Source organism: Magnolia sinica, chromosome 9 (genome assembly GCF_029962835.1).
Source record: "Magnolia sinica isolate HGM2019 chromosome 9, MsV1, whole genome shotgun sequence".
NCBI classification, from domain to species: domain Eukaryota; kingdom Viridiplantae; phylum Streptophyta; class Magnoliopsida; order Magnoliales; family Magnoliaceae; genus Magnolia; species Magnolia sinica.
In genome coordinates this window covers 14,295,188-14,439,366 of record NC_080581.1, presented here as the reverse complement: position 1 = coordinate 14,439,366, position 144,179 = coordinate 14,295,188, and the positions used below count along the sequence as shown (strand labels likewise).

General features: G+C 39.0%; 2 protein-coding genes and 1 long non-coding RNA gene across 5 annotated transcripts; 2 read left to right on the top strand and 1 right to left on the bottom strand.

The window, feature by feature from the left end:
* Positions 1-36,728: 36,728 nt before the first annotated feature.
* On the bottom strand, positions 36,729-128,046 carry LOC131256958 (uncharacterized). 2 transcript variants are annotated; one of them, XR_009177029.1, is made up of 5 exons: positions 127,971-128,033; positions 127,796-127,888; positions 127,606-127,713; positions 126,970-127,519; positions 36,729-36,959 (listed from the first exon to the last, which is right to left on the bottom strand). It is a non-coding gene; the product is annotated as an uncharacterized LOC131256958 (long non-coding RNA). The 2 variants fall into 2 exon arrangements; XR_009177028.1 differs by having other exon boundaries at positions 127,796-128,046.
* On the top strand, positions 58,982-65,956 carry LOC131256956 (probable N-acetyltransferase HLS1). The gene is made up of 3 exons (XM_058258079.1): positions 58,982-59,200; positions 60,214-60,362; positions 64,850-65,956. Exons 1-3 carry the CDS (start codon positions 59,033-59,035, stop codon positions 65,715-65,717), a joined length of 1,185 nt encoding a protein of 394 aa, XP_058114062.1. The 5' UTR covers positions 58,982-59,032; the 3' UTR covers positions 65,718-65,956.
* LOC131256955 (disease resistance protein RPM1-like) lies at positions 94,752-118,948 on the top strand. Of its 2 annotated transcripts, none has more exons than XM_058258076.1 (4): positions 94,752-94,815; positions 94,903-94,973; positions 109,316-112,298; positions 118,778-118,948. In XM_058258076.1, the coding sequence occupies exon 3, from the start codon at positions 109,511-109,513 to the stop codon at positions 112,286-112,288; it is 2,778 nt and encodes a 925-aa protein (XP_058114059.1). In that variant the 5' UTR covers positions 94,752-94,815; positions 94,903-94,973; positions 109,316-109,510; the 3' UTR covers positions 112,289-112,298; positions 118,778-118,948. The 2 variants fall into 2 exon arrangements, with proteins under 2 accessions (XP_058114059.1, XP_058114061.1); XM_058258078.1 differs by lacking the exon at positions 118,778-118,948 and adding an exon at positions 117,231-117,434.
* Positions 128,047-144,179: the final 16,133 nt, after the last annotated feature.

Below are 144,179 nucleotides of genomic sequence, written 5' to 3'. Positions count from 1 at the left end.
TGCCATCTAATCAAAGGTGGTGGGCCACAACGTCTTATCATGCGTCGGCTGCGAATAGATCCGATTCCACATCCTTTGCTGCTGTGAGTTCGTACGTGTGCATGGGTCCACATGATTAACATGGGTTTAATCAGTTTCATCACATGAATCCATTGGATGGTCCGGATCATTTGTTGAAATTGATCTTGATGGCCCACTACAATCCATCTGCAGCCCCTGTTCTTGCGTTCGCAGTGAAAATTCATGTGTGCATAACCCGTTGGGGCCCACACTCCCTGTTGTTTGAGAAATCCACGCCGTCCATCAGCTTCGTGGTGGAATTTAGGTAGGATGGATTGTTTTTACTATCTTTTAATGTGGCCCATTGAATATGTGCTTCTGCCGTTCGTCTTGCGTTTGGGACTTCATGTACATGCAACATTCGAGAAAATCAGGTCGCGGATCAGGGTACGGTCGGTTTGGCCCTCTGAATTCAATGAATGATCCGGATTGTCCGAACGGGCGATGGTGGTGGCCCACTAAACGTCCTAGCAGACGACAGTCTGCTGGCTGTTGTGAAAATGCAATCCGGGTCAGGTCAATGACCCTTGACCAGATTTCTCGGTCCGGTGCACTGCCTATGCATGTACACTACGCGCGCACAAATCCCCGTGTGGGGTCCATCATGATGTTTGTGAGAAATCCGCTCTGTCCATCCTCCCTCTCATCCAATCTAAGGGATTGAGACCAAATATGAAGCATATCCAGATATCAGGTGGGCCACAAATCAATGATTTAGTGGATGATCTATCCGTTGGACCACTTGCACAAAGATTCAATGGCTGAAATTTTAAGTATAGGGTTACTTTATGATCCTCAGGCCAGACATAAAGTTTCGAACCAAACGGATGGTGAGAACCCTGTGATCTTGCATTTAGGATGATTTTCAAGCTCCTTCATCTTCAATTACTTGATTTTCTCGGATCTTTGGCATGTGAATTCTTCAATCTCGGTTCTCTAAGATCCGTCCCTTGCTTTGGTGATTCTTGAGCATCAAATCTATGCCTTTAGCACCCTTTTCAGTCCAAGCTCTTAATTTCATCTTGCAACAAAAACATGATTAGAGTAGATTGTTTAAGCATTATCATGTACGTAAAATCAAGTAAAAATCGAGGCCTAATATGAAATATTTGAGAATTACATGACAATTTTTATAAACTCGAGTGATTTTTAAAAAATAATCCAGATATTAGAATTCCAAGATACATCAATGTTGGGTATTTCCTTCTCCTAAACTCAAACGCACGGTAAACTTCATGGTCAAGTTCAAAGTATTAATCCATTAATTATAAAAATTCTAAACATTGAGTTTCATGGGTGTATAGTGCAACCTCGACTTATCACAATTAAAGATCCAATCGTCAATTTTCATGATAACATTGATAATCAAAAAGAGCATTCTGGATAACCGAACCTAAACCGAAACTTGCCTTACAGTTTAGCCTTTTTATTCTTCCAGCTTTTGATTTTTCCATATATGGCTTCACGCTATATCAACCTTCTTAAAGATCTTTAACAGGTAGCCGTTTTTTATGACAACTGTTTTCTAACTGGATATTCTTCTCCTTTTCTTCTTTTTTTCAATGAACATGATAGACAAATTCCCCAGGCTGGCTCCTTCCATGCCTAGTGATTACCAGGTTAACAATTCAATATTGAATTGAAGCTTTACTGTGTAAGCTAGGTGTGACATGTGAAATCATGACTCAATCAATTTTTAAATTTTCTAATCATGGATTAATAATTCGAACGTAACTGTGAAATCTAACAGATAGCTGAATCCAAGAGTCATAAATTACCAACATTACGTATCTTATACTTCTAAATCAAATATGGGTGTCAAAATCACTTCGAATTCACAAAAATTTTCAAAAAAATTTAAAAATTTTCACAATTTTTGCTCAAGACCAAGAAAATACTTATTAGGTAACCTAATCTCCCATCCCCAACCAAAAACTACATTATTCTCAATGTAAAAGATATAAGCATGCAATACACGTGAGACAACGAAATTGAAGGAGAAGTGATAGAAATATAGTATCTGATGAAGGAGTTAAGAGGCTTTTTCCAAAGAGATCTCAGCGTGAAAGTGGGTCAGCACAAGAGTGAAAGCAACAAAAAGCAAACTATCAACAAGAAAGAAAACTATCTTAACAGCATAAAGCCGACTATCCTAAAACGATAAAAAGTAAACTACCCTAGTCTTATAAAATCAATAAACCTACCTATACCTCCATCCGACTAGGAGGCATGGACATGTTCTCTGAATCAAATTTCTCAACAAATGCCTTTAATCGATGTCCATTTACTTTAAACTCATAGTCATTGTCTGGATTCTAAATCTCGACAGCCTCATGAGGATAAACATTGATAATAGTGAAAGGGCCGGTCTAACGAGATCGGAGCTTACCTGGAAAGAGATGTAATCGAGAATTATACAAAAGGACTTTCTAACCTAGCGTGAATGATTTTCACAAAATGTGTTGGTCATGAAACGCCTTCATCCTGTCCTTGTAAATTCTCGAGTTTTCGTATGCATCGTTCCGGATTTCTTCAAATTCATTCAACTGAAGTTTGTGTAGCGAGCTAGCGTTGTCCAGATTAAAGTTCAGATTTTTGATCGCCTAGTAGGATCTGTGTTCCAATTTCACATGCAAGTGGCAAGCTTTCCCATAAACAATTCTAAAGGGAGACATTCCAATAGGTGTTTTTAATGAAGTACAGTAAGCCTATAAAGCATTGGTCAATCGAATTAACCAATCCTTTCGAACAGGGTTTACTATTTTATCCAAAATGTGTTTAATTTTCTTATTTGATATCTCAGCTTGCCCACTTGTTTGTGGGTGGTATGGAGTACTCACCTTATGAGAAATACCATATTTTTTCATTAAATTCTTGAATGGTCTATTACAAAAATGTGAGCCCCCATCACTAATGATGGTTCGAGGCGTTCTGAACCGAGGAAGGATGTTTTCTTTTAAGAATTTAATGATCATTCAATGGTCATTGTTCTGGCATGGAATTGCATTGACCCATTTAGTGACATGGTCTACGGTAATCAAAATATATAGATTTTCAAAGGATTGGGGGAAACGGTCCCGTGAAATCGATGCCCCAACAATCAAATGCCTTTATGATAAGAATGGGGTTCAACAGGACAATGCTCCCAATTTCTGACAATGCTCATAAGCCTTACAAAACTCATGAGTGTACTCGAACGTATTGGGCCAGTAAAAGCCATACTACAGAATCTTGGACGTGGTCTTTTTAGCAGAAAAGTGACTTCCGCAGGCCTGAGAGTGACAGAAGGAGATGACACTTTGATGCTCATCGTCTGGCACACATGTCCTTAGGATTTGGTCTGGACAATATTTAAATAAATACAAATCGTCCCAAAAGAATTTGGGCACCTCGGTGCAAATTTTTTTCTTATCTTGCGTAGTCCAATGTGTCTGTGTGAAACCTGTGGCAAGATAATTAGCAATATCAGTGAACTAAGATGAATGGGAGAATTTGAACAATTGTTCACTAGGGAACATGTCATTAATATGTACCATCTCAAGGGAATCAGAGGAATTAAGGTGGGAAAGATGGTCAGCCACTATGTTCTCTACTCCCTTTTTATCATCTATTTCTAAATCAAATTCGTAGAGTAAGAGGATCCATCTTATCAAGTGGGGCTTTGCATCATTCTTAGAAAGAAGATACTTGAGCGTTGCATGATCTGTGCAAACGATGATCTTGGATCCGATTAAGTAGGACCTAAATTTGTCCAAAGCGAACACTACGGTCAAGAGCTCCTTTTCTATAGTCGAGTAATTCACTTGGGCAGGATTTAGAGTTCTACTTACGTAATGGATAACGTAGAACTTCTTTTCTTTTCTCTGGCCTAAAACTTCCCCAAAAGCATAATCAGACTGTCGCACATAAGTTCAAAAGGAAGGCTCCAGTCGAATGGCTGCATGATAGGTGCAGTGGTCAACATGCCCTTAAGCTTTGTAAAAGCTTCTTGGCATTGCTCAGTCCACTCATATGGTGTATCCTTTTGAAGTAGATTACATAAAGTATGAGAGAGAAGACTAAAGTCCTTTATGAATCTTCTATAAAACCCAGCGTGTCCTAAAAAGGATCGCACATCTCGTATGTTCTTGAATGGAGGTAGGTTAGAGATAAGATCAATTTTTTCCTTATCTACCTCGATTCCTTTGGATGAGATGATATGTTAAAGGACAATTCCCTTACGAACCATGAAATGACACTTCTCCTAATTGAGTACCAAATTCTTTTCTTGACATCTTTTCAACACACATTTAAAACTCTCTAAGCACTCGCTGAAAGATGGACTGAAGATAGAGAAATCATCTATGAAGACCTCCAGATATTGCCCCACAATATCAGAAAAAATACTCATCATGCATCGCTGAAAAGTGGCGGGATGACATCCTTCGATAAGCAAAGGTGTCATAAGGACATGTAAATGCAATTTTTTTCTGATCTTCAGGGGCTATCTCTATCTAATTGTAGTCTGAATACCCGTCAAGGAAACATTAATAGGAATGACCAGCTAACCTTTTCAAAATTTGATCGATGAAGGGCAAAGGAAAGTGATCCTTCCTCGTGACGGTATTCAACTTCCTGTAGTCAATGCACATTCTCCTACTAGTAATAATTTTAGTTGGCACGAGTTCATTATTGGCATTGGCTACGATGGTGATTCTGGACTTCTTAGGAACCACCTGAGTTGGACTCACTCATTGACTATTGGATAGAGGGTATATGATACCTACATCCAATAGTTTAAGAACCTCGGCTTTAACAATTTTTTTCATGTTTCGATTTATTCTACGTTGTGATTGCCAAGAGGTCTTCACATTATCCTCGAGATAAATGTAGTGAGTACAAATTGAATGGTCAATTCCCTTGAGGTCCACAATCGTCCATCCAAAGGCTCCTTTATGCTCAATGAGAGTAGATATGAGCATACTCTCCTATTCTTGCTCAAGGTGAGATGAAATCACCACCGGGTATGTCTCATCTTGACCTAAATAAACATATTTCAAATCAAAGGGCAAAGGTTTTAGGTCAAGTTTCGGTGCCTTGAGGTTAGACGACAGAGGTACTTCTTTAGTTTGAGGTAATTCTTCAAATGTGGCCTCCACCGGTTAACTTTAAGTATTGGGGCAGTATCAAGCATGGCAACCATCTCCCTAATCATATCATCATTAAAATCATAGGAGTGGGTCAAGCACGTCTCTAGATGGTCAGAAGATAAGGTCAAAGGTGTTCTATCTTCCACGAAAGAGTCAATCATTTTAATGTCGTGGAAATCGTCATCATCCTCTAACCGTCTGCCTATATTGAAAAAGTTGTTTAACTCCAATGTCATATTCCTGGAAGATATACTCATGACTCCATTCTTGCAATTGATAATTGCGTCTGAAGTGGCAAGGAATGGGCGACTTAGAATGATGAGAATCTGAGTACTCATGTTACTGATGGGTTCAGTATCCAGAACGATAAAATCTACAGGATAGTAGAATCTGTCAACCTGGACTAACACATACTCAATTATCCCTTTCAGTACACGAACAAAGCGATCAGCGAGTTATAACGTGGTTAAGGTAGGTTTTAATTCACCCAAACCTAACTATTTGTACACAGAGTATGGAATCAAATTTACGCTCGCTCCTAAGTCAAGAAGTGCGTACTCAATACGGTAATTCACAATTACACAAGCGATAGTTGGGCTACCAGGATCTTTGAATTTTTCTAGCACATTTTGTTTTAGGATGGCACTCACTTTATCAGTTAAAAAGATTTTCTTTTGAATAGTTTACCGTCTTTTGGTCGTACACAAGCTTTTTAGAAATTTGGCATATGAAAGTATTTGTTTTACAGCGTCCAATAAAGGAATATTGACCTCCACTTGTTTCAATACCTCTAGAATATCCTGAGAGTTAGAGAGAGGTTTTGGTGCAACCAACCATTGGGGAAATGGAGCAACCGGCTTTCCTTAAGGTTCCGGTTCTAGTTCTTGTGGGGTATAACTAGATCTATCGTTGTTGTCCTCTTCCAGGTCCTTAAGCTTCTTAGCCCTAACCGAAATGGTTTTGTTAATGGTTTTTCCACTCCTAAGAGTGGTGATAGATTTAGCTTGCTCCATCTGATTTGAAGAGCTTAGGTCGCTAACTTCATATTGTGGTTTTAGATTAGGAAGAGGTTGAGCTGGGAGGCTCCCCTTATTCACAATCACACTTTTAATATCAAGTCCTTGTATGACCTTTGTGAGGTTTTGAAAGGCTTGTAGTATACTCAGATTAAAAAGCTCTTGCTTTTGAAGATGTTTTAGAACTGGGTCCTCTTAAGGTTTCTCTTGATGTGGAATTTGATTAAAGAAACCTTGAGGGGTAGCAGTTTGTCCATTCCTCGAACTGAAGTTTAGATGATTTCTCCAACTAGGATTAAATGTATTGGAGGTAGGTCCATTAAAAGGTCTTTAGTAATTTTTCACAGCATTGGATTGCTCATTTAACACCTCTTGAAAGGCAAGTATTGTTGGACAATTTTCAGTTGTGTCAATGTTGCAAGCACAAATATCGCAAACAGTTTCCTTAGCCTCATCCTTCTTTAATTCTATGGCCTCGAGTTTTCTGGTGAGAGTAGCCACTTTAGCACTAATATCATTATCCTCTTTTAGGAGATACATTCCACCCCTTTCCTTGGATTGAGTCGGCCTAGACATGGTACTTAGTTTTGGAGAGATGTCCCATGATTGTGTGTTTTCATCAAGCTTATCAAAGTAGTCTCACACCTCATCGACACCTTTATTCATGAATTCCCCATTGCACATTATCTCGACTAATTGGCACATGGGTGATGTCAATCCATCATAAAAAAAGTTATTGATGTGCCACGTTTCAAAACCATGTTGTAGGCATGAACTGACAAGATCCTTGAACTGCTCCCAACACTGGAAGAATGTTTCATCTTCCTTTTAGGCGAAGTTCATGATCGATTTTCTAAAGGTGTTCATCTTATGATATGGGAAAATTTTCTTTATGAATTCTCTTGTCATGTCATTCCATCTACCAATAGATCGAGGATGTAGTGAATGTAACCATGTCTTAGCTTTCTCTTTCAAAGAAATGGGAAAGAGTTTCAGCCTGACAGTGTCATCAGACACGTTAGGAAAGTATATAGTAGCTATGATCTCATCAAACTCTTTCAGGTATAAGTATGAATTTTTTGAATCGAGCCCATGAAATTTAGGAAGGAGTTGGATCACCCCTGGCTTCATATCCATGTGTCCCGTTTCTCTGGAAAAACCATGCATGAGGGCGTGCTCACCCCCACCGGTTGTAAATAATCTCGTAAAGTATGAGGTGGGGGTGCTTGATGCACCTTATTCTCATCCTGGACTTCCCCAACCTGAGATTGAGGTTGTCCCTCTGGTTGATTGGCCAGTTGATTTGCGACTATAATTTCAATTAACTCTAGAGATCTTGAGCGATGTCTAATCCTGCGATGGATAGTTAACCCCTCAGTTAATCTTCCTTCAGTCAAGAGGTCAAGTGTTGTCACGGACCCACTTGGGTATGAAACACTTGCAGCTCTTAATTCAGAATCTAAACCTAAGCCTAAAAGAAAGAAAGGAAATAGAAATCTAGAAAGAAAGAAAAGAATTAGAAAGAAGTTACCAAATTAGAAGTTCCTAAGTTAAAAATCTGCAAAACAAAAATAAAAATAAAAAAATAAAAAAATAAAAAAAAAGTCAGTTTCTAAAAACAGAAAGTCTAAAATTAAAAAGTTCCTAAAAATATAAAGTAAACTAGTTTCTAAAAAGGGAAAATTCCTAAAAAAGGAAAATAGAAAGTTTCTAAAAACAAATTATAAAAGTTCTAAACCTAAATTAGAAAGTAAGTTAGTTTTTAAAAATAAAAGAGATTCTAAAAATAGAAAATAAAACCCTAATCCTAAAAATAGAAAATTAGAAAAATTAGAAAGAGATTACTAATTTAAAAAGCCTGTATCAAGGTCCTACAAAACAGGAAAGCTAGGTTAGTTTCTAGAAATTAAATAGAAAAACCTAAACCTAGAATTAAAAACTAGAAAAACCCTAATCTTATCATAATTCTAAGACTAGTTAATCTCAGAAAAATGTAACCGTCAATCCACGGCAACGGCGCCAAAAACTTGTTCACATGCCAAGTATAGGGTTGCGATGTAGTAATAATCTTGGTAAGACTGAGGTCGAATCCACAGGGACTGAACCTTATACGTAATCTGAAAGTAACTAGAAGTAGAACTAAACGAAGATGTAATCTAAATCAGGTAAATTTAAGAGAATAATGGTGAACTAATTAACTAAAATTTATAAAATTCAAAGGTGGGAAACTAGGGTTTCCAAGGATCCACTTGTAGAGATCAGGGAGATCTATGCTTGATTCACAAACACAACTCGATTTAGAATCTCATCTTCATCCAGTTGGAAGATATAACCATAAAAGTCAAATCTGAACTTCCTTTGATCCAATTTTCAAGAGATGAGAGGTATGAGAATTAGAATTGATTCCATTATAACACCTTGCCCTTGAGACAAAGTAAACAACAGAATTTAACCAATCCACATCATATCAAAGAGAGCTATGAATGTAGGGAGGGATTCCATCATCCAACCATGTCCAGGAGATGATGGTGAACAACAGGGTTCCTACACTCATAGCCTCGCTACATACACAAGATATACTTAAAGCTATCGCATATCTAGTATAATTTAAGTCACAATAAACCATTAAAAACTATGAATATTTCATATAATCATATTAAAATCAAGGAGAGTTCATTAATCATGAATCAAAGCCGTAGAAAACACCCCATCATGCTACAAGCTTCACCTCTTAGCCCTAGCTAAGAGGTTTAGCCAGACATGATTAAGTTAAAGGCTCTTAAAACATCAAAGGAAAGAATGTAAACAAAGAAAAAAAAAACAGGGAAAGGAGAGAAGAACTCTGGCCGGCCGTCTACTCTCTCTCCTTCTCTTGCTTTCACTCCACATCCTACTTCTCACGTCCCAAAGATCTCCTCACGTCAGATGATCCCCTTCTCCACACTTTCTCTCCTCCTTTTATACCCATCCCAGGTCAGTAGTTAAAGTCGATGAAGTGCATAACCTTACGCACTCCTTTCATAGTGAAAGTGTGAAACGGTTTGCGCTTGGCGATTTTGGGAGAACCCCATGATCAAAGAAAATTTGATCTGGCTTCTTGGTGGCGATCAGCTTCACCTTGGGTCTGTCTGAATGATTCGGATTTGCCATCCGATCAAAGGTGGTGGGCCATAATGTCTTATCGTGCGTCAGCTGCGAACAGATCCGATTCTGCATCCTTTGCTGCTGTGAGTTCATACATGTGCATGGGTCCACATGATTGGCATGGGTTTGCTCAATTTCATCACACAAATCCATTGGACGGTCCGGATCATCCGTTCGAATTGATCTTGATGGCCCACTACAATCTGTCCGCAGCCCCTATTCTTGTGTTCGTAGTTGAAATTCATGTATGCGTAACCCATGGGGCCCACACTCCCTGTTGTTTGAGAAATCCACGCCGTCCATCAGCTTTGTGGTGGAATTTAGGTAGGATGGACGGTTTTTTGCTATCTTTTGATGCGGCCCACTGAATCTGTGCTTCTGCCATTCGTCCTACATTTGGGACTTCATGTACATGCAACGTTCGAGAAAATCAGGCCGCAGATCAAGGTACGGTCGATTTGGCCCTCTAAATTCAATGAACAGTCTGAATCGTCCGGACAAGTGATGGTGGTGGCCCACTAAACGTCCCAGTGGACGTCAGTCTACTAGCTATTGTAAAAATGCAACCCAAGTCAGGTCAATGACCCTTGACCAGATTTCTCGGTCCGGTGCACTGCCTATGCATGTACGCCGTGTGCACCCAAATCGCCATGTGGGGTCCATCGTGATGTTCGTGAGAAATCTGCTTCGTCCATCCTCCCTCTCATCCAATTTAAGGGGTTGAGACCAAAATTAAAGCACACCCAGATATTAGGTGGGCCCCAAATCAGTGATTTAGTGGATGATCTGTCCGTTGGACCACTTCTACAAAGATCCAATGGCTGAAATTTTACGTGTAGGGTTACTTTATGATCCTCAGCCAGACATAAAGTTTCAAACAAAATGGATGGTGGAAACCTTATGATCTTGCATTCAGGATGATTTTCAGGCTCCTTCATCTTCAATTACTTGATTTTCTCGAATCTTTGGCGTGTGAATTCTTCAATCTCGGTCCCCTAAGATCTATCCCTTGCTTTGGTGATTCTTGAGCACCAAATCCATGCCTTTAGCACCCTTTTCAATCCAAGCTCTTAATTTCACCTTGCAACAAAAACATGATTAAAGTAGATTGTTTAAGCATTATCATGTACGTAAAATCAAGTAAAAATCGGGGCCTAATATGCAATATTTGACCCTCAATAGTGTCCTCGTGCATTGTAAGCTAGTAGTATCCTTACCAAATCGCTTTGTGTGCTAGGGCTCTCTCACTCGAGTGGTTTCCATAGATACCTTCTGGATTTTTCTCAAGCCATACTTGGCTTCGTTCGGTCGTAAGCACCTCAGGTAGGGTAGTGAGAACCCTTTCTTATTAAGACATCCCCCAGTATCATGTACCAAATAGATCGGTATCTGACTTTCTGAGCTTTTAATTTGTCTTCAGGCAGCTCGCCTTATTGTAGGTAGCGTATGATCAGGTCCATCTAGCTCACTATGTGACTGATAGGGAGAGTTACTTTCTGATCAAACTGACTAATGCTCAGCTTGGGCATGAATTCTATTGGGACGTTCCTAACGAGATCGATGTCAATGGCCAAGGAGTTTGCATTGGCGTTCTCAGACCTTGGGACTTGTATGATTTTGTACTTTTCGAATTTCTTAAGTAACTTGTGAACCCTGTTCAGATAGGCAATCATTTTTTTGCTTTTAACTTGATATTCGGTGGTCACTTGGTTGACCACTAGCTGCGAGTTTTGACTTGGTTGGGTGAGAGTTACTTTTTTGCTTTCATAACTTTAGCTAATCGTAGACCAGCTATGAGTGCCTTGTATTTGGCCTCATTGTTGGAGTCTTAAAAGCTAAATCATAGGGCATACTCGATTTGACTTGGTTGGACAAGGTTAGGATTAGTCCCGCTCCACTTACCCGAGCATTTGAGAACCCGTTTACATAGAGGGTCCATGGGTGGCTAGTTTGTAGGGTAGGTAAATTCTGCAATAAATTCAACAACGGCTTGCCCTTTAATTGTTGTTCAAGGTCGATATATGATTTCAAATTCGTTAAGCTCGATTACCCACTTGGCAAGTCTCCCTAAAGCCTCGGATTTTTGTAATAACTGGTGGAGGGGCTAATTGGTTAGATTACAATGGTGTGAGCTTGGAAGTAAGGTTAGAGTCGTCAGGATGACGTGACCAGGGCAAGGGCCAATTTCTATATCTCTGGGTAGCGTGTGTGTTAGATGTTAGGGCTGAGTTAATTGTTGTTGGAGAAATGGTTAGGTACAACAATAGCTCTTCCCCTTGTACAGGCTTCGAGAGAAGTGGAGGGGACCTTAGGTAAGCCTTGAGCTATTGGAATGCCTGCTCGCAATCCTCTGTCCAGGTCGACTTTACTTGAAGAAGTGCATGCACTTGTCTGTAGCTTGAGATACAAATCTGTTCAGCATTGCCACTCTACCTGTGAGGCATTAGATCTCTTTTGTTGAGTTGGGTGAGCTCATTTCTATTAGTGCTTGGATTTTTCAGGATTCACCTTGATCCCTATCTTCAGGATCCCGAACATCTCTTTTAAGTTCGCCACATGGTCCTTAGTTATGGTGCTCTTAACGAGCATGTAGGTGATATAGACTTCCATAGTTTTCCCAATTTGCTTGGCAAACATCTTGTTCACAGTCTTTAATACGTTGCTCCAGCATTTTTCAACCCGAAGGGCATCACTTGGTAGCAATACAACCCTCTATCTATGATGAAGGTGGTCTTCTGTTTGTCATGCTCATGCATGTTGATCTAGTTGAATCATGAGTATGCGTCCATAAAATTGAGTACATACCCAGCGGTAACATCTACCAGCTGGTCGATCCTCGACAGAGGAAAACTATCTTTTGGTCAACCCTTAATCAAGTCTATGTAGTCCACACAGACTCAAAATTTTCCCTAGCCTTTTTCATTAGTACCACAGTGACCAGCTAGTTGTGACAGTGGACTTCCTTGATGAAGTTTGCCTCAAAGATCTTTCTGATCTCATCGTTGATAGTTGTGTATCTTTCCGTGTTGAATTCTCATCTTTTTTGTCGAACAGGCTTATGGTCAGGGTCTATGTTTAGTCGATGGACTCTCGGGTATATCCCTTGCATGTCTGGTGAGACTACAAGAATATGTCAGCGTGTTCTCTTAACAGGTCTGCTATCTTAGCTTGGAGTTGAGGTTCGAGTAGCGACCCAACCTAGATTGTCCAGGACAGGTCGTCCTTAGAGAGTTGCACCGAGATGAGGTCTTTTACATGTGATCCCCTTTCAATAGTCTCCTCCCTAGGATTGAGGGAGGTAACTTGTAAAGTTATTGTGCCCTTCTTTGGAGAGTTGTGGAATAATACTATCGAGCTTCATGCTGGTCACCTCGGAATCTGCCACCCCCATGCCCAGTTGGGAACTTCATGGTGAGATGGTAGGCAAAGACTATGGCTCGTATAGCGTTTAAGGACAATCTGCCCAAAATTACACTATATGTTGAGGGGCAATCCACCACGTGAAAATTTACTATGGTATTGACCTATTTGGAGGCCTCTTCCACTGTCACCGGTAAAAGGATGCTTCCTTTCGAGGCCTCCTTCTCTCCTATGAAGCCAAGCAAAGGTGTCCGCATAGGTCATAGTCTCTATCTCCCAACCCATATTTTGTCAAAAGCAGCTGCAAATAGGATGTCTGCCAAATTCCTATGTCGACCAGCATCTAATGTACCTTACAGTTGGCAATGGACATGGCGACTACAAGTGCATCGTCATGGGGGTGCTAAATTCCCGGGGGATCGTCTTCTATGAAGGCGATCATGCACGAGTCTATCCTGGGCTCTTTTCCCAAGTCGGCTGGTGAGGTTTACCTGATAGCCTTCATAAGTGATTCTCACAATTGGGGAATTAGCTCGGCATGCTTGGTTTGAGTCACCGCCCCAATGGGTCTGTCAAAAATGGTGTGTATTTTTTTGACCTGTTCATTATCATTGCGCTCCTCACGCTACTACTGTTGAGGAGTTGGTCGGTCTTCTCTACGTCTGGCAACAAATTTGCATAGGCATCCCCTTTGAATAAGGGATTCGTTCTCTTCATTGAGATCAAAGCATTTATCTGTGCTGTGGCCATGGTCCCAGTGGAAGTGACAATATCTCTTCCTATCTCTTCTTTTCGAGTCAGCCCTCATCTTGTTTGGCCATCTCAAGATCCTTTTTTCTTTAACCTCCCTGAGCACCTACTCTAGCATGGTGTTTGGTGGAGTGTACTAGAAAAATTGGCTTTTTGGGACTCGATTGGCTCGGGGGGTCTTGCTCTGGTCGTTGTCGTCTCTTCTTCCTTTAGAGCTCATGCTGGATTCCTCATTGTTTTTCTTCTTCTTCTTGTCTCTTACCGAGTTGCCATCACCCTGGGCGTCTCTACGGGCATTGAGTAACTCCTCGGCATTAGAATATTTTTTAGTTCAGTTAAGGAGGTCAGCAAGAGTTTTCGGAGGGCGCTTTCCGAGAGAAAAGATGAACTTTCCTCGCTTGAGCCCAGCCATCATTGTTGTGAGGGCCACTTGGTCGGAGTAGCCATTTACCTGGATGGTCTTAACATTAAACCATATAATATAATCTTTAAGTAACTCATTCTCGTTCTAGGTTACTATGAGGAGGTGTGTTGATGGCTTCCTTATATCCTTGCCTCCGATAAATTAGGTGGTAAAGGCCCTACTAAGTTGGGCGAATGAGCCAATGGATTTTGGCTTCAGGTTTCTACACCACTTTCAAGCTGCCCGGTCAGTGTCAGGAAAAACACATTGCACATCACGGGTCCGAAGGCACCGTGAAGCTCCATCCATGCCCTAAATGATTCCAAGTACCTAGCTAGGTCTCCTGAACCTAGGTAAGGTGATATTTGGGGCATCCAGAACCTAGGCGAAAACTGAGCTTATATTATGTCATCCGTAAATGATGGTTCGGACTATTCGAGGAGGGCATCAATAGATGATGTGGCCTTCACTTGGTAAACCTATTGTATATCACTGAGTTGGTCCTGAATCTCTTTATTTTCTACCCCTAAGGGACTTCATTTTTCGTCATAATCTCTGAAGCCTTCCCCCAAGCTTGTCACATCTGGTTTAAAGTATGACACAAATCTGACTCAACAAGCTCAGTGGCCTCATGGGTCTGTATTGGGGCAAGAATGCTCCCCTCAAGTCGAGCTTTCCCCTGGTGTGGCTCAGGACAAGATTGTATTAGATGGGACTGTTCAATTGCTGCCTCCACCTTTTCTCATTGATTGGTTGGGGATCCGTGCTGCCTCTCTAGTAGGCTCAAGATACGATTTACGTTGCTGATTAAGGCTCCCACATGATTCTCGAGTGAGATGAGTTGGCTACCTCAGTTTCAGGACTTCTATGTTACTGCCTATAAGAGCAGTTGGATTGAAGCATTGACTGCAAAGCCTAAGCCTCATCGTGCTGAGCTCGGTGAGCAAACTCAGCTACAAATGGAGCATTCCCTTTTCTTTTAGCCATCAAAAGGAGTTTTGGTTGTGATTTGGAGATAGTGAGAACTTGACTTTATTGTCGTTCTCATAAATGGCACCAATCTGTTATCGTCGAAATCTAGTCGAACGGATGTGATCAATTATGGAGGTGCACCCACCGATGGACCTACGAAGAAATAGGAAGATGTAGACAACCAGGGTAGTTGATAATGGTCGTGGACCCTCCGATGAGTAAGTCAGGCTAGTAGACTTGGATTAAAGGCTTGAGTTTAAGTTTGTTCACTTACCTCCCTTCAATTGCAGTGACTATACTTGTAGGGTCCTTCGCCAGTTTCAATACCTGCATATCATCTTAGGATCTGTTAGATTCGCTAAAGGGTCCTTATTTTGATGGAAATCTACTCCTGAAAATATCCCCGAGCCCGCCTCGATCGAATTGATTTTCGAGTTAGATCATTCCAAATCTTTGCTTTCTTTATTTGAGGCGAGATTCTCTTCAGATTTCTTGTCCCACCTTTGATTGTGGTCAATATAGTTAGCTTGGGAAATGATTCTCCCCCCACTGAGCTTTGTCCTCAAACAGCTCAGCTCGATGTCGGCTCAGGGCTCATGTCTTTATTGGGAGAGTTATTTGTTACATCTTCCGAGCTTTGTACTCTCTCAACTCGAGGCAAAAGCCCGTCTTGGTCTTCTAGTGGCTTCAGCTTCGAAACATTTCTCTCGTGGTTGGTTATACTTCATATATAGTGGACCATTTTAGTTTTGCCCACAAAACTTATCATGCATATGTGTGACAAGTTTCAATATGCCATGCATGTAACCATCCAAGTTCGATCCTTACACATGTGCATATGTGTCACCATCAATATTCAAGCACTAAATACATGAAAAATGCATCAAATGTATACATGTGCATGTGTAAATGTGCCACCATCTAATCTTTTAATTCTCCATATGTGCCAAAATCTCTATTATTTATGTTTTATGTTGTTTGACAAACAACAAACAGAACAACTAATAAGCAACTATATGTTTACGACAAATTAGCCATGACAACATGCCATGGATTGCTAATTACTTCAAGTAAGCCTTAATGCAAAAGTGTTTGCAGTGAATCAGGACTCATGAGTACTATCATGGTTATTTAATTGTGTTCTGCAGACTTTTAAGATAACTTATCACAAAAAAAGGAAAAGTTTAAAAATTATCCGAGGGATTGCTAATTAATGGTAGCAATCTCATTTTTGTTCTTTAATTCTAATCAATGGGGCCTATGATTTTCATCACACATCCTATCATGGATCAACCATGGATAGTTTTGAGCCATGGTCCACCTATTTGGGTCTAATGGACTAGTGTTCTAGGTTATAGAAGCTTGTCTAGGCTCATTATAGTTGAACACGTAAGTGCGCCACTTTCGCTTGATTTTAGGCTTGACACTGGCCAAGCCCTGTCTTGGATTTTGAATTAGTGAGTCTTATTTAAAATTTTAATTTTATTATTTTCAGGCCTGGCTATTGCCAACCTTTGTTAGGGCTTGTTTGGTAGTTGCAAAAGTTCAAGTCTGGATAACTTAACTATATCCGAATTATTCTAGTCTTGTCTAGCTAGATCATGGTTAGGTTTGCCTATTGTTTGTTAAAGTGATTTAGGTTTAGCAAGGATAAGGCTGCTGTTATTTCTTGAAACTTGATCCAGTCTAAACATTTTCCTCCAAATTTGGGCCACTCAATAAGTTATTTAACCATGTATCATGATAACCATTATAGAAAAGTAAACAACTTGTTTGAGATTTCTTTAGGATCTATGAGAAGACTATTGTGTTTTTTAGAATAAAATTAAGTTTCAAAAATAAAGTTATTTTTAGAAGGTAAATAAATATATTAATTATTTAAACTTTTCATAAATAGTATGTATAGCCAGTCGATAAGAGAAGAGGTTTTTGCTTATGTAATGAGGGTTCAAATCTCCTCGAGGACGGTGCGAAGCACCTTCCGCATGTGCACGGCATAGGCTGTAGGGCTGCTTGGGCACTTTTTAATGCTTCATTAGGTGCACTTAACACGTGCGCATTGTCGTAAGGAGCAAAAAGAGCCTTTATCTTTTTAACACATGGCTCAAACTTTTTGGGCCATGGTACAACTGGAATTGGACTAGGGTTTACCCTGATGATATTACCTTTTGTTGAAGGAGAGTAATTATGACATGATTGTACATGTGGCACCTATGCCACGTGTCGCTTATATGGATACAGTTTTTGCTATTGGATAATTGTTTCTATCTGAATGGGTACAGAAATAACTGCCATAAGACAAAGAGTCATGTCCTTTCATGATGGGATATTGTTTGTTGTGAATGGGTATGGATTTCTTGAAGAGACACATTAACATCTCTTCAGGAAGAAATCCATAATCTTTCAATTGATATAAATCCTGGATATTATAATCCAGAAGAAAATACTCTTAATTCTTAAGATTATATCATCGTCTGTGCAATTACTCTCGATCTGACTTCTTGCTAAGTTTTTTTCTAAACGTCTTAAAGGCACATCGGTATCAAAACTAGAGATCTGTTCAATACTTAATGTGCAAATTTTTGTGTTGAAATTCGGATTGTGAGTTTGAAACAGCCTAGCTATACGTCCTAGAGGGGGGGTGAATAGGACTATGCCAAATTATAATTATAACAGCGAAATAAAATAAAGAGATAACCCAATAAAATAAATCAATTCACAATGCTGAAATAAAATCAATCTCAATAAACAAGTAATGAGAGGTTGATAAGAATTCAGTTCTAAGGACAACCTTACACCATAAAAACCAAGGGTTTATGGTAGGACAACCTTATTTCTAGAACGTCCTTTGTATCAAAAACTCAATCTGAAGAAAAATAAACAAATAGCAAGGAATTGAAATAAATTTCAGGAATTTAAATCTAAATTATTACAACATTCCACACACTTACTCGAAATGTAAATTTTACAACATTCACATCCACACATACATCCCACAAACTTGAATGATAAAAGATATAAAACTTAAGCAAGCATTCAAACCACAAGACAAAGAATTATAGTAGTTCGCCTATGAGTACACCAACTATTTCACAACGGCCACACAGAATGCTACTCCACTCCCAATATCCTCACACAGGGGATATTAGTGTTCACTAACAAAATAGGTTTCATAAGTTCACCTAAAACCTTCACAATTGTGTCTTTTTAACTTCGGCTTACACAATCCAAAAACCCACACTTTCTGAGTTTTCTGACTTTCCTCAGATAACCACACAATGAGATTTTTCTGGCGAATCTCAAACAAAAATCAAAAGAATAGAAATTTTACATAAATGTAAAATACCTGGATTTCTCCTTTCGTAGCAGCCTGGAAGAACCAATCGGAGTAGAAGTTCGAATTGTCCAATACTCACTTAAAATGGTTTTAAGTTCTAATTGATTTTAAATTAAATCAAATGGGCTAGCTCTATTTGATTTTGATTCCAAGAAGGAATTACAGAATCTCCCCTTTTCAAATCAGATTGGAATGTAGATCAAAATCAAATAAAAATAAGCTAACAAAAGGAAATAATAATTATGCATAAAGTAGCTTAAAATGAACACTAACTTATCTTAGAGTGGAGCCTTGAATTTCTTTGAATTGAGTTATGAAATTCTGAGATTCGTGCTCAATTTATAGAAGCAGAAATCACGTCTACGACTGGTCTTAGGGAAACTTCGACTGGTCGTAGCTTCAACGGCATTTTGAATTTTTAAGCGCGATCTTTGAAAACCGTTCTACGACTGGTCGTGGGGTGTCTACGACTGGTCGTGGACCACCTACGACCAGTCGTAGATGACCCAGGACTGGTCGTAGACCGCATGAGTAGGTCGCTGTAGTTTGAGTCAAGGACCCACGACTGGTCGAAGTTCGAGTCGTGAACACACCTACGACTAGTCGAAGGATCTCCAGGACTGGTCGTGGGTTAACAAAAAATTCTAAAAATCTTCAACAACTTAGGACTGATTGTGAAATTTCTTGGATTGGTCGAACCAGTGCTATGACTAGTCGAACAAGGTCCAGGACTAGTCTTAGAACAGACCAAATTCATATATAAACATACAGTTTGAATTATGTATCCGAAATGACCTACCCTAAGGTCAATCTAAGGTCAATCATACCTGGGACATGAAGTATGGACATTAAAACTCCATTCTATCAAATGATTGTTGACCTTTGAACTTTACAAAGCTTGAGATCTCTACTTAATGTAGCTTGATCTTGAGATCTTCGAAAGCTTAACATCAAACTTCAACTTGAGTTGCTCTTGAGTCTTGAAATGTACTTGAGTCTTGTACTCTTTATTGATGTAGCTCTGAACATTGATGTTTACAGTACATGACTTGACTTGGCTTGAAGTCAATCATTGTACTTAACTTGAAGCACTTGTGAAATAGTGTCTGGAACATATATAACAACATACAAACACAAGACACAAATAGAGTTTTGGCACAACAAAATTTGACAACCAAAGGAGCATGAGACCATAGCACTTACAATCTCCCCCTTTGTCAAATTTGTGACAAAACACTCTCAAAGAGAATAAGAGAAGCACAACATGTTCAACAAAGAATCATGCACCAGTTATCATAAACTAGCACACACATTCATTTAGAGACAAGTCTCCTCTATACTCCTCTATACTTAGTACTCCCCCTGAGTAGCATACATAGATATTCAAAATAAAAAAATGCTACTTAATCCATAACCAATTAGCTTCAAAAAGTCTTCTCCCCCTTTTTGTCACAAAATGACAAAGAAAGAACACAAGAATAATAATGATAATTAGGAGAGCAAAGTAAGCAAGAGATGAAATAAAGTTCATACATCCAAATATCAAAAACCAGTCAGGTCTAAAGATAAATAAAAACAGTCATACAAACTGAGATAAAACAAAATAGTATATGAGTTATTACAGACCAGCAAATAAAAGCATTCAGTCAGATCCTGAAGAAGGAGCAGGAATAGATGGATCAATTTTGTGCAAACCCTTAGTAACACGCCGCATATACTTGCACATAGCAAATTGAGAAGTTTGGGTTACACGTATTTCAACCACCTGTTCCTCAAGAGAACGCAATCTCTCATCAAAGCCGGACGGTACAAAGTCAGGATCATTTTCAGAATCAGATTCTATTTCATCAAATATATCATCCATATTAACATCATCTAGAGGAAGATTATCACCCTCTTCTTCATTCACACCTGCTGCTCCACCTTCTCCAACATCTACTTGGCCCTTAGCCAATCGCAACTTCATTTTGTTTAAGTTGGAGTTGTTGAAAATAAGGTGTTGGATAGGAGCCTCTCCAACAGGCATAGTGACTAGCATGTGAGTAGCTAACACAGTCATTAAGTAGCAAAGGGAAGAACACTATGACCTGGATGGATACGGAACTGAATGATGGAATGACATATCAAAGAGGGCAGACAAACATTTACACCAGTAATGATAAAATATATATATATATATATATAAGATATGAACCATGAATACAATCAGTTCTGTTTTGTTACCAAAACGAGGATACAGATTAGAAGTAAAGATACGATGCAAAACTCTGTATCTGAGTAGCAAATATTTGGTTGCGAGGGCATTCCCATTCTGAGTCCATTGAGCATCCATGTTACAAAGTGCTCTAATATAAATACATTTTTCAGATTCAGAAACTTTCTCGGCTAGAGTGTTAGGTGGAATACCATCATCATTAACAGGTATATCCATAAGGCCTGAAATTAAATGACGATCAACAGGAAAAGGCCCTTCTCTGGTAGCAATAGAGAAAGTTAATTTTTCAATAGAAAATTTAGATATGCATGCAAACATGCTCTGCGCAATGGATTGGTATGCCACCCTGCCCCAACTTAGGATGTTATCCCAACCTACAGATTGGAGAAGAGGAAGAAGACCGAAACGAGCAATGTGATCTAAATCAACGACTTTTTCCACAATGACATTACGCAGACGCAAATCACGCACATAAGATGGATCATCTTCGAGAGATCGAAGATGGCGTCTTGTAATAGGAGTTGATCTGGATGACAAGGGACCTTTAGTATTTTTCTTTTTCTCTCTAGATTCCATATTCTTGAATAAAAACAAGAAATCTCAAAGAAGTAGAGATGGGTTTTTCTAGATCAGCAAATGGAGAAGATAACCCCAAAAAGGTCAAGGCAAACTTGAAATCAACTACTCCAATGAAGAAATTGAAGAAAATAAACCATGAATCTACAAGAAAGACAAGCAAAATGCTCTGATCTGGTTGAATCGAACACTCGGGTTTGACTAGTCGTAGCTCGACTTGTTGGAGAGAAAAGTGAAAATGAGGAAGAAGAGAGATTTTCCCAAACTAAAGAGGTCAGCGCGATCCATGACCGGTCTTGGGAAATACATGACCGGTCGTACCACGACTGGTCAAGTACTGGCCAAAAAATACATTTTTCAGTGAATTTAAAATTTTAACCACAAAAATACATAAACATATATACAATATGTTACAATTATGCAAGAATATTCAATATAAATTGCAAATACCGAGGTCAAACTTTAATTTATTGAACCTGCTTTTGTCGAGCGGTTTAGTGAAAATGTCAGCAAGTTGAGTCTCGGTTGGAATGTATTCCACAGATATTGTTTTTTCTTCTACTAATTCACGAATGTAATGATACCTAATATCAATGTGCTTGATACGTGAATGCTGGATTAGATTTTTAAAAATATTTATTGCACTCGCAATATAAAACCATTGAGTCTTATGCAATTCCATAATCGCTTAACATACGTTTCATCCAAACAAGCTGAGTACATGCATTTCCTGCTGCGATGTATTTAGCCTCAGCAGTGGAAAGCGATATAGAACTTTGCTTCTTACTAAATGAAGAAACCAAGCAATTTTCAATATAAAAACAACCACCACTGGTTGATTTTTTGTCATCTATATTACCAACCCAATCAGCATCTGAGTACCCAGCCAACTGAACACTAGTATCATATGGATTCCAAAGACCCAAATTAGCAGAACTTGCGACGTATCGCATAATTCGCTTAACAGTAGTTAAATGAGTTTCTTTAGGGTTAGATTGATATCTAGTGTAAATACCAACACTAAAAGCAATATCAGGTCTACTAGCAGTTAAATAAAATAAACTGCCAATCATGCTACGATACAATTTAGGATCTACATCTTTACATGTAGAGTCTTTTGAGAGTCTTAAAGTTATACTCATGAGAGTATCAAAATTCTTACCATTCTCAAATTCGAACATTTTAATCAAGTTCAAAGCATACTTAGTATGAGAAATAAGAATTTCATCAAGTTGCTGTTTTACTTGCAATCCTAGGAAATAATTTAATTCCCCAACCATGCTCATCTCGAACTTAGATTTCATTAAATCTGCAAACTGAATAGTCATGTTAGTACAAGTTGATCCATAAATAATATCATCAACATAGATCTGAACCATTAAAATATCATTGTTGTGTTTCTTAACAAAAAGGGTCTTATCGACACTACCCATTTGAAAATTAAAACTTAGTAAAAACTTAGTCAATTTCTCATACTATGCCCTGGGAGCTTATTTTAGACCATAGAGAGCCTTTTTAAGATGGTATACATAATCAGTTAACTTAGGGTCTTCAAACCTTATAGGTTGTTCAACATATACCTCTTCATGTAAATCGTCATTCAAAAAGGCACTCTTTACATCCATTTGATAAATCTTAAATTTTCTATAGCATGCAATGGATATAAAAAGTCTGATTGATTCAAGACGAGCAACTGGGGTAAAGGTTTCATCGTAATCGATGCCTTTAATTTGAGTGTACCCTTGTACAACCAGTCTTGCCTTATTTCGAATTATATTTCCAAGTTCATCAGACTTATTTTTGAAAATTCACTTTGTTCTGATAATGTGTTTATCTTTAGGTCTAGGAATGAGATACCAGACATCATTACTGTAAGACCTGTGTCCTAATCCGTACCGTTCCGTTGGCTTCCTCGGTCCTTCCGGTCAAATCCTGACAACCTTCGCACCGTATCCGACGTTTGCGGGTCATCCTAAGCCAGATCCCGCACACCGACGTCGGCTCAATCCGAAACTTGTAATCATAGCGACCGCATCGTCGCCGCGGTTCCAACGCCGTGACTTGTGCACCGAACCGATACCCAGGCTAGGAGATGTAGGCCAGCGTTTGTTTCGAAGAAACGCCGCGCGTTGTAAATCTCGAGGGAATCTCTACAATATGTCCCATCAATCAATCAATCAATCAATGTCAAGTACAAGTCATGTCTCACCTTACCCAAGTACAACAACCCATTCCTCTTTCTCCACAAAGTCAACTCTCTCTCTCTTCACCCATTCCTCTTTTTCAAAATTTCAACCCAACCCATACCTTTCCTTACATCACCCATCACCCATCACACCTCACCCATCCATATCACTCCTATCCTCTCATTTTCTCTCTCATTTCTCAAAATCTCCGAAGTAACTCAAGCATCCCACGTCCAAAGCTTCCTCTCTCCCAAACCACAAGTGTGGTCCACCTTCTCCCATCTCAACCATCTAAACCCCATCAACCTCCATCAAAGTTGAAGCTAAGGAGCATTGGAGTCTAAGGGACCAAGAAGAAGGAAGATAAGGTGGGTGATTTACCGTTATTTCCAATTTTAGGGCCCGCTTGTTGGTATGACCCATTTGGATGTATGTGATTTAATCAAGAGGGGCCCATAGTGGCAAGGTCCCTCTATCTCACCGTGTATTCCTCTCTCTCTCTCTCTCTCTCTCTCTCTCTCTCTCTCTCTCTGTGATGGTGTGGATCCCACCAATTTGTGTTATATCTACCCGTCCATCTACATCAGACGGTGTGGCCCACCCTATTGCAAGCGATGATCCACACCATCCACTGTTAGGATGGGCCCAACACATCCTTCCTTCTATATGTTATATTTTATATAATATATATATAATATATATAATATAATATGTATTATATATATATATAATATAAGATATATATTATATGTATATGTATATATGTTGGTGGGCCACGTCCACGTGGGACCCACCATAATGACGTGTTTATGGAAGCCGTCCAGCGTCTAGGGATGCTGGACGTTGGCGACAGTGGAGTGTTAACTGGCATAGGAGTGCACTTCCAAGCTAGCCAAAGGGAGAGGTGGGCCACTCATGCAGGCCCCACCTTGATGTTTTTATGCAATCCAAGCCGTCTATCCCCTTCCACGGATCATTTTAGGCGTTGAGCCAAAAAATGATCTCAATCTGAACTTATGGTGGGCCATAGTATAGCGAACAAGTTTCTTACCATTGAAATACACCCCGATGTAACTGTACATTAGAAAACCATTCAATATTGGTCTCAGAAGATTTGTATCGAGCCACAGGGGCCAATGGATGGAGTGGATCTTGCTGATGCGGGCCCCACCTGTGAAAAACCATGGGAAAATGAATTTTTCAAAAAAAAAAACCAAGCAGCAGGCACTGACGCTGCTGCTGCTACAGACGCAGGTAGCGCCTGCGCCTGACGGACGAGCTGGCGGGCTGGCCATCATGGCCCCCGCTGTGGGCCCCACCTTAATGCGTTTCGGCAATCAACACTATGCATTTGATGGGTCCCCACGGACCAGCCGTCCACCCCAAAAATCAGCTGTATACGGAACTCCGGTGGGCCACACCATTTAAAATCATGTGAAGACATGCCTAAACATATAAAAATACTTGGTGGGGCCTACCTGAAATTTGAATAAGCTGAAACTTGGTCTGAACGGTCAGCCAAGTGGGACGCACCCAATGAGTGGGCTGGATCTGAGGACCACATCGCGGTGGGCCCCTGACTGTGACCATATGGTCAGTTTGGATGGCAATAAACATTACCGTGGGCCCTAGTCCGCACGAACCGTGAACAGCTTGGATGGTAAACAAATAAACATTCCAATGGGCCCATTTTGGACGGAAAATAAATATTACAGTGGGCCCTATCCAGGCCCACGTGACCTTATAAATAGATTGGGTGATAAATAAATATTATAGTGGGCCCTACCCTAGTCCACATGACCTTATGAACAGTTGGTTGGAAAATAAACATTATGTTGGGCCCTAGGTTGCTTGGAAAGTAAACACTACTGTGGGCCCCGGTCTGAATGACCTTATCAATAGGTTGGATGGGAAATAAACATTATGGTAGACCCCACATGGGACCCACTTATGTATGTAAACCATACCCTCCATTAGAGTGGGCTCCATCATGATGCATGTGTTTCATCCAACTGTCCAACCATTTTGGAGATAATTTAAGGCCCATTGTTGAGGCCCATCTTGATGTATTGGTGGTCCTTGTTGAGGCCCACCTTAATTTGTATAGAGCCCATATTATGAGGCCCACTGTGATGTATGCAAGGCCCATGTGACTAGGCCCATGTTGATACATTTGTGGGCCGTCATTGAAGCCCACCTTGATATGTATATGTGAGACCCATGTATGAGGCCATTTGATGTATTGGAGGCCCATGGGTCGAGGCCCAATAGGATGAACATAATGTCCCTTGTAGTGTGACTCCACCATAGCATATGTATTAACATTCATAACGGGCCACGCCTTGGGAGCAATGCTGGTTTGACGTCCACATTGATAATGTTGGTTAAATGTTCGCATTTTAACTCTCCCTAAGGCCCACTGACAGGCCCATACTTGTGGTAAGTAGGCCATCTAGGCCCATCTCCGTTATACACAGAGCCCATCTCTTTATATATGTTTAGTATAGATCCATGATTCATGATCATTCGCATCATATGTATGCCTGATGTGAGGAGTGACTGATCATAGCATATGCCTTTGGGCGGACTGTTTATGGGCTCCCTGATAGGCGAAGTTGCCCCATATAAGTGCATGGTACACGCAGGACTGTTGCATGACTGATAGTGTGATTCATGCACTTGCATTTGTGTGATTGTAGTTACTGTATGCCCTAGCGATATTAGGGCCATAGCCTCCACAGACACATCGTGGATGGTAGGATTGGATACCGAAAATATTTGGTTCGAGCATACAGGCGCCATAGATGTCCCTGGGTGAAAATTCCTAAACCCGATGGTACCAGAGGATGACTCCAACATCGAGACCTAGTGGATATATGAGCGCATGAAGGCCGAATACCAGGAGGCTGCGTCTCCCACTGTGTCATGGTGGGTTGGAAAGGGGTGTGGCCTTACTCGCCTGAGGGTAGGGGGCAATACTAGGCTGAGTATGACCAGCTCATAAATGGGTCCACTATCGACATGTCGGACAAACTATTGGCCAAGTGGATAGTGAGGTTTCTTACGCTCATTTTGACTATGTGGCTTGGAGAGTGGCAGTGCCTCTTGGAGTGTACTAAATCCTGGTGATTATCCAGAATGAGAACTGTACTGATACATGATGAGGATTGGCATGCTTGAGTTGCATCTCGCATCGCATGGCCGTATTATGGCCGATAACATTCATATCTTGCACTGCATAGCCTTGGTACGGCTGATCGCATCCTTGTACTCATCACCATGATTCTGCATTATTCTGACATTGCCTTCTGAGCATGCTCATATTGCGCATACATACCCTCTAAGCTTTCTATAAGCTTATGCATGATTGATGCGAGCAGGTGACGCCAGGACGTAGCCATAGCCTTGTTAGAGTTGGAGCGTGCAGTCGAGCTTTGGAGTTTCTATCTTTTGCATTATCTTGTATTTTTCCCTTTCAGACGCATTGTACTCAAAAGTTTTGATCATAGTGAATTTTATGGTGGTGTTCTTGTGGTTATTGTTCGTGGGTTATGCTTTTGTTATGCTCATTATAATTGAACTGATAATTTGAAATCCTCCTTGTAGTATCCCAGGATCGGAACCTGGTGAATGGGTGCAGGGAGCCGAGAATGGGGTTCTACGGAGGCTGTCGGCGCTGGATTAGGCGATCAAAAATTTTGTGAGCTCGGTTTCCGAGTTCGGGGCGTGACAATTACGAACAAATTGATTAAGTTATTCCTGCATGGCAACTATCTAGTTTTCATCAGAAAGAGCTTCTTTTACGTTAGCTGGTTCAACTGGGATGTAAAGCATACATAATTACATATGTTTTCTAATTGTCTACGAGTGCGCACACTAGTGAGTGGGTTTCCAAGAATCTGAGTAGTTAGATGATCTTTAATAGTCCTTAATTCAGAATTAACTTGATTTGATGAATTATCTGGTTTGTTAATTAAAAGAACTTCATCATTATCTGGACTAGGGACAAGTGTATTCAATTGATCATCAATGACCACATTAATGGACTCTTGAATCACATCGGTCGTGTTATTCAGCACACGATATGTACGACTATTTAAAGAGTATCCTAAAAAGATCCCTTCATTACTCTTAGTGTCAAACTTTTTCAAATTTTCACGGTCACGTAAAATATAACACTTGCTGCCAAAAACTTGAAAGTATTTGACAGTAGGCTTCTTATCAAACCAAAGTTCGTAAGCCGTTTTATTATTAGATTTACAAGTATAAACCCGGTTAATAATATAGCAAGCGGTATTCACTACTTCAGCCCAAAAATTTCTAGGGAGCTTCATACTATTTAACATTATGTTTCCCATTTCTTGAAGCACTCTATTTTTTCTTTCCGCAATTCCATTTTGTTGTGGTGTTTTGGGTGCAGAGAATTCATACAATATTCTCTGATCACTACAGAATTTCTCAAAACTACTATTCTCGAATTCAGATCCATGATCACTGCGGATCTTACTGACATAAGAACCTTTTTCAATTTGGATTCATTTAATGATCTTTTTTCACTTCATCAAGGGTTTCTGATTTGTCCCTTACAAACGTTACCCAAGTGAATCTGGTATAATCATTTACGATAACCAAGATGTATTTTTTTCCACCTCGACTCTCCGTTCTGGTTGGTCCTACAAGATCCATGTGGAGCAGCTCAAGTGGTCTTAATATGGCATTGGAGTTCACCTTTTTGTGAGAGCTCCTAGTTTGTTTACCATACTGGCATTCACTACATATTTTACCTACTTTTTGTAACTTTGGTAGACCTCTAATTAGTTCTCCTTTGCTCAATCTGTATAAATTCCGGTAGTGTACATGTCCAAGGTGTTTATGCCATAAATCTGTCTCCTTAGTATGGACCATGTAGCACGATTGATTAGATGAGCTACCATCGCTTACAATATAGCAGTTTTCAAAAGTTCTGCGACCAGTTAATATAACAGAACCCTTTTTGTTTATTATTTCACAACCTTGATTGAAAAATTTCACACTATGGTTGTTATCGCATATTTGAGATATGCTTAACAGGTTGTGTTTTAGCCCCTCAACATATAAAACATCTTTAAATAAAAGGAGGTTATAGAGTTGAACCATACCTTTGCCAATAATCTTACAATTGCTACCATCACCAAATGTGACTGACCCATCAGTCATATCTTTTAGATCGGTGAATAAAGCCTTGTCGCCTGTCATATGCCTGGAGCATCCACTATCTAGGTACCACTTTGAATGGCTTGTTGCTTTGAAAGTAGTGTGGGCAACCAAGCAGGTAACTTTAGGAACCCATTTCAGAACTGTTTTGGGTTTAGGAGTATAGTTGGTCTTCTTCTATCTGTTGTTGTAAGAATGACCTACTGAGTTAGATTTTAAGAGCTCCTTGAGTAAATCAACTACCTTTTCAGCTAGTGGATTTCGGTTCTAATTTTTACAGTTGACATAGCCGCTTTTAGGTTTTTGAAAAGTTTTTATATTTTTAGAAAAACCTTAATAAGTACTTTTCCCTTTTGAGTTTGAGGTCTCTCCTTTCACAAACTTAGGAGGAGTATTCTTTTGTTTAGGAGATATATTCTTATCATGGCCCAACTCAAATCGATCGCCACATTTTCTTGATTCGGATAATAGTTTTTCTAACTTTGGATCCCTTGGGCATATCTCCATGTGTCCTTTAAACTCAGAAGAGAAGATACTTCATTTTTAAGTTTCTCATTTTCAGATTTCAGATTTTCAATTTGGGAGGTTTTGAATTCTAAATTGCAGTTTGATTTTTCAAAATAATCTGTAATTTGGGATTTTTCTAAAACAAATGATTCAAAACATTCTTTGAGTTTAAAAAACTTTCTTTTTGAAGTTTAAGTTTGACAGCAATTTTACAACTTTCCTTGTATAGGGCATCATAAGCATCTTGAAGATCCTCTTTATTTTCACATTCACTGTTCAGATTTTCCTCACTAGTTGAATCATCATGATTTAAAAAAGTGGACTTGGCTAGAGTCATAAGGGCTTTAACTTCATTGCCCGACTCAGTTTCAGAATCTTCTGATTTAGAAGAAGCTTCAGGATCAGACGATTCATCCCAAGTAGCCAACATACCCTTCCTTTTTGTTTTATCTTTTTTAGGACATTTGTTTGCTAAGTGCCCGTACTCTTGGCAGTTGTAACATTGACTATCTTTCAAAAACTTTCAATTTTTAGATTTAGATTTAGATCGTTTCTTATCATTTGAGTTTTGAAAATCTATCCTTTTCTTACTTTTGAAAATTTTGTAAAACTTTTTCGCTAAAAGAGCTATATCGTCTTCAGAATTTTCTAAATCCGAGTTTTCTTGAGAAATACCTTTAAAAGATTTAAGAGCGATGGATTTACTTTTAGGAGCTTTAAAGTTTAACTCATAAGTTTGTAAAGAACCAACTAGTTCTTCTACCCTCATATTGTCCGTATCACGAAGTTCCTGGATCGCGGTTACTTTAGAGTTGAACCGTTCAGGAAGAGAGCATAGTATCTTTGCACACACTTTACTTTCTGGGATTTTATCGCCAAGACCCTACATTGAGTTTACAATGTCATTTAATCTTGTGTAAAAGTCCATAAACATTTCATTTTCCTCCATATGAATTTCTTCAAATTTGGTTGTGAGGAGTTGGACTTTAGATTTTTTTACAATTGTAGTACCATCATGTGTCATTTCTAATATATCTCAGGCTTACTTTGCAGTATCACAGGATATGATTCTTTTGAACTCATCTGGTGATAGTACGCAAGTGATTGCATTTAGTGCTTTTGCATTGGCACTACTCTCATTTTTTTAAAGGGTGGTCCAAAAGAAATAAGGAGTTACTCTCATTGATTTTGAACCATCGATTCCAGTCACTTCAGTGGTAAGAGAATTCCATTCAGTCACTGTGGCTTGCCACACACTCTCATCCATTAATTTGAGGAAGATCCTCATCCTGGCTTTTCAGTAGGCATAGTTGGAGCCATCAAAGGGTGGAGGCCTAGTGACTAATAGGCTATCAAAATTTGACATCTTTTATATAGCTTAGATTATTAGCTCAGGAAATAAATCCAAATAAAAAGCAATAAGAGCGAGCTATTAGGCTCTGATACCACTTGAAACGGCCTAGCTATACGTCCTAGAGGGGAGGTGAATAGGACTATGCCAAATTATAATTATAACAGTGAAATAAAATAAAGAGATAGCCAAATAAAATAAATCAATTCACAATGCTAAAATAAAATCAACCTCAATAAACAAGTATTGAAAGGTTGATACGAATTCAGTTCTAAGGACAACCTTACACCATAAAAACCAAGAGTTTATGGCAGGAAAACCTTATTTCTAGAACGTCCTTTGTATCAAAAACTTAATTTGAAGAGAAATAAGTAAATAGCAAGGAATTGAAATAAATTACAAGAATTTAAATCTAAATTATTACAACATTCCACATACTTGCTTGAAATGTAAATTTTACAACATTCACATCCATACATACATCCCACAAACTTGAATGATAAAAGATATAAAACTTAAACAAGCATTCAAACTACAAGACAAAGAATTATAGTGGTTCACCTGTGTGTACACCAACTGTTTCACAACAGTCACACAGAATGCTACTCCACTCCTAATATCCTCGCACAGGGGATATTAGCATTCACTAACAAAATAGGTTTCACAGGTTTACCTAAAACCTTCACAATTGTGTCTTTTTAACTTGGGCTTACACAATCCAAAAACCCACACTTTCTGAGTTTTCTGGCTCTCCTCAGATAACCACACAATGAGATTTTTCTGACGAATCTCAAACAAAAACCAAAAGAATAGAAATTTTACATAAACGTAAAATACCTGGATTTCTCCTTTCGTAGCAGCCCGGAAGAACCAATCGGAGTAGAAGTTCGAATCAACGTTCAATGTCCAATACTCACTTAAAATGGTTCTAAGTTCTAATTGATTTTAAATTAAATCAAATGGGCTAGCTCTATTTGATTTTGATTTCCAGAAGAAGGAATTAAAGAATTTTTCCTTTTCAAATCAGATTGGAATGTTTATCAAAATCAAATAAAAATAAGCTAACAAAAGGAAGTATTAATTATGCACAAAGTAGTTTAAAATGAATACTAACTTATCTCAGAGTGGAGCCTTGAATTTCTTTGAATTAAGTTATGAAATTCTAAGATTCATGCTCAATTTATAGAAGCAGAAATCATGTCTACGACTAGTCTTAGGAAAACTTCGACTGGTCGTAGCTTCAAAGATATTTTGAATTTTTAAGCACGATCTTTGAAAACCATTCTACGAATGATCGTGGGGTGTCTACGACTGGTCGTGGACCACCTACAACCGGTCGTAGATGACCCAGGACTAGTCGTAGACTGCATGAGTAGGTCGCTATAGTTTAACTCGAGGACCCACGACTGGTCGAAGTTCAAGTCGTGAACACACCTACGACCGGTCGAAGGACCTCCAGGACTGGTCGTGGGCTAACCAAAAAATTCTAAAAATCTTCAACAACTTAGGACTGGTCATGGAATTTCTTGAACTGGTTAAACCAGTGCTAGGACTAGTCGAACAAGGTCCAGGACTAGTCTTAAAACAGACCAAATTCATATATAAACATACATTTTGAATTATATATCCGAAATGACCTACCCTAACGTTAATCTAAGGTCAATCATACCTGGGACATGAAGTATGGACATTGAAACTCCATTCTATCAAATAATTGTTGACCTTTGAACTTTACAAAGCTTGAGATCTCTACTTAATGTAGCTTGATCTTGAGATCTTCGAAAGCTTGACATCAAACTTCAACTTGAGTTGCTCTTGAGTCTTGAAATGTACTTGAGTCTTATACTCTTTATTGATGTAGCTCTGAACATTGATGTTTACAGTACATGGCTTGACTTGGCTTGAAGTCGATCATTGTACTTAACTTGAAGCACTTGTGAAGCAGTGTCTAGAACATATATAACAACATACAAACACAAAACACAAATAGAGTTTTGGCACAACAAAATTTGACAACCAAAGAAGCATGAGACCATAGCACTTACAGAGTTCATTGTATCCTGAAGACAATTTGCAGATTTCTTTCGTTTACACTTGTTGGAACTTCCAGAAAAAGGGCAGCAAATCTGTCTTAAGAAATTGACTTTTCAAGTCAAGCCTTGAACCTGCTAGATCTGATCGTCTCGTTATCTTTTTTCTATCCTCCGTTTTGTATAAGAATCACTTACATTTCTAACATTCAAGACAGATTTTCTTTATCTTTTCACAATGGAGGCAATTCATTCCATTGATGTTATGAACCAAGACTTTGTACGACTAAATCGTTTCGATGGTCAATTCTTCTCAAGATGGCAGCAGAAGATGCTTTTCTTTCTGACTACTCTCAAGTTTTCTTACATTCTAGATGATGATCTGTCTTCTCTACCCGAGCCAAAAGAAGATGACTCATATCAAGTGAAGGAAGAATGAAAGAAAGAAAGGAGGATGATTTTCTATGCAAAGGTCATATCCTAAACACCCTCTCTAATTCTATTTATAATTCGTACCGTAAAATATCCTCTGCTAAAGATCTATGGATAAAATTAGATCAAAAATATAAAACTGAAGATATCAGTACTCAGAAATTTCTGATCGACAATTATGTCCACTTCAAGTTTAAAAATTATCAGTCAATTCTCTCTCAAGTAACTGAACTACAGAACTTAGTTGATGAATTGAAGATTGGTGGTATAGATCTTCCTGAAGAATTCTTGGTCGGTGCAGCAATTACAAAATTACCCTCATCATGGTTTGATTATAAAAAGAAACTGAAACATGATGAGAAGAAGTACAATCTTGAAGGGCTTCAATGACATCTTCGTATAGAAGAAGAGTTCAAAAACCGAGACAAGAAAGAAAGTGCTTCGAAAAATTATTCCAAAGAAAATATAATAAAAGATGACAAGCCAAAAATTCAGAACTCCAAATCTATTTTTCCAAAGAAAGATACAAAGTTTAAGAAAAAGGAAAAGAAAAATGGCAAGTGTCACTTCTGCAATAAGTCTGGACACTACCTAAAGGAATGTCGACACAGGAAGAAACAACTGAAAGCTCAGGCTAACATGGCAGAAGATCAACTTATAGCAATGGTTATTGAAGCTACTACAGTAATATCCAATGGTGGATAGTGGTTAGATATTGGTGCAATCATTCACATATCGAAGGACCGAAACATCTTCAAGACCTATAAAGGTATTACAACTAGACAAGAAGTGAAGATGAGTAATAACGTTCGTGCGAACATTGTTGGAAAAGGAACTGTCGAGCTTCAGTTTTCATCAGGCAAAAGACTGACACTAACAAATATATTACATGTACCTAACATGTCTAAAAATCTAGTTTCAGGTGATTTTCTCAATAAGAGAGGATTCAAAATAGTGATTGAGTCTGATAAATTGGTTATCACCAAGAATGGTATGTTTATAGGCAAAAGATATTCTTGTAATGGTATGATTAAACTGAATATTAATAATAATGATGATGTTTCTATTTATATAATGGATTCTATATCTTTATGGCATGCTAGACTAGGTCATGTTAACTATCATTCAATGAAAAGAATGATGATCCTACGACTTATACTAAAATATGAAATTCAACAAGAAGAGAAATATAATGTGTGTGCCCATTCTAAAATAACCAGAAAACCATTTGGAACTAGCATGAGAAAATCACAACCCTTAGAGTTAATTCATTCCTATATCTATGATTTAAATAATACCTTAACTCGTAGACGAAAAAAGTATTTTATCACATTTATCAATGACTTCACTAGATTTTTCTATGCATACTTGATAAAATCTAAAGATAAAGCCTTTGAAAAGTTTAAGCTTTATAAGGCCGAAGTGAAAAATCAATTGAATGTAAAAATTAAAGCTCTCAGAAGTGATAGAGGGGGTGAGTACTCTTCTAATGAATTCAATGAATTCTGTGAATCAAATGGTATAATCCATGAATTTACAGCACCTTACACACCCCAACAAAATGGCCTAACAGAATGCAAAAATATGACATTAGTTAAGATGATCAATATATGATATTAAATTCTGAATTACCACTGAATTTATGGGGAGAAATATTATTAACAGTAAACCGTATTTTAAATGTTATCACACATAAAAAATTGAATATCTCCCCATATGAATTATGGAAAAAGAAGAAACCTTATCTTCATTACTACAAAGTATGGTGAAGTATAGTAGAAGTCAGGATTATTGATTCTAAAATAGTAAAATTAGGTCCTAGAGGAATTAGGTATGCCTTTGTGGGTTATAGGATTAATAGTCTCGTATATAGATTTTTGGTTTTGGAACAATCTACTTTTGCTGATAAAAATATGATTATAGAGTCTAGGGATGCTATATTTTTAAAAAATAAAGTATACAAAGACTATATGAATAATCATACAAAAAGGCAAGTAGATAAAAATATAATAAAACCAATGAACGAAGAACTTAACAACTTTCATGATAAATTTATCACTCATCTAGAAGGAAATGAACCAAGGAGATCGAAAAGGGCAAGAAAAGAAACATCTTTTGGCCCAGATTTTTATATGTTCCTTATAGAAGGGGATAGAAATGAAATATGAAAGGAGATTACTCTACCACTAAGTATTAAAAGTGATCCATCAACACTTAGTGAAGCTCTCTCATCTCCTGATGCACAGTTTTGGAGGGAAGCCATAGACGATGAAATGGATTCCATAGTCTCAAATAACACTTGGTGTTTAGCCGATCTTCTACCAGGTTCAAAGCCTATAGGATGTAAATGGATTTTTAAAAAAAAGTTCAATCCTGATGGAACCATAAATAAGTTTAAAGCTTAATTGGTAGCCAAAGGATTTATACAAAAGGAATATTGTATCGGTTTTTTCAATACATATGCTCTTGTTGCTCGCATATCTACCATTAGGACTTTAATTGCTCTTGCAGCAATTCACCACCTAGTAATTCATCAAATGGATGTCAAAACAGCATTCTTAAATGGTGATCTAGATGAGAAAATCTATATGAAACAACCTGAAGGGTTTGTTCAACCTAGGCAAGAGAAGAAAGTGTATAAACTGGTCAAATCTCTATATGGACTCAAGCAAGCTCCTAAGCAATGGCATGAGAAGTTTGATCAAGTAGTACAATCTAATGGTTTTATAGTAAACTAAGCAGATAAGTGCATATATATTAAAGGTCAAATCATTATTTGCCTATATGTAGATGATATGCTAATATTTGGACCAAAGGAGGACTGTGTAAAAGAAATAAAAAAGTTTCTAAGTACCAACTTCGATATGAAGAATATGGGTAAAGCCGATATAATATTAGGCATTAAGATTTATAATCTTAATAATGGAATACCCTTAACACAATCTCATTACCTAGAGAAAGTGTTAAAGAAGTTTAATCATTATGATGGTAAACCAGTTTTAACCCCATTTGATCCAAGTACTACATTGGTTAAAAATACTGGTAGATATAAAGCACAACAAGAATATGCGAGTGTTATTGGGAGTTTAATGTATGCAATGAATTACACTAGACCTAATATAGCATTCATAGTAGGAATGCTAAGCAGGTATACTAGTAATCCAGGACAAGTACACTATAATTCGATTTCGAGAGTTTTAAAGTATCTAAGAGGAACCATAGACTATGGACTGCATTATAAATCATATCCCACTGTACTTGAAGGGTACAGCGATGCCAGCTGGAATGCAGATAACATACAATCTAAATCTACAAGTGGCTGGATATTCACTCTTGGAGGAGGAGTAATATCATGGGCATCTAAGAAACAAACGTGCATATCTCACTCTATAATCACTACAAGAAATCTCACCCTTACCGATGAAAATTTTCATCGCTAAAAGCCAAACTTTTGTAGCTAAAAAGTTTTAGCGACGAAAATGTTCGTCGCTAAAAGACCGAAGCAATAAGTTTTTATCGACGAAAAATTTTAATCGTCAGCAAAGGCAATCTTTTTAGTGACAAATTTTTTCGTCGCTAAAAAAACTTTTACCGACGAATTTTTTCATCGCTAAAAACTTTTACAAAACTTTTAGCGACGAATATTTTCATCGCTAAAAAATAAATCTTTAACTTTTAGCGACAATAGATTTCGACGCTAAAAATAATTACAAAACTAAATAAATGTTAAACTTTTAGCGACGATAGTTTTCATCACTAAAAATAATTACAAAACTTTTAGCGACGAAAATTTTTGTTGCTAAAAAATAAATGTTAAAATTACAAAACTTTTAGCGACGAACATTTTCGTTGCTAAAAAATAAATGTTAATCTTTTAGCGACGATAGTTTTCGTCGCTAAAAATAATTCCAAAACTTTTAGCAACGAAAATTTTCGTCGCTAAAAAATACGTAAAAAACTTTTACGGGCGAAAATTTTCGCAGGTAAAAAAATTAACAAAACTTTTACCTATGAAAATTTTCGTAGGTAAAAGTCTCTTTTTTTAAAAAATAATCCAACACAAAATTCCGCACAAAATTCCTGATATACACCTGTTACAATATATTTCATCATATTCATCCTGATATACACCTGTTATATAATATATTTCATCATATTCATATTCACATCCATCTAAACCCAAACTAGTAAATCCATCCAAACATAAACTACATTCATCCAAACATAAACAATCTTATCCACATCACATTCATTCATACATAAATACATATAAGCTTAACATCATAAACAAAAATACCCTAAACCTAAACCTAAAACCTATAACTTATAACCTAGACCTAAAACCTAAACCTTAACCCAAACCTAACCTATAACCTATAAGTTTAAGTTTAGGAAATCGGAATCGGGTTTAGGTTTGGGTTTTCAAGTTTAGGTTGAGGTTTAAGTTAGGGAGTTGAGATTAGGATTAGATGTAGATTTAGGTTTAGGGGTTTGAGAATACGTTAAGGTTTAGGTTTAGGAAATCAGATTCAGGTTATAGGTTTAGGTTTAGGTTAGGTTATAGGTTAAGGTTTAGGAAATTGAGTTTAGGATATAGGTTTAGGTTATAAGTTAAGGTTATAGGTTAAGGTTTAGGTTATAGGTTAAGTTTTAGGTTTAGATTAAGGTTAGGTTTAGGTTTATGTTATAGGTTTTGAGATTTGAGAATATGTTTAGGTTAAGGTTATAAGTTTAGGTTTAGGAAATCAGGTTCGGGTTCGAGATCGGGTTTAGGTTTGGGTTTTCAAGTTTAGGTTTAGGTTAGGGAGTTGAGATTAGGATTAGGTGTAGGTTTAGGTTTAGGGATTTGAGAATACGTTAAGGTTTAGGTTTATCAAATTGGGTTCGGGTTATAGGTTTAGGTTTAGGTTAGTTTATAGGTTAAGGTTTAGGAAATTGAGTTTAGGTAATAGGTTTAGGTTATAAGTTAAGGCTATAGGTTAAGGTTTAGGTTATAGGTTAAGTTTTCGGTTTAGGTTGAGGTTATAGGTTCAGGTTTAGGTTATAGGTTCTGGGATTTGAGAATAGGTTTAGGTTAAGGTTATAAGTTTAGGTTTAGGAAATCGGGTTCAGGTTTGGCATCGGGTTTAGGTTTGGATTTTCAAGTTTATGTTTAGGTTTAGGTTAGGGAGTTGAGATTAGGATTAGATGTAGGTTTAGGTTTAGGGATTTGAGAATACGTTAAGGCATAGGTTTAAGAAATTAGGTTCGGGTTTGAGATCGGGTTCACGTTTGAGTTTTAGGTTTAGATTTAGGCTATAGGTTTAGGTTATAGGTTACAAGTGTATGTTTAGGTTTAGGTTATAGGTTATAGGTTTAGGTTAAGGTTTAGGTTTAGGTTATAGGTTTTGGGATTTGAGAATAGGTCTAGGTTATAAGTATAGGTTTAGGTTATAAGTATAGGTTTAGGTTTAGGTTTTATGTTTAGGTTAAGGTTATAGGTTTAGGTTATAGGTTTAGGTTTAGGTTATAAGTGTAGGTTATAGGCTTAGGTTTAGGTTAGGTTATAGGTTACGGTTTAGGGAATTGAGTTAAGGTTTAGGTTTAGGTTAAGGTTTAGGTTTAGGTTATAGGTTTTGGGATTTGGGAATAGGTTTAGGTTAAGGTTATAAGTTTAGGTTTAGGAAATCAGGTTCGGGTTCAGGATCGGGTTTAGGTTTGGGTTTTCAAGTTTAGGTTTAGGTTTAGGTTAGGGAGTTGAGATTAGGATTAGGTATAGGTTTAGGTTTAGGTTTAGGGATTTGAGAAAACATTAAGGTTTAGTTTTAGGAAATCGGGTTTGGGTTCGAGATCGGGTTTACGTTGGGTTTTAGGTTTAGGTTTGGGCTATAGGTTTAGGTTATAGGTTATAAGTGTAGGTTTAGGTTTAGGTTTTAGGTTATAAGTGTTAGGTTATAGGTTTAGGTTTAGGTTAGGGTTTAGGTTATAGGTTTTGGGATTTGAGAATAGGTTTAGGTTATAAGTATAGGTTTAGGTTAAGGTTAAGGTTATAGGTTTAGGTTTAGGTTAGGTTATAGGTTAAGGTTTAGGGAATTGAGTTTAGGTTATAGATTTAGGTTAAGGTTTAGGTTTAGGTTTAGGTTATAGGTTTTGGGATTTGAGAATAGGTTTAGGTTAAGGTTATAAGTTTAGGTTTAGGAAATCGGGTTCGGGTTGGGGATCGGGTTTAGGTTTGGGTTTTCAAGTTTAGCTTTAGGTTTAGGTTAGGGAGTTGAGATTAGGATTAGGTGTAGGTTTAGGTTTAGGTTTAGGGATTTGAGAATACGTTAAGATTTAGGTTTAGGAAATCGGGTTCGGGTTATAGGTTTAGGTTTAGGTTAGGTTATAGGTTAAGGTTTAGGAAATTGAGTTGAGGTTATAGGTTTAGGTCATAAGTTAAGGTTATAAGTTAAGGTTTAGGTTATAGGTTAAGTTTTAGGTTTAGGTTTAGGTTATAGGTTTTGAGATTTGAGAATAGGTTTAGGTTAAGGTTATAAGTTTAGGTTTAGGAAATCGGGTTTGGGTTCGAGATCGGGTTTAGGTTTGGGTTTTCAAGTTTATGTTTAGGTTTAGGTTAGAGAATTGAGATTAGGATTAAATGTAGGTTTAGGTTAGGGATTTGAGAATACGTTAAGGTTTAGGTTTAGGAAATCAGGTTCGGTTTATAGGTTTAGGTTTAGGTTAGGTTATAGGTTAAGGTTTAGGAAATTGAGTTTAGGTTATAGGTTTAGGTTATAAGTTAAGGTTTAGGTTATAGGTTAAGTTTTAGGTTTAGGTTTAGGTTATAGGTTTTGGGATTTGAGAATAGGTTTAGGTTAAGGTTATAAGTTTAGGTTTAGGGAATCGGGTTCGGGTTCAGGATCGGGTTTAGGTTTGGGTTTTCAAGTTTATGTTTAGGTTTAGGTTAGGGAGTTGATATTAGGATTAGATGTAGGTTTATGTTTAGGGATTTGAGAATATGTTAAGGTTTAGGTTTAGGAAATCGGGTTCAGGTTCGAGATGGGGTTTACGTTTGGGTTTTAGGTTTAGATTTAGGCTATAGGTTTAGGTTATAGGTTATAAGTGTAGGTTTAGGTTTAGGTTTTAGGTTTAGGTTATAGGTTATAGGTTTAGGTTAAGGTTTAGGTTTAGGTTATAGGTTTTGGGATTTGATAATAGGTTTAAGTTAGGTTGTAGGTTAGAGTTTAGGGAATTGAGTTTAGGTTATAGGTTTAAGTTATAGGTTATAGGTTTAGGTTAAGGTTCAGGTTGTAGTTATAGGTTTTGGGATTTGAGAATAGGTTTAGGTTCTAAGTTAAGGGTGTGGTCCCTACAAATACAGATATAAACACGGCCGGTCCAAATGGCCAGGCCACTCCAATGTTGTCCATAGAAAATAGACAGCTTCATCACAGTCATAACAGTGGTTCCCACCTTCAAGGGACCCCCGCTCAACATCCGGATAGTTCCGACGCACATCCGGGTCTGCTCCATCAATTTCAAGCAAATACAGATATAAACACGTCACTCCAATGTTGTCCATAGAAAATGGACAGCTTCATTATGGTCATAACAGCGGTTCTCACCTTCTAGGGACCCCCGCTCAACATCCGGATAGCTCCGACGCACATCCGGGTCTACTCATTTAAATAAAATGGATTATCAAGATCATTTAAATAAAATTAGGTCCAATCAACAATCTGACCTGGAGGATTTTGTTAGCATTGTTGACGGCACCTCAAACCTTGTTTAAATCTAGGTTGCAATATGTGGCCACTGATGCTATTTGTCTTTCTGTAAAGTTGGCGATGATTTCTGCATCAAACCCGGCGAAAGCAGCCATAATGATAAAGAACATTTCTTTCTATGAATTCATTATCTCTCTCTCTCTCTTTTAATTTTTTAACTTTCCATTACAATAATTACCTGAAATCATGGCGTTTTCTCAAGATAGAAGTCCAATCCATCCCAACTTGTGCACCTGTTATGATAAGCAATTCAAACAACATCCTGCAACACATTTAAATGCCTAATCAGTCTCACTCCAGTCTTATATATTGAATGCATAATGTACAGTCTCTTGAATTGGTGCAAACCATACCTGAATTGAGTGTAATGAATCAAAGAACGAAGAAATTTGACATGTAACTACATACAAGAAAGATAAAGGATACGCATATCTGGAGTGTTATTATTCTCACATTGCTGTGGGAGAGTAGGGTTTCATCATATATATCGATCAACCTATGGAATTTTATGATCATATGAAGCTGAGGCATGCATGCAAACCAAAAACTCCATAATCTAAAACAAACTTCTAAAGCTTGGTTACAAAGGTTAGAGAATACTTTCTTCAAGTGATTTTATTTTCCCTTTTACTAATACATGCACTTTTGTGAAGAAATATATAAATGAAACTCTGTGTTGTTGACATAGATAATTTGATCATCACAAGTGGTGTTGTAGGATTTGTGAAAAGCGGCCCCACCACCACTGGTTTAGGTTTAGGTTATATGTCAAATAACCATTAAAATGTGGCCTAGGATTTTTTAATGGTGGAAATTCAATCACTACTTTTTCCCATGGTGTGGTCCACCTGCGATTTAGATCTACCTCAGGTTCAGTTTTGGGTTCGGATTAGGTTTAGGTATTCTCTAGTATTATCTACTATTGAACCTAGTATTATCTACTACATACTAGTAACATACAACCAATATTGGGGCACCATACCATAAGCTACAAGAATTTCATGTCCCCCTAAACAAGGTATCCTCCATTGATAACTTATATATATATATATTATAAGTTCTTTATTTTCATTTACATTCGCAAAGACTAGAAAAATGATGGAGACCCATAGTGGACAATCAAGACCATGCCAATATGATGGAGACCCATAGTGCATGGATCATGATCTAGATCTTCTCAATGGGGACTATCGTAACACTTTGATTTGCGGCATGCAAATAAACAGCTAAGAAAAGCAATGCTGCAATAGTCCGCATTTCACTGAAAAAATGCCCGACTAGATGATTAGGATATTCTAATTCGAGAGGTTTTGGGGCACTATGCATATCTCAATACTTCCATCAGATTAACAGTCTATATCATGAAACCATGGGCCCCGCATGTACAGAAGGCATCTTCTTGTTACATCAATGTAAATGTAATTTTTGATAGATCATGATGAATTCTCTTTTGTAAGAAATGAAATTCAAATGCATCTATGCAGCCTCAATACCTTCCTTTCAACCAAAACAATAGTTAGGGGAAGGGGTTGGCCGGATCTTTCAGCTTGACATGACTCCTCCACAAACAAAGCCAGAAGCCAATCAATCTGAAACACCATACGAAACATTACAACCATATTGTGTTTGTCTAACAACCAATCAATTAAATCAGTTAAGATATACTAAATACATCTTGTAAGGATAAACGCTTGATTGCCATGTAATGATGTAAGAGAATGGTATGGCCAAATTCATGCAAATATTCATAAATAACCACACCAAAGAACAGTCTAGACCCAAAGAGGTTATGTATTCGCTGCACCATGCACCATACACCATTGCTCCTTATCACAAGCTCCTACAAGAAAATGACAAATCACGAACTTCTCTCTGGTCACTATACGATGACTCACCTCACAGTTGGCAAAGGGACAGCAAAGCCCAGCACAGCATCCAACTTTACCACATACAAATTAAGGAGTGCAAAGAGCATTTAAATTCTAATAATTGAAAAATAATCAGAGTTCTCAAATTGAAATGTAAGTATGGAAGTAATTTGTTGCAAGAAAATGCACCCTTATGCAAAGTATGAAAAAATCTAGCCCTACAAACCTCATTAAACTACACAATAGTCCATTCCAAAGGCATTCCTAACCAGGATCGATTCTTTGCAGAGCTAGAAACGCAACCAAATGAGGCACTCCCCATTGGAATTCTATCCCTGCTCGAAATCAGGAAAAAGAGCGAATAAGAACAGTTCAAATCCACTTCTCACCCATCCCACTTGTGATCTGGGCAAAGACATCTACTAAAAAAGATGGGAGAAATCTCAAAACCATTATTCCCGAACCAAATGACACAACATCAATCTGCCCAATCTCACCACCTTACAAGAAGCTTCTGAATACAGTACTGTGTAAAATCAGATCTAGAAAGATACAAACAAGCTCAGCGAAGCCAATCTCTCTCCAAAACAATCAGATCTACAAGAAACATAAACCGATATCATAAAACGAGTAACAGATCTACAAAAAGAACATCAGGGAAGAATATCATAGATCTCAATACACAGTACCGGATCCAATTTTGAACTCCTTTGTTTTCTGTTTTCAATTCTGCCCCTACTTTACATAAGACCTCTTACCATTTATCTCTTTCAACATAAGTAGGACATAGAAGAATTTTCTGTTTCCTCTATATCATTAAGTTTTCCTAGCACAACTTCATCAACCAGGGATCCCACCCACCTTAGTGGATCCTCTATATATCCTCAAATCCCCAAAATCCTAAAATCCCCAAATTCCTAATTTATAAAATCAGAAAAACCCCAATTCGGGGTCCACATTCAAATCTGTAAGCCCTAAAATCCCTAATTTGTAAAATCCCTAATTTGTAAAATCAGAAATCCCTAATTCTGGTTGGATCCTCAGATCCCCAAAATCCTCAAATCCCTAATTTGTAAAATCAGAAAAACCCCAATTCGGGGTCCACATTCAAATCTGTGAGCCCTAAAATCCCCAAATTGAAAGGGAAAGTGAGATAGACAGAGATGACGGAAGAGAGATTGAGAGAGAGTACCTTCGATTTGATGGTAGCTGTTGTTGACAATGAGGGACGAGCAGCCTCTTGTGATGGTAGTTGTTGTTGATGGAGGTTGGGCGGCCATGCATTGGGATAAGATCCGCTGCTACCGCAGATGGGGAAGACCATGGACATCGTCGGTGGATGATGGGTTAGGGTTTGAAGTACAAAGTAGCAAAGCAACATTACTCTGTTTGCGATGGAGGCACGGCAGGCGACTGCGAAAGTTTGGAGAAGAGGAGGGCGAGAGAGAGAGGAGAGGGGGACGCGGATTAGCTACTGACGGGTTGAGAGAGAGAGAGGAGGGGGGAGAGAGAGAGAGAGAGAGAGAGAGAGAGAGAGAGAGAGAGAGAGGGAGGGAGGGAGAGGATTAGGGCGAGAGAGAGAGTTGGCCACAGGAAGAAGAACTTTGCCGGCGGCCGGCTTTACCTAGCGCCGGGAGAGGATTAGGGCGAGAGAGAGCAGAGGTGTTCTCTGCCGGACGCGGATTAGATACAGGTTGAGTAGCGAGTTGGCTACTGAAGTGACGTCACCAAGTTCTGTGGGCCCCACTATGTTGTATGTGTTATATCCACACCGTCCATCCATTTTGAGATATTATTTTAGGGCATGACCCAAAGAATGAGGCAGATAAAAACATGTAGTGGACCTCACCACAGAAAACAGTGGAGAGAGTGATTCCCACCATTGAAACTATCCTAAGGCCCACCATAATTTTTATTTGAAATCCAACTTATTCAAAAGTTAAAAAGGACATGAAATAAAGTAAAACGCAAATATCAGCTTAATCTAAAACTTTCGTGGCCTAGAAATTTTTAATGGTGGGTGTCACTATCCCCACTGTTTTCTGTGTTGGGGTCCACTGGAGCTTTGGATTTAACTTTGGATATTGCCCTAAAATGATCTCTCTAAATGGATGGAAGGTGTGGATATAAAACATACATCATGGTGGGCCCCAAAAATGAGAGGTTTATAAATATCAGGTGGGCCACACCACATGAAAACAATAGTGATTGGATATCCATCATTAAAATCCTCATAAGGCCCATTGTACTGTTTATTTGGCATCCAATCTGTTTATTAGGTCATACAGGCCTAGATGAAGAGGAAAAACAAAAATCATCTCGATCCTAAACTTTTATGGCCCCCAGAATGTTTTAAATGGTTGATGCTTATTCAACATTATTTCCTATAATGTGGTCCATTTCAAATTATGATATGCCTCATTTTTTGTCTCATGCCATAAGATGATCTTTAAAAATAGATGGGACGGCATGGATTAAACACATACATCATGGTGGGGCCCACACAGCACCAACCACCAACCAATTGATGGTGTAGGGGGAGTAGCCAATCCATTCCCCTTATTTGTGGTGTGGTCCATTTAATCTTTGGATATGATTCATTTTTTGGATAATTCTATAAAGTGAGCTCGAAAAATGGATGAACGGTGTGGGTTGATTCCAAATTTTCGGTAAATCCAAAACTCAAGTGGACCATGCCACACAAAACAGTGTGGAATAATGATTTCCACCGTTGATACCTTCGTTGGGCCCACAATAATGTTTATTTGTCATTCAACATGTTCATAATATCAAAAAGATATGAATGAAGGGAGAACACAAACATCAGCTTGATCCAAAACTTCTGTAAATGTTATTTTTAATGGTGGATGTTTAGTCCCCATTTTGTAGTCCACTTAAGCCTTGGACCCGCCCCATTTTTTAGTTAATATCTGAAAATGATCCAAGAAAAGCGTTGAATGGTATAAAGAATGTCAATCTGTGACTTGGGTGGGCCACACCACATAATATAGTGGAGAGGGGTTTCCTTAAAACTTTCATAATCATATATTGGGCTTGCCTAAATGTGATTCACATATCTAACCCACTCATTATGTGTGTCCCACTTAGATGAGGGGTCAGACCCAGTTTCAGCCGCATTTAAAACTCATGTGGGCCCCACCAAGTGCTTTTATATTTTTTTTAGATGTCTTCACATAGTTTTAGATGGTATGGCCCACCTGAGTTTCGTATACGGATGATTTTTGAGATATCTCATAAGCTAAAGGGGACACATCAAATGCATGGTGTTGATGTTCAACACACATCATGATGGACCCCACAAAACTTACTAACATTAATTCTTAGGTTCTCAGGGTGTCAATAAGTTGGGTCACAATTTTGACCAGAATATTTGACCCATTTTACATGTTTGGTCCATTCACTTTATTTTACTAATCATTACCCTCAATTTGACTAGTCACTCGCCCCGACCATGTTACATATGAGAAAGATATTAGGCAAACAAGATTGATCAACAATTTAAGTGAATTTTGAATTAAACATCTGAAGTTATTTACTCTTCAATCTGGACTGATCAAATTATCCAAAAATGGTTAAAGGTTGTTCATAATATCAAAAATATATGAATGAATAGAAAACACAAACATCAACTTAATCCAAAACTTCTATGGGCTCCAAGAAATTTTAAATGGTAGATGTTCAATCACGCTATTTCCTGTGGTGTGGTCCACTTGAGCTTTGGATATGCTTCCTTTTTGTTCTTTAAACCTCAAATTATTTGTTAACATGGATGAATGGAGTGGATAAAATAAATAAATAACAGTGGACCCCACAGAGTTTACTCTGGTAAGGGTAACGAGTAACTCACCTAAATGTAGTGGAGAAGGGTTTCCTTAAAACATTCATAATCATATATTAGGCCTGCCTAAATGTGATTCACATATCCAACACACTCATTATGTGTGTCCCACTTGGATGAGGGGTCAGACCAAGTTTCAACCGCATCCAAAACTCATGTGGGCCCCACCAAGTGCTTTTATATTTTTTAGGATGTCTTCAATAGTTTTAGATGGTTGGCCCACTTGAGTTTCGTATACAAATGATTTTTAAGATATCTCATAACCTAAAGGGGACACATCAAATCCACAGTGTTGATGTTCAACATCATGATGGGGCCCACAAAACTTACTAACATCAATTCTTAGGTTCTCACGAGGTCAGTTAGTTGGGTAACAATTTTGACCAGAATATTTAACCCATTTTACATGTCTGGTCCATTCACTCTATTTTACTGATCAATACTCTCAATTTGACTAGTTACTCACTTCAATTAGGCTACATATGAGAAAGATATTGGGCATACAAGATTGATCAACAATTTCAGTGAAATTTGATTTAAACATCTGTTATTTACTCTTCAATCTGAACTGATTAGATTGTCCAAAAACGATTTAAGGTTCAATTAGTGGATGTGCCTAATAATTTAGTAATTTTATTTTTCACAAATAAATTTCAATTTCCTTTTAAAAATAACTTTTTTTTCAAAATGTATATTTTTTTACTCTTTTAACTAAATATCATTTTTATTATAAAATATTTCAAAAATATTTAAAATACAAATTTTGAATTTTTATTTTCAAAATCTCAAAAATTTTCTCATATTTTAATTTTTTTCTCAACAATTTCAAAATACCAATTTTTTTCTTCAAAAGCATTATTTTGTTCTCAAAATTTTTCTTAAACATAGTTAAAATTTCTAAACTTTTCAATATTCTTTTTCATGTGATATTACAAATCATTTAAATATTACCTTTTAATTATATATATATATATATATATATATATATATATATATATATATATATATATATATATATATATATATATATATATATATATATATATACATATTTTTACTAACAAAAATTTTTAAAAATTAAAACATTTTTACATTATTACCGACGGTTTTCAGCCGTCGGGAAAAAGATTTAGGAAATACATTTTTACCGACGAACATTTTCGTCGGTAAAAGTCTTACCATGAACATTTCCAAGACAGCGCAAATTTTTTTTGTTAAAATTCAAAACGTCCTTTAGCGACGAAAATTTTCGTCACTAAAAGGAAACTTCTCGACTTTTTTTTTTCAAAAATTGAAAACAACCTTTAGCAACGAAAATTTTCGTCACTGAAAGCTACCTTTAGCTACGAAATTAATTTCGTCGCTAAAAGGGAACTTCTCGACTTTTTTATCTTTTCAAAAATTAAAAACACCATTCAGCGATGAAAATTTTCGTCGCTAAAAGCCACCTTTAGCTACGAAATTAATTTCGTCGCTAAAAGGAAACTTCTCGACTTTTTTGTTTTTTTGAAAAATTCCAAACACCCTTTAGTGACGAAGATTTTCGTCGCTAAAAGCCACCTTTAGCTACAAAATTAATTTCGTCGCTAAAAGGAAACATCTCGACTTTTTTGTTTTTTCAAAAATTCAAAACACCCTTTAGCAACGAAAATTTTCATCGCTAAAGGTGGCTTTTAGCTACGAAATTAATTTAGTCACTAAAAGGAAACTTTTTGATTTTTTTATTTTTTCAAAAATTCAAAACACCCTTTAGCAACGAAAATTTTCGTCGCGAAAACTCTTAGCAGGAAAATTTTCACAATAGCGGGAAAATTACTTTTAGTGACAAAAATTTTCGTCACTAAAAATGACTTTTAGCTACGAATTTATAATTTCGTTGTTAAAAGTCATTTTTAGCGATAAAAAAAAGTTGCGTCGCTAAAAGTTTCGTCGCTAAAAATCCTCTTTTTTGTAGTAGTTTACTGCACTTGGCGCTGCTTATAAAGAATGTGAATAGCTAAGATACCTACTGTTGGAAATCCTATATTGGCCAAAACCTACTCCTGCCATATCTATCTTTTATGATAGTTAGGCTAATCTTTATCGTGCTATGAGTAAGACTTATAATGGTAAGTTTAGAAATGTAGGTTTAAGACATAACTTTGTTAAAGGATTGCTCAAAGATGGAGTAATCACAGTGGAATATGTTAAATCCATCCTGAACATAGCAGATCCCTTGACAAAAGGTTTATCAAGAGATCAAATAAGAAGAACCACTAAAGCAATAAGACTAAGATCCATAAAGATATAACTTTCACTCTTGATGGAAACCCTACTTATGTTTTGAAATATAAGCTAGATTTAAAGGGACAAACAACTCAAGTATGTGACTGAAATATACACTAGAAAAAGAAAATTTAAATCTCATTCCTAAAAAGTCTAGTGTTTAGTTTCTGCATTTCATAAGAGGCTGAATACTAACTCTTAATAGATATATAAGCAGACTTTCCTAAGATGAAGCAGAATCATCTTTGATAGATATACCTATATGAGTAGAGAAGTGAGGTCACTTTTGAAGAGATTGGGATCGTCTCTAGAATACTCATGAAATAAGGATATACATAAGGCTAGAAATGTGTGAACTTTTAGATCTCTAGTTATATATGAATAGATATGTGTTATGTGTCTGGTGAGTCATATAAGGTCCTTAGTTCAAGACCAATGGGTCACTAAGTACCTGACATAACTTTAATACGTATATACTAAAGTAAAGGTTCAAATCCAAAAGATACCTTTACTTATGCACTTATTTATACTGATATGCCATTCGTTCTAAAATCTGATTTTATTTTTGAAATTGTGGGGGATTGTTGTGTTTTTTAGAATAAAATTAAATTTCAAAAATAAAGTTACTTTTAGAAAGTAAATAAATATATTAATTATTTAAACTTTCCATAAATAGTGTGTATAGCCAGTCAGTAAGAGAAGGGGTTTTTGCTTATGTAACCAAGGTTCAAATCTCCTCGAGGACGGTGCGCGCGCGCACGGCATGGGTTGTAGGGCTGCTTGGGCACTTTTTGGCACTTTATTAGGCACACTTAGTACTTCGCACCTGCGCATCGTCGCAAGGAGCAAAAAGAGCCTTGGTCTTTTTGACACATGGCTTAAACTTTTTGGGCCATGGTACAACTGAATTGGACTAGGGTTTACCCTGAAGATATTACCTTTTGTTGATTGAGAGTAATTATGACATGAGGCACCTATGCCACATGTCGCTTATGTATATACAGTTTTTACTATTGGATAACTGTTTCTGTCTGAATGGATACAGAAATAACTGCCATACGACAACGAGTCATGTCCTTTCATGAAGGGATATTGTTTGCTGTAACTGGGTATAGATTTCTTGAAGTGACATCTTAACATCTCTTTAGGAAGAAATCCATAACCTTTCAATTAATATAAATCCTAGATACTATAATCCAAAAGAAAATACTCTTAATTCTTAATATTATATCATCTTCTGTGTAATTACTCTCGATCTAACTTCTTACTAAGTTTTTTTCTGAACGTCTTAAAGGCATATTGATGTCAAAACTAGAGATCTGTTCAACACTTAAATGTGCAAATTTCATGTTGAAATTCGGATAGTGAGTTCATTGTATCCTAAAGACAATTTACAGATTACCTTCGTTTGCACTTGTTGGAACTTTCAGAAAAAGGGCAGTAAATCTGTCTTAAGAAATTGACTATTCAAGTCAAGTCTTGAACCCGATAGATCTGATCATCTCTGTAACATCCTGAATTTTTCACAGTTTTAGATTTCCAAAAATCCTTAAATTTTTTTTAATTAACTCATACTATCACTTACTGACCATTAGCACTCGATGTTAGCTTATACACGGGTGGACCAGTCTGGTCGTGATTGGACCGAGTGCGGGCCGTCAAGCCGATAACCCGTTTACACTTAGCAATAGCCCGTATGGGCTATACCGCGATGCAGGAAGGTCAGAAAATTATAAAACTTTAGGGAACCATAGATCTCACTGGACTTGTAGTCTACCGCGGACCACGGACTCATTGGACACCCAGAAGTTAATTATCAGAGTCGTTCCAACAGTACTTGTCAACCCACCCAAGGCCAGAGTTGAAATCTGGCACCGATGAATGAAATTGAGACTCCGGGCTTTTCAGCCATCAAATTTCTTTTAAATTTACAGTGAAGGTCTAGTGTGTTGTCCTACACTCATCCACAAAATCTGGGACCCGATCGTGGCACGAAAACCATTGGTCGCAAATTGGACCGTTGCGGTAAAACCCCGCATCCGTTTGCCCTCAAATTTTGCATTGCCCTTCATCAGGCCATGGATCAACTGTCCTATAAATTTCATGACCAGGAACCCATCAGAGCAACCCCGTTACTCTTTTAACCTAAAACCGACGGTTTAGAGTAAGCATGACCAAATCTCCACTTTTACTAGTTATAAATAGGCCACACTATGAACATAGTTAATCCAAACCCTAATCATTGCCCCTGAGAAATTTCAATGCCTAATTCATTCTAAAAATGTCCTGATTTTTCGAACGAGCTCTAGACCGCTCGTTGGTGAGCCACTAGTTCCAAAACTATATAATAATGTCCATCTTACTGGGCTTGACGCCCATCGCAGGAGTTGGACCGGGATACTATCCAGAACCGCTCAACTTGAGCCGAAAGATGAGTGCATAAGAAGTGCAAATACCCTAAAGGAAGAAGCTGAAACTTAAGTGAATTGGGTCGTCCACTCTTATGCAAAGTTGAGGATTTCGGACCGTCGGTTTACGACCAAAATTTACCCATAGAGTAAGGATATTTCCCTTCTCATATCCATATAGCCGCGGCCCCGATCGACTATCGGTGACCGTTGAACAGACTTCTAATCATATCTGTCGATCGGCACATCCGAATGGCGGGCCGATCATATACGTACGTAGATCATCATTAGGGCCAACTATCCAACGGTGTATATCAACTTGTACACCCCATAGTGGGCCCTAGAGGCTAGAAAAACTCTCCCATAGGGCTAGTATAGTGAAAACCCAACATTTAGGGCCATTTGCACCAAATCTGGCATTATAAAATGGGCTTCTTTTGGGCACCCCTCTCCCCATACGATTTTGCCCTAGAGAAGGAAAGAGAGAAGAGAGAAAAAGGAGAAGAGAAAGAGGAGAAAAGAGGAGAAAGGAGGAGAAAGAGAGAGGAAGAAGAGAGTGAAGGAGGGTTTTGTTGATGGTGGGGCCCAAGGAAGCTCAATCTTGCAACTCTCCACCTCTTCTCCAAGAAAACCCTCCACCACAACCGCAAGAACCACTTCCGTTGATTATGTAGGTAAATCCCTCACCCCTTTTTCCTTAAAACCCTTGTGATGAGAAGGGATTTCATAGATTTCTAACATGCAAATGGTTGTTTTAGGAAATCCGGTCGTCCGACCCCAAAAGCCTCATTCCTAGGTCGTTTTCCAAGTCTCCAACGATCCATAGGTGCGGACTATTGTTCTTAGGTGGTCTAGCACCAATTATAGGATGAGATTAATGATTTTGATTGCTTGGATGCCATATTAGGAGAAACTAGAGGAACCCTAGGAATTGTATGTTTGTTGAAATAATATGGAATTGTAGGTTTGACTCTTATGATAATTGTTCTTGCCTCTCACCTGATTTGTGTATGGATTATTACATGTTCATGCCTTATTTGATATTTCAATGTGTTGTTGCTTCATAGGATGTATGATTCATTACCCTTGTGTATATGATTTCTTAAGATGGAGGAAGTGCTTAGCTTCCTCACGAACCCACACTCACACACGCACTTTATTTCTTGATAATGTTACTTACTTGTAGGAATGTCCATTTTATATGGTTGAGATGCCTGAGAATATGATAATGTTAAGCTTGTTGATAACTTGGATAGTTGACACGTTATGGATCACCTCACCCTCTTGGGTTGGTCAGGAACATGAAGAGAGATGGTAGTTCCATCGGTAGGACTATGCTATGGCTAGACTCGAGAGTTTGGGCGGGTGTGTTCGGGTGGCTATAGTTCGATTACATAGGTCCCTTGTGCCCGATGTCACTCGTCTCACGCTCGCCTGACTCATACGGTCTAGCCTACTGTCTGACCAACCTTGTTTGTTAACCCTATTTGCTCACACATGTATGGAACCTGGAACACCTTACGACCGTTGTAGCTCATCAATAACCCACTTAAAATTGGTCCACAGTCTCGTGAGCCGGGCATGGTGGAATGGGACACTGTGTCCAAGCTGTCAGCCTACGCTGGGGTACCGCGCCTCCCCGTAGTGACTGCGAGCGATCCCTTTCTCTTGGCACTCCTCATGTGCTTGAAGTCAGGGATGAGGAACCCGATGGGATCACGGACCGCGGGGTCTCGGCCTCATGCATTGGGGGGTCTTAGCCTCGCACCCAGTTTAGGGCATTAATACGTGAGGTGTACCAGATTCCCCAATCTGCTGGATGAATGGACTTAACTAATAACTTGGCTAACACGATCGCATTGCATCGCACTAGTTAGGGTGGCGACTCGGCAGTCGAGGTCGCACTGAGGGAATGTTGTCATACGCGATCGTTAGATGGAGTCGCTCGAGGGAGTGTTGTGGCGAGGGCATGCATCATATCATCCTGCATACATGCGTATTAATAAGATTAGTTAGATGTTTGTGCTTGACCGCTTTTCATTAAGATCATATTATAATTGATGCCTATGATAACTTAAGATTAATAGCACCCACTGAGTTGATCACTCACTCCCACTCTGGGACGGTGTTTTAAAACACCAACCAAACCCTTTTCTAGATGCAGGTGAGGCAGAGCTCGATGAGCCGAGCGAGGTGAGTGAGGATAGGGAAGAGGAGCTTCTTTGCTTCCAGACTTTCGACGGATCCGTTTAGTTGAGCTTGGGCTAACGCAGGGTATGGACGAGGGCCCTAGTTGCTTTGGGTCGTATATGGGTGGGACTAGTTCCTTATTTGGATTACTTTGGATTCATTGTCTAGATATTTTTATAATTAGTAGCAATTGATACTGCTTATAACGTACTTCTGTTTCATGCCTTGCTAAATCCTTCATTGTTTATGAGATCATCCAAATGTAATTAAAATATAAAGCCCATTAGGGCACCCATGACACCTGGGAATTCGAGAGCCGAGTTCTTACATGACCCCTGAAAACCCAGGGTGTTACAATCTCGTTATCTTTTGTCTATCCTCCGTTGTTTACAAGAATCACTTACATTTCTAACAAAGACATCTCTCAACAAGCGCCGAATCATCCCTCAACAAGCATTAAATCATCCCTCAGAATAACTATAAGCCTACACTAGCTCATTCGGGTCCTAACTTTTTCATGTTACCAAAGGGCTCCTTGGTTTCTCCCTGATTAGGCTCATTGAATGGTGTTGGGAGAAAAAATCCCTTTTCAACCACAAACACAACAATATTATAAAAAATAAAAAAAATAAAAAAATAAAAAATAAAAATAAAAAAAAAACCCTCTCAATATAATGACGGCTTTGTCTCGTGACATGACATATATTACCCCAGATGAATTAGGTTTAGCTAAAATACAAATTACAAAATTATCCTCCTCAATAGTGATAGTTGGATGAAATGATTAGGCTTCTCAGAACCTACCGGATAGTTCACTAACATTTTAAAAAGGTACCATAACTTGTTGCAACATGCAATCTTTCCCGCTAGAATACAACTTGGGCAGGAAGGTACTATAATAAAAAAAAATTTAAAAAAACAAAAACTAAGAAAAAGAAAATTTAAAAAAAAAAAAAAAAAACAAACAAACAAAGAAGAGATGTAAACCACAATACAAAAATTTACATGGTTTCCTTTGGACATGTTCACAAATTCACACTGATCTACTATACTCTAATGTGGAAAAAAAACAATGAAGTAGCCGCTCTCAATATAATAACAGCTTTGTAACATGACATAACATATATTACTCCAAATGAACTAGATTTAGCTAAATCACCGTGTGAAATTATAAAATTATTCGGTAGTGATAGCTGGATGAAATGATTAGGCTTCTCAGGACCTAAGGACCTAATAGATAGTTCACTAACATTTTAAAAAGGTACCGTAACTTGTTGCAACATGCCATCTTTCCCGCTAGAATACAACTTGGGCAGGAAGGTACTACAATCCGAAAGAGATTCCCCACCAGTCAGACCTGTACGTGGAGTTAGAGAAACGGTTTCCATTTATTCATGCAATGTGGTGCACCTGATGATCAAGCAAACCTAATTTTTGTACCAGGTGAACTTCATGGTTGGGCCCACTGATTTCATGGTTCTGGTGTCCTACATAAGGGACATTTGGACAGAAGAGAGGGTACTGGGTCACAGGATCTGGTGTCTTGCCTTGTGATAGCTACTTCTTTAAAAGATGGTAACACCTCATCCACCATTCAAATAAGATAGTTGTAGATCACTGACCCAGTTGTGGCATAGCAAAACTCTAAAAAATCACTTACCCAACCTGTGTATTGTGTATTGTTAGTGTTAAGGTCATTGATATGCCATCCTTTGACAACTGGAGCGTTTAGATAAGTGGTGATTGGACATAGTGTTATGGCAGAATATCTAAGTACTTGAATTCCAAAAATAGTAAATACGCCACTGAAAAGAGATATTATTTTGAATACATATCTTACCACATTGATGTGGTAAATCTCTGTAAGTCCCACCATAATATAGGTGGATCATTTTAGGACATGAGCCAAAAACATGAGGTAGATCCAAAGCTCAAGTAGACCAAATTAAAGGAGGCAGTGGGAATGATGACACTCACAGTTGAATCTGCTGATTTCTACGGTGTGTTCCACTTGAGCTATAAATCTGCCTATTTTTGAGCTCAAGGTCTAAAATAATTTGAGTAAATGAATAGACGTTGTAGATATAACACATACATCATGATAGGGCTCACATAGGTTTTGTTTTTAAGAGGTCGAGTTTTGTTAAAAAATAGATATGAAATTCTGTAAATATATATTACTAACAATTTAGACTGCTTTTTTATTATGCTTTAACCATGGTATACCTGTACTTACACCAAATATTGAGGCGGGCATGTTTGATGTTCCATGATACATGTTTTCCATGGTAAATAAGTAATTATTACTTTTTCACCTTGTTTGAAAATATGAGAGTAATTCCACCTTAAAAATCGAAACAAAAGTGTTGGCTTAAATATGTGGACCCCACCGTAATGTATATGATATATCCGCATTGTCTATCTATTTTATTAAAATATTTTAGAGCATGAACCGAAAAATGAAGCAGATCCATCACTCAAATGGCCCACACGAAAGGAAACAATAACCCCACCATTGAAAGTTTTTTTCTTCACTAGGTCCTACATTAAGGTTTTTTCATCATCTAACCCATTTATAGGGTCACATAGACATAAATAAGGGAAAACACAAATATCAGCTTGATCCAAAACTTTTAAAGAGCCCAAGAAGTTTTTAATGGTAGGTGTTCGATTCCCGTTGTTTCCTATGGTGTGGTCCACTTGAGCTTTGGATCTGCCTCATTTTTTTGCTCATGTAATAAATTCAGCTGGCATAACAAATGAGCAGCGTTGATAAATAACATACATTACAATGGGATCCACATTGATGTTGTACATTTCTCTATTTAAGTGTTAAAAAAGTAAGCTGTCACATCTACATTGGGAAAGATATGATAATTACCGAGGTAAATAATTAATATCCATTTACATGGTAATTACACTTGAGCCGAAAAATCAAATAGGCCCCGCAAGGTAATGGAGAGGAGAGAATAGATGTTTATATAGGCTTTTTAAAAATGTAATTGTAAAATAAAATTCATTTCTTTAATTTTAAAATTCATCTTAAAAATAAGAATCATAAAAAGATAAAACTCTAGAAAGTAAATTTCAATCTGAATTCATTTATCACCGTAACTCAACTTGAGATGGACGATTGTAAGTCACCTAAGTCGTTTAACCTTGAGAATGAATCTCCACCGCTAAAATTGGGGAGTGAAGCAAACCGTCCAACACATGATAAGGATATTTTCCTCATTTGCCTTCGGAGCATTTAGAGTCATTTTAAAACCAACAGGTCAAGAGAAAGGATGACGAATATGTAGGCACCTCACCAGCTTTTAAAACCTTACACGTTTCGGTTCCCCATTGGCCAAGGGATGATGATTGGCCTTTTGCAGTAACTTCCCCTGGAAAGACAGGTGGGGCTGATATAATGTTTGTCAGAAGTCCTCATTTGTCTGCTCTGTCGGTTTATGTCATGGGCTAAATATAAGGCAGCTCGAAAACTCTAGTTACCTGACAGGGACAAGTGGGTAAAAAAATACTAAAAGTGGGTAAAAAAAATACTAATGGTCAAAGCATCCTGAGACTTCTATTATACTTATGTGCCATCGAACCAACAAGGTCATTCTTACCGAATTAAAAAGATGAATATTAATTTCGTTTTATTATACTTGAGATTTGGATCTGTCAAATTTTTTGACTCGTATCTTAATACAGTTCGACAAAATGTATAAATGAAGTGAATTTCTCACAAAATAAATTTGTTCCTACAAAAGCGAGGGCAATCCACACAACGATCCATGGCTCAACTGGCAGACTGAGTGGAGATACCACGTTTCAACAGTTGAAGTCTTGGTAACGATCCCTAGCAGGGGTGGCCAACATGGAGTGTGTGTACTGACGTGGGTATGTACTAACAAGCTAACCCAAAAAAAAAAAAACCAAGGGCAATCCACGTTATTCACCATGGTTTAATTTTGAATTTTCAATGTCTGATTTTTAGAGTCGTGCCTTAACGTGGTCTTTCAAAAATGGATAGATACAGTGAATTTGTCATGAACATCTTTGGGCCCTACACCTTGACCCTATCTCACTGCCCTGGGTCACACGCAATTCTCTCCCCAGTCGGCAAAAGTCCGCTCACGTGATGGGAGAAATCAGAGGGAAGTGCACACCTGCCATTAGGGGCAGTTTGGCAATACCGTCCGAGATCCGGTCCGTTCATCAGGTAGGGACCACTGTGAGCATTCAATGGATCCAAACAGGATGCGGATTTCCCATGGAAGCCTTTCCCAGGCAGTTACTGCACAAGGATGCTGGGTGGGGCCACCACCATGTTTGTGGGAAATATACTTCATTCATCCGGTTTGTGAACTCATTTTAGGACAAGTGACAAAAAATGAGGCGGATCTAAGACTCAAGTGGGCCACACGAGAGGAATCAGTTGGGATTCAGTGAGAATAGTTGAAACATTTTTATGGCCATAAAAGCTTTATTTCGGCCTAAATTTTTTGTATTTTCTCTTCATCCTATGGTAATGACCTTATAAATGGTTTGGATGCCATATAAACATTAAGGTGGAGCCCAGGAAGGTTTCTACAGTAGGTATTTCTTTTCCCAATTTTCCTCTCATGTGGACCACTTTAGCCTTGGATCCACCTCATTTTTGGCCGCTTGTCCTAAAATGAACTCGAACGGATGAACAAAGCATATTTCCCCCGAAATTGGTGGTGGCCCCACCTGACATCCTCGTGCAGGAACTTGCCTTTAGCTGGAAATCCACGTCCATCCAAACATGATGCAGTCCTACTCATCACGTGTGCCACACGTGCATGAACAATATCAGTGGTGAAAACAAAGATGATTCGGTTAATACTCAACGTACGGGTGCGGATCATTTACTGATCACTGGACCAGATTTATTTTTAGGCAAGAGGATTGTTCATGGTGGGCCCCACATAATGAATGGTCTGTCCCTCATACATATGCCGCGAATCGCCTCAATCTCGGAGGATTTCTCCACATCAATATATTCAGATGCTTCCGACCGTAGAACCAAAAAAAGACACGCAAGAGGGATTGGCTCATGGATGGACAAGTGGCAACGTGACAGATTTATTCAAGATCCGTCCATTGAACAGGTAGGCCCCATCGTCCACTAATAAAGAGAAGAAAAAAATGAAGTTTCCATCTGTGGGGCCCACTTGATTATTGAACACACATGAAAGATCTAACTATATTCCCAACTAAAGAATGGATCGGATCTCAAAACATTCGTGCCACGTTGGCATTTGTACCGCAAAGAACCTCCTCTGTCTCACGCGCGCAAGCCACTTAAACCAGTCCTGAAGATGATGTGGATGGATGAACAACGCATGACATGTTAGAACAGTCATGAGTCATGAGGCATGTCATACATCATACATGACCATCCACCATAATATAAAAAACGTGGCGCCAAAGCCGCCAAATCTCGTGTAATCCCCCACTCCACCAATCATTGTCGAAAATAAAGAGCATATCTCCCTAATCACCATAATCATCATCATCATCATCATAATCATCTAATTCTTTAGAGGAAACATTTATACTCTGAAGAGTGTTCCATATCGTACACACGCACTTGGCGTTTATACACGTGGCATAGACGAAGCTCAAGATAAACCGTCCAAATCATGAGCCTTACTTAAGACGGACCATGAACCAAAAATTACAGTCATTCATCATCAGATTATGTCGAATTTCCAGCCATCTATTGGACGGTTTTAAGTGAAAATTAGCAACCATCTTAATTCAACATAAAAATTTCTATTAATCTGGAGTTAGAATCGTTAATCAATCTGATTATGGTGGGCCCCATGATCTGACGGTTTAACTTGAGTTGGTTAAGTGCCAGATGTACGATTCCGTATGCTTGAGTGTGAACAGTATGAAATGAATTCCACTAGTAAGTATATAAATAGGGCTATTGGGGTGAAGTACATATAAACTGAAGTGAGTTAATCAAATCCTCTAAGCATTAGATCATATCATATAATTCTATAAAAAAAAAAAATGGTAGAAATTTTGGTGAGGGAGTTCGACGCTGAGAGAGATAGCCATGCCGTCGAAGAAATGGAGCGCCGGTGCGAGGTGGGGCCCAGCGGCAAGCCGTCGATCTTCACTGACTTCATGGGGGACGCGATTTGCCGTATCCGCCATTCACCGGTCTACCTCATGCTGGTAATTATTGTTGGATTATCATTACATTCAAAGACACAATGAAGTTGCCGGACATTTCCCGGTCAGGTGTCCAGTCCACCGGTGGTGCACGTTAGCGAGATTTGCATGATGTGATTAACGTAAGCCGGTGCTGTTTTGGGACACCATGATCTAATTGTGGCTTTTAGTAATTCTTCATTAGTAACGTATATATGTTTCAGGTGGACCCGTGCACGTTAGTGAGATTTATAGGATGCGTCTAACATAAACGAGAGCGGTTTCGGGACCCGCGACGGAACTCTCACTTTCAATAATTCCTCATCAGCAACATACGTTTCAGGTGGACCCGTGCACATTAGTGAGATTTATAGGATATGTCTAATGTAAGCCGGTGCAGTTTCAGAACCCGCGATATAACTCTGGCCTTTGGTAAATTTTCATTAGCAAAATATATTTCGGGTGGACAGGTGCACTTTAGTCAGATTTATAGGATATGTCTAACATATGCCGGGGCGCTTCGGCAACCAATGATCTAGCTCCGGCCTTTGATAATTCTTCAGTACCAACATATGTCGGGTGGACTCGCGCACTTTAGTGAGCTTTTTAGGATATGTCTAACGTAGGCCAGAGCGGTTTCTGGAACCCATGATCTAACTCTAGCCTTTGATAATTCTTCATCAGCAACATATGTTTTAAGTGGAGTGGTGCACTTTAGTGAGATTTATAGGATGTATCTAACATAAGCCGGTGAGGTTTCAGGAACCCACTATCTAACTCTAGCCCTTGATAATTCTTCATTATTCACATATATTCCGGGGGGGACCGGTGCACGTTAGTGATATTATTAAGATATGTCTAACATAAGCTGGCATGGTTTCGGGAACCCATGATCATACTCTGGTCTGTGATAATTCTTCATTGGTAACATATGTTTTAGGCGACCCGGTGGAGTGTTTTGTGCTACACTGGTGCATGTTAGTGAGAAGTGTAGAGATAAGCTAACATGAGCCTGTGGGTGTATTGTTGTTGGACAGGTTGCAGAGTATGAAGGAGAGAAAGGGATAGTTGGTGTGATAAGAGGTTGCATAAAAACTGTGACGAGAGGAAGAAAGCCTTTCACTGATTTTCCGATCTATACGAAGGTCGCGTACATCCTCGGGCTGAGAGTTTCCCCCACACACAGGTTTTCTCTCTCTCCACCATACACGTGTCACACATGTACGGTAATCCAGACTGGACAAATCAAGCATGTCAGTGGATGGAACATGGCCCAAAGAGTACTGTTCGATTTCGCCCATTGAATTTGATAGTGACCAAATGGGCGGCTTGGATCGTTCAATTACTCTGAGTTTTGGGCTATGCTCCGTACACAAGGAGGCCCACAGTTTGGACGGTCTGGATTGCTTTAAATGTATTGGGTTTTGTTTGAATTTCTGACTGAGTATGATGGTTCATGCACATGCACCTAGAAATTCTGTACTCTGCATACATTAACTTAAATTAAACCGTCCGATTAAGGACCTACCATGGATAGGTCATCAGCAAAAAATCATATGGGATGATCGTTCTTGAACTCTGATAAATGGACATTTGATTGTTGAACTTTTACAAGCGTTCATTTACTCTCCACCAATCCTCTAATTAGGAAACGGAATTACTGTAAATTTTGAAGTGCGATCCATCCAAATTAAGGCCTATTATGTGGACAGTTTAGTTTAAGTTAAGTGAATGGAAAGTGCACAACTTCTTATTGCTTGAGTATCAACCATCACACTCTACAAGAGTATCCAACTTTTTCCACTGACATAAGTAGGGGTGCACATTTAACTGGTAGAACTGTGGAACTGGACCGGAACCGACCAAACAGTCCGATTGGTCCGGTTCTAGAGTGCATCGGTTCCGATTCCGGTTCCAAAAATCAAAGAACCGGTGACATCGGTTCGGTTCTCGGTTTGGGGGTATGTAGAACGAACCGAACCGTGAACCGATCCATAGAACCAAAACGTGAATCCAATCCGTAGAACCGAATCGTGGAACCGAACCGATGTATTTTTGCACACCTTATAATTATTTTCTCTAAAACAATTATTTTCGTAAATGTATATTTGCAAACCTTATACAATATCCAAACCATTCATCAAATGGACCACAACATAAATGGACATGGACTTGCAATTGGGCTAGATTATAAAAAGCCCAGAACCGTGGAACCGATCCGAACGGTTCGGTTCCTGTTCGGTTCTAGGGTGCCAACGGTCCGATTTCGGTTCCGAATTTCCTAAAACCATTAGGAATGGTTCGGTTCCGATTTCACCCCAGAACTGGACCAAACTGAACCGTGTGAACCCCTAGACATAAGGGGCTCGTTTTGTGCGTGGTTTTGGGGTGTTGGAATCATCATTCATGCGGAAATTCATGGAAAGAGAAGCGTTTTTGTGGTGGATTTTGGAACTTTTTATTTTTTTTCGGGACAAGACTAGTGTGACTCACCCACCATACATGGAACACATAAAAGAAAATCTGGACCGTTCAATTCATGGGGCGCATTGTGGATGGAGCAAGGACAAAAAATCACACTCGATGCGAGATTTTAATGATCCACATTTGATGGGAGAAAGCAGGCCGTTAAATTTGTCCATTGCTTTGACTTAAGGATCATACTACATTTAAACAGGGAGTGTAATTTGGACGGTCGGATTGAGATGAATGCATCCCATGTGTACGATGGATGATTCACCATTTTAGATCATGTATGAAGACCATTATGCGGGCATACAGTCACTTTACACGTGTACACCAAACCATTCAAATCACGGAGCCCGCTATAGAAGTGGGTCATAGCCATAAATTCAGAATCTCAGTTCGACAGGAACATTTCATTTCATTTCATATATATATATATATATATATATATATATATATATATAGTTGAACCGTTGAAATCTTTATTTCACAATTTCTCACGAGACGATTAGGAACATCTGTTCAGACGGTCTACATTTGTCTACATGCATGCCGGGTGTACAGCATCTGTGTGCGCGAGTACAAATCAACATACTCTTCCGTAGTATAAATCTTTTCCTACATTTTAACGGTCTCCTGCTGTCTACAGGGCCAGGGACATGAATCCAGACCGTTATCCCGCAAACCCATGAAAAGGCAACCACTTTTCTAACGCGTTTGGACATTGTTTTGGTTTGAAAACGTGGATTGTACAGTAGAATTGCAAAACAATTTTAGTATAGTAGTATCCAGTCTACACTCACTCTCCGTAGATCCTACCTTCCAACTGTACACATGGCATTATGACAGTGGATCAGTACAACTCATCTACTAAATCTTACTGCTGGTCCACACATTCAAAAAAAAAAAATACACCAATCAGACCATCCGAGCCATCCAAATGCTGTCCTATAAATGGATGGTAGGAACAAACTGATCCACGTGTATTGTGGGCAATAGGGTGTATGTAGCGGAGATAATGCGACTGAATCGTGTTGTGTGTTTGTTGCACCATTTCTTAAATGGTGGTGGCTCGGGAGCCCTGGTGAGGATGGAGCATATGCCAAGAATCAGACCAATGGGATGATCCTAACCATCCAATCAGTGGCCAGCTAATGGATAATTTAGAGGAGTAGTTCTCCGGTTTCGAATTCAGATACTGACACCACAGGTTAAGATCTTTCAATGAGTAAGATCTTCATCTTGGTATATGCTACCATGAGAAATGGGCATCCTATTTGGACGGCCTGGATTGACTAACCTGTATGCCGCATGCTCGAGTCACCGAGTTGAATAACCGGTGAAAATAGCACAAGTTTGTCCGTCCCCAAAAGAGTAATTGACCACTGTACATGCTACCTTTTACCCAGCGTCTTTTAAAAGCGCTCCCAAACTTTACTTTTTCCGAAGTAAACCATTCTTTACGGACGCACTATTTGTAGAGGGAGCGTTCGTAACCTATAGCTACGGATTATAATCGTAGTGATAGGTGTTTGGCCAAGTGAATGCAAGAGTATTCTCGTTTACAAATACTGTGTCCGTACAACATGGCTTACTTTGGGAAAGTAAAGTTTGGGAGCGTTTTGAAAAGATGCCTGGTAAAATGTGGCATTTACATGGGTCAATTTCTCTCCCCAAAATGGGGATTTATTTGATACTCTGGCAGCATATGACTCTTCATATGCAGGCACTAAGACACTGTATACGTGAAGTACACTGACTAAAACTTATCAGATGGTTGAACAATTCTAACCTCTGATTCCTGGGCACTTGTTTGTTGCAACAGGACCATTGGATTATTTTCGTTTTTAACCGTCCAATAAATGTCCCCCAATCCCATGATAAGAAAATAAAATAATATTATTAATTTTTGCTAATGGTACATCTAAACTGGGTCCCATAAGTTGGAAGGTTAAGTTCGAATTGCTGGTTTGCCACGTACGCATGAGCATCATCCATCGTACTCTACAGGAGTATCAAACTTTTCTCCACAGACTCCAATATTAGTTTTGTGCCATTTAAGAAATTGTGCTCTGAATTTCACCTATCCAGAGAATCCAAATTGGGGATTACACCGCAGATGAGTTATAGCTAGAATCACACTGATCAAGCAATCCTCACCATCCAATCAATGGGGTATCAAATGGATGGTTGAAAGCAACGTAGTGTGTCGTCCAAATTTGAAGGGAAAAATCAAATGATTTGTATTATTTTATCAGTTCAATTTTTCTGCAATTTTCCGTCAGCAGTTGTTTGAGCTATTTGGACGGTCTTGATTGCCGTATAATCATGCCATACATACACTTGAAGAGTCACCACCATTTTCTAAATGGTGCAAAACTAACATCAGTTTTTGGGGAGGAATTATACCCTGGCAGAGGATGGTAGATCATACTTGTACATGCATCCACCGTACAACCCGGGTAACTCAAATTATTATACAGCCCAATAAATGGGTCAAAAGTAAATTCCTTTAAATGAATGTCCACCGGCAGATTGATGGACATCTACTCAACGGCGTAGATGGAAAGTACTCAATGGTACGAATTCAACAAATACATATCCTTCATTAGAAGCTGGTTCAGTGATCCATGTCATTCACACTGCCATCTAAACCAATCAGAACCGTCCACACGTTGGACCACCTCCTTCCGTATGCTATACTCAAAATCAGATTGATTACAGTATGGTAACTCCCATAATCAGGCATTTAGATATAGAATTTGAAATGTTAACCTCTTCATTTTAGCAAACGGTCAATTAAAACGATCTGTTCCATATGGTTTTAGGGTTTATGGCCCATCCACACCGGTCCCACTATTTCAATGGTTTAGATCGAGTACACATATCTAACGTATACAACCGATGCGTGCATGTGTATGGATCCACATACTCTATTTTAACTTCTCAAAATAACACGGTGATAACATACCATAAAAGGAAAAGAAATTAGAGCTGTTTTGCTTTAATAACGCACGTTGATTTGTTGTTTTTAGCTCACCCACCGTCCGCATTTCAACCTCTATCTGTTTCCAACTTGGTGGGCTGAAAGTAATATTGGATAGGATTTTACAATAGCTGAGGTTTTTTAAATTTAAGCCATCCATGATAGGGACCACTGCGTATGCTCACTAACATGCGCCGCCGGCGCACTTCACCCCATTTCAGGCGGTTGGGCATAGGCACAAAGCTAGTGGAAAAGCTGGAGGAGTGGTGCAGACAGAAGGGTGCGGAGTACGCATACATGGCGACCGAAAGAGGCAACCAGGCATCCATCAACCTCTTCACGCTAAAATGCGCCTACATCAGGTTCCGCACCCCAACCATCCTCGTCCAGCCCGTGCACGTGCACCGCAAGCCCATCGGCTCAAGCCACGCAGTCATCCGCCTAGCCGCGCCACTAGCCGAGTCGATCTACCGTCGGCTCTTCTCAGCCGCCGAGTTCTTCCCAAAAGACATCGACGCCATCCTCTCCAACCAGCTCAACCTCGGCACCTTCATGGCATTACCCAAGAAACACCTCCCCGTGTGGGACCCACAGGCAAGCCGACTCCCGCCGAGCTTCGCTGTAATGAGCGTGTGGAACTGCAAGGACGTGTTCAAGCTGCAGGTGAAAGGCGTATCACCGCTAACGCGCGCATGGTGCGCAGGGAGCCGAGTTTTAGACGGCTTCATGCCGTGGCTACAGATACCGTCCATTCCCGACGTATTCCAGCCGTTCGGTGTGTATTTGTTGTACGGATTGTATATGGAAGGGAAGGGTGGGATGGGGCTGATGAAAGCATTGTGTCGGTTTGCACATAACATGGGGCGTGATGACGTGGGATGTGGGGCCATAGTAGCTGAGGTAGGGAGGCGGGACCCAGTTCAAGAAGCAGTGCCACATTGGCAGAGATTCTCATGTGCTGAGGATGTGTGGTGTATGAAGAGGCTGGTGGGGGAAGAGTATTGTGATGGTGGGGAAGGTGGGCCACCTGATTGGGTCCAATCTCAACCAAGTTCGCCTGTTTTGTTTGTTGATCCGAGGGAATTTTGAGTGTTTGGGAAAATACTGTGAATGGGGCCCACTTACATTGTCTTATGATGCTTGGAGCTGTTGATCTAATGGGCCATTATGTTGATTGGTGATTGGTCATAAGGGTTATGATCAGACTATCTTTATCATCATCTTGGATGGATATGATGATGCAATACGAAGTATTGTATGGTAGTAACGATGTAATGCCTCTTATAGCCGTTGAATGAGAAGGAAATTGAATTTGGAAGGTTTGATCTGATGGGTCATTCTGTTGATTGGATTATGATAAGATTGATGGATGTGATGATGCAATGCAGGGTATTTAAGGTAGTTACAATGCAATGCTTCTACAGCCGTTGGATGAGAGAAATATGGACAGGAAAGTAAGGATAGGTGAATTTGAAGTTTTTTGTTTTCCTGCTGAGAAGTGGATGGTAAGGGACGCGAATTTACTATTGCAGGAGCACGTGAAATAAAAAGCTTTATGCGGGCCACCGTGATGTGTTTCACGTTTACTTTCTTGGCTTTGGTGGATCGACCGTGGCCCACCGTGATGTATGTGTCTTATATATACGTTGTCTGTCCATTTTGAAAACTCATTTTAAGGCATGATTCAAAAAATAAAGAAAATTTAAATCTTAGGTGAACCATAATATAAGAACCAGTGGTAAATGATCATTTACAACTTCTCAAGAGTTACAATAGTTTTGGATCAAGCTAATACTTGTGTGTCTTCTCATCTCGGTCTTTGTAACCTTATCAACAGGTTGGATGATAAATAAACATCCCCATAGCCTGTGAAGTTTTTAATAGTGGGGTTTCAATCACAACTATTTAGTATGGTATGGTCCATTTGAGATTTGGATCTACTTCATTTTTGCTGTAGTGCCCTAAAATAAATTGTCAAAATAGATGAATGATGTGGATGTAAGGCATATCCATCGCAATGGAGCCCACAATTAGGGATCCACTGACATTGGGATCCACCCAAACTGCGGACATGATACAAAAAATAAGGCTAATCCGTGACTTAAATGAGTCACACAATAGAGAATAGTGGGGATAGAGAAACCTATCATTGGAACCTTCTTGTGCCCTACCCCAGTCTTACATAGGTACAGAATTTGGGTTTTCCTCGATTTCAGTGGAACTCACCTTGTGAATGGGTTGGATGGTATTTAAAAACCACAGCTGACCCATTTCTCAACTTTTTCTTCCCTGCCACCTTCATGAAGTGTTGCAGCTTACTTGAGTTTGATCCGTCATAATTTGGGAGCTTACATCTTACGATTTGATTGATAAGATTGTACGCATGTCACTGATGGGCTTAATGCATACTGTTTCCTGGTAAAACATTAAAAAGCCACGGCACATCTCTAACCACGAATAGCCCCATCAATCAAATCTCACCAAGGCACCGTACCACACCGTAGAAGGTGTTAATGGCCGGCTGTATTGCCATGTACTTGTTTGGGCATGTCAAACACAATTAGACAAGATACACGGCTGATGCTGACTGCCTCCAACTGTCGGCATTGAATGATCATACACTTTTTAATCAATGGCTCCCCAAAACAATAGTTCAAGAGACTGTCCACACTCAGATAAAATGAGTCAAATGACCAACCGGTGCCCATCACAGTATCGCTAGCGCTGTTTTATAAATTGCTTGGATCATCGCAACATGATTCAAATTCACCTATAATCATAAAAAGGGCATAGGCCAAAACAACAGTATTCAAAATGTTTATATTTAATTTCAATCTCAATTTTCTAAAAGAGTGTAAAAAATCCGGGGAAAGAAATAGAAATGCCAAACGTCAAAAGGTCGGAGACTGAATGGTTCTGCTTTAATATGGTTTGGACTAAAAAAGAAAAAATGGCCCAGATATGCGCGTGCATTGATGGAAGGAAACTTATGCTACAAATGGTCTGTCTTGATAGCAGCTCATATGACCATAAGTCATCTGCTGTCTACACCCAACAGATATAACTTTTAACCTTTCATGTGTGTGCCGACTTCTAACTCAACTATTCATGAAATGAACCACATCTGTATTTTGTCATTTACCAACTATCGGTAGATGACAAAATACAAGTGTAGTCCACGTGATGAGTGGATCTGACTAATTTTTGCACAAGGTGTTCCACATGGTGGGGCTTATTTATTGGACAAGTAAGATGGTCATGAATGGTTAGTAATTATCCACAAGGTGGATGGTAATTTATTGTCTAACAGGTCAGACTTGAGACCTCTTTTATACACACACACACACACTCTTAGACAAAGATCCCTCACCCTTAGCCTTTGCATGCCTCCAGCCTTCATTCTCTTGCTCGTTATGTTATCGCAGCTGCTTTAATTGAAGGAACGCAATAATGATTTTGATGTCCAAAGTATTCTTAATATAACAAAGAGTATCAATCAGGTACTCAAACAACTTGTGGAGAGATGTCAACAAATAAAGGTTTTGTCTTCCTCCTCGATCTTTACCTCTACACTCGCAACTTGTAAACTAGTTTGTTGAACATGTTAATATGTTCAAATAAATCCAACCATTTCATCATTTTCAAAATATAAAATTGTCTCTTCAAAAATATATAATTGGTGAGAGATTTCGTCATGTAAATACTCTCCAACTTCATTCATAAACCTGCAATAGTCATCTCATATATGACATTGTAAAGACTTCATCGGCCAAGCACCACTGAATTGTACTAATTATCCTTTGATCAAAGTTCATCCCAATTTTCTTTCTTTATAGATTTCGGATGATGTGTTTTTCTAAAAAGTACATACTGCAACTCTAATTAAACTAGGAGAATTTTTATCTTCAATCTCCGTAATCTAAAGTTATGATTTGAGGTTACGACTTTCCTTTTAGCTACGGAAATTTATCCAATGGTTCATACTCAATGCACGTGTGGCCCATAAAAAGAAACGAAATGCCTCATATAGTACGCACCAAATCTACTTGGTGGGTCCTACAAGCCTAGTGTCGGATCTCAAACACGACACGTGATGAGACATGATGAATGACGGACGCGGATTGCCTGCGACCAGAAACGAACTGGCTACTCCCCCTGCCACCAGCCCTGTGGCTGGTGGTCAGTGCTCCGTGGGCCCCACCATGATGTATGTGTTTCATCCATTCCGTTCATCCATTTTTACAGATCATTTTAGTGCTTGATCCCAAAAAATGAGAGGGATATAAATCTCAGGTGAACCACACCACAGGAAAACAACAGTAGGTAGATATCCACCATTAAAATCCTCCTAAGGCCCATTGTACTGTTTATTTGCCATTCAATCTGTTGATTAGGTCATACGAACCCAGATGAAGGGAAAAAACAAAGATCATCTTGATCCAAAACTTTATGGCCCCAAAAAAGTTTTTAATGGGCGACGTTCATTTGACATTGTTTCCTGTAACGTGGTCCCGTATCATAAAATAATCTATAAAAATAGATGGACGGCATGGATGAAACACATACACTATGGTGGGGCCCACATAGCATCGACCACCAGCCAACAGGGGAGTAGCCAATACGTTTCCCCTGCAACCCAGGCCGCAGTAAGTTCCTTGGATTAGAAGCTAGGTGGGGCCTACGGTTATGCATGTGAGAAATCCACCCCGTCTATACGTTTTGCCAGCTCATTTCATGACATGATCAAGTTATAAAAATAAAAAAAAAATAAAAATAAATAAAAAAAGATAGGTTGAAAACTCGTGCACAGCACGCACAAGAAACAGTGGAAATTGAACACCCACCATTGAAATATTTATGGGCCAACAGAAGTTTTGGATCAAATTAATATTTTTGTGTTTTCAGTTCATACCACTAGAAATGACCTTATGAGTGGCTTGTATGGCATATAAACATCACGGTGGACCCAGGAAGGTTTCAACGTCAGGTATTTCCACCCCCTTGTCATGTGGCCCACTTGAGTTTTGGACATGCCTCAGTTTTGGGCAATGTCCTAGCATGAGCTTCCAACAAAGATGGATGGAGTGGATTTCTCACAAAAATCATGGTGGCCCCACCTAGCTTCTGACTACAGGAACTCGTAGGCAATCAGAGTACCGAAAAAATCAACACTCTACAAGTGGGCCCCACATTTCTCCGAGGCATCCCCTTCGCGGGCCCACCCCGCATTTTCTATACTAAAGAAAAAGTCTCAGGCCTTTCGGCGATGGGAAATGGAATAAGACTGCACCATGGCAAAAGAGATGTACATCTCAACACATGCGTATTAACGGCTGGACTCCGATGATAGTTCACCACCATTTTGAAAGTGGTGGTTACATGCACTCCTCACATTTGGCCCCATGCACATGTATCAAGACCATCCAAGTCTTGGGCCACATGGTGGATGGAGCATATACCTAGAACCACACTGATCAAGCAATCCTAACCGTGCAATTGATGTGTATCAATTGGATGTTTGGATGTAGAATAGTGAGCGGTCCAGATCCGAAGGGAAAAATCAGATGGATACCGTTATCTTATCAATGTAACTTTTGAGTCATGCCTCATCCCCGTTTGGGTCAGTGGTTCGGTGTGTCTGAGTTGCCGTACAATTTTGCCATTTGTAATGTGTAAGAGTCCATAACTTTCTAACTACTGGTGAACTAACACGGAAGCCTGTACCATATATTAAATTACAAAGGAGAATATGGGGAATGGAAAGAGCATGGGCCACTTGTTGCCCTTGTAACACAGCTCTAGCTCATCATCTAGCTCAGGTGCCATATCCCACATGCTTATGCTACTCGGGAGAGTGAGATCCTCAATCTCACTCTCACCACACGTGCAAATTTGCAATATGGGTGTAATCCGAACCACTTATCAGTTGGGCCCATCAAAATTTGTGGGCGCCCACCTGATGAGTGGTTCGGATTACATAAATGTTTGCCCTACTAGCCTGATTTTCAACCCCACGGCACATAAAGAGGGACCCACATGATGAACGGTATAGATCTCACACAGGCATGCCACATCAGCATGAGTGGCAATATCAATGGTAGGATGGAAATCTTACTCCTGAGAGTAGCTTTTTAAATTCCGATCTAGCTCCAATGAGTCCACAGGCTCCTAGGTCCAATGGATGGTCCCTATTTCATGAGCCCAACCATGTGTTGAGACCCTTTGATTAAAGGTGTATAGTAATAAAGTATGACCACTCAGACATTTTACAACATGCTAGAGATTGTATACTAATATAAGGGAATAGAATCCTAATATAGTTCTACGTCATCGAATGTTCTAAGTATGATTGGAAGAATCTAAGCAATTTCAAATTAGAAAATGGAAAAACTATGTACATGGACATGCTTATGTATTGATGGATGTATCCATGGACATGCATATGATTTGTTTTGGGATTGCAATATGCTTTATAATCACCATCATGAATGGCCCACCAATGTGTATCTTAAATATGGTCTGATTTAGACCGTTTATTTTCTTAGATATTGATCTGATGGTTTGGATTGTCATGCCAAAATGATTCTTGAGAGGTATGGGCAATTGAAGTGAGAAAGCAGTAGACGGTTGATTATTAGAACTTTCTTAATATAATTAATATGGATTGTCCATTTTCTTGGGTATTGATTGGATTGATTATATTGTGATCGATCTGTACCGTTATTTTCACTCGTCATTTATCTAATGGTTTGGTCATTCGATCATACTAATTCATGGGAGGTGCATGGAATGAAAGCTGGTGGGCACCAGATGACCGTTGATGTTCAACACTTTTCAAATATAGACGAGATGGACCATTCAATTTTCCGGCCATTGATTAGATCAGTTAAGGCATCTAATCAAAGTAAGATTTTAAGTTTCATTGTTTGGTTGAGTTCCCGCATGATGTTGATGATCCAACCACTTTTTAACATGATCAATCATGACTGTCCATTTTTCCATGGAATGGATAAGAATATTTAATTACAAAAAGCTATTAAAAGACATGAGTAACCGCAGGCCGCTTATAACAGGAGGAATAGTTAACCAGGACTTTTAAACTACAATTAGTTGGATTTGCCTACTTGGATCCTATAGAGTTTTGTGGAAATATTTTTAGGTAAATATTCAGTTTTTTTCACTCTCTCGTTATTCTAATTTGAATTTAATTTCAAATGAGAGAAGATTATAAAAAGGCAAAGATCTTGTAAGTATCAAGGAAAACCCCATAGTATCTGAACTCTTAATCTTTACAGCTTCCCTCTTAATAATAATAATAATAATAATAAAACAAAGAGAGAGAGAGACATCCCTTTAAATGCATGCATCCAAGTACATTCTCAAGGAGAAAGATGATAGAGAAATAACGAGAGAATAAGTGATTGTCCGTTAAGCTTACTATCGATTATATAAATTATTGGTCGTATTTGGTAGCTATTGATTTGTAGACACCACTCCAAGCCAAAAAGCTTATCAAAGCATACAAGTCCTCTCAGTAACCCAGTTAAACCCAGCCAAATCTTGGTCAATTCAGTCAACCCAAGCAATCCAAAACTAAGTCCAAAACCAGTCAAAAGTCCAAGCCTACTTTAGACCCAATCCAAGCCCAAGCCCAAACTCAAACTTATTAGCATTTAGGACCACAATAAAATAAATCCGAGTAAACTAGGGGATAAATATCATCCCAAGATCACCCCTGCAAAATTTGAGGTTGATTCATGAGGTGGGTGGTGCCCAGGGTACCGCCTAGCACGTGAATTTTTCTCAAATTTTAAAGGGATGTTAGGTGGGGTGATGATGTCAACCCTGTGAAATTTGAGCCTATCATGTGAATTTTTCTCAAAATTTAAAGGGATGTTAGGTGGGGTGATGATGTCACCCCTGTGAAATTTGAGCCCGATTCATATGGTGGGCGGCGCCCAAGGGCATCACATGGCAGCTATCCTATCTTGGTAGGAGATGGTGCAAATTATGTGTGGTTGCTCCTAATCCAACCACAAGCGTGTGGAGCTAAAATGACTCTACTGTCCTCCCATTTCACTAAAATTACTATCTTGCTGTCGATCCAACCGTTGAAACTGTGCCACATGGAAACTAGTAATCCAAGCCTTTAAACCCTTCCCAACCATGGATTTTTCAACAATTTTAGAAAACCGTCCAGAAACCCTATAAATATCCTACCTTCCCTTTCATTTCCAAATCTTATCCCTTGACATCCAACATATCTCCACCAAGCCCTTCCCATCTCCCCATCCATTTGCCCTTTCATCCCTCCACCAGAAGAAGAGTACTAAGAAAGGAGTTCAAACTCAGATATACTCAGTCAAGCTTAAATAATAATAATAATAATAATAATAATCCAACTACTTAAGTCTATCCTTGTGACAAACCCGTCCACAACTTCATCCAACCTTGATCAGTTTCATTCAAATTTATATTAGCATTGTGCAACACTCATTCCTTTTTCAACCCCCCGCTTTTCATAGCCATAAGCATTACATCTCATACATAGAATTTTCACCCAGTCAACTCAAATTTATGCTTTGTGGCTTGCAGAGTTATCAGATCCTGCCCATCAAAAGTTCAAGTTAACAGATTATTTTACTGCTTTAGAAAGTAGGTGAGTCAAGGTAGATTTATCTGACCTAGGCTACCACTTGACATCGATGGTGTATTGACACTGCATTACACACTCTTGCATTATTTAGTGCATAAGAACTAATTGCAATCCCTAATAGATCGTTTAATCTTATAATGTAGATATTGTATATTCATACGTGCAGAGAGGGTGCCTAACACATTCTCTTTTTGTAACCACAATCCGTTATCCTAAATTTTCGGTCGCAAATCAATAAGTCATTTTAAGGTAGAGAACTTTCGGATTCTCTCCCCTAACATTTCTACAGGGTCTAGCTAACTGTGAAAGCGAAGTAACTGACTATTGGCGACTCCAAGCATAATACCCACATATCTTCAATAGATCACATGGGCCTCCTAAAAAAGCACTTGTGAGCACAATTTGCCTACAATCCAATGTTCACAGATAACAACTCTGCTGGGGATGACTCATGATGAACTGATCCATCATTTTGTGTTTACAAGTCACAATTAAGATTGGGTTTTATTTAGATCTGACCGACAGTCATGATCAAGAGTCCAATCCACTGGGAAAGTTAATCGGTTCCATCATCTCAGGTTATAACCAGACTCACTTGGGATTTATCATGATTAGGATTCCATCAGGGACGTTTTTAGTATCTAGATCGTGATCAGCGATCGCGATCAAGGCCATTTTGAGAATACATATTTTGGAATATTTTTATAAGATGATCTGGTCCGTCGGATTACAAATCGATGGTTGCAATCGAGACCAATTTTTACTGAAATATGTTTTAGATTTTTTTTATTTTTTATTTTTAATTTATCCGAACCTTTAAATTGCAAATCAACGATTGCGTTGAGGTCGATTTCCATTGAAATATATTTTGAAAAAAAATTTAAATTTAATCTATACCGTCAGATTGCAAATTGACAGTTGCAATCGAGGCCAGTTTTTATTGAAATATATTTTGATTTTTGATTTTAAATTTTGATTTAAACTATCGAACGTAAATCAACACTTGCAATTGAAGCCAGTTTTTATTGAAATATATTTTGATTTTTTTTAATTCTCTCTACTCTTCTTTCATTTTCTTATTTTTTCTCCAAGAAAATCCTACTTTTTCATTTTCTCATCCAAAATCTCGTTATTTTCAATTTCTCATCTTTTTCTCACTTTTCTCTCTCCTCTCTCCCATCCTATCATCTTTTTACTCATGCAAGATTCGCTAGGGATAATCCTTCCCAATGCTCCCATTCTCGCATGTTTTCTTTCCTTATTTCGAAGGTGTGCTCTTGGCAAGAAAGTTCAATGGAGCTAGAAAGTTTAAAGCTTCTTTGCATCCAAGGTGGTAGGATGCCGTGAGAAAGTTTAGAAGTTCAAGTTTCCTCTTCTTGCTTCCTTTCTTTTTCTTATCTTTCCTCATTTCATCCTAAAAAAGATGTGGTTTCCCCTTGCACATCAAAGCTTTCATGGGAAATCCTACTATCTTAGGAGGTACATTGGGCCATGTATCAAATTGATCCAAAGTAAAGACTTGGGCCCCATGTGTATTTGAGACTTGTTTTGCGTACATAAGGTTCATTTTGGCTAAAATCTTCATATTATTTCATGCATGATTTGCGTATATAATTTTCCAAAAGAAAAAAAAAAATGAAAAAGGTTCATTTTTCCTTATCCATACGGTATACAAAGAGAGAAATAGATTCATACAAGGTTTCCAAAATAAATATCCTCCAATCAACTTGTGGGGTGCCTCCCGGCCGTGAGCGTCACTCTCTTGGTCATCCTCCCCAAAAGGTAAGTATATCTCACCGTGCTCCAATACATCAATCCTCTTACTAAAATGTTCTCTTTCCTCACAGGTACCGAAGCTCTCTTTACCACAAAGTAATCTCACCTGCTGGAATGAGCCAATGCACAAAATTGGGCAATCATTGCAAAATGACATGTAAGATCACCATGTCAATCAAAAGCACACTAGAAGCCAAACACAACATGGTAAGTTTTCCTTTTAATAAAACCTAGTCCCGATCATGACTATTCAGTCATGAAACCATGGACCATATCATCTTTCAAAAATATTCCAAAAAATATTTCAATAAAAACTCATCTTGATTGCAACCATTCGATTACAAAATGACAGACTGAATCATCTTTATAAAAAATCTTAAAAAAATCAATAAAAACTAATCTCAATCGTAACCTTTTGATCGTGAAATGATGGATAGGATCATCTTTCAAAAATATCCCATAAATATTAATTTCAATAAAAATTGCTCTTGATCACAAGCATCGATTTGCAAAACAACGAACTAGATCATCCTTTCGAAAAACATCCTCGATGTTATCCTGACCTTGATAGCCAAATCTCAAGGTGGCAAGGCAAATTGCCACCCTAAGTGAGTCCAACCAAGCCTTGAGATGATGAAACTGATTAATTATTCTAAATAAATTGGAATCCTGATCATGGCCATCAATCAGATTCACCCGAAGAAATCTCGATCTTGGTCCTGACTATTAAGGCACACAATGATAGGTCAAGCCCATAAATCATCCCTAGTGGATCTGAATCTCAATCACAACCATCAAGTCATGAAACGATGGACTGAGTCACCCCTAACAATTATAACCCTAATCATAGGCATCAAAATGTAAAAGAAGGTATGACAATTGCATCTGAAAATCCAAAAGGATACATATATCCCCAGCAAAGTGAATTTCGATCACTACCATCAAATTGTGAAACGATAAATTGGGTTCATCTCAGAAAACCCCAAAACGGTGTTTTAAATAAAGAGTGATCCCGATCATAGCCATCCAACAACGAGAATACAGATTGGATCCTTTATATGTTTTCAATAAAAACCAACTCACTAAAAGACCCGCAGGCATCCGTAGTGGAGGCAATCTTGTCAGTTGGATCTATCCTAAAAAATCACTTGCAATAAAAAATCTTATGGAGTATCACTCCCTAAGGTGGGGTGATTTTTCAAAAATTTGAAAAAAAAAAAAAAAAGGTGTTAAGCATCTGATGCACTAAGAGGTCTTCTGTACCTCTAGGTGAGGCCAATGCGACATCAAAATAAGATCTGACGACTCGGGATTTTCCTAGAATCGTCAGATCCATATGCTTATGAAGTATAATAAGTCTGAACTCTAGTGTCAGAATGGTCATACAAAATTTTCAATGCAGGAATGGATGATAGGCTGAGTCTTAATTATAAGTTACCATTTAAATAGTGAAAGCACAAGGGAACTACTTTTAGGAGATTACATAGAAAAATGTCACCCGCACATACCTAGTGATGGAATACTTATGAAATATGATCGAGTCCAAGTAAGTGTAGTGAGTTCCCATAAGGCCACGAAAAGTGCAGGGCATCTAACCACTATGACGATTAAGCAAAACAAGTACTCTAAGGGTGATCAAGAAAGCAAATGATATTACAGATCTAGTCAATAGGAAAATCCGTATAAGGTCACAGAAAGCACGAGAACACTACTTTTCAGATACATTCTGATGTCAAATCGATCGAGTGTAAAAGGGTTGTGGTTAGTTGCCCATAATGCTGCAAGAAGTGCAAGGACAATCACAATGTTTTTCCCAAACCCTCGTGATGTGTGAGTTATCTATTTTCAGACAATCAAGTAATATAAACACTAAGGCAGGCAATGAATCCAAACCACTTCTAAGTCTAATTATGGAAGGTGGAGTGTCCACTCTCGTTGGCATTTAGTTACGAGCAACCTCTGTCAAAAAGAGGCATCTGTAGACACCTCACTCCGGGTTGTGTCACGCTCCAAACTCGGTAACTAGATTCACAAGGAACCCGATAACCGGTTCTGGCCACAACAGCCTCCGTAGTACCCCATTCTCGACTCCTGAAGCAAGTTCTGATCCTGAGATCCTACAAGGAGGATTTTCATAACAGTATAATCATTACCAATATGAGCATACCCAAGATCACAATAAGTATATCTGAGAACAACAAAGGCATACATCACAAAATCCACTATGAATTTGAACTTTTACAAGCTTTCATAAGATCCAAAAGGACATACATAAAATAATTGAAGAAGGAGAGAAAAGTCTATAACACTGGGGTCCTCAAGCTCAGCTCTAATCTAAACTCTGCCGCTACGACGCCTGCCTAGGATCTCCTACACACATCAATCGTGCATAAGCTTATAAAAGCTTAGAGGGTAGTGCAAGTGTGTGACAGTGGTGCACAGAAGAATATTAGGAGGTACAGGAAAATAAACATGCCCAATGACAATATCACAAGCCTTACCAAGGTTTATCGTGAATACGATGTAATGAGTACTGGGCGCAATACCAAGGCAATGCATGAAGAGACTTATACAGCCGATGCAAATGGGATGTAAAATAATGTCAGTGCTCATAACCAAACCGCATATCAAGTGTATTTCCAATCATAAAGAAATCACCGGAGTCCATTACACTGTTGAATGACTACTGCTCTATAGACCCCGCACAATCAAGCGAGTATAAGAGACCTCACAACCCTGCTTGCGGACATCCAATCATCAGTAAGGCCTGAAGGTAGTTGACCCATTTACGAGCTGGTCAGACTCAACCTAGTAATGCCTCCTTACATTAGGCAAGTAAGGCCACACCCTTACCCAATCGACTACACGATAGTGGGAGTCGCGGCTTAACGGTATAAGGCCCTCGTGCGCTCATAGTTTCCACTCGGTCAGGCATTAGGGCAAACCTTGGTACCATGAAAGTTTTGAGAATTTCACTCATGGGCATCCTATACATCCGGTATGCTCAAGTAATATTTCCGGTGTCCACACATACAGTTATCCACAAACGTCCCAGCGGAGGCAAGGCCCTAATGAAGCAAGGACTGTATTATCATGAAATGCGATGTCAATGCATGAGTCACACATATAAATCATACACAAGCTTCAGGCACTCAATGTGCACATGGGGAGAAACTTCATCCCTCTATGACCACCACACAATGCAATCAATTCACACAAATGATGCATATGGGTTACAATGAAGTAAGTGCGCTAACTGTAGAATATATATTCTTCCTTCCTAGGGAGGGACAAGGTCTAGACACATAGACAGGTACTTTAAGGATAAGTAAAGTCCTCTAATGGGGGCTCAATACTTTGGGATGACCCACAAGCTAAGAAAGTCATAAACCCAAGGAAGAAACGGTCTTAATCAAGGGCCCAAGGTGGACCTTCAACCACCTATAGGAACCCTATGGGCCTACCTTAGGGCCACCAAGGAGGACATCCAACCTCTATGCATATAAAGTAAAGTCCAAGGCCCAAGCAATCCATGGTTTGGTGGGCCATATAATAAGCCCAATACATAGGCAACATGGTGAGCCCTCAAGCAAGGTTTTGGCCCAACCATAAAGGTCATGGGTCCACTTATTGTGGTGGGCCTAATGGGCAGCCCATTGTTCCAACATATAAGTAATCCTTATATTTAACACAAGTAAGTTGGGCCTCATATCTCGGCCCAAGTATGGATTTATTTTAGTGGGCAAGCAAGGGCCCAACTACTTGAGTATTTAGCCCATAAAACCCATCACAATGGTATGATAAATATAGGCCTCAAGGGTCTAATGGGCCTATCAGAGGTTCCAGCCCAACTAAAGCTATAAGGCCCAATAATTAACTAGGAGACTAGTCCAATAAGAATCCAATTGGAATGGGCCTTTAAATATGCACTAATTAAGCCCAAAAATCTAATTAAAATGGGGCAAGATATGTGTAACAATATCCCTAAATTTGTATCCCCAAATTTAGTGGACCATGCTGCCCCAAAACATCCATTTATGGGCAGCACCCATGGGCCTATCGATGAAATTTCAGCCCACCCACAATCTGGCATTGCTGGAAATTCAGAAATTAATTAAATTATATGTTTATTTTAGATCCTAATGACCCATACATGTCGCAGGGGGGTCTACCAAATGAAGGGAGTGGATTTAACACATAAATTTAGATGGGTCATGCTACTAGACTGGACGTCCTGTAGCAACCTAATAGGCTGGGCATCCCATGTGTAGGCAGCCTTATGGGTCTGGGTATTTGACCCAAAAACTCATCCAATGGGCCCCCAAAAATAGAAAACTATAGAGGGAGGATGATCACTACTCCTATGGACCCTACATGGATGAATGGTGGGATATAAAATACATTAAAGTGGGCCCACAAAGTGGCCTGGACGTCCCAGCCTGGGCGTCCCAGCCTAGTGGGCCACTCCAGGATGCACCACGGTCGGTGCAGGGGTCCGATGGCCCTAAAAATTTGAAGGATGATCCTTCCATAGGTGGACCACAGCTCCACAAAATTTTATAATTTTTGTACGGTCAGAACTATTTTAATTAATTTAAATAAGGCAGACTATCCAGAAAATCTGGTTAATTTGGACGTCCCAACTTGGTGGGCCGGTCCAGCCCTTGCCATGTGTGTACAGGGGTCCTTTGACCCTAAAATTTGGTAGGTGTGTCCTAAAATAGGTGGACCACCTCCCTATAAATTTTTATTATTTTTAAATATTCAAAAGTATTTTAATTAAATTCAAAATTATAATCTGTCTAGGGTGAAATGTTGTTATCCATGTATTGTTTATCCAATAAGGTGGGCCCAAACTTCATCTAAGAAGGGGAAAATAGATGTTTAGTATTTTTTCATAAAATACAGTAAGGTGGGGTCCACAAAAGTGGCCTACCCCTCAGAGAAACCAAGCTGAAGTTTGTGTTTTTCCCTCCATACATGTGTGCTGAACAACCCAACAAGGTGAACCGCCCACCCCTATGGGCCTCCCTTTTTTGGGTCCCATTTCATGGGCCATCTGAGGTGTGACCCACCACACCTCAAGATGGGGTCTACACCTTCTCATTACACCCCACAATCATAAGAAAAATAGTGAAAATCATGATCTAAAATCCATGCCAAACATTAAACATGACAGTCCATGCAACAGTCCAAATTTTTTGGACAGCAATACATGGCTGGACATATCAGGCTACATCTCAATAATCTAAGCAATAAAAAGGGTGTGTGGCCTTCCTTAGAGGGCCCCACATATGTCCAGATCATGGACTAAGACTAGGACACTTGCATGCATTGATTAAGGTGTCCAAGGATCATAGAGTTGAGTGGTAGGGGTGTCCCACCTTGCTGGATTTATTTTTTTGGGGACATCTTAGGTCCACCAAGCGGGCCTCACATACATCATCATCCATACATCAGAGAAAAGAGAAGAAGAAAAAGGCAATCCGGCTATGGGGTAGGGCCCCGCCACTAATGGGCCCTCCTAAGAATCAATCTCAACCATACAACTATGTTAATTGAACATGCAACATTAAACTAATGCATACATAATCTATGACTAGAATGGGTGGTTAAAATGTCATCCCAACATGACTTCTAGGGTCTAGATGCCCTTGAAATGAAGTGAATGATACAATACATCATGATAGGGTCCATGGAGAATAGCCCCATCATGTATCATGATATGCATATAGGATGGGCCAAAGGGCCACATCCATGGGGTCAAATGGGATCCCCACCATGGATTGGTGGGTCCCATATGATCTACACAAGAAGAAATAAGAAGATTTAAAGGTAGAAAATCAAATCAGCAAGATCATAGTTACCCACTTATGATCTCACTCCCAAACTTCTACTCTATGAAGCTTTTGGAGCAAGGAATGGATTTCAATGGTGTAGATCTAGTTCTAATGGAGGGATTGAGAGTATGATGGGGGTTAGGGGGCTAGAGAAGAGATAAAAAAAATGGGCGTTGGAGAGGGAGGAGTTGCTAGCCATGGGAAGAAAATGAGAGGGAAGGAAAGATAAGGAGAGAGAGAAAAGCCATCATGAGTTTGTAAGAAATTAATGATGCCTATGGGAGGAGATTACTATGTTGTAGGTTTTAAACTAGGCTTGGGTAGTGAGTTGAGTGGGTGGTGTTATTCCATAGAATTGTGTAGTGTGTGTGTGGTGTGCATGGAGAATTGTGTCATGGAGGTGGTCCACATGTATTTGCACAAAAGTAGGCTACATGATCAAGGGTTATACTATGTAATACTTATAACTTTTGATCTATAAGTCGGATGGACGCACAAGACACATCGTTGGAACCACATCGACGATGTGAACAAGATGGCATAGGTCTCGAGTCGATCCGAGTCGGGTCTACGTGACCAGACTCAAGGATGACCGCAAACACAAACCGAGGGTCGCGGGTCACCGGAATTCGACCGGTATGACCGCGGGACTACAAAAAATGAAATGCATACTCACGTACATATAAGCACATGCAAAAACTTGGGTTAGGTCTTACAGGTTGACAAGCTTATTAGAGCACAACGATCCACTCAGCAACCCAATCAAACCCAATTAGCCTAGTTAATCCAGTCAACCCAACCAGTCAAAAGTCTAAGCCCAATTTAGGCCCATTCCAAGCCTAAACCCAGGCCTATTAGTATTTGGGACCATAATAAAATAAATTCGAGTGAAATAGGGTAAATACCATAGTAGGAGCACCCCCACAAAATTTGGGGTCAATCCATGAGGTGGGCAACTCCCAGTGTGTCGCTTGCTACTTAGATTTTTTAAAAATTTATAAAGAGATTAGGTGGGGTGATGACGTAACTCCTGTAAAATCAAGGGTCAATTGATTACCTAACTCTATCTCGATTCTTATCATATTGGATGATTATTAATTGATTTTATTGAATTATATTCCGATTAGAATGGATTGGAATCCAGTTATAATTGAGTTATCAACTTGAGAAGACTAGTTAATTTTAGATTCTATTAAGTGCGGATTCCTAGATCCTTAGTTTTTTTTAATTAATTGTTCAAATTCTCTTTTTACTCTGCTAAATTAAAAACCTAGATCACCCAGTTAGTTCTTATTGTATTTTCAACCCAATTCCTTATGTAACGATCTCGGTCTCACCGAGTTATTACTACTGAGCAGTCATGCACTAACGATTGTCACAACACCCAGCCATGACCATACAAGTTCTAAGACAAACTTATATGACTATACAAGTTTTAAGATAGACTTATAATATTTTATAAATGGTAATATTATGTGAGGGGGCTAAGTTTGTGTAAGGAGGGACAATCTCCACCATTGAGGTAGCGAACTTGGTGTCAAATGCCTTTGCCCTACCCACATGAGTGCGTGAGTGTGTCATGGATACGATAGCTTATAGGAAATTTTGGACACTCACATTAGTAGGACTTTAGGCAAACTTTTAAACTCGGAGATTCATTATGCCCAGGCTAAAGGGCTTGCAGTTGCATTAGCTCCATCAAGTTCTCAAAATTGAGGATGTGTGGATGGAGATCCGGGTTGATTGTGCACTAGGTGACTTTACAAGGTCACTATGTGGTCACTGAAAGTGAATGTGGGTGGATGCATTCATCAGGATCATCCACACAAATCAATAAGGAATCCACTTAGTCTAGCCAAGCATGAGAAGGTTAATCTTAAGGTTTGGACCATCCATCGAGTATTTTAAATGTTGGCCAACACATCTAAGATTTTTAAATTTGTTAGTTGTGAGTTTTCAACCTTAACTTTAAGTTTTAACCATTTATTTACTTTAAATCATGCTTGTTGGACATCCAATGTCAAGATCTATTGATCTAATCCTTAAGCAAGTACGAGATTGACCAAGGATGGTGATTAATGATCATGGAAATATTTAAATGGTTGGCTTGCATGGATTAGGCAAGTATAACAAACTTCATTCATTGAGTATACAAGGCTATAGGGTGGTGGATCACCATTGTGATGCACCCCTTATTGGAGTTATGCTCCATAAAACCTATGTGAATTCTAATCTACTAACCATGTGGATGTAATATGGTCGATCTCAATTGCGAGGAGTGACTCCTTGTCCTTGGAAACTTGAGATTAGACATGATAGTCATTGATTGGGGAGAGTTGTGATTCATGGATCTTAATACCCTATTAATCTATGACCATCATAGGTATTGGAACACTCCCGTGGACATGATATGGTAAGACGTATGGTCATCCTACGTGAGAGGAGTAATTTGAGTCAGCATAGATGTTCTCCACCATCGAGAGGTGGCTTGGTGTCAATCTTGTCTTCACATTTATCCTACACAAGACTATGATTATGTCCTTAGCTACCTCTCTCTCTCATGTGGAGGATGAGATCAAATATCGCTACTTTATAATACGATGATGAATGTCTTAGGGCGGGACTTGATTAGATAGGAAAGTGGCTTGATCAATTCTATATTACACATCTACGCGAGAAATACCTACGATATTCACATGAAGTTTGTCAAACTATAGTATGCACCTAAAGACTCATCTACAAGCAACATTGAGTTTTGATTGGTCTCATAAACAACATTTTTTTTCAAAAAGTGTGTGTGTGGGGGGGGGGGGTGGGAAATGGTTCTATGCGATCGAGCTCATGGGCCCCACCATGATGTGTGCCGAATGTCTACCCCATCAGTCAGATACAACATTCCATGGTGGGGCCTAGTGCTTAAAAATCAAGTCAATCCATGACTTTTGTGGGCCACACCACATACAAAAGTTGAGAGGGATTATCCACCCATTAAGACATTCATAATCATTTGTTGGGCCCACCGAGGTGTGGTTCACAAATCCAGCCCATCCATTATGTGTGTCCCACTTGGACGAGGGGTCAGACCAAGTTTTAGACCCATCCAAATTTTAAGTGGGCCCCACCAAGTGCTTTTATATGTTTTAGGCATATCTTGACATTATTTTAGATGGTATGGCCCACCTGAGTTTCTTATACGGCTGATTTTTGGGATATCCCATCATTTAAAGGGGACCCATCAAATGCACAGTGTTGATGTTCGACAAGAATCACGATGGGGCCCACACAGCTCGACCTCATGGGAAGTTCCCATCAAATCGACCGCATAAAACCATTTCCCTATATATATAAGACAAACTTAAATCAAAGTTGGCAAAAAATTAATTTTTAAAAATAAATTAGTTAGATAAGCGTGTATGTTGGCCGATGCTCTCAATTAAGAGTCAAATTCATCCAATGTTATCATACAAACTAATATAGGCATAACAAAGCTTCGTTTATTGAGTGCTAGCTAATTAAGTGGTCACTTAGTATTCAAACACCTATGAAAACAGCTATGATATAAATTGACGATTTATATCATACTCTTTCCATAACATGATTAAGTGCGAAATGTTAGATATAAGTATATGGGGTAAACTTATGGACAACCACTAATGGGTGAGTCCCACACTATTTTCCTTTGGAGTATCTTCGGTTAAACACCCCTTTTCTCTCAAAATTCAAATCAAGAAAAGATTGTGATGAAACAAGGAGTTTCAATATGATATGGATAAGCCATTTATTTTTATCATCTTTAAGCCTAATCCTTTTTAGAGCTAGGCATGTCTGACCCGATCTGGTAGATCCAACTTGATCAGACCCGATCCGACCCGTTCCGAACCGAACCAACGGCCTGGATCGGTGTCGATTGAGTAGGGTCATTCAGATCTGACAGTTTTTTCGAATCGAGTTCGAATCGTAGTCAAACCGGACCGATCCGATCCGAATGGGTTCGATTTGATCCGATCCAATTCGAAATCTGATCCGAATGGATCCGATTCGATCCGATCTGACCCGATCCGCACAATATTCATTCAACACCATTTACTGTAATGTTGTCCACTTGAGATTGGGACATACCTCATTTTTACTTTAATATCATAAAATGATCTAGAAAAATAGATGGACGACATGGATGAAATAAAGACATCATGCTAGGGTCCACAGAGCACCGACTATCCACCATTGGCTGGTGGAAGGAGGATTAGTCAATCCCTCTGCTATGCTCAAGGCTCCAGGTGCACCAAGCACCGAGCTACACAGAGCAGAGGAATAGGTTCTATGTCATCCAACTCATGGGAACTTCCCATGAGGTCGAGCTGTGTGGGGGCCACCGTGATGTGTGTCAAACATCAACACCGTGCATTTGATGGGTCCCCTTTAAATTATGGGATATCCCAAAACTCATCCATATAGAAACTCAGGTGGGCCATACCATGTAAAATCATGTGAAGACATTCCTAAAACATATAAAAGCACTTGGTGGGGCCCACCTAAAATTTGGATGCCTCTAAAACTTGGTCTAACTCCTCATCCAAGTGGGACGCACATAATAGATGGTCTGGATTTGTGAACCACACCTCGGTGGGCCCAAAAAATAATCATGATGTTTTCATCAAGCTTAAAGGCTCAAAAAAGTTGCCTGTTATCTCAACCAGAGCAATGCTGAGGTGAATCGCATGCGAAGAGATTGAAGAGGTGAATCTCTTCATAGTTTGACAGCTGGCCCTTGTATCTGGGCATTCATCTGGTGGGAGCACCATGGACCCTCCCATCAAGGTGGGCCATAATTTATGTTGAATATTGGACCGATGGTTACTTTTTTATTCTAGCCATTGATTTTTCTTGTACATGTGTGGCCCACCTAGTGAATATACTGGCCTTTTTTTTCTAGCAAGGGAACATTATTGTGCATCACACCTGATGAATGGCTCAGATCTAGTACATGTGTGCTAGTTAGGCATGTGTGCAGCTAGTCGCTTTACTGCTTGCTCAACTCTTACTGCGAATCACCCCAAAGCTTCTCTCTACAAACGTCAAGTGTACCATGCATCATGCCCTCTGGCAGGTGTACCATGCACCATGCCAGCTGGTGTAGTGATGTAAGCAAGTTCTATGGGTCCCATCATGAGGTATGTGTTATATCCAAACCATCCATCCATTCGGCGAGGTCGTCTTAAGGCTTGAGCTGAAAAATAAGATAGATCTAAAGATTAAGCGGACCACACTGCAAAAAGCAGTGGGGGTTGAACGTCTACCATTGAAACGAAGGATTTGATCCGAACCGTACCCAACCCGATCCGACTCGGTTTCCCTGACCGAGTTGAACTCGGTTCGGGTCAGGCCAGTTGTGTGACAGATCGGATCGAGTCAAAGGACCCAGTTCCAGATCGGATCGAGTTCGATTCAGACATTGAAAGTTTCGGACCGAGTCGAGTTGGACTCAATCTGCTCCGACTCGACTTGATGCCTACCTGTAATCCTTTTAATTCCCCCTTTATAGAATGGGAGACTTTCTTTCGGTAAAGAATATATCCCAAAAATTCTCCAAAGAGAAAATTAAGAGAAATAAATAAAAATAAAAATACATGAATATCTTAGGTTGTCTTTAGATGATCTAAACCGTTGATTGTGTCCAATAACCATTCTAACAGTGGATGATAAGGATAATTAGCTTGTTTTCACTCCTATAATAGTTAGGCATATCGTTGGACCATGGCTGTCTGTCTTCAACTCCATGAAGGTTCCTAAAATCCTGTAGATTCCATGAAATCTTATGGGCTCACTCACATGGACCTTTTTCACATTTGAATCATTTCCCAAAACATGCCGGTGGGACACCTCCGGTAGAGATTCATGTAGTTAGTCGGGTGGGCCCAAGCTGGTCTACTCATCAGGAAGTGGGTTATTGTTAGAAACATCAACCAACAGTCCAAATTCAAAATCAACGTGTGGCCTCACTGATCAAAGTGATATTTGCATAATGACAATACCAAGTTTGGCCCACTTGACGAATGGTCCAGATTCCACATTTTACATTAGAGGGCTTACCATCCAAGTGCTCACCAGTAAAAGTGGCCACATGCACAACGGGGTGCATGAAACTGTAAGGGCCTGAAGCATCACACCTCACAAGATGGGCTTGCTAGCCCTTCAGGTTTGGGTCAGGCCCATATGGGTCAGGTCTGGGCCCTTTGTAGAGGTCTGTGGTTGGGAATGACCCTGATTTTGAAGCCTGGCTAATAATCAGACCTGGTCCAACCCCAAGAACAGGCAGCCGTTGATAATGTTAAAGGCCAGATGAGCCTGAAATCAAAGGCCCTATTGATTAATGGACCAGACCCGAGCATGAATTTAGGGCCTGGGATCGAACTGATTGATGTGTGGATAGGTGTTCTGGGAAAACTCTTCCATGTTGGAAGATCCTGACCATCTGATCTTTGAAATTAGTTGTGAACCGTTGAGTGTATTTTTCTTAATTATCTCTTTATAGGCCCAGTAATTGAGGGGTCAGGATTTCCCAATGTCTTTTCTTTTTCTTTGTGCATCCATCATTCAGGGAGATATAAAGTAAATGGCTTTGATCACTGACATATGGGCTCCATGCATCAGGACCTTTAATTGCTGATAATGCTTGGTTGGACCTTATGATCATCTAGCGTTTTGAGGGAAATTTTATCATATATCATGGATAATGGGGCACACCTGATGAACGGTGCAGATCTTGCATAAAAGTGAATGGCCGATCTTGGGCTCACGGAGGATTAGGCCTGGGCGTCACGGACTCACGGGCTCGGGCATAGGATTTACCATGCGGGCCAGGCCAGACTAGGGTCCGGTCCGTTGGCAGCCCTTGTTGGACCAGCTAGGGTGCGGTTGGGATCGCTTTGTCCAAGCGCGCGAATGCAAATAAAATATAACATATTAAGTGCTCTCGCCTGGGAAACGGATTGGCTACTCCCCTGCCACGGGCCAATGGCTGATGGTCGTTGCTCTGTGAGACCAATAATGATGTAAGTGTTTCATCCATGCCGTCCATCTATTTTTCGAGATCATTTTATAGTACTAGACCAAAAATGAGATATATACCAATCTCAAGTTGACCACATTACAGGAAACAGTGTTCAATGAACGTCGACCATTAAAAACCTTTTGGGGGTCATAAAAGTTATGGATCAAGATGATCTTTGTTTTTCTATTCATCTGGGTCTGTATGACCTAATCAACAGGCTGGATTTCAAATAAACAGTACAGTGGGCCTTAGGAGGATTTTAATGGTGGATATCCAATCACTATTGTTTTCCTGTCGTGTGGTCCAACTGAGATTTATATCCTTCTCATTTTTTAGATCAAGCCCTAAAATGATCTGTAAAAATGGATGAACGGAATGGATGAAACACATACATCATGGTGGGGCCCACAGAGCACCGACCATCAGCCACGGGGCTGGTGGCAGGGGAGTAGCCAATCCGTTTCCGCCTAGGTGCACTTTTCTCTTACTCACGTGCTTACTCGGCGCACGAATGATATAGCCCAAGCCACTCATCAAACCATGTAGATCCCATTGTCCCAAAATCAATAGCATCCGTTCATCTGGCTGGCCCACCCTCGAAATAAGAGGATCCGATGGTTAAAACAACTGACAATCACTCCACAACCAACGGCCTAAACTTCAGACTAAGCGAGTCTCTGACGCGTGCAAGTGCTAGAGGGTGCACCTGATTAACGCACTCTCGCGAATGCGATTTCTCTCATTTGAGAAATGATCAGTTGCAGCGGCTGTACGTAAGTCAGTTATGATACAGCCGTTTTCCTGTCTACGTGTCATAATGTAGAACATATCCTATTCGTAGAAAAGGTATGTCACACCATAATGATAACCTGGTATGAAAATCACGCCGATCCACTCATTGGGTGGGCCACCTTTTGTACGGATATGATATTCTGTACACGTGACGTGTTGTGGGGAAAAATGATCATGCTCGGGCAAGGCTAGCGTGATCGTTTCACACAACTTAAAGAGACAACAAACGCTTATATTTTGGTTGAATTTAAAAAATAAGCTTAGTTTTAAAATGTTCCTAAATTTTAATTTTCAAGTGTTAGCTAAATATAGGCTCACCGTCTATCACCATTACGTATCCAATACCATATTTTTAAAAAGAAAATACTTTCTTCGAAGAAAACCCTCCCAATAAAAATACGCCTTTCTCTTTTTCGAACGGCCAAACCTCACAAATTATTTCTAGTCATTATTCCAAAAATGAAGCATATTCAATAATCAAGTGAGCCATACCTCAAGAAATCGTGGTTATTAAACATCCTACCATTAAAAACTTCATAAGGCATACCTTAATATTTCCATAGTGTTTATTTGCCATCCAATCCATTGAGCTCATAATAGCCTTCGATGAAAAAGCAAATATTAGCTTTGTCCAAAACTTTTGTGCCTCATTGATGAGCAATCACCACAATTTCAACGATAGTCACTAGATCCCTATGTTTTTTTCTCCTATGTATGCATCAAGTTTTGGATCCACCTATTTTTTGTCTCGTCTTAAAATGATTTGTAAAAACATATGAGTAAAGTGGATTTCTCACAAAAATCAAAACATATGAGTAAAGTGGATTTCTCACAAAAATCACGGCAGGAAATTCGTGTCCGGATTAAGTACTATCCTTGCCTATTTCGAGCTAGGAACAGGATGGGGCCATGAGTGGCCCACCATGATGTATAGGTAACCCACTGTGATATTTATTTGCCATCCAACCTATTCGTAAGGTCACACAAGCCTAGAAGAAAGGAAAAGATAAATTTTAAGCTTGATCTAAAACTTTTATGGCCCATCTAAGGTTTTTAACGATGAACATTCAATCACTACATTGTGGTCCACTCGAGTCTTGAATATGTCTCATTTTTTGGCTTTAATGATCTATAAAACTAGAAGAATATCTAGATAAAAACTATACTACAGTGGGTCCCATAAAGCCCACGTGGACCGATTTTCTCGAGACTAGGGTAGTCCTTTGCAGGATGCATTAAATGCTTAATGCATTGACGCATGGGTTCAATGGGTTTTATCCTAGCCATTCATTTATTTTTTCATATCATTTTAAATTATGAGTCTAAAAATTAGGCATGTCCAATGCTCAACTGATCCACTCCACGGAGAGTTGTGGCAATAATGAAACTCACTGGGGCCATCGCGATGTTTATCTACCATCCAAATTGTTTGCAAAGCCATATAGACCCAGACGAAGGTAAAACATAAATATCATATTAATCCATAACTTTTGCTGCTCACAAGTTTTTAACAACAAAAATTCAATCCCTATTGTCTTGTCCACCTAAGCAGTGTATCTGATGTAGAGTGGGTTGCGGATAGTTTCATGGCTAAGATGGATTAGAAAAGGCCCGGACAACGATAGAAGTGATCCGGACCGTCGGACTTTAAATTGGGCGTATCTCACAATCTGGAATGAGTTATCGGGTGTAAAATATATGATTTTGGGGTAGAACGAGCTACATTAGCCAACCAACCCCGCTATGCTCGGTTACGCAAACCGGATTTGCGAAATACCCCTGGATCGACGGTCGTTTCCCTGTTTTAATTTCGTTTTTACCATAAATAGTAAGTTTTAGTTCGATTATAACTCTTCATCCGTCGGGCTTTAGGAGTTGCGTCCAACGTGAAAAGAGCTTAGAATAATTAGGAGAACGATTTGGTGAAGCCAAATAGGATGTTATTTTTTGGTTGAAAACCTTGCACACTAGTAGACATCATGATCGTCTATAAATGGTAAGTTTACTATTTATAGTAAGTTGCAAATTCAAAGAGTTTTAGTTGTAGTTTATTTCTGATTTCTCTCTCATTGCTTGGTATCCCTATTTAAAGGGTTGTGAACTCATTTATTGAGATTCATTGAATCAATTTTGAATTTATTAGAATTTATTTCTATTTTCTGCTTTCTTTCTTTGTGGATTCTAGAAGTCTTTATGAGGAGTTCAAAGAAGCTCCGTGGATTCAGAGTAATTATCCTCTTGAGGAAGACGGTGATCGACCTCATCACGTTCATCCTTGCGTCAGTATCTACCTCATTTTTGTGTACATGTTTTAAAATGATCTAAAAAATGAATGGATAGGCACAAATAAAAACCATACGTGGCACCACATAACCTTGCCTAAACGGATCATTATGGGGGTAGGGCACAATCCACTTTCGGAAATATATGAGTAAATAATAATTTCCACATATGGAACATGGTGGGCTCAAAGAACTTGAATATTATATTATCTAAAAAAAATAAATGACTAGGTGAAGACATAAAATACACACACACACACACACACACACACATATATATATATATATTGCATCAGGGCTCTGTGGGGCCCAACATGATGTAAGTATGTTATCTACGTTGTTCATCGCTTTTCTCATATCATTTTAAGGTATTACCAAAAAAATGAGGCAAGTCCACGGCTCTAATGGACCACACCAAAGGAGGCCGAAGTGACAATGACACCTACTGTTGAAACCTTTCCAAGGGCCACCGTGACGTTTTTTACCATCCAACCCATTCATAAGGTCATGTAAACGCGGATGAAGTGAAAACACAAATATCAGCTTGATCCGAAACTTTTCCAGTTCCTAAGAATATTTTAATGGTAGACGTTCAATACCCATTTTGTCATCCGCTTAAGCCTTGGACCTGCCTCATTTTTTAGATCATATCTTAAAATGATCTGAGGAAAATGATGAATGGCGTGGATAAAACACTTACTTCATGATGGGCCCCACAGAGCCCTACCCGAACGGATTACTGTTTGGGCGGGGATAGGATACAATCCGCTTCCATGGAACGGACTAAGTGTTACCCAGGTAACACTTACCCAGTTAACAACTAACCTTACCCTAGGCCCACTCGATAATGTGTTGTATATCTATGCTGGGCATTCATTTTTACATATTCAAATCTCAAGTCCACCACATTACATGAAATAATGGTCATTGAGCCCACCATAAGTACACAGTATTATTTATTTGTCATCTAACCCCTTGATAAGGTCAACCAAATCTGGACGAAGGAAAAATACAATTATCAGCTTGATCCAAAGCTTTTGTTTTTTGAAAAAAGTTTTTAATGATCATTCATCACTTTTTTCAACAGTGTGGTCCACCAGATATTTAGATCCGCTTAATTTTTTATATGATGTAGTAAAATGATATGCGAAAACCGATGGACGGTGTGGATATATAATACACTAATCATGGTGAGGCCCACACAGTAAAGATGACACATACTAAGGTGTTATGCAGGTCCTAATCGCTCAACACCTGGTTGAGGGTTCGAGTACCCATAGGCGGTGAAATCCCACTATGGCGTGAGTGTGTGGTGGTGTGTGCGCGTGTGTTAAAAAAAAAAAAAAGGCCCTAATCGCTCACCATGAGATAAAAGAAAGAAAAGACTTGACAAAGCAAACGTCAGCCACGACTTAGAATACCAAGGTAAAAGAAAAATGGGTGCGTTTTGTGCAGATCTGATGGATCATGGATCCTGTGGGGCCACTTTGATGCATATTCCTTACATCCACAGCGTCCATCTATTTTGACATTTTATTTTATAACATGATCCAAAAAATGAAGCAAATTCAGATCTTAGATGGACCACACCATAGGAAACAATCTTTATTGAAGCCCCCTTAAAAATTTCATGAGGACCACCACAATGTTTATTTTCTATCTAACCTATTGATTAAGACCTAGATGAAGATACGACACGAATATCAGCTTGATCCAAAAAAATTTTATTCCACCAAAAGTTTTTAATTATCGGTCACCACTGTTTATTATATTATGGTCCGCCTGAGATTTTAATCTGCTTCATTTTTTGTATCATGCCCTAAAATGAGTTTTAAAATCAGATGTACGGGGTGGATACAAGTCATATGCATGGGCTCCACGGTGAGGGATCCCACCCACCTTCCCGGATCCACTGAAGCTGCGCTGACCGTGAGGATCACGGTGATGTATGTGCCTTAAATCCACACCGTCCAACCATTTTCAAAGACCATTTTAGCATAAGATCCCAAAAATGAAGCTAACCTAAATCTTAGTTGGACCACACCGCAGGAAAGAGCCATAATTGAATCCACATCATTGAAAACTTCATAGATTCTACCAAAATGTTTATTTGCCATCCAACCCGTAGGGGTGCACATTTAACCGGTAGAACCGTGGAACCGGACCGGAACCGACCAAACGATCCGGTTTGGTTCGGTTCTAGAGTGCACCGGTTCCGGTTCCGGTTCCAAAAATCCAAGAACCGGTGACAACGGTTCGGTTCTCGGTTTGGGGGTATGTAGAACCGAACCGAACTGTAAACCAATCCGTGGAACAAAACCGTGGATCCGATTCGTAGAACCGAACCGTGGAACCGAACTATGGAACCAAACCAATGTATTTTAGCATACCTTATAATTATTTTCTTTAGAATAATTATTTTCGTAAATGTATTTTTACACACCTTATACAATATCTAAACCATTCATCAAATGGACCACAACATGGATGGACATGGGCTTGCAATTGGGCTGGATTATAAAAAGCCCAGAACCGTGGAACCGATCCGGTCGGTTCTAGGGTGCCAATGGTCCGGTTCCGGTTCCGAATTTCCTAGAACCGTTAGGAACGGTTCGGTTCCGGTTTCACACCAGAACCGGACCAAACCAAACCGTGTGCACCCCTACCAACCCGTGTTGATAACGTCACAAAGACCTAACTGAAGAGACCACACAAATATCGCCTAGATCCAAAGTTTTTCTAACCTACAGTAAGTTTTTAATGGTCAATCACTACTGTTTCTTATACTATGGTCCATCTGAGATTTGGATCTTCTTCATCTTTTGAATCATGCCCTAAAATAAGCTTTCAATACAGATGAACGGTGTGGATGTAGTCATATACATCAATGTTGGCCCCACAGTCAGGGTCCCTTTCACCAAAGCCGCGCCAAAATTTACAAGTTCCCGCCCTATTTTTGCGGCACGGCAGGCGATGTACTCGATGCTATAATCTGTGGGTGTTACCCATGCTGTAGGGCCCACTTTAATGACATGTTGTATATCTAATCCGTCCATTCGTTTTTCCAGGCCATTTTTGTACACAATTACATCTCGGAAAAGGTGATGATTGAATGCTCACCGTTAAAAGCTTCTAAAGGCCCACCATCCAACCCGAAGTGAATGAAGGGAAAAAACAAAGATGGGAAACGGATTGGCTACTCGGTGCTCTGTGGCCCCACCATTATGTATGTTTTTCATCCAATCCGTTCATCCATTTTTGCATATAATTTTAGAGGTTGATCCGAAAAATTATAGGGATATAAATCTAAGGTGAACCACACCACAGAAAAACAATAGTGATTGGATATCCATCATTTAAATCCTCCTAATGCCCAGTGTACTGTTTATTTGACATCCAATCTGTTGATTAGGTCGTACAGACCCAGATGAAGGGAAAAACAAATATCAGATTGATCTACAACTTTTATGGCCCCCAAAAAGTCTTTAATGATCTACGTTCATTCAACACTGTTTCCTGTAATGTAGTACACTTGATATTTTGATATAACTCACTTTTGTAACATAAAATGATCTATAAAAATAGATGGACGGCATGGATGAAACAAATACATCATGGTGGTGTCCACAGAGCACCGACCACCATCCATTGGCCGGTGGCAGGGGAGTAGTCAAAATCCGTTTCCATTATGTATATATATATATGTTCCTTTTGTTTTTAACATGCACCTCTTCTGCCTTATCCGATCCAGACACTGTCGCAATGCCACGATTCTCAAACAGCTGAACCGGTAAGTCCACTGAGAAAGAACTCTTCCATAACTTCTTCCAAATGCTGTGAATGATGATCGTCTCTCATCCACTACACTCTATTGCAGATACAGGATATAAATCTACTTCGTCTTTTACATGATGGAGATTTAAGTGGCAACTGATGCTGTTCTCTTCAGTATGTTTATCTTCCTTATCTTTCTTCAAATACCAAATTCCTTCTCTTTGCTTGGCATTTATGTCCAAAACGAACGTTTTGCCTCAACAATTTGATGTGAGGACCACCAAAATATAAAAGGGCGCGGATTGGGTAGTACCCCACCAGGACCTAGCTAGAGACGGCCGATCCAAGCCGTCCATCCATTTTGAAATATAATTTTAGAAAATAGCCCCAAAAGGAGGCAGATCTAAGGCTCGAGTGGACCACACAACATGAAGCAGTGGTGGTAAGAAGTGGGTTGTGTCCGACCCTGCCTGAACGTAGCAAGGAACGGGCAGATCTGTGTGGGAGCCCACTGTGATTTATCTGTTTATCCACACCGTCCATCCATTTTCCCAGATCATTTTAAGATATGATCTCAAAAATGAGGCAGATCCAACGCTCAAGTGGACCACCCCAACTAGTAAGCTTGGGTTGCATTTAATGCAAGAGTCATCTCTGGTGTGGTCTACTAAAGCGTTGGATCTGTCTCGTTTTTGAGCTTATACCATAACATGATCTTAGAAAAATGATGGATGGAGAGGATAAACAGATACATCAAGGTGGGCCCCACACAGATCTGCCCGTTCCTTGCTACGTCCGGTGGGGGTGGGACCAATCCGCTTCCGTGATGACAATGACCGCAACCGTTCAAACCTTCCTAGGGCGCCCATCTGGATGTTTATTTGCCATCCAACCTGCTTGTAAGGTCACATATACTTGGATGAAGGGAAAACATAAATATCAGCTTAATCCAAAACTTCTGTGGCCCTCAGGAGGTTTTCAGCGGTAGACATTCAATCCCCACTGTTTCCTGTTTTGTAGTCCACTCAAGCCTTAGATGTGCCTCCTTTTTTATATCATGCCCTAAAATTATCTTACACAATAGATGGACGACTTAGATAAAACATATATTCCACAGTGGGCCTCGCAGAGCCCCTGACAGGACCATCCGTCTAGAGCTAGGTCCTGGTCTGGGCAGTACCCAATCACCGCCAAGGAAAAATCAAACATTGGATTTGGGAATGACTTTCAAAAGGCAGCTGCGTATTTACAGTGAAGATGTAATCATTACACGTCTACCACCACTTACAGCCACTCACCGATCATCCAACAGGCCAGGCTGTTCCAAATCTCAGGTGGACCACACTAGGAGTGGTGATTGAATGCACACCATAAAAATTCTCAGGGCCCATTATTATGTTTATTTGCCATCTACCCTATTGATTAGGTCACAAACCAAGAAGAATAAAAAACACAAATATCAGCTTGATCTAAAACTTTTGTGGCCCTCAGTTTTTAATGATTGAATGCCAATCACTATTTCCAATAGTGTGGGCCACTTAAGATTTGGATTTATATCTTTTTTTCGACTTATGCCCTAAATTGATCTTGAGAAATGGAAGGATGGTGTAGATAAAACACATAAATCATGGTGGGCCTACTAAGCTTTTAAAGCATTGATCTTGATATTGGAAGGGTCACTACCATTCATTTTGCCAGCTCATCTTAGGGCATGAGCCCAAAAGTGTGCAGATTCAAATCTAGTAAACCACATTATAGGAAACAGTGGTGATTGAATTGCCCACCATTAAAAACTTCTAGAAGGAAAGGCAAAGCAAACCAGGCATGCCATGAGAGCCTATTTGGATTCATATTATAGGAGAAGAAACAAAGTTTCTTGAAAAAAATCATTATTAAGAAACCTTGGAGATGAATCAAAATTTTTTTTTTTTTTCCCAACAAGATTTCTAAGTACTTTAGGATCTATTTTCAAATATTTTATTTGGTAAAAATAAAAATAAATCTATGGGATCACTAGCGTGTGCCAAATTAAAACACGTGTCATATGTTGGATGCTTTAATATGGATAGTGGCACACATTACATATGTGGCAGATGTGGGTGCATGAAGCTAAATTATGGCACACGCCATACATATGAGGTGCTTAAAGTTGTACGATGACACGTGGCACAAGTCACACATTAGTACATTGGACATGTGGTTACTTAAAGTTAGATGGCATCACTTTTGCGCGTTGGCACCATTGGCACATGTGTTATATTTAGATCAATTGAGGATGGATGGTGGCATAGTGGTACAATGTGGCATGTGTGTTTGCACTTGTAGGGCACAATAAAAGATGAGTGGTTGTACATGTGGCAAATTAACACACGTGGACATGAGAGAAGATGGATGGCATTATGTGTGGCACGTTAGCAAATGTGAGACACTTTACACAGGAGCACAAGAAAAGATAGATGACAATGGCTCATCTGGCACATTGACACATGTGGTTGCCACTTGTAGCATATGTGATGGAAGGTAGCACATTTGGGCTTAACCATTGAGAAAGCATTTTCCTTTCCTTACTATAAATCCAAGTGGCCCACTTAAGTAAAAATGGAAAAAGAAAGCTACGGTCAGCATGAAGCCTGATACAAAGAAAATTTTGAAGAGGGAGCAAATTAGGTATGTCATTGCCACAAGCAACATGGTGTGTCCCTAACATGGGCCCATTTTGATATATGTATCATATTTCCATACTGTCCATCTATTTTGCCGGCTCATTTTAGGACATGAGCTAAAAAATGAAGCAGATCCAAAACTTGGGTGGACCACACCACAAGAAATAGTAGCGGTTGACCATTACAAACTTGTGGGCCACAAAAGTTTTAAATCAAGCTAATATTTGTTTTCTCCCTTCATTCATGTTTGTGTGACAATGACAGATAGACATTATGGTGGGCTCTAAGGAATTTTTAATGGCAGGCATTCAATTAGCACTTTTCCCTATGGTTGATCATCTAAGATTTGGATCGGCTTCATTTTTTAATTCATGTTCTAAAACGAGCTGCCAAAAGTGCATATATATATATAATAAATACATTAAGGTGGGACCCATAGTCAGGGTCGCATTGTGTTGGGTGAGGCCGGGTCTAACCTATTATGCTCCGATGACTGTGAATGCTAGAAATCGGCGCCCATACTTTTATGTTTTCGTTTTTAAGGTATATGGGCTGATTTGGATTGATAATATATGGTAGACTTGAGTTGTCACTAGCCAATTAACTGAAAATCCCGCAGTCGGCTACAACCTGCAGAATGTGTAACAGCCAGAGAATTTAGAGACTCTCTTGCTTTAAGTTGACTCTTGATTTGTGATCCGATATTCCGAGTAAGAGACCTCAGTTACAGAAAAGGAAGGTGTTAGGCACCCTCTCTGCTCGTACGAATGTACAGTTTTTACATCGTGTAGTAAGTTGATTTTAGGGGAATTGTCCTTCTCGGGATTCTTGTTTTGGGTCTTTTCTACTGCTTGTACCTTAACGATGAATTTCCATTTAAAGCTTTTTTAAAAAATAAAAAATAAAAAATCACGGTTGTGGGATTCTTCCTCAATTCTCAAATGTTCCAATGTATAGTCATTGGTCTTATGCAGCAACTTCTTTTTGTAGTCTTTTTATATCGGAGATAATTTTGCGATTATAGCTCCCACTTGAAATGATTCAAGGAGATTAATTTTAAGAGCCTTAATTTTGTTTACAATTAGCTGCAATTCTTGGATTTGGGATAACAGCGGTTTATTATCTAACATGTTAAAGTCGAAGTACCTAGATATTAAGAACTTGTTGGTACTTTCTTCTTCGGCCTTGTATTTGAACTCTAGGGTGGTTCAAATTTATTTTACATATGTAGTTTGCGTGTACCGATCGTACAAATGGTCAGATAGCGTGTTCAGAATGTGTTTACGACACAATAGTTCATCTTCAACTCGTTTGTTGTGTGCACCAACTTGTTCGGTTGTGTCCTCGTTGGTTACTTCAGGTAGTGGCTGAAGATTAGGATCCAAGATGAAGTAAATCTTTAATGTCGTTAGTAAAAACTTTATCTTGTCTTGCTACCTTGTAAAGTTGGTTCCGTCGAACCGATCAAGACGAATCAGATCATGGTTCATCAATTTGATTGAGGACACACCTTCAGTTTCCATTACAATAACGCTTTAAGATTGTTGAGATTTCATAATATCAAATTACAGATTTACAATTGTCGTAAAATAGAAGGAAGTAGGAAATCGAAAAATATAATATTAAGGACAAGTTGAAGCACGTGTGATCACTCTGTCCTTAAAGCATTATTCGTCCATTCTCAAAATAACTGAGACTGTTGGTAGGTTGCAAGCAAATAACTTCTAGGATACTACTAACATGTGCGTAATTTCGCGTTCAGCAAACATGAAGGAACCACTAATGGAATTCTGTAAACACAATTTTTCTGGAAGATGAAAAAAAAGAAAAAAGAAAATTCCCAAATGGAAAGAGAGATAGAAAGCAGAAGATTGGGTTTGCTAGATTAGACCACTACACTGGTTTGGTTCTTGTGGACTTGCTAGCTCAGGTTCGTATTGAACCTGTTGGCTTGATCAGAGAACACTTGGAGCTTACTAGTTCATATGAGAATGAGTCGATTTGTTTGTGATGTTGAAATGAACTAGCGAAGCTCTATTTATATAGGCAAGGGTGGCTAGACGTTTTAGTCCAATGTCATTATTGTAGAAGACTGTTTCTGATTATTGGTGAGAAACTAGCCTTTTTTTGCAATTTCTGACCGTTTTGCATGCGGGAGATTAGCTACATGCTAACCATTTAGACACAGTGGCTAGCTGTTTTTTACTATTGGGCTAGCCACATGCAGCAGTTTCTGCATGGTCTGGTTAATTACTACATGAGCAGTTACACCATGCCTCTTAAATGGTTCTACAACTCCTATATAAGGCAGAGGGGTCTCTCTCAAACCTCTTACCTACAACACTCTGAACCCAGCCACCTAACCCATCTTTCTTAGTCATTATCGCACTGTGATTGGGACCTGCCTCGTGTAAGGTCGCGAGGGAGCGACCTAATGCGCACGTGCAAAGTGCGAAATGAGCCCCTAGCACCTTTACAGCCACACTGCCTCACATGCCCATGCCCTTGCACCGAGTTTGAGACTGTGCTTGTGTACGGTCTCATCAAACAAATATTAAGGTACTCCACACCTTATTTATAAGAGGATTTTTTCTTCTCTCCTATCTGATATGAGACTATTCCCAAAATTGAAAAACCAAGTTTTTTTTTTTTTTTAAACAATAATATATATATAATCATTTTCCATAACACGGGGCCTACAGAGATGTCTGTGACAAATCCACTTCGTCCATCTATTTTGTAAGACAACGATAGGACAAGAATATAAAAATTAGGCAGATCCAAATCTCACCTAAGCCATACCACAAGAAACAATGGGGAATGAATGCCTGGGGTGACAAATGTTTTGTATCAACATAATATTTATGACTACAGTTTATCTGAATGGTAATAATCCTATGAACGGTTTGGATGGCATATAAAAATCATGGTCATCTTCAGAAAGGTTCCAGTTGTGGATGTTTCCATTTCCACTGTTTCGTTTGGTGTGGCCTACCTAAGTTATGGTCTTACTTATGGATCTGGCTGGTTTCTGCACCCCAAGTCATGCAACCAGCTCCCATTCTCTATACCCCAAAATTAGGGCCGAGGGTCGGGCGGGTTTAACCCTACCGACCCGACATCGGGTTGGGCTTAGGCATGATGTATCGGGTTGGGCTCGGGCATGATGTATCGGGTTCGGTCTTGGGCTTGGGCTATACAAACACCAACTCGATAAAACTTAGGTCGGGCTCGGGTTTAGGTCTTGGGTTGCCCGACCCAACTAGAACCCGATTGATATATAAGTTACTTATAAATTATAATTGAGTGCGAATCGCCTATGTTGAAAGCACAAGAAATTCCAATGCTGTCGGGTTTCATTGGTCCACGTCATTTCCAATGACTCAAGCTAACAAGATACGCCGGATTTCTTTTTCCCAAATAGATTGCGTGTTACACAAAATGACTTTTAAAGCAGTAGTTGTCCTATATTTTAGCTTGTTTGTCTAGAAAAAATAAAGTTCTTTATGATAAATAACTACATATATAATTAATAAAATCATTGGTATAAAAAATAAGACATATATTGAAAATATAATAGACTAATGTAATAATGAAAATATTAGCATGTATGTACCTGACCGAGCCCGCTTGGGTTGAGAATTCCCAACCCGAGTTTGGGTTGGGTTGGGTTAGGGTTAAGGTGTTGGAATCTTGGGTTGGGCTAGGGTTGAGCAACAATCGGACCCAACCCGCCCGACTTTTAGCCCTACCCGAAATGCCTCTGAATCCTGATTCGTGAACAGGGATAAGCTGCGACCCCGTATGCTGATAGAGGACCTACCTAGATGTTTGTGTTGCATATCGATGTTGCCCATCCATTTTGCCTGCTTAGTTTAAGGATGTGGTCCGAAAAATGAAGCAGATAAAAATCTCAGGTGGACCATGTAGGCATTGAATTTCCATCATTAAATGCTTCTTGCGCCCACGAAAGTTTTAGATCAAGCTACTATTTGTGTTTTACATACATAAAAATTTCAGTGGACCTTAGGAAGCTTTTAAGGTGCCGTTCAATGACCTATTGTTTCTTGTGTTGTGGGCCACTTGAGATTTATATTTTCTTCGTTTTTGGAACCATGCCCTAAAATGAGTTGGGAAAATGAGTGGACAGCATGGATATACAACACGTACATCTTAGTGGGCCCGACGGTCAGGGTTGCACCCACCATTATTGTATCAAGGGTCGCAACTAATCTGCATCCTTGAATCTGTTATGGAAAATATTTTGATTAAAAATATTTGAAATATATATATATATATATATATATATATAACATGCTTGTTAAAAACTTGGTTTTTGGTGTTTTTGGGAATAGTCCCATATCGAAAAGGAGAGAAGAAAAACTTGTGTTTATAAGTAGGGTGTTGAGTACCTTTCTATTTGCTTGGTGAATCCGTGGAGTACTGAGGCTAGCGCATTGGAACACGTGCGCATGCACGGGCGTGGGCATGTGAAGCAGTGTGGTCGTATAGGTGCTAGTGGCGCACTTTGCACTTTGCATGTGTGCATTTTGTCGCAGATGGGTCACTCCCTCGTGATCTTACGCGAGTTGGTGCAATAGTGGCTATGGGTCAGGTGGCTGGAGTTCTGTGGGTAAGAGGTCTGAAAGAGACCTGTTCGTCTTATATAAAGGCTGGAACTTGCCATTTAAGAGGTGGTGTAATTGCTCATGCAGTATTAAACAAAACCATGCAGAAACTGCTGCATGTGGCTAGCCCAACAGCCATACACGACTAGCCACTGAGGCTAAACAGCTAGCATGTAGTTGGTTTTCCCACATGAAAAATGGTTAGAAACTGCCAAATAACGGCTAGTTTCTCACCAATAGCTAGAAATGGTCATATGGAGTTATGACCTTGGACCAAAACGTCCAACAATCCTAGTCTATATAAACAATGTTTGGGTAGTTCATTGGACCATCACCAACCACTCGAATCATTCTCTCATATGGCCCAATAAGAAAAGCTCAAGTGATCTCTGATCAAGTCAGCAAGGTTCAATACGAACCTTAGCCAGCAAATCCTTAAGAAATAGATCAATGTAGTGGGCTAAGCCAGCTACTTCCTTTTTATTCTTCTCTTTGATATGGGGTTTTTTCTTTTAGTTTTTATCTGCCAGCAAATTGTGTACACAGAGTTCCGTTAGTGGTTTCTTCGTGCTTGCTGAACACAGAACCACATATAGGCTTGTCGTATCCTAGAAGCTATTTGCTTGCAACCTATCAACAGTCTTAATTACTTTGAGAAGGGACGAATAACGCTTTAAGGACAGTGTGATCACACGTGCTTCCACCTGTCCTTAATATTTTCGGTTTCTTTTATTATTTTACAAAAATTATAAATCCGTAATTCGAGGATATTAGTTTTATAACAATCTTGAAGCGTTATTCCTATGGAAGTCGAAGGCGTATCTTCCATCAAACTGATGAATCAGGATATGATTCATCTCGAGCGGTTCGACGGAACCAATTTTACAAGGTAACAAGACAAGATAAAGTTTTTCCTGATGGCTTTAAACATTTACTACATCTTAGATTTAAATATGTAGCCGCTGCCTGAAGCAATAAAGGAAGACACACCCGAACAGATTGTTGCACACAACAAACAAGCTGAAGATGAACTCCTGTGCCATGGACACATATTGAATGCGCTCTCTGACCAGATGTCTGATCTGTACACACAAATGTCGTCTGCAAAAGAAATTTGGACTGCTCTAGAATTCCAATACAAGGCCAAAGAAGAAGGTACCAACAAATTTCTAATAGCCAGGTATTCCAACCATAACATGGTAAATAATAAACCGTTGTTGCTCAAAATCCAAGAATTACAGCTAATTGTGAATAAAATTAAGGCTATTAAAATTGATCTTCTGGAATCATTCCAAGTTGGGGTTATTATCGCAAAATTGCCCCCGATGTGGAAAGACTACACGAAGAAGTTGCTGCATAAGACTGAGGACTACATACTGGAACAAATCCAAAAACATTTGTGAATTGAGGAAGAATTCAACAACCGCGATAAGAAAGCTAAAAATGGGAATTCCTCGTCCAATGTGAAAAAACTGGGTATTATGCTCGTGTTTGTCAATATCGCAAAAAAAAAAAAGAAGCTTAAGTGTAGTGGAGGGCGGTAAAGTGGCCATGACCATTGAGGTTAACAGAGTCCAAGGCAAAGTGGCCATGACCACTAAGGTTAACACAGTCCAAAGCAAAGTTCCCAGTTGGTGGTACGATACTGTGGCCACAATACATGTCTGTGATGACAGGTCAACTTTTAAAACCTCTGAGGATGTGACCATTGGTCAAGAAGTCTAAATGGGTAATGAAGTCTGATCGAAAGTCGTGAGCAGAGGAACCATGAAATTATTGTTTACATTTGAAAAGAAGGTGATCTTGACAAATGTGTGTTACGTCCTCGACATGAGGCGAAACTTAGTTTTTGGGGATCTCCTAGGAAAACCTGGAGTACAAGTCAGGTAAGTTGATTCTATCAAGGAATGAGAATTTTGTCGGAAAAGGATATACCTGTAATGGAATGATCAAGTTCTCATTGAATGAAAGTAGCACGTCTACGTATATCGTTGAATCTGTAGCACTATGACATGGAAGATTAGCACATATAGGGTATAACACTTTAAAATTCATGGCTAAGAATGGTCTAATTTCATACATAGATAATGAGAACGATAAATGTGACGTGTGCATACGATCCAAAATGACAAAGAAATTGTTTCCAAGTGTTGAGAGATCATCTCAAGTATTGGATCTTGTGCACAACGATATCTGTGACTTGAACGATATTCTTACTCGTGGAGGTAGAATGTACTTTACAGCCTTTATTGACAATTGCTATAGATACATGTATGTATACTTATTAAAGAGAAAAGATGAAGCGCTAAATATGTTTAAAGTATATAAAATAGAAGTAGAAAATCAAATAAATAAGAAAATAAAAATTCTCCTCAGTAATAGAGGGGGAGAATACTTCTCGAGTGAATTCTCCAACTTCTGTGAAGAACATGGATTAATACACCCAATGTTTGAAGTATCGGTATCGCTACAAGTTTCGCTAGCTGGGGATACGGAAACAATATCGATATCGTTGATAACTGGAAATGCAGGAAAACATGGGAAAATGGTAGAAGTGAAACTTCAGGAGATACTAAAATACACATATTTAGAAATAAAAATTTTGCAAAAAGAATGTATACACAACAAGTTTCCATTTAATGGGGGCATAAAAGCATATGTTGTTGTAAGAAAAAGTCTAACCATCCCATTGATCCCATCTAACCATCCATCCAAACATCTATCGATATTGTAGAATCTCAACAACTCACAATATTTTGCCAAGAAATCATTAACAACCAGAAAGAAAATGAAAGATTGTGGCCTTGATATCGAGCATGTTGCGATAACAATAATATTGAGATATTATCAATATTAGCAATAATAATTTGAAAACAACATGCAATAATGTGCTCGTAAAAAAATTGAAATATAATTTTTTTTTAAAAAATAAACAAACCTTCTATGATATCTCTACATTGATGATATTATTGAAATATCGTTGATACACTTGTAATACAAGTGCCATTGCACAGTCAAAAATATTGGCTATACATTGGCAATACAAGCAATGCCTGGAATTTACACAATTGAAAATATTGGCAATATTGATTCGTTGGCGATACTTATCGATGCATTGCTGTTGTCTGGAATTTCTAATACTACCAGTGTTATCGGTATCGTTACCAGTGTTATCAGTATCGCCAAGCTACAGATAACGATAATATTGGAGAAATTTCAATAATATTGGAGATAATTCAAACACTGAATACACCAGTGTATTGCACCATACACACCGCAACAAAACGGTGTAGCAGAAAGGAAGAATATGACATTAGTAGAGATGGTCAACTCAATGCTAATACAAGCAAAGTTGCCACTAAGTTTATGAGATGAAGCATTGCTTGCAATGTGTCACATCTTAAATATAATTCTTTCTAAGAAAAGTAAAACTTCACCATATGAGGGTGGGGGTGTCTTGCTTTTTATAGGACTCTTGATTCTAAAAGGACTAAGTTAGGACCTAGAGCTATCAAGTGCGCCTTTGTAGGGTATGCAAAAAATAACAAAGCCCGTAGACTCCTAGACCTAGAGTCTAACACTATTGCAGAATCCAGAGATGTTGAGTTATTTGAGAATTCACTTTTATTGAAGTTAAAGGATAATGAAGTCCAAACTCCCAGAAGAGAACTAGTGAGTAAAGCTCCACAAGAGGTGGAACTCCAAGCGAACCTCTTAGGAGTCAGATGGTAAGAGTAGAAAAGAGTCTTAACTCTGAATAGATAGACTCTCAGTGTATCTTTTTCCATCTCGTAGAATGTGATAGAGAAAATGTTATCAGAAAGATACCTACAATAATGACTATAGAAGATAACCTTAAAACATTTAGTGAAGCTATGTCTTCTAGAGACTCAACTTTTCGGAATGAAGCCATCAACAATTAGATGGAATTTATAATGTCAAATCAAACATGGGAACTAGTGAACTTACCTCCTGGTTCGAAACCCATAGGGTATAAGTGGGTTCTTAGGAAGAAATATTACACTGATGAGACTATCCAAACCTTTAAAGCTAGATTAGTAGGTAAGGGGTCTAGAAAAAAGAAGGGATAGATTATTTTGACACATTCTCTAATGATTAAAATAAGATCTATTAAGATTTTTTTTACGCTAGCATATATACATCATCTTCACATCCACCAAATAGATGTAAAGACAACTTTCCTGAATGGTGACCTCAATGAGGAGATATACATGGAACAACTCGAAGGGTTCGTTCTACTAGGAAATGAGAAAAAAGTTTGTAAATTGATTAAATCTTTTTATAGACGAAAACCAGCACCTAAACAGTGGCATGAGAAGTTTGATTCAAAAGTATTATCTCACGGTTTCATGTATAATGTAGCTCGCAAATGCATATATTCTGAAATTAATGGTAACTGTGTAAATATTATTTGTCTATATGTTTATGACATGTTAATAGTAAGTAATAAAATGGAAGGTGTAACTGAAACAAAGAAGTTTCTGTCTTCCATACTCAAAATGAAGGATCTTAGACAAGTGGATACCATCCTAGGTATTAAAGTTAAAAAAACATAGTGGGGGTTATACACTATGTCTATCTTGTTACATTGAAAAGATACTAAATAATTTTAACCATCTAAAAATAAAAGAAGCAAAAACCCCGTTTAATTAAGTTTCAAGCCGAATGAGAATAACAGAAGAGCAGTTGTACAAATTTAGTATGCAAGTGCTATAGGCAGTCTAATGTATGCTATGCAATGCACTAGACCAGACATTGCATATATTGTGAGTAAACTTAGTAGGGTTACTAGCAACCCTAAGGTGAAACACTAGAATGCTATTAGTAGAATTCTTGGTTACTTGAAAGCAATCAAAGACTTAGGGTTATTTTACTCAGAGTTTCCTGCCGTATTAGAAGGATATACCGATGCGAGTTGGATATCGAGTGCAGGGGACAACAAGTCCACTATGGGGTGTGTGTTCACCTTAGGAGGTGCAGCTGTGTCTTGGGGATCCAAGAATCAAATTTGCATAACTCACCCGACTATGGAGTCTGAGTTTATAGCCCTGACTACGATAAACAAAGAGACTGAGTGGCTTAGGGATCTTTTATTATAAATTTCTTTTTGTGTGAAGCCTATACCGGTTGTGTCATTACATTGTGATGATGAAGCCACATTAACTAGAGCCAACAACGACACTTATAATGGAAAATCTAGACATATAAGTTACGACATGATTATGTGAGACAATTGATTTAAGATGAAATCATTGCAATTTCCTATGTGAAATCAAGTAATAACTTGGTTGATCCTTTTACTAAATCTCTAACGAGAGAGGTATTAAATGCAACGTCTACAGGGATGGGGTTGAAACTCTTCAACCAAAGTTCCACCAGTGATGTTCGGGTTCAATGCGTAAAAATAAATTATTGATATGTGGAAAGTTTCAGCACTAAAATTATATAGAACCTCATCCATAATAGATAGAGCTATGCGTTACAGACAGAGGGTTGAGTATTATAACTTTTAATGAAATCTAGTATAAAAGGATACGCGTCTTAATAGTAACGGAGACACTGAAAGGATTTCACGTATGTGAATGTAGAGATGGTGCCGTCTATCATAAGAGTTGGAGTTTCTCTTAGGATCGTTCATGAAATAAGATAAGAACATGGTCATTAATTGTATATTGTAAGATTTGTGGGAACTCTAATAACACAAAGTGAATATGTGTGTGGTTTCTCTAGTTTTATTATCTAGGAATAACTGATTCCAAGCTGCGGTTATCAGGAATTTTGATAGAACTTTGAGATACTAACACTAATAGAGATTCAAATCGAAAGATATATTTCTTTATGCATATAAGCTGTGTCTAGTCTAGCAGATGTTTTTCTTTGAAAATACCTTTTCAATTAAGTGGGGGATTATTGTGGAAACTATTTGATTAAAAAATATTATATATAAATGTTTGTTAAAAGCTTGGTTTTTTGGAATGGTCCCATATCAGAAAGGAGAGAGGAAAAACTTGTGTTTACAAGTAGGGTGTTGAGTACCTTACTATTTGCTTGGTGAATTCGTGGAGTATTGAGACTTGTGTGTTCCAGTGCACATGTGTGCGCACGAGCTCGGTCACGGTCACGATCTAGGGCTTGGGCTCAGTGCTAGGGCGTGGGCATGTGAGGCAGTGTGGCTGTAGGGGCGCTAGTGGCGCGTTTCGCACTTTGCACGTGCGCATTGTGTTGCTCTCTCGCAACCTTACACGAATCTGTGTAAGTCGCGGTGCGACAATGGCTATGGGTCAGGTGGCCGTTTAAGAGGTGGTGTGACTACTCATGCCATATTAAACCAAACCATACAAAAACTGCAGCATGTGGCTAGCCCAACAGTCATAAACGGCGAGCCATTGAGTCTAAACGGCTAGCATGTAGCTGGTTTTACCACATGCAAAACGGTTAGAAACTGCCAAATAACGGCTAATTTCTCACCAACAGCTAGAAATAGTCATATGGAGTTATGACCCTGGACCAAAATGTCTAACAATCCTAGCCTATATAAACAATGGTTGGGGGGGTTCATTGGACCATCCCCAACTACTCGAATCACTCTCTCTTACGACCCAATAAGAAAAGCTCAAGTGATCTCCGATCAAGTCAGTAAGGTTCAATACGAATCTTAGCCAGCAAATCCTTAAGAAATAGATTGGTGTAGTGGGCTAAGCCAACTATTTCCTTTCCAATATTCTCTCTAATCTGGGATTTTTTCTTTTAGTTTTTATTTGGCAGCAAATTGTGTACACTGAGTTCCATTAGCAGTTTCTTTATGCTTGTTAAATGTAGAACCACATACAGGCTCGTCGTATCCTAGAAGCTATTTGCCCGCAACCTGTTAGTAGTCTCAATTACTTTGAGAAGGGGCAAATAATGCTTTAAGGATAGCGTGATCACATGTGCTTCAGCCGGTCCTTAATATTCTGTTTCTTTTATTATTTTACAGAAATGATAAATCTGTAATATGAGTATATCAGTTTTATAACAGAATCGTCACAGTCAAACACCCTCATCACGCTCGTCTCTCTCTCTCTCTCTCTCTCTCTCTCTCTCTCTCTCTCTCTCTCCCCTTTACACATGCACTAATGCTCGTCTCTCTCTCTCTCTCTCACACACACACACACACACACACACACACACGCACTCATGCTTATCTCTCTCTTCTTCTTCTCAGCCCACATTGCTGGACCTGAATTTTGTCAAGGGAATGCAAGGGGAGATTAAAGTAAGATGCCAAACCTGAAGAAGTCAAGCATTTTCTTTGGGTTTTTTTTATAAGATAGCCGAATCGGAGTCCTCTCAATCCAGAATCTGAAAGAACGGGAAGTTTTCCTTCTCTCAGACGTGAAGCAAAACAAAGAGAGTAGCAATGGCCATGGTTGACGTTCTCCTTACCTTTTTCCTTCAAAAATTGGATGGGCAGCTTAGAGATCACATGGAGCTCCTCTCTCAAGCCCGGGAAGGCATCGAGTGGATAAGGGATGAACTTCAATCCATGAAAGCCTTCTTGAAAGACGCTGAACGAAGGGGAGAGAGTGAAGAAATTGTTGAGGCTTGGATCACCCAAGTGAGACAATTAGTCTTGGATGCCGAAGATGCAGTTGATGAGTATATGATCCGGATGGAGATGCAACGCCATCCTTGTGACATCCACATGGGCTGCTTCTCCTTTCAAGCATGCTTCATCAGGCGCATGAAAGCTCAGCGACAATTTGGCTCTGAAGTTCAAAAGATCAGAAGAAAATCAAAAGAGATTGACGACAGGAGGAAACTCTACAGTTTCCAAATTACGCAAGAGATGGCTTCAAATTCCCTGGATGATGGGCATCCGGATCCTGGAGTCGCTGCTCCTTGGATTGAAGAACCAGATATTGTCGGCTTTGAGGATGTGTCACAACAGCTCATGAACTTGCTTACAGAAGTGCAGACGCAACAACGAACCATCATTTCCATCGTAGGGATGGGCGGTCAGGGAAAGACTACCCTTGCTAAGAAAGTATACAATACTGGAAAGGTGCATTTCGAATGCCATGCGTGGATTTATGTCTCTCAGCAATTCAAAGTAGAGATTATTTTGAGAGAAATGCTCAGAGAATTCCGCAGGAGTAGAGATGAGGCACCTCCAAACAGCACGGAGACGTTGAATAAAGGGGAACTGCGGAGGACTATATACAACTATCTGAAAGGAACAGGGTATCTGCTTGTCCTCGATGATATTTGGGATAGTCATGTTTGGGATGATGTGAAGGATGCTCTGCCAAACGAGGCTGGAGGTAAGATCATCATCACGACTCGCAATGATGATGTAGCATCTCCTGTGGGCGAGCGGTGCAAAGTACAAAAACCCGAGCCATTATCTCATGATTTGGCTTGGGAGCTCTTCTGCAGAAACGCCTTTTGGAACAATGACCCGAAAGGGACTTGTCCACAGCACTTGATTGGAGTGGGAAAAGCCCTGGTTAGAAGATGCAATGGCTTACCACTTGCGATTGTGGTGATAGGTGGCCTTATGTCGAAGAAGAGCACAATTGTTTCTGAATGGATTGATGTACTAAAAAATCGTGACTGGGAATTGAGCCACAACCAAGATCTTGAGAGACTGAACAAAGCCCTTCTCATGAGCTACCGCTATCTACCTCTTCACCTCAAGTTATGTTTCTTGTATTGTGGTATGTTCCCCGAAGATCGTCAAATCAAGAGAAAGAAACTTATCCGCATGTGGGTGGCTGAAGGCTTCGTCGGGGGGAATCCGCGGAAGACGCCCGAGGAGGTCTCAAATGATTACTTTGCTCAGCTCATTAACAGAAACCTGCTCCTGCCTGTCATTGATGACCGTACTGGGGAGTTGATAGCTTGTCGAGTGCATGACCTCATGCGTGATATCGCTATCTACATGTTAAAGAAGGAAGGGTTCGGGACAATCTTAACAAACCGAGACGTAACAAATGGAGAAATCAATGTGGATGGAAAGCAACGCCATTTAGCAATTCAAAACTGTGAAATTGGCATTCTATCTAGCACAGTCGGGTTAAATCCTCGGTCACTTGTTGTATTTAATGTAAATGACTTTCCTTCTTCCTCATGCAGAATGTTGTTAGATTTTAAGCTGCTGAGAGTATTAGATCTCGATGGCATTCAGGTCAGCAATCTACCGGACGACGTGGGCAGCCTAATTCACTTACGGTATTTAAGTTTGAGGAGGACACAAATCAAGAGCCTGCCCAATTCGGTGAAAAGATTGCATGACTTACAGACATTGGATGTCAGGGATTCCCATTTGAAATGCTTGCCTGATGGAACAGAGATGCTGTTGCAATTGAGACATCTTCTCTTAGTCGAACGCACTAAGATGCGGAATGGAGTATTCCACTTAAGTCGTCTCCAAACATTATCAGGTGTGTCCGTTGATGATAGATTTTCAAGAGAAGTTGGTCATTTAACCCAACTTAGGAAATTAAAGGTTAAGGGTGTTAAGGAAGAATTCTGTGCACAACTATGCGATTCCATTAATCAATTTCAACACCTGCTTTCACTCAAAATATCAGCCGTTGATCCGAATGAGCAGCTTCAATTACAAACAGTGTCAAGACCTCCGCAGTATCTTGAGAAACTAGTATTTGCAGGCATTGTGAAGGAGTTGCCCGATTGGGTCGGCTCTCTCAACTGTCTACGGGTGATAAAATTTCGTGACACTCAATTCACAAGTGACCCACTCGCTGCACTCGGAGAGTTACCCAATCTGGCGCATCTCTATCTAAACAATGCTTACGTGGGGAAGCAGATTGGCTGTAAGCTTGGAAGATTTCCTATGCTCAGATTTTTTGCATTAATGGATATGGAAGCATTGGAAAAGTGGAGCAGAATAGAGGAAGGCAGCATGCAATGTCTAAGATATATCAGCATTTTTAATTGTCCAAATTTAAAGATGCTCCCGGATGGGGTCGAGCACCTTGCCGCTCTTCAAGTAATGGGCTTTGAGGAGATGGCCAACGAATTCTTGGACAGGCTAAGGAAGGGAGGAGAGGACCACTTCAAGATCCAGCACATTCCCCGTATTTACAATTGCCAACGTGTTGATAGGCGACGTGTCTTCGATACTTTGTGGGATCGAACTGGTGCCATCAATTCAAATGATCCAAAGCTTTAAATGACAACTTGTATGTACCTCCCTCCCTCTCTCTCTCTCTCTCTCTCTCTCTCTCTCTCTCTCTCTCTCTCTCTTATCTCACTTTCTTCTTTAATATGTATGTATGTGTGTGTATATATATATAGGGAAAAGGTTCTATACGGTCGAGCTCATGGGGTTGAGCTGTGGGCCTCACCATGATGTATGTTAAACATTAACACCATGCATTTGATGGGTCCCCTTTAAATTATGGGATATCTCAAAAATCAGCCGTATATGGAACTCAAGTGGGTCATACCATCTAAAATCATGTGAAGACATGCCTAAAACATATAAAAGCACTTGGTGAGGCCCACCTGAAATTTGGATGCATCTTAAACGTGGTCTGACCCCTCATCCAAGTGGGATACACATAATGGATGATCTGGATTTGTGAACCACATCTCGGTGGGCCCAAAAAATGATTATGAATGTTTTAATGGAGGGTAACCCCTCTCAACTTTTGCATGTGGTGTGGCCCACACAAGTCACGGATTGACTTGATTTTTAAGCCCTAGGACCACTATGGAATGGTGCATCTGACTGATGGGGTAGATGTTTGACATACATCATGGTGGGGCCCACACAGCTCGACCTCATGGGGAGTTCCCATGAGCTCGACCGTATAGAACCTTTTCCCCCGTATATATATATATATATATGATGCATTAAAAAAATATCAGTCTTCATAATATTATGGCTTGTTTGGATACCAGTAATTTACTGTGTGGACATTCAAGCACTATTCACTGATGGATTCCTACAATGGCAGTCCGTTTGGATCAATGTTATAACTAGAAAATAAAGTGCATCACGGTGTTCACACCTCTTAGGCATAAAGTGCATAAGCTACAGCTACTTGTAGATTTTTAACTAACCTTGTACTTAGTTTTGCCAAATATTATGAGATTTCATGATTTTTTTTCACCAGGTTATTTTGGTTAATAATGCCACCTTGCTAACATATACTAGGATAGTGTCGGCCAATATCCAACAGCCTTAGTTCCAGGCTCGAGCTTTATTCCTGCTAGCATTCTTCCTCATATGCAGCTTAGTCGTGGGATGGCACCTGCGGCCCCATCATTTCATAAGCTCGACCTCCCTCAACCTTAGAGAACTAAAAAGAAATACAAGGAATCATCCAAAATCATACACCTCATGAATCACATTGGCCTTGTCCTCATGGCCAATATCACCACCCACCCCAAGGCCCTGTCCTCACAGCGAACATCACTATCCACTCTTCTGGTATGTTACATGGAAGCCTTCCCAAAAGTGCATCATCCATGCCTTCCTCTGCTTGATCTGATCTCTGTTGTGCAAGCCAAGCCCCCCTTTGTCTTGAGGTGGTGGGACATTGTTCACCTCTACACGGACCAGACCGGTGCGAACATCACCTGTATCGTGAGCCTTGGTTCAAAGAAGAACAACCGCTTTTATTGTTATATTTTTGTAAGGAAATTAAATTTCAAAAATAAAATCTTTTATTTTGTAGAAAGTAAATAAATATACTATATATGGAAAGTTTATAAAAAAATAATATAGATTAGTTGTAAGAGGAGGAAGTTTTTTGTCTCAAGAACCTATGTTTAAATCTCCAAAAGGATAGTGTTAAGCAATGTTTTCATGTACATGGTGTGTGCCGTAGGGCTACTTGAGCACTTTTCGGTGCTTTATTAGGCGTAGGCGTACTTTGTACTCACATTGCTGTAAAGAGCCTAAATAGCCTATCCTTTTGTAACTTTGTTTGGACCTAAATGAGTCATGGTGTTCTCAAGGTTTAGCTAGAGGTTTAACCCATTGGTGCCCACAGTTATAATCATATTGTTGGTGAGCGTGCTTAACATGTGGATGTACATGTGGCATTGGTGCCACATGTCATACACCTGTCAGCAGTTAGGTTGATGATGGTTTGTATGATAGTTATATGTATTGCCATGTAGCAACAGTTTTTTTGCTATTGTTTAATCGTCTCTATCCAAAAGTGACGAAAATATCTATCATAAGTAAAAGTAAAATATCTATAAGTAAAAGTTCATTTCCATTCATGATAATATGACTGATATATGTCAATGGGTATGTAGATGTAAGGGTGTAATGACCCGTAATTTTAGTACACACTCATGTGCATGCATATATGTACACTTGCATTTGTTCAATTATATGTACATATATCTATCCATTCATACATGCATTCATATACTTATACATGACCAACTGTGCATCCATCAATTTATGTAAGGTGTGATTGATCTATTTAGTGTTATTTGATTTATATAATTGGTAGTAATATATTTTCATGTTTATAAATATATACGAGTATGCATATGCCTACTCTCATCACATATGTGCACAAGATTATCCGTTCATCCTTAATTTGCCCTAAATCTAACCATTGAACTTACCCTAAATCCGCCCAATCATAACCCACGACTTGTGTATCAAAATCACTCAATCATAACCCTTATTTTACACTAAAAACCTGCCCTAGTTAGATTTCCTACTTGGATATCAAATCAGTCTCTTATAACCCGTATAATTTCAAATTATAATGATCCATGGCAAACCTTTAAAGTTTGATATCAATCCACCTTCGATTGACCAATGATCTCCACCATAGAATCACATCACTAGTGATTGTTGAATCCATAAAATAGATAAGCATGTTGAACCATGTGATAACAAACCTAAATCATTTAAATCAACCCATTCAAGGTGGTGGACCAATCTCTTGATTTTTACCCTACACCGACGCGTACAAATCTTAGAATGCTATCATTGATTTTAGGTCATTCATTTACCATTCTCCATATATGAGCCTATGCTTGTCTAATCATCCAACCAACCGTAGAGGTATGTAGTTGGCCTTCGATTTAGCTATCTAATTATTCATGTCCTCATCAAACGACTCCATCGTAGAGATCTCATCTTAGAATCATTAGATCTACATATATTCTTATTCATTTGAGGATATGAACCCACCAATTGGTTTCCTAAAGGTATATGAACATTTCCTACTGATTTCCTACTGTTGTTTTTTTCATTTCAAAGAATCCTTCGGCGTGTAAACTATAAACCTAGTGAATCTTAGGGCTCACACACTGCACACTTGGACAATGCTCAAAAGCATATTTCTACATGTCCTATTGTGACGAAATCTTAACCATGAGTCATTTTATTTATTTGAACCATAGCTATAACCTGCACTCCTAGACATTACAATCTGACCGTCCATTACAATTTTACTCAGTATCTCCTTAATGGCCAGTGCAGTCATTGAAACCAAAGTTATCAATGTGATCCTCCTCATTTTTTCATCAATTCTACCCGTTTACTTTTTGAAATAGACTGTGTTTAGACACTTTTCCAGAACCATTAGACCGTAGAAGAAAACTCCACTGGATTAGAAGTTCTTGTATACTCCATGCATGCACCCAACCTCTCCATATCCATAGTCCACCAACTTAGACCTCTCAATGTAGCAATCCCCCACTTGGAGAGTCGATTACACACTAGCCTTCCGACCTATCCTTAACTCGATAATTCACTTTATTGCCATTCTCGAGTTCATCCAACCGTCCATTATGCAAATGTTTAGTATCACTCAATCAGCTTGTCCAATCATAATTTCATTAGTACATTAGACGATATATGCAGTATACTTTAAGTTTACTGGTGTGGTTCCAAAAGGGACCACCCCATGCATCGTGTGGGACCCATGTGGAGGTTAGAGCAATTTCTAAAAGAAGGTTTCTCCTACTTTTAACAGGTTAGACATGTGAAGACATGGGATGTATTCTAACCATCTGTTGATTCATACCCCGTGGCCTGTTGCCACCCAAATTTAAACCATTCATTAAGATCATGTTATGAGTGTAAGTTCCCCTTATGACCAGCTGCCCAATTGTCCATATGTGCTTCAAGTACATTTTAATCATTCATTCAACAGGAGGTCATGGTTCGAGTACCCATTGTGGTGAAATCCCACTGTGTGGTATGAGTGCATAGGTGTGCGTGGGGTGCAAATTCGCATGTAACAATAAACAAATCATTCATTCAAAATCTTCAATTCAAAGCCCCTGTTTTTGGCAATCTGAGCTGTCCATCGATAGGACCACTCGACTCCCCGTCACCATGTATGACATACACCAACCCCAGCCCCATTTCTCACATGTGGGATGTACCCATGTCAAAGCTAGAACCTGGTTCTTGTTCCAAACGCCATTTGGATACTGCTGGCATCGGCAATTCTAGATATTTTATTATTTTTATTATTTTTTTGGGTTGTGTCTTCTCATGCCAACCTGGCATTCGAGAGGTGTGTGCGCCTCCTGGCATACGTATGTAAGACGTGTAAGGAAAGAGAGGGCAGCAGCATTGCCACTATCCTTATAACAGTGTGAACGCTATTGCGTTCCAGCACTAAAAAGAGAGACGTTATGTCTATAAATGAGAGGAAAAAAAAAAAAATCAAGCATCCATCAGCAGCTGGACGCTGTTGCATGTGCTACAAAAAAAAAAAAAAAGAAAAAAAAAAAGAAAAAAAGAAAGAAAAAGAAAAAAAATAACAAGAAGGAAAAGAAGAAAGAGGAAGAAAGAGTTAAGCAGAGGAAGCATACCTGGTTACTCATGTGAGCGGATCTGTACTATTTGATTCCATATCAATATTTATTTATATTATTTTTTATAATCTATCGTACTATTGTTTTATTTTATCTCTATTTGTTTCTGCTATGCGCAGTGTGGGAAGTTAATTTCTCTACCAGCCAATGTTTAGTTTACTTCTCTTATTTTAACATGACAGTGATTTATAGTAAATAACATTCCATCTATTTAGTTCCTTGTCAAATTATTTAGAATTCAAAGTTTGTGTATTTGTTAAATTCCAAGACCGTTTGATTCCAATCAATGTATATGTATGAAGGATTGAAGTCTTGGGACTAAGGTGTTCCGTATCCATGACACTGCAACTGTAAAGGCCGATACATATAAGTAATGGCCATGACCGTTACACAATATGGGGGCGGAAAGGTGCAGTTGGTTTTCTGGGACAGTATCTGCCATTACGAGGGTTGTATGGGCTATTACAGGGTATAACGACCGCTACCTCCTTAACGGTAAAAACAAACAGTTATCGTTTTTCTATTTAAATTTAATTTTCTTCTTTTCTTATTCCAAAAATGTTTCTAGATTATTCTACAACAGATTTTGACTACTTTTACTATATTTTTAGGATTAAAACCATATATTAAAGCAATTTGGGTGAATAAAAACTTTGAGGATCATTTTTTCAAAAAAATAAGAACTAGTATTTATACATTTTTCCTGATTTCTAGTTCTAATGCTCGATTGTGATGTGTAAATATTAGAGACATGTAACCATGTTCATAAATTTATCTGACAGCCAAATATAATACTCTCGCCAAAGAGTGGACTGTTACACAATCATAAACATTGTTCAAAACAAAAAATGAACGCATATTAAGAATATTTACATTATTCTGAATTTTTAAAATATTTTTTAAAAACTTTTTGGACAAATTTTTTTTTTTTTTCAACCATTACAAGGGTCGTAACTGTATCGGTAACAGTGGTGACAGTTACGGCCACCATTACCGATACGGAATACCTTGCTTGGGACTTTGTTGAATTTTTATTTGGTTATTGCAATACTTTATGAAACAAATTAAAAACTAAAAATATCACATGACTTTAGATCAGCAACTGAACCTACAATCCATGTATAGGATGGCAATTTAACTAGAATCCATCATTGCATTGTTATATGCTTGATAATCTACACCATTATGCAAGTTGTTTATATTTTAAAATTTTCTATGAATTTTCAGAAAATCCCATCAAGGTGTACGCTTGGTTGTTAATGTTATGTTTCCATTTGATTTCTATGAAAACTTAATTTTTACATGCATGTAGAAGGAAGCCTATACATATGCTGTTGGGAAAATACGTATTTTCTGGAAAGTAATTGTGGAATAATGCTTGTGAAAGAAAAGTTTAGGAATACTAATGATGGAAAGTTTATGTGTTGAAATATTTGTTTATAGAAAAATTGATGATTAAAATCTTATTTTGGAAAGAAACTTTTAGAAAGTTTTCTGTGGAGAATCTGATCATGGGTTTCTGAAACATTGGCAAATAATAGATTAGCATGGTTCTTGAATTGAAAGTCTCCAAAGCCCATATACCAGGCAGATTCCTTGGGTTGAAAGTCCTTAAAGCTAGAACGTCAGGCATAGTCCCTGAAGCTAAATATATCGGGCTCAATTCCTGGGTCAAAAGTCTCTGAAGTTCAATTAGTACCTCTACTACGAAGCCTCGTGGATGAAAATGTCAAGATTGTAAAAGGCCATGGTTAGGCCAAGTGGGTCAAGAAAGTGTTAGCCTACTATATATAGTAAAAAAGGCCCCAATGTTACCGATTACTCAATACTTGTGGGTGGAAAATTTCAGCTTCAGAATTTGAAGTTGAGGAAGACACTCGTGAGCGTGAGCATGAGCATGATGACTATCCAGAAGATTAATTTAGTTTATCTATGATATTGTATTAGAGTAGTGGATTTAGTAGTTGAAACTTTTGTAATAAGACCTTATATAGTAGGCTTGGTTTTTAAAGTTATGGTTTATGATGTAGGACAATTAACCACTTGCTCTAAAAGCTCGAACTGTTAGAGTATGGCGAATTAATCCCTTTATCTCATAGCCCAGGCCCCACATCGCATGGGTTAGGACCTCGGCCGAACCCCTTTCGTGGGCCCCAAATCACATAGGCCGCCCACCCTGAGTGTCTCCGCATCCCACGGGCTACCCCACTCAAGCCTAGTGTGAAATGCGCATTAATCACCCCTGGTGAGGAGTCTCGAACACAAGACCTCCTCCGTGAGCCGCACCCACCTCAAGTGTGCCCCTACATCAAACAAGCGACCCTACTTGAGCCCGGTGTGAAAATGCCCCTGCATTAATCACCCCCAGTAAGGAGTCTCGAATACGAGACCTCTTGCTCTGATACCAATTTGATGTAGGACAATTAACCACTTGCTCTAAAAGCTCGAACTGTTAGAGTATGACGAATTAATCCCTTTATCTCATAGCCCAGGCCCCACATCGCATGGGTTAGGACCTCGGCCGAACCCTCTTCGTGGGCCCCAAATCACATGGGCCGCCCACCCTGAGTGTGTCCCCGCATCCTATGGGCTACCCCACTCAAGCCTAGTGTGAAATGCGCATTAATCACCCCCGGTGAGGAGTCTCGAACACGAGACCTCCTCCATGAGCCGCACCCACCGCGAGTGTGCCCCTGCATCAAACAAGCGACCCCACTCGAGTCCGGTGTGAAAATGCCCCTGCATTAGTTTATGATTCCTTAGTTTTATGTGAGGACGTGAATTTATTTCTATGGTTGTTGATGATTGGTTGGAGTTATTCTTATATGTAAATTGGAACTATTGTAATTTTGGAATAAGAATAATGCATAACTTACACTTCTCGTACCCTTGAACTCATTACTGGGAACATTGTACTTGGGTGCCGAATTTTGGGACATAACATTGGGTGTTTGTCTAGAAAGACAACACCATTCCTAGATCAATCCATTCATATTCCTATGCTCTTATCTTTCCCCTTTTGTAATTGTCCTTTTGAGAATGTTTGTGAGAGGCACATTAATGCCCAACTCTTGAAGATTTGTTCAACACTTAGAGGTGAAATTTTTCATGTTGAATTTTAAATCTATGAAAACAATTTGCCATCTTCTTTTGTTTGCACTTGTTGAAATAAAAAATAAAAATAAAAATGGCAACAAATCTACTTGAGATATTGACTACTATAGTCAAGAATTGAACCCACAAATCTGATTTTATTTTATTTTTTTGTCATTTTAAGTTTCTTAATTTCTTCTTTTATATACTACTTTTCAGATTTTGACATCTACTCCGACGGCAAATCCCTCACCTGCCTCTCCATGCAGTCCGACATCAAAGTGTTGTGTTATTTATGTGATTTTGGAATAAATATAAATATGCTTTGAGATCACATTTAATACCATTCATTCGTAGACATTTGTTAGACATTCCCATCAAATTACTACTTTAACACAAGAGAAGAAAGAGAGCTCACACTTCAAAAGACTTTCATCATATTCTATGTTCAGTTACATGAAAGGCATGACATGCCATGAGCCCTTAATTGCATCTCAGAAATAATCATTGATTTTAAGGTAAAATATAAATAAAACATAAAATAGCCATAGTTTACCTCATCTAATTACATTCTTGAGGTAGATCAGAGTTTTTCTTGGTGCAATTCTCACAACCGTCAAAGATTAACTTTAATGATTCCCGTGTGAATTAATGTAGACATTAATATTGTAAAACTAAATAACGAAAAGTTTACCAATGTACTATGATGGGCATGAAAGTGCTAGGTGCATCAGTGCATACATGAAGAAATGACTAATTACTCATATACATGTGTTTATTTTTTTAACTCTTTATCTTTCACTCATCACATGGCTGAATCTAACGCAATGATATCTGCTAGATCTCTGAAAATAGAAGCATTAGACGTCACATATAGCTGAGTTATATACAGCCTTTAAAGAAACTGGCCCGATTACTGGACCATTTTGTAATGGCTGTTTCGGCCCTGTAACATGTAACGTTAACGGCACCACCATTACCATTATGTAATGGCCCCCATAACACCTAATGTTACCACTATTGCCATGCATATAACATATCATCAAAGCTAGGGAATAGGAAATGATATTTACCTCTTATTTTTTAGATATTTTTATTGTTATTAATGAAATTTATAATGCTCTCTCTCAAAATATGACCGTCTGTCTGGGTTCTAGTTTGGAGGATGTGGAAGACGGATAGACTATCATAAAATCTTGCTTTCTACTATGTAATGCTTCCAAAATTCAATCAAAGTACTCCTAATTAACTTGCAATAAAATTAAAGAAATAAATCTAAACAAAGAAACGAGCTGAGTCCTAAACCTAGGGATATATGGTTTATAAAAGGCCACAAATACTAAATACTCTGAAGTTTTGGTTTGGCCCATGTAACATGTATGGTTGGACTTGTGGCCCCAGTCCAACTGGTTGTTATATTTGACCACTTGATTAGATTTGTGGGCCCCACAGTCCAATCGAATGCCTGTGTATGAATTCCTTTTGAAATTGGAATATTCAAAATCTTATAAATGTCATAATTTTTCAATGATAATTTCTTATATATACTGTTATGAATCTGTTTTTACAAAAAAAAAAAAAAAAAAAGGGGTTGGGAAAGCAGTAGTTACACTATAGATCTATTTTTATGCATTACAAAAAAGTTAGAAAACAAGTAATTAAACTAAAAACAAAGTTGGAAAAGCTGTAATTAAACTATAAATCTATTTTTATGCATTTTGAAAATAAACAACAAGAATAGTTCAAAGTAATTAAATAGTGTACTTTGAACTATTCTTGTGCGGAAAAAAAGAAGAAGAAATCTTTAGGCAGTTGTTTGTATGAAAATAAAACAAAAATCCAAATCTGATACGGTCAGAGCATAACACAGGCCTGCAGGTTGTGCTCCGGCGTATCTTGAGGACCCACTAATAAATGGGCGGAGCATATGCTTTTATGTTGTAAGATTTTCTATTGGACCCAACCTGAGCCCGATACATGCCCATTTACGATGTTAATAGGCAGGATTGAACTTAAAATCAATGGCCTATTTACTAAATGGCTGGACCCAAGCTTGATTTTTAGGCCCGGTTAATGAAGCGCCCTGCTTAGGTTGACCCAGTTGAAATGAGTTCACTTTCTGCAGAAGTCCTCTCACATCAAACGAGTTTTGGCTGCAAGGGGATCCTTTGAAGATGAAAGTGAACAAGCTGACCTCAATAGAAAACCAGCTTCCATATTCCTGCTATTCTCTCCCCTTCCTCAAGATTCCATAGTGGATAATGCAGAGAATCCAGTGATGGAATTGAAAACTCTCCTTATGTGGTCAGTTATATTTTCTTCAGATAATCCAAGTACTATTATTATGTTCATGATTATGAGCAGGGTATTGTGATTTCTGAGCAGTGTTCCTCACTTTAAGATGAGGGAAGCCACGGATGTGTAATATCATCTGCAGGATAGAACTGGATGCTAAAGCTGCAAGGAACTTCAAGGAAAAGATAGATGATGAGTGTCGGGTCAACATGTAAGGCACTGTTGTTGATGAACTTTCCTCCCTGGTCAGCTGCTAAGGCTTTTTGTTTCGATGCATGGTGGATTGAAATGCAAAATTTCAGTTTAAACATGAGGAAGGTGTTGTGAAAATACCCATGTGCGATTCACTTAGCTAGAGCGAAAACACAAAAAGAATAAAACTAAAAATAAATAAATTAAAGAAGAGATAGAGATTTACTTGGTTCGGCAATATACCTATATTTAAAGGGTCATAACATGAATCTTTTTTACTTATATATATATATATATATATATATATATATAGCGGAATGCTCACCTACGAACTTTTTTGAGAACTCATCATATCTAATGAGTCTCGAAAATCTGAACGGTCCACATGGAACATAACCTCATGAAATCCCCTAGTTCCAATTTTTACTTTGAAACAAAACTTCGGTGGGTCATGAAAAATGCAAACAGTTTCTTCCCTTGATTTGAATTTATCTTTACTATGGCCCACCAAAATCTTAGATCAAGGCGAAAATTCACCCCCTGCGGTTTCTTGGGATTCCGCATCTTATGGACTGTTCGCATTCGACACCTATGACACATGTGCAAAGGTGTGCACGTGCGTAGCTGTGTAGGTGAGCATGCCTCACACACACACACACACACACATATATAAGAGCATGTGTGGAATTAAGCTTTACTTAAGAAAACATAAGAGCAAAGCAGAGAGAGAGAGAGAGAGAGAGCTGCCTCACAGAAGGGGGAGAGAGAGAGAGAGAGAGAGAGAGAGAGAGAGAGAGAGAGAGAGCTGCCTCACAGAAGGGGGAGAGAGAGAGAGAGCTGCCTCACAGAAGGGACCAAATTGCAGTCATGCTTTTCCAGTATTCATAATGAGGAAGAGCCCTCCAATTGAAGTTTCATTCCTTTCAAGCCAACGTGAAAGTAACTTTTCAAGTAATGTAATCGTGATATGGTTCCCAGCCTTCATTATCACTGTAAGGAAGGTGATTATTATTTGTCCATTTCCACTTTAATGGAAAATTTATTGCAATTCAATTTGATATTGTATCCAAACATGCCCCTATCAAATCAACATCATATGTTTAAATGCTCTTTGTTTCTTGTTAGAGAACCTTAGATAACCTTCTGATTGATCCCATTAAAAGGCTAGATCTGGAATCCAGTATCATTTATCAGCACGGCTTTCATGTGGACCTCAAAGCTCCAAGAAATTAAACGAGCTGCCACTTTTTTGATACCTGAGATATCTGCCCTCCAACAAAATACAAATTGTTTTTAGTGTTGGCAGTGGATGGTGGATGGCTCATGCTTCTACTTTGGATCTTCATGGGCCTATTTGCTAGCTACTCTATGGCCCGCCTTTACAAGCTGTTCAAGGGGACGGAATGGAAGAAAATTATCCTCATCTTCTTTCTCTTGAACACACTCTTTGGGAAGAGAAGTCTTATGTGAAAGTCAGCCTGGATGGGTGGGCCCCCATGACCTAACAGTCTAGGTAAACTTGGGACCTTCACAAAAGTCAAAGACAGCCAAAGTGTTGGAGTCCCTCCTCATGTTGAGTGGGACCCACATACATGGGCTTAAGTAACATTTTCGTGCCACATATGTGAGGGTATTTCAGTCTTTTGGCCAAGCAACTAAAATAAGAGGAAAGGGTTTTTTGCTTAGAAATAATTAAAGCAACATTTGGAGTTTTCTTTTTTGAAGAAAATAGGAGGAAGAAAAAGAGGAGGAGATTTTGCAAGAGAAGAAGAACAAGAGCCTTCTAGCACCGAAATCTCCGCATCCAGGTTCGTGAAGCTCCATCCACAATGCCGGTTACTTCAATTGTCTTCTCCAATGGTTGTGTTGGAAATTTTCTATAATCCCTAGTTGGTGAGAATTCCTTTATTTCATATTGCTTATAATCCACATTTGCGTGATGTAGTTTGGGTATCCAAGAGATGTCTCTTGATGATTGTACTTATATTATTGTGATTATAATGGATTTGTGTCGGATTAGGCCCCATGGTTTTTTCATTCACATCGGAGGGTTTTTCACATAAAAAATCTCAATGTGTCTTGCATCTTACATATTTGATGATCTGCTTGTTTATGTTAGAAGTGATTTTTATTAGGGGTGCACACGGTTCGGTTTGGTCCGGTTCTGGGTTGAAACCGGAACCGAACCGTTCCTAACAGTTCTAGGAGATTTGGAACCGGAACCGGACCGTTGGCACCCTAAAACCGAACCGTTAAAACCGGTTCGATTTCGGATCGGTTCCACGGTTCTGGGCTTTTTATAATCCAGCCCAATTGCAAGCCCATGTCCATCCATGTTGTGGTCCATTTGCTGAATGGTTTAGATATTGTATAAGGTGTGCAAAAATACATTTACGAAAATAATTGTTCTAGAGAAAATAATTATAAAGTGTGCAAAAATACATCGGTTCGGTTCCATGGTTCGGTTCCATAGTCGGTTCCACGGATCGGATCCACGGTTTAGTTCTACGGATCGGTTCACGGTTCGGTTCGATTCTACATACCTCCAAACCGAGAACCGAACCAATGTCACCGGTTCTTTGATTTTTGGAACCGGAACCGGTGCACTCTAGAACCGGACCAAACCGAACCGTTTGGTCGGTTCCGGTCCGGTTCCACGGTTCTACCAGTTAAATGTGCACCCCTAATTTTTATCCACTAAATATTTTATATTGTTAATCCCTATGTATTTGCACATAGAAAGAAAAGTTGTGTGGTTTTCCAATAAGTTGAATGATTAGTTTGAATGGAAACAGTTGGATGATTTGGAAAGCCAAGATGAAACTTTATTGTATTGTAAGGACTTGTACACACTTGTTGAAGCCAAATTAAAAGATATGACCGATGGTGAGTGGAAGAAAGTAGATTGAAAAATTATTTAGTTTAATCAGCAATATGTGGATGATAGTGTATTTCATCATGTGTCTATAGAAACTTTGACACAGTCACTTTCGAAGAAATTGGAAGGTTTGTATGAGAGAAAAATCACGGGCAACAAAGCTTTCATTGTTAGGAAGCTTGTGAATTTGAAGTATATATAAAGAATGAAACTCAATTACAGAGAATTTGAGTGAAATTCAAAATATAGTGAATCAATTCTCTTATATGAAGATGATGTTAAATGATGAGTCGCAGGCCTTGTTACTACTCAAGTCTTCACCCGATAGTTGGGAAACCTTATTGGTGTATCTAAGTAACTAGAATTGTTACAATGAGCCAAGTAACAAGTAGCTTGTTGAATAAAGAAAAAAGACGAAAATCATTGGGTCCTACTCAATCAGAAGTACTTGTCATAGAAAATTGGGAGAGAAGAAAAAACAGAAAACCTAACTACCCTGAGAAGTCAAAAGGTAAGTCCAAGTTAAGAAATGATATTAAATGTTATGGATGTAAGATATCATTGGATTTGGGATGCCCTTGGAAAAAAGTTACTAAACTTGAGAAGATTCATACCAACAAGAATGGTTCGAATATGATGACTAAAGCCTTACCTAGAGACAATTAAGCATGATTTTTGTAGAAGCATGGTAGGTTTGAGCATGACGTAGCCCTCCTCATGAGTCGAGAGGGGAAGATTGTTGCGGTCCCTCAATATAAGAAAAGAGACTTTTACCTACAAAAATTTTCGTAGATAAAAGCCTTGTACGCAAAACCTTTTGCCGACGAATAAATTTCGTCGGCAATTTCGTTGCTAAAAGACCGTGGGAGAAAACTTTTACCCATGAAAAAAAAATTTCGTTGGATAAGATAAGACTTTTGTAGGGAAAAATATTGACAAATCTTTTTGCCTATAGTTGTTTTGGTAGCTAAAAAGATTTACGAAACTTTTACCAATGACGTTTTTCGTAGGTAAAAATAATGACAAAAATTTTACCTACAAATAATTTCGTAGGTAAAAATTATGACAAAATGTTTACCTACAAATAATTTTGGTAGCTAAAAATATTTACAAAACTTTACAAAAGTTTTACCTGTGAGTAATTTCGTAGTTACAAATATTTACAAAAGTTTTACCTGTGAGTAATTTCGTAGTTACAAATATTTACAAATCTTTTACCTGTGAATATTTCCGTAGGCCAAAATATTTTGAATTTTTTGAAAACTTTTACCTATCTATTGAAGTTTTCCCTGCGAAAATCTTCGTAGGTAAAACTGTACCTAGCTGCTACTTTTACCTACGAAATTTTCGTAGGTGAAAGTGTCTTTTTTTTGTTTTTTTTCAATGTTCCAACAAAAAATTCCTGATATACACATGTTACAATATTCCTAATGTGCACCTGTTATATAAATATTTCATCATATTCACATTCACATCCATTTAAACCCAAAGTACATAAATCCATCTAAATATAAACTACATCCATCAACATGACATTCATTCACACATAAATACATATAAGTTTAACATCATAAATAAAATACAAAAAATCACAAAGATGAGAGCGGAAGCGGTGGAGCATCAGTGGGTAAGCGTGCAACGAAAGCCTGAAACATCTCCGTCATCCGTCGCTCATGCTCCACCCGCATCTCCTCCATCCTCCTCTCCTGCTCCTCTCCCCCTCGCCTGCTCCTCCATCCTCCTCCTCTCCTGCTCCTCCCTCTGCCTCGTCTAATCCTCCATCCCCCTCTCCTGCTCCTCCCTCTGCCTCGTCAGATCCTCCATCCTCCTCTCCTGCTCTTCCATCTGCCTCTCCAGCTGCTCACTCTTCTTCTCTAGCTGCTCTCTGATGTCATGGACGACGACTTGTAGCTGCTGAACCTCTTTCTCTGCGATATCAGTTCAGCGGGTGGCACTCTCACCAACGACAATGGATCGAGTGGAGACAGCTCTAGTGGGTGCCATGAGCTTGGCACCATAGCCAAGCCCACGCACATATCCAGAACGGGTGGGAAGCACCTCACTCAGGATCTCTGGCTCACTCCGCTGAGTACCATCGGGAGTGGGCTGATTGTGTAAGGTGTCCATCGCCGCCTGTAATGAAAACATATGAATTTTCTCTAAAAAATGACATTATTATAATTTAATGCAATTAAATTTTACAATGTAAGGATTTTTACCCGAATCTCGCCGGCTCTAGGATGTACCCAAGATCCCGTCGCCTGTCGACAGTGAGTCCCTTTGTATAGGTCTACTGGTCCGGGCTCCTGGCCAATGACGGAATCTCACTGTGCAATCGAAAAGACAATAGAGTTAATATAAATGCATGGAAAGAATATATCAACTTAATAATTACCTGTAATTTCTTACCATGTTGTGACGAATTTCTGCAAATGACTTTAAACTAGATACGTGGTTCACTTCTAACTTTTCCCTGTTGTCAGAATTTATTTTGCTTCTCTTCTGAACACATTAGTCATAATACATTGTTATTAATTGCGAATTCAATTGTTACCTTAAGATATCGTAAATATGTAAATATTACCTGAAAAGAATCAGATGAAAATCTATCGCAGAGTATCCGCCAGTCGTCATCGGTCACGTGTGGCGGTGCAGACAGTGCGACCTCGTGACTCATGCACTTCTTATACCGCTTGTGTAATACAGAGCGGTACTCCTTGAACCGCTCCTTGATCATGTCGTCGACAGTATAGGAAATGTGCGAAACACTCAAATCGAAGTCAAATTTATCCTGTAGTTTTGTAAATAATAAATTAAGGCAATAAACTTATTAAGAAAATAACTTAACCGTAAAATGAACCTTTATAAAATAAATTTTAAAAAACTAAAATTTACCTGAAGGCGCTGACGGATGAGCTGTCGCACATCATCTGTCACGTCTCCCCAGCGGGGGGTGGGGGGGGAGGGGGATCAAAGATCGGCATAAAACACCGACCTTCGACGTAAACAGTCTGGCATTGTCATTTCGTGTGAAGCACTCGACATATTTACTTGGGTAAGATATCCATTTTATCATTCCTTCTATGTAGTGTTTTAGAGATATCTTGAAAATGCTTAAAGCATGGAAGAATTTTTTTTTTTTTTTTTTTTAAGGCAATAGAAGATGGTTCTTACTGTGTCATACATGTTCCCCAGACACTTGGTAAAATCACAGTTGACACAGATAATGAAATGTCATTTTCTTTGTAATCTGAACCACCTTTTACTAGAATGATCTCTGCCAAGATTATCATGCACCATGCTGCCCTGACAAACAAGCTTTCAAACATCCCTTGAAAGAAGAGCACAACTTCAATGTGCACATTAACAATACCAGGAGTCAGTCAAGCATTATCTGCAGCCCTTAAAATATGGTTGGTAAAATCTGTTCAGTCTTTGGCATGAGTATAAGAAAGATTCAGTTTGAAAATTTTACCCTTGTTTAGCAATCTGGTGAGTGGAGTGGATTCATGATGACACAAATATTTACAAATCTGTAGTCTATGAACAGGTGCATTGTCCAAGTACTTGGGTTTACATGATCTGCTATTTTCTTTGTAATATTAATGAAAAACTACTCAACAACAACATTTCTGATGTGGTGAATTATATATCCACCACTGAAAAAGACTCACTCCCTTGCAAATGCGAGTACACTCCTCTACCTCTAGCAATAGGTACCACTCTTCATCCCATGGAACTTTCACTATCCCTGTGATGATCAACAAGGCATGCCCTCCATAATGCAAATTTCAGCTACTTGGGATCTTTAAATGCATCATCCATTGGCAGAGAGAAAATACATAAGAAAATACTTCTGAAACCTGTTCCAAGTAGTGTGGACAAATCTATACTCCTTAATTGTGACATTTGGAAGTAATGGCTTCCATGATAAATGCAGACTAACATGGCTTCTAATATGAACAGAATCCATAAATTGTGACCCAACAAAATACAGCCACAATAAAATAAGAAGTCATGCATTAACTAGTTTAGCAGAAACCATCACAAATACACAATTAGACAGATAATTGGATAAAATAGAACATTGAAAAAATGAATTGAAAAAGGAAAAGGAAAAAAGGCAGTGGACCGATGTGAACACACCTTTCTATTCTTGGTGTTTCTAGGAAAAAGATAGAGGCAAAATATTTCTCTTTGATCAAAGTCGTCCACAGATAGAGATTGCAAAAGCAAGCTGCCAAGTATATCACTCAAAGGAACCCGTAATCAAGGACCAAGAAAAGGTTAGATATAAAAATTCGCTGTCATATTTAGAATAAGTATTACTTATTGAGTTTTTAATATGGATTTGGGTCGAATATTTTTTTTTCCAGGCAGTGAACCTGTGATTTGAACTCTGCAATTTCATAATATAATTGAACTATTTTCTTAATGACCTGTTGTGTATGCTAATCTTAATTACTTTGCGTCCATCACCTGTATGCTCCCTGTTTATCTCATCATATCTTTCAATGCTCAAAGAAGATGCATCCATCACCACTGTTCACCGTGAGTGCTCGTTGACAGTGACACTCATTTTGTTCATCCTTGCTATAGTTTCTCAGCATTCTTATCAGTTCTTTGTCACTGATCAAGAATGGTGAAGAAACCTATTTTTTCTTTTTCATTGGTGCTGCCACAGTTAGCCTAGAAAATATGACCTTTCAAAATTTCAATCATTGTCCCCGTTGCTTGTCCACTCTGGTAACAAGTTGCCCACTGTTGCTGTTACCTATTAGCTCTACCGGCAAGTAAAAAATGCAATGAAGGGTTTGAGAAAAACTTTTGTTGATGGAAGAAAAGCAATTCTCTGTTAGATTTTCCATTCTATAAGTTGTGCTTTAAGGAAGCTTCTTGAAGAAGAAATATTGCCCTTCATGCTAGCCAAAAGGGTGACAAAGCTTGTTGAAGAAGCTGGCTTCAATCGAGCTGAGCTGTCAAGCTAAGTTGGATTGCTAGCTTAGATGAGGTGCTTAGTAGAGCTGAATCATTTTGCCAATTTGAGTCATCAAGCTGACACAAGCTGTGAGGCAATTTTCTTCCCACCATAGTCACCTAGAATTTGATTTGTGTGCAATAAGAGCCAACATACTAAACAAATCGATGCATGCACCGCAACGGCAATTAACAAGAGATATGAAGCAACATCTGCACATGGATCAACAAATACTCGGGCTCATGTAAAAGTAGGGCATGTGGTGGTCATCTTAGCATTCTTGTCCAATGGATGTGAGTTTAGACAATGCCTTGAGAAGAGCAGCAACATAAATATTTAGTTTATTTTATTTTTCTTGTTGATAAATCAACCCCTAAGCATCAAAGCTTGGGTATATCAACTCCACTTTTCCTAGGATCCTGAACCCAACTTTGACTTGCCACTTGATCTTTGCTGAGTTTTGGGTGTCAGCTGCCAAGGACAAGATGAACCAGATAAAGTTCCGAGTGAAGATGATTTGATCTTTTCTATTCAGTGGAAAATCAAGAATCAGAATTCCATTTAGTCTATCCCTGTATGTGACAGTTATACTCCTGGTGTTGTAGCCTCACCTAAATGGTGGATGTAAATAGTTTCTAGAATAGCCTGTGTTACTCAAAGTAGCTTCAGGTATCAAGTATTGCAAGTACTGGGTTTGGTGGAACCTTGAAATCCAAATTCTCTGGGTACAGTTACAGTAAAGATCGGTTAATGCTCATAGGTCTAATCATGTTGAATACTTCATGAGGTAGCAGGATCAACACAAACAAAGTTTGGAATTTTATGGACCACTAAGAAACCAAATAGTTCCACTACAGACTATACGGGTTGGAAAAAAAATCAAAGTAGTGGACTGTTGGTATGAACCAAACAGTCTAGCAGCACGTGCTAATAGAAGATCTAGTGATGCATAAATCATGCAACGCATGCGTAAGAATAAGATCAGCAACTGCAGGGACAAATTTTCTTTTTTCTCATAAATAAACCCATTGCTATAATTCTTAAAAAAATAAAATATAAAACTAAAAAAATAAAACCCATTGCTTTGTATGTGTTCGCCATCTTTTTGTAGGTTGCATTCGAACAGAAGTTTCTAAAGATAACGTGTCTCTGCCATCTATTTCTAAGTTGGTATTATCAAATTTCTCAATAGCTCCTCTATAAAAGGAAACAAGAATATCTAGAATTTTATACTACGAAAACTGCAAGGCTTCTTTCCTGACAAGCTGTATACATAGCTGTAACATTGTAGATTGTGGTTATGGTTTAAACAATCCCAGTTTAAAGCTGCCTATTCCATAAATAGGACCAGAAATTGTATGTTTCTACCAAAATTATCATACAGTTGCTGTATCATACCTCTATGCATCAGAAATCAAGGAAGACGAGCCGATCCTAGCCGGTTTCCTTTAATACCCACCAAATCCAGCGAGTTTTTCAGTTTCCCATGACTTTCCTGGCTACGCTGTGGCGCAGCAGCGTTGGATAGGGTTTTCAGCTATGGTGGCGTCGATGTTGGCCGGGGCAACGATGGATGGGGAAGGAGCTTGGGCTAGAGAGGGCGGAGACGGGTTCGGCTAGGATTTTGTGGAAATCAACTTTGCTGCTGAGAGGAGAAGACAGACCAGATGTGGGTTAGGGAAGAGAGAGAGAGAGAGAGAGAGAGAGAGATTTGGTGGGATTTAGGGGTTTTTTTTGGGCGCGGCTCTGTTTTTAAGCGCGCGCCCAAATTTAGTCCTTGGTCTGGTATGGCTCTGTGGGCCCCACCATACGATGCGTATCAAACATCTACCCCATCAGTCAGATGCACCATCCCATGGTGGGCCAAGGGATTAAAAATCAAATCAATGTATTACTTTTGTGACCCACACCACATACAAAAGTTGAGAGGGGTTACCCTCCATTAAAACATTCATAATTATTTTTTGAGCCCACCAAGATGTGGCCCACAAATCCAGCCCATCCATTATGTGTGTGCCTCTTGGATGAGGGGTCATACCTAGTCTCAGATGCATCCAAATTTAAGGTGGGGCCCACCAAGTGCTTTTATATGTTTTAGGCATGTCTTCACATGATTTTATATGGTATGGCCCAACGGAGTTCTGTATACAACTGATTTTTGACATATCCCATAATTTAAAGGGGACCCATCAAATGCATGGTGTTGATGTTTGTTGACACATGTCATGGTGGGGCCCACAAAGCTTGACCTCATGGGGACGGCATGGATTAAACACAAAGGTCAAGTTGTGTGGGCTCCACCATGACATGTGTCAAACATCAACACTGTGCATTTGACGGGCCCCCTTTAAATTATGGGATATTCCAAAAATCAACTGTATACAGATCTTAGGTAGGCCATACCTTCTAAATTCATGTGAATAAATGCCTAAAACATACAAAAGCACTTGGTTGAGGCCACTTGAAATTTTCATGCTTATGAAACTTAGTCTGACTCCTCATCCAAGTGGGACACATAATGGATGAGCTAGATTTGTGAACCACATCTCGGTGGGCCTAACAAATGATTATGAATATTTTAATGGAGGGTAATCCCTCTCAAATTTTGTATGTGGTGTGGCCCAAAAAAGTCACAGATTGACTTGATTTTTAAGCCCTAGGCCCACCATGGAATGGTGCATTTGACTGATGGGGTAATTGTGGGCCCACTTTGATTTATATATTGTATATCCATATGATCCATTTGCTTGGCTCGATGTACAACCATAGTGACTCTAGAGTGGGCAACGTTTAAAATTTGGTAATTCATTAGTTGTATAGGTGGCATGGTTTTACAGTAATCACAACCATCCAAATCGCTAAACCAAGTGTGGATGGAGTATAATTGAAAAATGACAAAGAGAAGATTATTAACCATGCACCTGATTTTTTACTTTGAATTTGGACCCCTCGCTGCTTTCTTTTAATAATCTATTTGATGGCCATTAATTGGATGGTCAAGATTACTTGACCTTGTGGTTCTAGAGATTTGCTTAATCTCACAATTTGGATGGTCTAGATAGTCGTACATCACTGTCACGCGTAAGGAGAATGAATGGACGATCAACCTATTTTTCGAGAAGGACAATCTTCATTGGGGGGCCTACCTTTTTCATGGTACTGATGTCCTCCATAAATGACACGATAACGCGAGCCATGGTACCGTTGCATATAGGTGATCAGTTCTCTTTTTAAAATGTTGAAATATCAACATTGTATTCTGAGCTTTGCTAAGCCCACACGCATGTGCAATACATCTCGAGTACATGCCATATATTTGCCAGCATGGCACAATAGATCTGAGATCTAGTCCATCCATCAGAACAGAAACATAATAATAATAACTTAATTTAAGAATTCGTTTGATCCACGTGTTATGTGGGCCACAATTTGTAAAAAAAAAGTATGGCTCTGAAAAACCTGGTTGAAGTTTTCTAACCCATTCACTGTTTCCAGATTATGGCCCACATACTCATTGGACCAGATTTTATTTTGAAGAAAAAAACATATACAGAGTAGGACCAACCTGATGGATGGATGAGATCTAGCATGTATGTGTCATGCTGGCATATGTGTGGCATGTACACGAGTTTAATTGCACACGCATGTGCGCTTAACAAAACTCGATGATTTGCTATCATTTTCTACTGTCATTATAGAATTTCAGAAGATGCAAATCATACCAAACTCAAATGAATAATTTTAGAAGCTTCTCACCATCCGATTGAAATTATCATAAGAATAATTTTGGAACCTCAATCAGGTTACATATGAGAAAAATATTGGGCATACATGATTGATCAACAATTTCAGTGAAATTTGATTTAAACATCTGAAGTTATTTACTCTTTAATTTGAACTGATTAGATTGTCCAAAAATAATTAAAGGTTAAATTAGTGGATGTGCTTAATAATTTAGTAATTTTATTTTTCACAAATAAATTTCAATTTCCTTTTAAAAATCACATTTTTTTTCCAAAATGTATATATATATTTTTTACTCTTTTAACCAAATATCATTTTTATTATAAAATATTTCAAAAATATTTAAAATACAAATTTTGAATTTTTATTTTTAAAATCTCAAATATTTTTCCATATTTTAATTTTTTCTCAAAAATTTCAAAATGCTGATTTTTTCTTTCAAAAGCATTATTTTGTTCTCAAAATTTTTCTTAAACACAGTAAAAATTTCTAAGCTTTTCAATATTCTTTTTTATGAGATATTACAAATCATCTAAATATTACCTTTTAATTATACATAAAAAAAATTTCCATTCATATGATATGAAAACTAAACATATATATATATATATATATATATGCACACACATACATTTTTACTGACAAATTTTTTTTAAAATTAAAACATTTTTACATTATTACAAAAATATATACATTTTTACATTTTGAAAAAACACCGTTTTGTGGGTTTTTAGGAATAATCCCATATGAGAAAGGGAACAGAAGAAAAAATGGTTTAAATGAAAACAGTAGAGTATTATAATATTTACTCATCTAGTCCAAGGACTATGGACCTTGCGTGTTCCAGTGCGTAGCACTGGAACACCCGCGAGCGCGCTTGCGCTCGGGCTCTGGCTCGGGCTCGGGCACGGGCACGGGCATGGGCTCGAACACGGTCTCGGTCTTGGTCTCGGTCACGGTCACTGTCACGGTCACGGTCATGGGCTCGGTGCGAGGGCGTGTGCATGTGAGGCAGTGTTGCTGTAGAGGCGCTAGTGGCGCACTTTGCAGAGCTGTTACAGTAGAAACTATAACAGCTGTCCCATTAGTGCAGAGACCAGCTGTACCTGCTGCATTGCTAACCCAACAGCTAGAAAATGGCTAGCTGCTGTCTCACAACAGTCAGCATGCAGCAAATTAATGGCTATGCACAATAGTAAAAAACGGCCATAAAACAGCTAGTTTTCCAATAGCCAGAAATGACTTAATGGAATTTATGTCTCTAGACCATAACCCCCTAGCCACTATAGCCTATAAAAGAAGGGTCTGAATGGGTTTCCAAACCATTTCTCAACCCACTCCAGTAGACCCATACGAATTAAGACACAACTCACTACTTCTCTCCAATACTCCAGTAGTTCCAGAAAGACAGCAAGGGTTGAACCTTTGCTAGAAAAACAAACTAACGGTGTGGTCTAGAACGGCTGAAGAACTGACCAGTGCAGTGGTCTAAATCAAAAGGAATTTCTTCTCTTTCTTTCTTTTTTGAGATTTTTTCTATATTGTAATTCTGCTAGATAGAGTGTATAAGAGTTCCATTTGGTGGGCCTTCGTGTTTGCTGAACGCAGACCCACACCAGGCTAGTTGTATCCTAGAAGCGGTTTGCCTGTAACCTATCAGCATACTCAATTCACTTGAGTAGGGGCAAATAATGCTTTAAGGACAACGTTTCAGACGTGCTTCAGCCTATCCTGATTTCAGATTATTTTGCAATTTTTCAGTTTCCTCATTATACAGAAATATATTAATCTGTATAATTTACAACACAGCCTGGATGGGTGGGCCCTCAGTACCTAACAGTCTACATGAACTTGGGACCTTCACAAAAGTCAAAGACAGCCAAAGTGTTGAAGTCCCTCCTCATGTTGAGTGGGACCTACATATGTGGGCTTAAGTAACATTTTAGTGCCACATATGTGTGAGAGTATTTTAGTCTTTTGGCCAAGCAACTAAAATAAGAGAAAAGGGTTTTTTGCTTAGAAATAATTAAAGCAACATTTGGAGTTTTCTTTCTTGAAGAAAATAGGAGGAAGAAAAAGAGAAACAGAGATTTTGCAAGAGAAGAAGAATAAGAGCCTTCCAGCACCGAAATCTCCGCATTCGGGTTCGTGAAGCTCCATTCACAATGCCAGTTACTTCAATTGTCTTCTCCAATGGTTGTGTTGGAGATTTTCTATAATCCCTAGTGGGTGAGAATTCCTTTATTTCATATTGCTTATAATCCACATTTGCGTGATGTGGTTTGGGTATCCAAGAGATGTCTCTTGATGATTGTACTTCTATTATTGTGATTATAATAGATTTGTGTCGGATTAGGCCCCATGGTTTTTTCCTTCACACCGGAGGGTTTTTCACATAAAAAATCTTAGTGTCTTTTGCATCTTACATATTTGATGATCTGCTTGTTTATGTTAGAAGTGATTTTTATCTACTAAATATTTTATATTGTTAATCCCTATTTATTTGCACATAGATAGGAAAGTTGTGTGGTTTTCCAATAAGTCGAATGATTAGTTTGAATGGAAACAGTTGAATGATTTGGAAAGCCAAGATGAAACTTTATTGTATTGTAAGGACTTGTACACACCTGTTGAAGCCAAACTAAAAGATATGACCGATGGTGAGTGGAAGAAAGTAGATTGAAAAATTGTTTAGTTTAATCAGCAATATGTGGATGATAGTGTATTTCATCATATCTCCACAGAAACTTCGGCATAATCACTTTAGAAGAAATTGGAAGGGTTGTATGAGAGAAAGACTACGGGCAATAAGGCTTATTTGATTAGGAAACTTGTGAATTTGACGTATAAAAAAGGAAACTCAATTATGTAGCATTTGAATGAAATTCAAAGTATAGTGAATCAATTCTCTTATATGAAGATGCTGTTATATGATGAGTCACAGGCCTTGTTACTACTCAATTCTTCACCCGATAGTTGGGAAACCTTATTGGTGTCTCTAAGTAACTCCACTCTAGATGGAATTGTTACAATGAGCCAAGTAACAAGTAGCTTATTGAATAAAGAGAAAAGATGAAAATCATCGGGTCCCACTCAATCAGAAGTACTTGTCATAGAAAATTGGGAGAGAAGAGAAAACAGAAAACCTGACTACCATGAGAAGTCAAATGGTAAGTCCAAGTCAAGAAATGATATTAAATGTTATGGATGTAAGATATCATTGGATTTGGGATGCCCTTGAAAAAAAGTTACTACAACTTGAGAAGATCCATACCAACAAGAATGGTTCAAATATGATGACTAAAGCCTTACCTAGAGACAATTAAGCATGTTTTTTGTAGAAGCATGGTAGGTTTGGGCATGACGGATCCCTCCTCATGAGTTGAGAGGGGAAGATTGTTGCGGTCCCTCCTCATGTTGAGTAGGACACACGTGTGGGCTTAAGTAGCATTTTAGTGCCATATGTGTGTGAGATTATTTTGGTCTTTTGGCCAAGTAACTAAAATCAGAGAAAAGGGTCTTTTGGTTAGAGATAGTTAGAGTAACATTTTTTTAGATTTTCGATCTTGAAAAAAAGAGGAGGAAAAAGAAGAGAATGAAATTTTGCAAAAGAAGAAGAACAACCTTCTACCACCGAAATCTCCGCATCCGGGTTCATGAAAATCCATCAACAATGCTGGTTCCCTTAATTATTTTCTCCAAGGGTTGTGTTAGGAATTTTCTACAATCTTTAGTTAGTGAGAATTCCTTTATTTCATGTTGCTTGTAATGCACCTTTAAGTTATATAGTTTGGGTATTCAAGAGAAGTCTCTTGACGATTGTACTTCTATTATTTTGATTATAGTGGATTTGTGTGGAAGTAGGTTCCATAGTTTTTTCCTTCACATCAGAGGGTTTTCATGTAAAAAAAATTTCGTGTCTCTTGCATCCCACATGTTTGATGATTTGTTTGTTTATGTTAGAAGTGATTTTCTTCCGCTAAATATTTTATATTGTTAATCCCATTAATTTGCACATAAAAGGAAAAGTTACGTGGTTTCCCAACAAAAAAGATCTACCTAACTACTACTAGTGTATATAGGATCTTACCGCTCCTCTAATTCTTACGTTACGATCAAAAGCTTAGATCATCTATAGGGTGAACCAGATGTAGAATAGGTATATTTAATTTCAAACCTCAATTAGAAAAATGGAGATGAGGAATTGGAGTGAAACTCATGTGGAACTCACCCTATAATAGTTGCCCACAAGTGGGCCCCACGGGCTCATATCCAACATTACGGGGCTGTGACCTTCGAGACCATGTTTGCTCTCATCTTCCTCTTGTTTGGCATCTAGCCTGTGATCAAGCACCCATTGAAGATGAACAACATCACAAGTACCCCTCCTTTTCGGCACTGGTCGGCAGGATACTCCCATTTGGTGCGGTCTTCATCAAGCTCTTCTTCATCCTCACATCCGACTGCCATGATCAGATTCTGCACACGCTTCTGATTCACGAGGTTCATCTATTCATCAGTGAATTAGATCAACTGATGGTGTTGAGTGGGCCACCCAACTATCTATGATCATCTAGACCGTCTTGGTGGGGCCCAGCAAACATAACTATTCCAATTGCCAATGTAAGCATTTATCTTCAGCTTTGAATGGTATTTGATTCTGCTATAGAAATCCCCTAACCATATATCCTCACCTCTGCTTCTTCTAAGAATGAGAAACTATTCTTTAACTTGTGGGCCCTGTCAAACAGGAATCATCTACAAAACCAGTCAAGCTGTGGGCCCACCATGTAAATCCACTGCCTCTGATCAGGTGAGGAGAATTATTTAAGCCATACATGCAAAAGATCAGACTAATAGACAACTCTAATGGGCCATACCAAGGGGAACAATGTCAAAGAGCTACTAAAACCTCTTAAGTTCACGTGACGTGGCCCACCTGATATTTTGATAAAGTTGATCTTTTTGTATTTTCACTTCATCCTGATAAGTTACACCTGATTAATGGGCTTGATGAAAAAGACACACCGTGGTGGCCCCCACATAAACCTATGGTCGGCATCCTATCCCCACTCTTCCTCAAGGTCCTGATCAAGGATAGAAGCTGATGGAAAACTAGGGTTGTCATGGGACGGCTGGCCTGTCCGGATTTTAGGTGCGGCCTGCCTTGGGCTGGATTATTAGGCCCGAGGAACGGGCTTAGGCTTAAAGTTCGAGCATGATTCAATTGGGCTGGGTTTGGAGTGCGTACAGCAGCCCATCAGCCCAGCACGAATCCAAACTGGTCCATTAGGATTATAAATGTACAGGAGTCGAACCAAGTCGAGCTTGGCCTAGCTCGGCTCAGCTTGGCCAATAGGCTAGTTCAAACTTGGGTCGGCTCAGTCCTTAAGCCTGACTTGGCAGTTCGAATTGACTTGATTTGCAGCTCGGCCAGCTCGAGGCAAGCTTGAGCTCAATCTTTCAAGTTGAGTTTGAATTCGAGCCTATGAGCTGAGTTCGAGTTTAGGTTTTATAATTTTATACACACACACACACACACACAAAGTGAACTCGATTCAAGTTGAATTGATTTTAATTGAGTCAAGTTCAAGTCCAGTTCCAAGCCGAGTCAAGTCGAGTTTGGCCTAGCTTCGAAAATTTCGAGCTCAAAAAATCAGTTCGACTTGCCTCGAACCCAATTTCGAGTCGAGTCGAGTTGAATCAAGTGAAGCTTTTCCGAGTCAAGTTAATCGAGCTAACTCGGTTCTTGTACAGCTCTAAGTAGGATTTAAGATGGCAATTTTATAATTTTTTAAAAAAAAAACCCGTCTCTCTCCTTCAGCCTGCCCAGCATCAGAATGCCAGGCTGGACTTGGGTTGGAAATTCGGCCCATCATGGGCCTGGGCCTGCTTGTAGCTACATTATGCATACGGGCCGGGCTCCAACAAAGCTTGGCACGTCCTAACCCAGCCCGTTTACACCGCCGTGTAGCATGTGCACGTAATAATGACTGAAGGCAGATTGTAGGGTTGGATCCTGTTCGTTGAATTATGATTTTTTTTGTAAGATTATCTTGTATTCAATCCAATCACAAGATGGGTAGATGATTAAGTGGTGGGATCGCCATCTTTTCAAAAGCTATTTATAACCGTTGTTGTTGAGTGGTTGGAGGAACGATCAATGCTTCACATTTACAGATGAATTTATTTTAGGAATTTTTACCACAAAATTACTCAAGATTCATGATTTTACGAAAACAGCCTACTTTCATGCAAATTGCTACAAAGTTCTTTTTTGGGAGGTTAAATGACCAAAGTGTCCTAGCAATTTTTTCTCTCTAAAAGGTTACAAGGTTGAGCATGCGTTGTGTGGGGCCCACAGTATGTATGACATCCAATCTGCCCAACAGGTTCACCCCACCTTGTTGATGTGATTTGGTGAATGAGTCATGAATTAGGAGCTTATTGGATGGTGTAGATATTTTATGGTGTGGCCCAGGATTGGATCGTCTTGATTTTTACTTGGTATGATCATCATGATGTTTTGCACATGTTGGACGGGTTGGATGGACACCAGGTGGACTCCATGATGCTCTGACTTTGCAGATTTTTTAGAAAGAAAAGAAAAGAAAAGGAAAGCATTTCAGTCAATTCGTCTTGGAGCAGCACTTTCTGAGCATTTCTACTAAAGAAGCACTGTTTAGTAAAATCCAAAATCCGTGAGCATCTCAATTCATCAAAAGTCTCCACCATAATGATTCAAGCCATCATGTCTTCTTTACTGTGGGGCTCACTGTGATGTATGTGTTTTATATCCTGATGGTCCATCTGCTTGTTTCCTCACCAAAAATGAAGTAGATCAAAAGCTCAAGTGGACCATAACACAGGAAACAGTGGTAATTAATTTCCCACCATTAAAAACCTCTTGGAAGCAACGAATGTTTTGAATCAAGCTTATTATTTGTATTTTCTTTCATTCAGGTATATGTGAACTTATTAAAAGATTTGATGGCAAATAAAAATTACTATGGGCTGGGAAGGTTTCAACGATAGGTTTCCTTATCTCCACTATTTTGATGGTCCCAGCAAGGGCTCCTTGGGGCCACCATGTTGTCTATCCATTTTGATAGATGATTTCATTATATGAGACTAAAAAATGAGACAGATCCAAGGCTAAAGTGGACCACATTGTGGGAATTGAACGCCCACCATTGAAAACTTTGCCGATATTTGTGTTTTCCCTCCAACTAAGGCATCGTGACCTTATGGACAGGTTGGATGGTAGATAAACATCACGGTCGGACCTACTAAGGTTAATTTCAATGGTGAGTATCAGTATCACCTCTGCTTCCTGTGACGGGGTCCACTGAAGCCTTGGATCTGCCTCTCTCTCTCTCTCTCTCTCTCTCTCTCTTTTTCTTACGATCCTGTAAAATGGATGGGCAATATCTATAAGACCCATGTATCATCGTGGCCCCACAGAGCCTGATGTAGGGATGAATGTGATGAGGTCGATCACCATCTTCCTCAAAGATAACTATTCCGAATTCACGGAACTTCCTGGGACTCCTCGTAGAGACCTCTCGAATCCACCAAAAAAAATGAAGCAAAATAGAAATAAATTCTATAAAATTCGTAATTTGATTGATAGATGAAATAAATGAGCTCACAACCCTTTAAATAGGGATATTAAGCCATGGAAAAGTTTCGGAATCAAACTTCAACTAAAACTCTTCGAAATCATGACTTACTATTTATAAATGGTCATGATGTCTACTAGTGCGTATGATTTTCGGCCAAAACTAGTAAGTGTCCTATTTGGCCAAACCATGATGTTCTCCTAATTATTCTAAGCACTTTTCATGTTGGGCACAACTCCCAAAACTCAACGGATGAAAAGTTATACTTAAATTAAAAATTACTATAAATAGTAAAAACGAAAATAAAACGGGATTTGGACCGTCGATTCGATGGTATTTCGCAAATTCAGGGTGCAGAAAAGCAGCTTGTCCTACAACAAAATCATATATGGTACGTCTGATAGCTCATTTTGGTTTGTGAGATACGTCCGTTTTAAGTCCTGACAGTCCGGATCACTTCTGCTTTCAATCGGGCCTTTTCTGATCCATCTTGGCCATGAAACTATCCACGACTTGCTCTACATCAGAGCCCTTGCTCTGAACGTCAGGGAAGCAATCCACATCCTTCAAACCAGGGGTGTACATCGAGTTGAACCGAGTCGAGCTGCCTCAGCTCGACTCGGCTCGGCCACTAACTGACCTTAACTTGAACTTGGCTAGGCTCGGTCCTCGAGCCTGACTGGCCAGCTTAGCTCGATTCGATTAGCAACTCAGGCCAATTCGAGCCAAGAACAAGCCGAGTTCGCCTGTGCAACATTTTCACAAACACCTGGACCGCACCTTCAAAATCTTACCATATTGAAGACAGCAGCAATGGTTTTATAAGTATTTTATCAAACACCTTTTAAGCAACATAACAAAAAAAAAAAAAAGGGTATTAGTTTCATATGCATATGTTCCTTGCCACCAGCCACACTTCATTGGGTCATTTCATCAAACACTTGGTGAGCAACATCAATATCAAAGTAACTAAGTCACCGGACTGGTTCGATCGGAGTTTGATTCGAGCTGGGTTCAATCCGAGTCGAGTCGAGTTGGGCCAGCTCGAACTCGGCTCGAACTCATTTTCGAGCTCAAAAAATCAGCTCGACTCAACTCGAACTCAGCTTCGAATCGAGTCGAATCGAGCTTTTTCGAGTCAAGCTAACCGAGCTAGCTCGGTTAGTGTACACCTCTACTTCAGACCAGTTGTGCAATGTACCCAACACCTATTGGCATTAATTTTACAAACCGAGAGCCACGTGGGTTTAACTTCATGAGATCCACCCCATTCATCAGGTACTCTGCCTTATTTTAACCATTGAACCTAAAAACCATGATCATCCAAAATTATGGTAGTCCACACCACGCCACACGATTGAGATGGAACATTCAACATTAGTTTTGTGTAGCAACCACTGTGGTGTTTATATCCCATCCAATCCATTCATATAATGTACCTCATCAGGGTGAAAGTATTACCCAAAAATGACACTGTTCTTAAATTCAGGTGGGCCATGTCAGGTAGAAATTCTTTGAGGTGGCCTACTGTACCTGATGGACGGCGTAGATGTTACAGACGGTAAAGTCATTTTCCTACGTTAGTGAAAGTAGCCCAAGTGTTTTCCATCTGAAAATTCTACTATCATTCCAGCTGAGAGTGGATTACGTGCGGCCTAGACCGTAGGGTAGATCAAGATGTATGTACTGTATATCCACACCGTCCATCCATTTTTTTTCAGCCCATTTAAGGCATGATCCAAAAAATGAAGCAGATCGAAATCTCAGGTGGACAACACCATAGGAAACAATGGTGATCGAACACCCATAAACTTCATAGGGCTCACCCTAATGTTATTTTCCCATTTAAACGGTGGATAAGGTCACATAGACATGGACGAAGAAAGAAAAAAAAAACAAATATCATGTTTTTAATGGTCAATACCTGAGAAATGGATCTACATCATTTTTGAGCTCATGCCTTGAAATGATACGCAAGAATAAATGGACAGCATGGTATACAGTACATAGATCAAGGCCGCACCTAATTCACCCGCTTTCTTTCTATAGACAACTCATCATACGTGCAATGACTAATTGCAATAAGATCTGAACTATTGATGACTTCCGTGAGACTGCACCCGTCAATCTTTAAAAGTTCAAACCAAAACTCAGTTTGGGCCTTACTCTTACTCCAGTGGTAGACTCTCAAGAGTTTCAACACCTGGTTAAGGTCTCGAGTACCCATAGGTGGTGAAATCCCACCATGGCGTGAGTGTATGGTGGTGTGTGTGCGTGTGTAATTTTTTTTTTTTTTTGGTTTTAAATTTAAAAGGTCCAAGCACATTTAGCTTCAAACCATAATCAAGCAAAAGGAATCAGCCCAATCTCCGGAGCTCCAGGCAAAGTTTGGGCCCATCCATGTGTCAGGTGGCACATGATGCACCACCCGGCATGTGGATCACCTTAA

Coding starts and splice junctions, on each gene's coding strand:
- LOC131256956 (XM_058258079.1), top strand. CDS start 59,033: ATGGTAGAAATTTTGGTGAGGGAGTTCGACGCTGAGAGAGATAGCCAT. Junction 59,201..60,213: donor CACCGGTCTACCTCATGCTG/GTAATTATTGTT, acceptor GTTGTTGGACAG/GTTGCAGAGTATGAAGGAGA. Junction 60,363..64,849: donor AGAGTTTCCCCCACACACAG/GTTTTCTCTCTC, acceptor ACCCCATTTCAG/GCGGTTGGGCATAGGCACAA.
- LOC131256955 (XM_058258076.1), top strand. CDS start 109,511: ATGGCCATGGTTGACGTTCTCCTTACCTTTTTCCTTCAAAAATTGGAT.